The 144,179-nt window shown below is 41.3% G+C and overlaps 2 protein-coding genes across 4 annotated transcripts; one reads left to right on the forward strand and one right to left on the reverse strand.

Annotated features, from left to right (window-relative positions):
* Positions 1-27,218: 27,218 nt before the first annotated feature.
* Snx19 (sorting nexin 19) lies at positions 27,219-62,260 on the reverse strand. Its single transcript, XM_048458683.3, has 11 exons — positions 60,388-62,260; positions 57,897-58,035; positions 56,875-56,975; positions 56,659-56,766; positions 54,285-54,415; positions 52,781-52,868; positions 52,112-52,286; positions 49,807-49,936; positions 30,782-30,966; positions 29,914-30,001; positions 27,219-28,886 (listed from the first exon to the last, which is right to left on the reverse strand). The coding sequence occupies exons 1-11, from the start codon at positions 62,074-62,076 to the stop codon at positions 28,754-28,756; spliced, it is 2,967 nt and encodes a 988-aa protein (XP_048314640.3). The 5' UTR covers positions 62,077-62,260; the 3' UTR covers positions 27,219-28,753.
* On the forward strand, positions 62,091-92,284 carry LOC125416083 (uncharacterized). Of its 3 annotated transcripts, none has more exons than XM_085689783.2 (6): positions 62,091-62,514; positions 74,187-74,295; positions 76,514-76,668; positions 77,649-77,774; positions 79,298-79,397; positions 91,507-92,284. In XM_085689783.2, exon 1 carries the CDS (start codon positions 62,091-62,093, stop codon positions 62,511-62,513), a length of 423 nt encoding a protein of 140 aa, XP_085545909.2. In that variant the 3' UTR covers position 62,514; positions 74,187-74,295; positions 76,514-76,668; positions 77,649-77,774; positions 79,298-79,397; positions 91,507-92,284. The 3 variants fall into 3 exon arrangements, with proteins under 3 accessions (XP_085545909.2, XP_085545908.2, XP_085545910.2); XM_085689782.2 differs by lacking the exon at positions 91,507-92,284 and adding an exon at positions 83,516-84,067; XM_085689784.2 differs by lacking the exons at positions 74,187-74,295; positions 76,514-76,668; positions 77,649-77,774; positions 79,298-79,397; positions 91,507-92,284 and adding exons at positions 65,627-65,796; positions 66,646-66,714.
* Positions 92,285-144,179: the final 51,895 nt, after the last annotated feature.

A 144,179-nucleotide genomic window follows, 5' to 3' on the forward strand; every position in this document is an offset into this window, starting at 1 on the left:
GCAGGAGCCTGGAGGCAGGAACCAACGAAGAGGCCACAAAGGGGTGCTGCTTACTGGTTTGCTACCCCTGGCTTGCTCAGCCTGCTTTCTTATAGAACCCAGGACCTCCAGCCCAAGGAGAGGAGCATCTGCAATGGGCTGGGTCATCCCCCATCGATCACTGAATAAGAAAATGCCGCCCTTCTGTAACCAGGCAAGGCATCCGATGGTGGTACTAGGACACAACCCAGTCACAAAACCTTCAACCCACAACCTGCCTACCTACAAGATGTGGCAGGACAATGATGACTCAGAGATTGTGGGAGTGGCCCATGACTGATCTAACTTGAGACCTATAGCACAAGAGGAAGCCCATGCCCCACACTGTCTGGATGGCTAAGAACCAAAAGCTGGATAGCCCAGAGACCTAAGGTAGATCCAAACATGACTAGAAAAAAAAAAGACAATGAAATGATTCCTAATGATGTTCTGGAATACTCATAGATTGGTGCCTAGCCCAGTCTTCATCAGAGAGGCTTCCACGGGCACCTGGAGGCAGATGGGAGCAGATGCAGAGACCCACATTCAAACATTAGGCAGAGATCAGGGAGCCCTGTGGAGGAGAAGGAGGAAAGATTGTAGGAGCCAGAGGGGTCAAAGACACCAGGAGAACAAGGCCCACAGAATCAACTAAGCAGAACTCACAGGGGCTCAGAGAGGCTGAAGTGGCAATCACAGAGCCTGCAAGGGTCTGTGCTAGGTCCTCGGCATGTATGTGTGGTCGCTTAGCTCGGGAGTTTAATGGAATTTCTAACAGTGGGAGTGGGGATGTCTTTTACTCTTTTGCCTGCTCTCGTGACCCTTTTTCTCCTACTGGATTGCGTCCTCCAGCCTTGATACTGAGGGTTTGTGCTTAGTCTTTTTGCATCTTGTTATGCCAAGTTTGATTGCTATCCCTGGGATGCCTCTTCTTTTCCGAAGGGAAATAGAGGAGCAGTGAATGGGGGGAGGGGAAGGTGGAGTCTGGGAGAAGCAAAGGGAGGAGGGCTGTGGTTGGGATGTATTGTATGGGAGAAGAATAGATTTTTAAAAAGAAGAAGAAGAAGAAGAAAAGGAGAAAGATAAATGTCTTGCAGCTGGATCTTAGGGAGGCATCTTCTCAACTGAGGTTCCCTCCTTTCAGGCAACTCTAGTTCGTGTGTCGAGTTGACATAAGACCAGCCAGCACAGTTTGTCTATAATTGCATCTGATACCTTAGTCCTTATTTTTAGTGTACTTCATTCTTAAAAGCAGTTGCTCACAAATATAGGTGCTGTCAACAAGCAACGGCCTGGGTAAGGTGTGAATGTGAAGCAAGGGATGTTGGTCTCAGGAAATACAGAACGTAGAATAGTTCAGTAAAGAGACATCATCAAAGGTTCTTCAAGCTAACGGCCAGACTGCAGCTCTGTGCTTTCCATTTGAAAACTGGCAGGTAACATTACATCAACCGAAAATGGAGCCCTGGGGCTGAAGAGATGGCTCAGTACTTAGGAGTGCTTGCTGCTCTTAAAGAGGACTGGACTTTTGTTCCTAGCACCACTGTTTGGAGGCTCAAAACTGCCTGTAACTCCAGACATAGGTTATACAGTGCTCTCTTCTGGACTCCTTGGCATCCTCAGGCATGTTTGCATAGACAGAGACTAAATATAATAAAAATAAAATAAATATTTTTAAAAATAAATAGACTAAAAAGCACACCAAAATATTGATTATTTTCCTGGAAATATTGAGATTCCATGTATTTATATATAAATATATATCACATATAAAATCATATATAATATATTTCTGATCTATATGTATATTTAATATACATTGGCTTTTTTACCAGCACCCACAAGACAGATCACAATGATCTGTAACTCCGGCAACAGGGGAGGGAGTCTATGTCCTCTTCCAGCCTCTGCTAGCAAAAGACAAACATGTGGTACAGACACACATGCAGGCAAACACCCATACACACAAAATAAAAATTGATAAATAAATCTCAAAAAATGTTTAAGTAGAAATAGTACAGAACTTAAGAGAGTTAAAAAGACTAAGAGTCTCTCTCTCTCTCTCTCTCTCTCTCTCTCTCTCTCTCTCACACACACACACACACACACACACACACATTTAAAGTGTTTTATTGCTCGCACACTCAAGAGAGTTTATACCACTGGAGAAGAGGTTGTGGATAACGCACATTTCCAAGTGGGCAGGAGGTCCTGCTTAGTCTTATACTAAGGACCCAAATTGGTGAATTCTGCTCAGGCAGAATTTGGTATCCTTATCCTTTCTGTGCCCCTCAAGATGACTGCAGTGACTGCTTTATTAGTCAAATGGTAGAGAACCTCAAGGAGATCGGGGCAAGGCCTTTGAACTTAATAATTTTCAAGGTTGCATTGCCAACTACAAAACAGACCTGTGAGTCCCTCAGGATTACACCTCTTCGAGAGGGAGTCAGGCCTTTCTTGCCCAGTTTAAATCTGATCCTTCATGTTGCCAAATGTCAATTTCAGTCAGGTGAAGACCCTATGTTGGTAGGGCAGAGCTGATTGGGACAGGCCCTTTCCAGAAGCAGACATGTGACCCATGGTGGCCAGAGTCTGGCAGCAAAGAGAACAAAATCTCTTTTCATACTTACATCAAGGAGAAATGCTGGGAAACATATTCTTCACTGTTGACAAGACTCCTTTTAACCAGTGTGTCAAAATACATAAAGCTGTTTGTCTTAATTTGAGTTTGCTATATTTCTGCTTCATTTGGAAAGCTGCTATGATTTGAAACATGTATTGATAAGCTGGTTTGCATGACGAGGGTGAAATTTAGCTCACTTAAATGAGAAGTTGAATTCACTGACAATGTTAATCTATAACCCAGCTTCATCATCAAGTTCTAGCATGAATTATGTTTATGATACCATACAGAACTTGGCAACATGTCACATCACTATTTCATGATCATAATTTTTAAAATAAAATCATTTCCACATTTGTTCTCAATTTTGCCATCTTACTTCTGGAAAATAAATGATGTCGCCATAGTTAGCATCACCACTTCTCAGGAATTTCTGGAATAAGTGATAATTTAATCCCCTGACCCCTCTGATTTTCACAGCCTTGATGATTTACATGACGTTACCATCTTTAATGCTCTTGTACATACACTGCCTTGACATACTATGCAGTGGTACTTATGGAATGTGAGTCGTGGCACCAGCCCCACCAACTAGTAATCAATCTGTGATGGCGATTCTAGGCTGTCGACTTGACACACCTGGGAAGTGGAATCCACAATTGCACTATTGCCTCAATCAGATCAACCTATGGGCATATATGTGGGGCATGTTCTTGATTGATAATTGATGTAGTAGGGCCTAGTCCACTGTGGGCGTGTGATCCTGGGTTGGATAAGAAAGTAGGCTGAGCAAAAGCCAAAGCAAGCCAGTAAACTGAGTGCCTCCATGGTTTCTGGTTCAGTTCTTGCCTCCAGGTTCGTCTTGAGTCCCTCCTCTGACTTCCCTCAGTGATGAACATGGAAGTGTAAGCCAAATCAACCCTTTCCCCCTTCAAGTTGGTTTTGGTCAGTGTTTTTCACATCAACCCAAAGTAACTAATACACCAACCATTAGCAGGGTGACAACAGTAACTCTAACCCCCAGGTATGCTGACAGTGGACAAAGAAAACCACTTTAACGTGTCTTTTAATGTTTCACATCTACCTCTTGACTTAGCTATGTCTTTCAAATGTCCCAAAGAAGCTGTTTCTTCAATGACATTGTATTTGCCATGAATATGTCTAAGCAAAGTGTCAGGCTGAGTCATATTTGCAGCATCAGTGCTCTTGTCCATCACCTAATGCATACAATATAAAATTAGCAGCCCAACTCTCCAGACTTCTTTTCATAGATTTTCTAATATTTTCAGTTTGTCCCGATGTCATCTAGTGAAACTATCCCCTTTTCAGGATGTCATATACCTGTCACACCCTCCACACACTGCCTAACAAACACACCTTTACTAACGGGTTTTTGCTTCTTTTCCTTTTCTTTCCTGTTAAATAGATTTACCTTGCAATTAAGTTAGCTTTCACAATAGAATCCATCTGAACTGTAACCTAAAAATAAAACAAACACGACTTTCATCCCAGCTCTAGGGAGGTAGAGACAGGTGGATCTTTGAGTTCAAGGCCAGCCTGGTCTACAGCACCAGTTCCAGGATAGCCAGGGCTACACAGAGAAAATCTTTCTCAAAAAGCCAAGAGAAAGAAGAGAGAGAGAAATTGAAAAAGACACTAGCTATCATCCTCTGGGCCTGTACCTGTGCAGACACAATTGAACCTGCGCACACATGTGCGCGGATGTGAACAGGTACACATAAACTACACACACAAACAAGTAGGAATAGGCATCTTCTACATAGCATGAGTGAGAAGTTAAAGCATTATTGATAATCACCGTGTTTTACTTTCTGGGTCCTCATGGACACAGGTGATGTTTGATGATGTTAGTTCTGTTTCTGCACCTGAGAGGGACCAAATGGGAAGCCACAGGCCACGGCAAAACTGACAAATAGAAAGCGCATACTCACGTTTATTTTGCATGACATTGCAACATAAAGTCACCTATGCAGCTCATATTTGGGAATTAGTTTACAGGTTTTCTTTTTTAAAAAGTTTATGTATTTATTTATTTTTTACATACAAAACCCAGTTTTCCCCCCTTCTCTCTTCCTGCTCCTCCCCCTTCCTCCCAACCCAACCCCCTTATCTTTTCTGAGAGAGGTTAAGTGCTCCCCTGAGAAGTCAACTGTTCCCACTGCCAGTGGTCCCATATACTGCCCAAGTCACACCACTGTCACCTGTATTCAGGGCGCCTAGTTGGCTCCTCTGCAGGTTCCCCAGTTGGCAGTCCAGAGTCTGTGATCTCCCACTAGCTCGGATCAGCTGATTCTGTGGGATTCCCCATCTTGACCCCTTTGTTCATATTATCGCTCCTCCTTCTCTTCACCTGGAGCTTGGCCCAGTGGTGAGTAGTGAATCTCCACATCGGCTTCATCTGTTTCTGCAAGAGGGTTCTCCCTGAGCTTGTGGACTGTAAGCTGGTTATCCTTTGCTTTGTGTCTGGTATCCACTTATGAGTGCGTCCATACTATATTTGTCTTTCTGGGTCTGGGTTACCTCATTCAATATGTTTTTTTCTAGTTCCGTCCATTTGTCTGCAAATTTAAAGATGCCATTGTCTTTTTTACTGGCAAATAGTACTCTGTTGTGTAAATACAACACATTTTCTTTATCCATTCTTCGGTTGAGGGGCATTTAGGTTGTTTCCAGGTCCTGGATTTTATGAATAATGCTGCTATAAACATAGTTGAGCAACTATTCTTGGACTACGAGTGTGCCTCTTTGGGGTGTATGTTCAAAAGTGGTATTGCTGGGTCTTGAGGTAGATTGACTGCTAATTTTCTGAAAAATGGCCGTACTGATTTCCACAGTAGCTGTACAAATTCTTACTCCGAGTAACAACGGAGGAGTGTTCCCCTTTACTTCACATCCTCTCCAGCATAAGCTGTCATCAGTGTTTTGGATCTTAGCCATTCTGACTGGTATAAGTTGATATCTCAGAGTTGCTTTTATTTGCATTTCCCCGATGACTAAGGATATTGAACATTTCCTTAAGTGTCTTTTGGTCACTTGAGATTCTTCCTGTTGAGAATTCTCTGTTTAGATCTACACTCCATTTTTAAACTGGATTATTTGGTAGTTTGATGCCTAAATTTTTGAGTTAATTTGATGTTAATTTTTTGGGGTTGGTGAAAATATTTTTCTCATTCTGTAGGCAGCCATTTTGTCTTGTTGACCATGTCCTTTGCCTTTACAGAAGCTGCTACTGATGTTATAATTAGCAAGTGGTCTCCCGTGCCAATGCATTCAAGTGTATGCCCCACTTCCTCTTCTATGAGGATCAGTGTGGGTGGATTTATGTTGAGGTCTTTGTTCCATTTGAACTTGAGTTTTGTGCTATGGAATAGATCTGGGTCTATTTGCATTCTTCTACATGTCAGCATTCAGTTATGCCAACACCATTTGCTGAAGATGCTTTCTTTTTTCCATTTTATATATTTAGTTTAAAATCAGGTGTTTGTAGATGTGTGGATTAATATCACGATCTTAGATCCAATTCCATTTGTCTACCTGTCTGTTTTTATGCCAATACCAAGCTGTTTGCTTTACTGTATCTCTATAATAGAACATGAAGTCAGGAAAGGTGATGCTTCCAGAAGTTCCTTTACTGCACAGGAGTGTTTTGGCTATCCTGAGTTTTTTTTCTTCATATGAAATTTAGTATTGTTTTTTAGAGTACTGTTCTTCTGTGGAGAATTGTACTGGGATTTTGATGGGCATTGCATTGAATCTGTAGATTGCTTTTGGTAAGATTGTCATCTATGAAGAACTGTGCTGGAATTTTGAAAGGTTGAATCTGTAGATTGCTTTTAGTAATATTGCTATTTTTACTATGCTAATTTTACATATCCATAAGCATAGGAGATCTTCCCATTTTCTGATATCCTCTTCAGTTTATTTCTTCAAAGACTTAAAGTTCTTGCCATTCAGGTCTTTCACTTGTTTGGTTAGAATTACCCCAAGATATTTTATGTTGCTGTGGCTTTTATGAAGGTTGATGTATCTCTGATTTCCGTCTCAGCCTATTCACCATCTGTATATGGAAGGGCTGCTGATCTTTTTGAGTTAGTCTTGTATCCTGCCACATTACTGAAGGTGTTTATCAGCTGTAGGAGTTCCGTGGTAGATTTTTTTTGGGGTTGCTTTATTGTCCAGGACCAGATGATTTCAGAGCAGAATTCTACCAGAATTTCAAAGGAGACCTAATACCGATACTCCTCAAATTGTTCCACACAATAGAAGCAGAAGGAACATTGCCAAACTCTTTTTATGAGCTACAGTTACCCTGATACCCAAACCAAACAAAGATGCAGCTAGGAAAGAGAATTACAGGTCAATATCCCTCATGAACATTGATGCAAAATTACTTAATAAAATACTGTCAAACTGAATCCAAGAAAACATCAGAAACATCATCTACCATGACCAAGTAGGCTTAATTCCAGAGATGCAGGGATGGTTCAACACGCAAAAATCCATCAATTTAGTCTACCATATAAACAAGCTGAAAGAAAAGACCCACGGGATCATCTTATTAGATGCTGAAAAAAACATCAACAAAATTCAGTACCCCTTCTTGATATAGGTCTTGTGTTGTAATAGGTAGGTCGTTTGTTGGTTCCTGGCTGCTTAATTCCAAAATAATCAGACAGAAACTATATTGTTTAAATCACTGCTTGGCCCATTCGCTCTAGCTTCTTATTGGCTAACTCTTACATCTTAATTTAACCAATTTCCATTCATCTGTGCATCACCATAACGTTGTGACCTACCAACAAAGTTTCAGCTTGTCTGTTTCCAGCAGCAGCTCCATGGCTTCTCCTTGACTCTGCCTCTTTTCTCCCAGCATTCCGTTTAGTTTTCCCTGCCTCGCTCTGTTCCCCTATGGCTCTGCTATCGGCCCAAAGCATTACTTTATTAACCAATGATATTCACAGCATACAGAGGGGAATCCCACATTAGTCTTGGAGAGATCAGGAAAACAAGGAACATTCCTAAACATAGTAAAGGCAATATGCAGCAAGCCAACAACAAAGTTAATGGAGAGAAACTCAAAGTGATTCCACTAAAATCAGGAAAAAAAAGGAGACTGTGCACCCTCTTCATATCTATTCAATGTAGTACTCAAAGTCCTAGTTAGAGCAATGTATTTACAGGTTTTCATTGGGCTTCCATCACAGTTATCCTTGGCCACATGTGCCCCATGGACCACAGGTTGTACACACCCTTCCTTTTCTTTTTTAGGTACTTTGCTTCCTAGTCTACCAATAAATTTGCCTAATTATGGGCTGTTTAGAGTGAAAATTTCAATATCGACTTTCTGGAACAAATTAGACCTCATTTACGCTTCAAAACAAATACAAGCTTGGATGAGTCTCCATGTAGAATGACGAATCAAGAGAGAATGCTACAAATTTTTCTTCCCATCTCTCCTTCGCTCCTCTAGCCTCCCTCTTCTCACTCCTTCCTCTTTCCCAGTCTGTCTGTCTTCAGAACCAAGTACCTGCTAATTATTTACTTCTCAGGAAGCAGCAGCCCAGCTGATCTTATCTAAGGAAATACTTTGTGGGGTGGAATTAGAGAGGCAGAGATTGGCCGACTAACCGTGAAAGTTCACTGAGCATCTCAGGGGAAGCATCTAACACTGTAATGACAACAATCACGACAGTATTTTGCTCTCTTCCCAAGTGTCCAAGAGTTTCACCCACATTAGCTAATCTGGTCTAGAAACCAGATGCAGTCATATCCTGCCTGCAGCTAATTTCCAAAAGTTATCAGGACACAACAATTCAGTTGTGCTACAGCATTCATCGTGACGCCTTTTCAGTTCTGGTGCCCTGTCTCTTGTTTGAATGGATCTTCATGTCTCTGAAATATGTATTTTCTCTCTTTAAAAAGTACTTTTACGTTATGTGTATGGGTGTTTTGCCTGTATGTGTACTTGGGTACCACATGCCTTCCTGGTGCCTGTAGAGGCCGGACGAGGGTGTTGGATCAATGGGAATTGGAGTTACAGGCGGTTGTGAGCCATCATGTGGGTGCTGGGGATCCAGCTTGAGTCCTCTGGAGGAGCAGCCAGTGCCCTTAGCTGAGCCACCTTTGTAGGCCCCTCCCCCTTTAATAGGTAAATGGAAGAATAAAAGTGGAGTCTCTTATTTCCACTACCACACTTCATACCTGGGGGCTAAGGACGTGGCTTGCTGTTTTAAAAGGGCTTGCTGCTCTTTCCAGGCACCAGAGTTTGCTTCGGTTGAGTGGCACACACCCTCCTATAAAAGATACAGAGGATCTGCTGCCACCATCTGGCTTCTATGGGACTTGCACATGTTTTACCCTCACACACACACACACACACACACACACACACACACACACACACGCACGCGCACGCACGCGCACACACACACACATACACACACACACACACGTGCAAATTATTTTTTTTAAAAAAAGCACATCTAGACACTATATTTTCAGAAGAATTTCCCAGGCTCCCCTCAACAACTGTGCAAACAGTTCGAAGAGAATTGGAACCATACAGAAGTGTAAAGATGCCAAATGATTCAGATGTGATAGCGCTGGGCTTTGGTCTTAGGTCCTATAAGTAGAAGCCACTGACCTACAGAGCACATAGGTGTCTATCGTCTCAGAGGTGAGGCACATATTCCATGGGAAAAGACAACGAGATTGGTTTACTGATATCCTGTCCATGTTCCAAAGCGGAGGCCATGGGTACTGTCATCATTGAGAGGCCCTCGTTATGGTATTCTACCCTGAGCAGAGCTGCTGCATAGTTATTTGTGGACTGTCTTCTGGCTATTATGCTGTGAAAATAATAAACTAAAAATTGAGGCTGTTTCCTCTACAACAAGCAAAGTACTGAGCAGCTGTGGGCTCACCAATGCTGCCTCTGGCACACCCTGCACCTCCCACAGCGGGCACAACTTTTTCCAAGTATTCCAGCATTCTCTTGTCTCCTCTGGACGCCTATGATTCCAAGTCCACCGTGCCCTTAAATAACTTCTATCTTCTACAAAGAAGCTGAAGCGTTTATCTTTAGATGCCCATATATTATTTCTACTCAGGAAGATACAGGGGAAGGAGCATGGAGATACAAGTTCTGTGCCCTAGTAGCTAAGACCTGTGATCTGCTTCCCCCTCTTCTCACGTACAGCTGTGAGACCTGGCCAGCTTGCGTCACATCTTGGAGCTTGTTGCTTTGTGGAGCAGAGGACCCCAGCAATGACTGCCATAAAAGGGTGCTGTGCAGTTCAGCTGGGGACATGGATGAGACTGGGGACATGCTCATCACTGTCACTTGGGGACTTAGGCTAACGGGGCAGGCATTATCTCCGAGGTTTCCAGCTGGGTGAGCCAAAAGGAAAAGAGCTCTGAAGGGTGTCTCCTTAGCACCCTGGGTGGGTGGCAGGGCCACCTATCCTGATTGGCTAGAACTAGTTGAGTGGTACCATCCAACAGCAAAGGTCTGGACAGTACACTTCTCATGGTGCCAGGAAAGCAGAGGGCTGGGGATATTTGGAATGTTATCCAGCATGCTAAGTACTTAGCACCACGGCTGACAATGCTCTGAGCACTCGCTTCATGCTTGCTACACATTGGTTCAGATCTGCTATCTACAAAGCAGCATATAGGTATTGCTTTAATCTATTTAGAAGTGTTGCTGGATAGTAACTCATTGATGTATTATGTGCTCTCTTTTAGAAGTCCCTAACCCTAACGCTAGCCTTTAACAGAAGATTCCTTTTTGTTTTGTTTTGTTTCTGGGTTTTTTTTTTTCTGAGACAGGATTTCCCTGTGTAGCCCCTTGCTGTTCTGAAACTAGCCCTGTAGACCAGGCTGTCCTCAAACTCACAGAGATCTGCCTGCTTCTGCCTCCCAAATGCTGGGATTAAAGGCTTGCAGAAGAACCTTAAATATATGATGTTAAAACTCAAGGAAGGTACCTTGGTCAGAGGTTGGAAAGACTGATGGGATTTTCTGGAGAAGGAACCACCTGAAGTGGTTTGAAACATGCAAGCACTTGGTAATAAGCAGCCAGGGAGTATTTTAACACATAGCCCAGTGTTGTTTATAGTTTTCCAGCCTGTGGGTGCTTTTAGTATTTGCCCATTTGTTTATTGATTTGCTGAATTACCTAATAGCTGTTTACGCAGTGTGCACATGTGCTAGGCACTTGGGTATTATCATTGAAGCAGATGGAGATGTTGGTCTTGGTAAAGCTTGAATTTAAGTAAGAGTAGAATAGTGCAAGAGTAGAATAGTGCTGGGCAGTGGTGGCACAAGCCTTTAATCCCAGCACTCAGGAGGCAGAAACAGGCAGATCTCTGTGAGTTTGAGGCCAGCCTGGATTACAAGAGCTAGTTCTAGGACTAGCAGAGTAACCTGTCTCGAAAAACCAAAAGAAAAAGAAGAAAAGAGATAAATAGTAGGAAGATTAGGAGATGAGGTGTTGGGGACTAATTGGCCCTCGTTCTTTTGTTGTTTCACCACTGTCTTCAGAGCAGACACTATCGCAAGTGTCTATGGGGATGTGCTGCAAAATTAGTTGGCCTGGGTTTGAGTCCCTGCCTTGTCCCTTCGTTACAGCGATGTGCAAGTTACTTTAGTTCGAAGCATCTGTGTCTCCATCGACAAGTGCATAAATATGGGTGGAACATTCCTAGCAATCTTGGAGAGGACAGAGTTTGCTCTGAAGGACACTGCAGCCAGAGCCTGACACGCTGTAAACCATTTTGGATGTTAGCACTCTTCTCAGGGAAAGCTTTCCGTCTCTTGGATTACGCACCATGATCAGTTGGTGGTGAGTCCTGAGATCCTTTCAGGTTCCCAGGCTCTTCTCCCTACAAGGTCTTTGAGGAAATCCACAGCAGGTGCACATGTGATCCTGTGGGCTCCGGCATGCCGTCTGTTCCATGGTGTTCTTCATGATCTGCCCCCGGCACTGCGTATCTTCTTCCCAGTGAGGGTTAACGTGGCACCCTCTGTCTTTACTGGATTTCTGGTTGCCACACTAGTGGGTTTTGTTCTTTCCTGGAACTTGGTGCACCACTTCGATCCACTTCACTGATTAAAAACATTCTCTCAATAAACTTCAACACACTGGCAAAGGGATCTCTGCCACAGCAACTCCCAAGAATGAAATTGCAGGCCTCTCTGTCTGCAGAGCAAGTATCTGGGAAAACAGCCACACTCTGAGGCTGGACCAACTCAGAGGTGCTCCCAGATGACCCTCCCTGCCGCCTTGTCATAGATGCCATAGTGTCCTCATACGTGACCTTGTAGAACACACCTTCCCCATACTGTGGACTAGAAGTCTGTGTCTTCCTCCCATTCACATGCTGAAATTGAAGCCCCTCAGACTGATGGGATTCGTGGGTGGACGTGATTAGATCATGAGGGTGGAGCCCTCATAAGTGGGATTAGTGCCCTTGTAGACGAGGCCAGGGTTTGTTTGCTCCTTCCGCCGTGTGAGGACATAGCAAGAAGACAGCTGGACATACCGAAGTGGGTCCTCAGCAGAGACTGAGCCCCCAGGACCCCAGTCCTGACTTACAGGTTCTGGAACTGTGAGGGTGAACTTTGGTTATCCTGACAGTACAGTGGCGGCTGTCACCAGTGCAGATAACCCTCCGGGGCTCACACTGGCGTGTGGGGGCTGTGGAAAAGAAAGTGAGAACTGCTAGTGATTCTATGGCAGCATATGGATGTTGGCCCCATCTTCCCTCCTGTGGGTGTCTCACATAGAATGTACTGATCACTAATGATACTCAGCTTCCCTTCTCAAACAAGGTGGTAAACCTTGTGAACCAGAGTGGGACACCTCATGTGTGGAGGGTCAGCATCTAATCAGGCGAGACCGTCTAGATGAGAGCCAGCGCCAACTCTCACCAGTAGGAAACCATCTAAACTCAGCAGATCTCAGTTCCTTCTCCATACAATGGAAACCTAAGTTTTGATGAATCAATAACAACATGTGTCTTTGTTTGACTTATGCTGACTACTTATCTTACAATAAGGGATGTGTATATTGATCTGACTGAGTCAACAGGGCTTTAATTCACGATAGTAACAAATTGATATCATATGCTACTGTTTTTCTTGTTAGGGAAATGGAGAGCTGAGAAGGGGAGGGAAAGGAAGGGGAGAGAAGGAGAAGGATAGGGAAGGGAAGAAAAGGGAGAGAGAATGACTAGTGTTGACACCAAGTCAAGGTAAACCCCAACTCTCGGTGGGTATAGATAGCCTCTTCTCCCAGTTTCCCATACTCTTGTTAGCTACTCACGAGTCTGCATAAGAGCTTACGATTATATAGTTGTAAAGGAATACATGTGCTGTGGACATTGTTGCTATTTGCAATTGTACAAAGCATGCTGAGCAGGAAGCCTGCTGGGGAAGTCTGCACACACTACCTGCTGCCCTCATCCTTGGTCCTGATCCAGCCACTTGCTTAGCTGTGCTCCTTCACGTGAGAACCCCACCTCCTGTGCTCCCCACTTCCTCGTGCCCTTATCTAAGAAGCCCTTCCCAAGCCCTTCCCAAGGAAGCCCCTACGGCCTGACTCTGCCCTCTGAAGCTCCCAGATGGGCGGTGTCTTTCTCCTAGTGCCTGGGGGTGACCCTGGCACTGTGACTTGTCATCCCCTAACGCTCTCACCACGAACCCAGAATGCATTCACCAGAATCGAAGCTTAGCCCTTTTCCATTCCTGAATCCCAGACCACCGGACACTATAGATGTGTGCTGGATGCAGAGAAGGTGAAGGAAGCTGTATGGAGGAAGGGTAGAATGACCCCCAGTTTCAGTCTCGTGGCACAGCCAAGTACGAGCCCAAGAAATGGGGCTCCTCAGACGCAGTTTGGATGGCTTCTTTTTCACGCCCGGCATTTGAGGCTTGATGCGCTTCCCAGGGCGGTTGGTGACATTAATATGGGCCAGGTGCCGCATTTCCTGGCTTCATTCTACCATGACCCTCTACACACAGAAGCGCGGTCCTCGGGTTAGTTCTCGCAGCTCCATGACTGAAGCAACAGCACCACCTGCTGGTCTCAGCGCCACAGCGTGAGTTCTGGCTTGCGTGATCTTGGGTGCCCTCTGGTGGACTTTTGGAAGATGAGGCACAGAGTGACTTGGTGACTGGAGAACCTCCCCTGGGATGTCCGACTTTGCGGACTGATGTAAAAGAAAGCTTAAAGATTAAGGCTTTGCTACAGCTTCAGTGCGGAGGGTCAGAGGTGTAGATATAATGAATCTCCAGGCCACTCCTCCAGGCAGCAGATACAACAGTGGAAATGGTGTTGATGGAGAGAAAAGAGCCGTGGAGCATGGTGAGGAGGAGCTGGGGGTGAAAACACTTGGGAAGAAAGAGAAGGAGCTGTTGTTCTGTCCTGTACTGGAGCCACTAACACCAGTAAGGAGCAGCTGGCTGGGGCACAAAGCCTTTCTCCAGGACGCATTCGTGGCATGTTCGGTTCCCCCTTTCTGAACTGATGGGCCCTCTGTGTTATTGGCAATAATTAGCTGTCCCTGGCTAGGGCTCAGCCTCAGCTCCTGTGTCAGCCATATAAGAATCTCAGTGTCTTGGGAAAGTGAGCTAGGCTTGAAATATACTTCCCTGAAAGGCTTATTTTGTTTGGGGACAAGTCTCATACCCATCTGTCCTGCCAAGAAGTGACCGTTGGTGTTCATTGCTGTCAAACACAGTCTTCCCAGGAAAGCGGTAGGCAACTGCCCTTAAAGGCCTGCTGGAAGAGAAGGTCTTGCCTTGGTAGGACTTCAAAACAACACCAGAAACGCTAGGGGATGACTGTTGGCTGTGCAGCTGAACCAGTCATGCTCAGGGTTCCCTGAATAGGGCTCTGCCACCTGTAGTGTCCCCACCAGCATCTCATAGGTGCCTGGGGAGACCAAATGGAGACCAATGGCTGTAAGTACAACTTAGTTTTGGACATATGTTTGGCTTTCCCCTTTATTCTGAATGCACTCAGTCCTCTGAGGTGCTGCCAAACAGGAAGTAAGGAAGAATAACGAAACAGTATCCTGGCAGCATTTGTCTATGGAAGGCATAACTTTACGGGATCAACCAAGTAACATGGTGACCCCCGAAACAGAAGCATACTATATATTTTAAAATTACACAGATTATATATTTTAAATGTTCTCATTGCAAAAGGTAATGTTAGGAATTTTATATTTATATACATATATATGATATATAAAATATCAAAACTTATCTTGTTATCAATTCATACACATATCATAATGTAATGCTTTATTCCTTAAAACACTACTTTTAATTAGTCCTCAAAACACTAATTTTAATTTCCAATGTAAAAGTTTGCAAAATGTAGCATTACAGACTGTATGTCACTATGACATGCTCTCATTTAAATCAACTGCCAGTAAGTATTGTGAAGGGAACCTCGGCAGGTCAGTATCACAGGCATGAAGGATGCTATCTGTTAAACAGAATGGCTAGGGCAATGGTCTCTGAGAAGGTGGCAGTGAGGTAGAAACAGCAGAGTGGGGGAAGGAGCCACCGGACATCCAGGGAAGATCATTCTGGATAAAGGACTGATTCAGGGACGTGCTTAGTGTGTTTGAAGAAGATAAGGAAGCTGGGGAGAGCTGGGAAGTGAGGCTACATTCAGGCATCAGTCTCAGACTTGGATGCTAGGAAGCAAATAGTCACCAAGATACAGAAGCATCCCTGAGTCAGTGTAGTGAGCCAGTTCGGCTCTGAGAATCCTTGTGTCCCTCGTTTGTACTGGAGGATGCCCTAAAAGATATGCACTAACTACATATAAGAGGCAGGCCTTGACGGTGGTGGAAGGTGTGAGCTAAGCATCCAATGCATATTCAAGGATTGGGGACTTACAACTCGGAGGTGGCATTTGTCTAGCACCTGTGAGATCCTTTCAGGAACGGGAGAAGGTGGCACATGAAAGTACTAGTTCTGAACGAGTTTTGGAGATAGAGAGGAGCCTGGGGTACTCAAGCATGTCTGAATAAGCAGGGTGGGGGGCGTTTAAGCTGAATCTTGTGAAAAGAGCTTATGAAGTTAAGGAAGGGGAGAGGGGGTGTGGTCTGGTGGACAAACTGTCTCCTAACAGAGTAATGGGACCCAAAGTTGGGGGAGCAGACTAAGGAGGAAGTAAGCAGGAAGGTCCCCTCTTTCCAAGGGCAGATAAGAAGCTTTGCCCCTTAATTCAAAGTCGCATCTGGGGTCAAAATGACCAGGACTCTGATGCTATTATTTGCAGAGAGGGTAATGGGTTCCCCAGAGGCTTCATCGTCTCCAAGTGCCGAAAGGGATGTTTACCTCATAGGCCAGGGGACCTCCTTGCCCTTGAGTCAAACAACACTGTCCCTAGGGCTGTCTGGTGAAGGATGGAGGCTTAACATTATCTGAGTGCATGTCTTTCACCATGTGAATGGCTGTCTTTGCATTCTGTCCAAGACTTCAGGTGACTCGGGACCTTACGACCAGGGATCATCTGACAACTGATGTGGCTACCATAAATGAGTATGCCCTGATCCTAGCTCCACTCCCAGGGATGATGATGCCTAAAATTTCAACTCCTTAGAGCACAGATGGGGGTATGGGGCATCAGACTGTGTTCCCCGAGAACTGTGGAAGTGGCAAGTGTCCACGGTCGAGTGCTAGGCCATGCCTGCCAGCAGCACTCTGGTGTCCACCTGATGCCACCATCTATGAGATAATGTCTCTCCATTTTGGGATGGTGACATAGTTACATCAGATCTCAGTGGCCAGTGCTCACATTCCAGCTGGGACTCGTGTGACAGCAGAGAAACCTGAGCCCAGAAGGACATTCTCGGGCTCAAGAATCACAAACCCGACAAGGAAAGGAGTCTGATCAGAAAACAACAGCATTTGGGTTATTTTAATGCCTGAATTTGAACTGCCCTTTACTTGGAGCCCCTCTGCCGCAGGGCTTTGGTGACAGTGACACTGGCAAATGGCTTGAGCACAAGGTCACATTTAATGACAGTTCACCGCAAGGTGCACAGCCACTGCTGGGAGCAGAAGCCTGGTTTGGCTTGGTTTTCTGTGCTTGGTGTGGAGTTGACAAATGGGCGTGGCCCACACTCTGGGTTTTTGCAACAGATGGCATGCTGTGATGCAAGGAGAATGAACCCCTCCCCTGTGTCTAGGTCCTGAACACCCCCACCCCTGAGCTTAGGCACTAGAGTATTGAATGCATCTAGGCATGGTCTTTGATCACTCTAAATTCGCAACAGAGAGAGGAACTTCTTTGAGAGGTCTCTGACAGCCAATCAGTCAATTCTCAGAGCAGGAAATATGCATGTGCCTGCTATCCACCAAGCATTTTGTCAGGTGCGGTGAGAGGGAGACCTTCCATACTCTGTGTAGTCTATATCCTCAGGGAGAGCACACTTACGGAATGGAGACAAGACACACTCAGGAAAAGACAAACCCTCAAAACTTCAAATGGTCTGCAGCTCTGCAATGGAAACATGGTCTGAGAAAATGGCAGGGACAGGGCCAACAGTTACTACACAACTGTAGCAATGAGTTACAAGACTCCTTTCCCAGAGACGTGGGACAGTCTGTGTGATGTGGGATTCCCCGTGTATGCTGTGAATATGTTTTATTGCCATTGGTCAATAAAGAAGTTGCTCTTGGCCAATGGCTTACCAGAGTAAAACCAGGTGGGAAATCCGAACAGAGACAGATGTAGAGAGAGAGAGTTGGCAGAGTCAGAGAGATGCCATGTAGTTGCTGCAGGAGACAGACTATGGATGGAAACTTACTGGTAGACCACAACCACATGGAGATACACAGATTAATAGAAATGGGTTAATTTAAGATATAAGTGTTAGCTAGAAATATGCATAGGCTAATAGGCCAAGCAGTGTTTTAATTAATACAGTTTCTGTGTGGTTATTTTGGGTTTGGGCGTCTGGGAAACAAACGAGTAGCCTCCACTAACAGTCTATGTTCAGCTGACAGACAGTCTTATGGAAAGAGAGCACCTTGTCATCTAAAAACCTGAAGGTTGGCACCTGCGCAGAGCCGTGAATGGTCATGTGACAATTGAGTGCAGCCCAGAAACCTTGATACTGGACCTATGGGGCAGGAGAGGGGGGAATTGCTCTTCCCTGGAAGGCGGAGGCTGAGATTGACATCTACATGTTAGAGTGAACACTGGTATAGGGAGGCAGGGACATCCATCGTTGCACTGGAGGCCAGAAGGCTAAGGTCCCAGGATTAGTTTCGCCAATGATTAATGATGCATACTACACTGTGGGGCAGATGCTGTCCTTAGGTGCTCTGACTGGCTGAAACCTCCCGCCTGTCTGGCTCTGTGAGAGAGCACCATGCTTATTCCCACTTTACAGATAAAGAATCTAAGGCACAGTTTCTACACCATTGACCCGTGGGATCCAGAGCTAGCCACTGGCAGAGTTGGAGTGCCCCTTGGCTATCTGCTGGCATAGCCCATTCAAGTCTGCAATCCCCGTCCAGTGGGAGAGCAAGCCTGGGCCAAATAACAACTGCATTTCGGGTTTATTTTTGGTCAAATGAGGACATGGCTAACTCCAAGTTACCCAAGATGTTGCTAAGAGCTAAGTCGGATAATGAACAGAGTATGAATCAGGAACCCCCATGCACGTGTGAAGTTTATTCCTCAAGAGAATGCTCCAAAGATAAAATGAGATGGGTTAGGGGTACAAAATAAAGGTGTGAGCCCCACTGATCCACACACCCACCCTCCCGGGAAAGGTTAATTCGAGGTGAGGCCCTTCCATTTCATGAACATTTGAAGGCATGACTTCTTCAGAATCCTAAATCACCTGGACTGCGCCAGGTTCAAAGAGGAAACATGCAGAGGAGAGCTCTTCCTTTGAGGAGGCTGGAAGAGCCAAGCCAAACACCTTCCTTTTACAGACGCGCTTTCCCTCCTTCATCTTTCACTACGCTTCTGTTCTTCCTTCCCTGCTCTAAGACTCACACGAGCTTAAAGAAATCCTCCAAGGAAAGCCAAGCTGAACACAGCGGCCACTCGTTCATCTCATGACATAGCTTGGAGATCACCATCACAAACTGGCCTGGATCTGACTCTAATGAAGCCGTCAGGTAGGACAAGGACTGCCTGTGGTTCCATCCAACCTCTTTGTATGCAAGAACTCAAAGACCAGGATGGTGCGAGGATGGGTCCACGGTATGCAACACCCGTGACTAGATGCCGGCTACTCTGATGACGGGAAAACGCCACCTTTCCCATTTCATTGCTTCCCTTCCAGAAGGGGTTGGGGTGGGTAGGAATTTATTAAAGATCCATAGTGTGCTTTATGTCAGCCACAAAACATGACACAAGGTTTTGTTTTTCAGCTCATCTCTCGAATGGTTCATCGTTTCCTTGGTGCTTCCTGAAGAGCTGAACATGGGTAACCTACAGGAGTCTCAGGGCTGCCATAAATCATGTCTTCCCGTGGCAAGGCCATGCTTCCTTTCAGGTTTGAACCAGTACCTGCTTACTGTGGTGGGTATTCCTGAGAGCAGGAAGAACCACTGAGAGTTGCTCATGATAAAAAAAAAATCTATAAAAAACACCTCTGATCTAGGAGTTTGTTTAGGAGTTGGGAGGTCAGTCTGGTACCGACACACAATCTGCACCTTCTCTGAGCCCATTCAATTCCTCATGGTGCCGAGGTCCTTTCACCCCAGCCACTGAGAGACTGCAGTTGGATCTGTGCTTATGAGGGGACAGGAGTAAGAGCTGCCAGTCTGGGATCCATTTCCACCTCAGATCAGCCAGGCTGAGTCAAAAGCATTGGCCATAGGAGCCGGCCCGTTACTGTGGCAGCAGCCCAGGAGGTCACAAAGTTTCAGAGAGAAGCAACAGAAGCTGTGGAACTGACTTGAGACCCCTCTTTCTGAGAGAAAGGTGACGTGACCTTCCCTCCCCTGATATGTTTGCACAGCAGAAGAGAGTTCTGGGGGAGGCAAAGCCCGAGGCATCCCCGTTTGCTTGCTCAGAACAGGATGTTCTTGCTGTCTCTGGGTAGTTGAGGGGGTTATGGGGGGAGGGGGCTCATATCTACAGGAAGCTGGGAAGAAAACTTCCAGATGGCAGAGAAACTTCTAAGTTCAACGGAAGGAAAGAAAAGTGTTGTTCACTGAGAGAGGATACCGGACAACTTCATTTATTCATCAAGCAAGAGTACATGAAGTTTGCCACCACCATCACTAGCCTGAGCGAGGGCTGAGGGGTGAATCTGGTCGCCCGAGAATTTGCTACGTGACAGAATATGTGAGGCGGAAACTTGGAGCCAGGCACATTGTTCAGTGCTGGGGAGACGGAATCAGGCTGCCTGTGGGGAGTTTACAGCCCAGAAAGAAAGACAGCAGTGTAGACAGTCTGAAGGCAGACTCCAAGGAATCTGCCAGCCAGGTACCTCTCCGGAAGTAAGTTGCATGTGTTTCAAGCAACTGACTGAAGAGAAACTCTCAAAGGTATCTCTTTGTTATCATAGTCCACCAGCAGATCCACGGGGTGGGGTGGGGTATGCAGAGCCATGACCAGGTACAGGGAACAGCAGCGTTTTGGCTTTTACATGTCACTTGGCTCTCCCTAGTCCTAAGTGGTCAGCTTTGTTCTCATATCTTTTGGAAAGTTTCTCAGAGGATGAACTTGTAGCAATAACTGGGGTGGGGGCAGGAAGGGAAAGCAGTTTCGTCAGTGTTTCTAGAGGCTGTGCTGCCCAGCCCAGCACCAAAACAGCTCTCACAACAGAGAGCTCAACGGGTCATTAAAACCCCTTGGCTTTGGAATCTGAGGTAAAAACCAAGGGAAGTTGAACTCCAGGCCTGTGAGCAGGGCACAAGACGGAGAAAGTTCATCAGAGTGTTTATCCTGAGCCTTAGCAATGACGCTGATATCCCTGATAGAATATCAACCAGGGAAATGAGGGCCGTACCCTTAAGTGGATACCATGTAATTATCAAAGACATTGGGGTGTCCAAGTCAACCATGAAGAGAAGATAAGCTGAGAAAAAATGAATTTGGGGGCTGTATGAGGGGGGCTGTATGAGGCAAGGAGACATGAGAGAGATAGGAGGAGCTTTTAAATTGTTTTTGCTGTTGTTGGGATGATTTCTGTGTGCCTAGTTTTTAAGAATAGCACCTTCGCCCCAACTCTCCTAGGAAGGAACATAGAGAAGGAACTGGACAAAGTGAACCATTGATTCAAGGCTGGCTACTAGGAAAGAGACTAGATTAGGAAAATTTCTATCATTTGGAAAAATTCCACAGAAACCCTAACCCCATAAAAAACTCAGGTCATGTCGGCCTAACATCAGGTATTCCTTCCCTTCCTCAAGCTGCAAGATACAGAGCTGCTGAAATACAGGCCCTTGCCTCAGTTTCTCCAGAATGCTAAAAAGAAGGACGCAGTTATGTTACTGGCAAACAGAAAGCTCACAGCCATGACTGCCGGATTCACTCGTGTACATCATTCCTCTCTAATCTGCCCTATAAATGGCTCCGCTCCCCACACGGCCGCCTCTGTGCAATCACACACTCTCTTTTCACATGCTAGAACATCAGAGTCTCTACCTCATCCAAATAGGCTGAGGAAGCTTATGGGTCTTCACCCATATGCAAGACATTCAGAGTGGGCTGGGGCAGGTCTGGTATTAATTATCCAGTGCTCTCCATTGGAATAAGTGGTTAATCCCAAGGAGGTTTACACTGGAGAATGACCAATCTTCCCCAGGGGTGGATACATAATCAGTCTTGGCTCCATACAATTTTACATCATGTGTTGTGCAAATGTGCCCTGGAACAAGGAACAGGTCTTATTCCACGGCAGATGCACGGTTTATACAAGTGTATTCTAAACTATCGTTAACTCAAGCACTGAGGTGATAGAGTTCTTTTATGGGCTCCGATACTGCCTTGACTCTCTGGACATTTTTATTCTTCCACCTGATCCTTGGTCTTTCCCACCACGCCCTGGAGGCCACAGACTCAGAAACAGGTGACGACCTTGTCCCTACAGACCTTATACAGGTGGCCAGATAGCTTGGGTCCCTTGGTTTTCATTCTGACGACAGCAGTCTCCTTTGATCTGGATTTAGATGCATAGCTACAACAGCCAACACAGTATGGAAGATAGCAAACACCCATCTTGTAAGGAATTTGTGGTATCCTTCCATTAAAAAGATGACTTCAATATGAGGGGTTTCGGTGTCTTGTGTGACGCCAAGACATTGCTTAGATACAATTTGAGGTGTAAGGCAAGATTTTAAACTTGGAGCCAAAGAAACTCAAGGACAGTGTTAAAGAATTCAGACAGTGAGCAGAAGCAGCTATTTTTTGTCTGTTCTTGTCTTTATTATCTGTTCTTGGCAGCAGCGTTCCTTACAGATAGTCCGATGTGGGAAGGCACTCAGTGTTTTCTTTAGGTAGACAACTTTCTCTGATCTTGGTGAAGTGAACTTAGTACAATTGAGGGCTTTTTTTGTTTTATTTATTTATTTATTTAGGTGGGGGTGGCAGAATGGTAGCACATGCATGTAATCCCAGTTCTGGGAGACGGAGGCAGGAGGACCCCTGGAACTGTAGTCCAGGTCAGTCTGGACTACAGTTTTTGAACCTTATGTGACCTTACTTACACTGCACACAGTATATCCTAAATTGTACAGGTTCTTGCCTAGGAAATATAAGAATAGACTTTCAATATTTTCTGTGAATAAGAACATAATAAGGTCTTACCAATGAACATTTGCCACCATCCTTTGTTTCTGCATTTATCTCTCGTCTCTTGAAAATTACTTCTTTAGAATTAATTATTTTATATTTTATATTTGTATTATTTTATGATCTTTAAGTAAATATTATTTATTTTGTACCAACTATGCCATATATTTATTATATTATATAATATATATTTATTTTATACCAACTATACCATATATATGGCATAGTTGATAGACACATAATATTTATTGCTAGGTGTTGGTGGCACATGCCTTTAATCCCAGCACTTGGGAGGCACAGACAGGTGGATCTCTGTGAGTTCGAGGCCAACCTGGTCTACAAGAGCGAGTTTCAGGACAGGTTTCAAAGCTACAGAGAAACCCTGTCTCAAAAAACCAAAAAAATAAAATTATTTATATTATATATAAATATTTTATTTTATACCAACTTACCATATATATGGCATAGTTAATATACATATATATATGTGTATGGCATAGTTGGTACAAATGTGTATATATAAATACAAACACATACACACACACAGAAAGAGAGACATCCTATATAAATACAAACACACACACACACACAGAGAGAGAGAGAGAGAGACAGAGAGAGAGAGAGAGACAGAGAGAGAGAGAGAGAGAGAGAGAGAGAGAGAGAGAGAGAGATCCAGCCATAGGAATATAATAGGAACAAAAGAGATACATGTGCTCACTGCCCTCAAATAACTATGGAAGACATTATGTCTATGTGCCCTGACTGCAGAGGCAATGTAAACCTGGGGGCAGGGCAGTTTTGGCTATAAGATCACACAATGCTTATTGGAAAAGGTGGAATTTTAATGGGTCCTGCTGGGTAGAAGGGAAGTCACACGTCCACAGGAAGAGGGACAGTAATCAGGTAATCTCCCCAGTGGAAACAAAAACAAGATCGGGGGCAGAGGCTGGAAAGAATCAAAAAAGAGCATGGTTGTTCGGGGCAGAATGTTAACCCCAAGATTTCTGTAAAGCTTTCTTTCCTAATCCCCTGCCTCAACCATCTCCATCTTCAATTCTACCCCTACTGCCGTACAATCTGTGACTCTGCCAGTGACCCAGAAGGCCTCAATGAAAACTGCCTTCTCTCGACTGCGAAGAATCGCTTTCCTAGAGAGTAGAAAGCTGAGCACACAAGCACATGAAGATGAAAAGGGCCTAGCCTGCTCTCACACTGCTGCTGCTGGATTTCACAGGAGTTGTCCTGATACAGGATGTGAACTCTAGATTTCCCTCCCTAACAAGGTCTATTTCTCTTGGTGGCAAGATATGGGGTGCAGGCACTTCACACATAGCCTCAAGGTTAATCTATCTAACAGCCATAAGGACAGGATGGCTCTACAGCAAGAGGGTCAGTGGACTGGTTCGGGTCTCCAGACTCATGTTAACCCATATAGGCAGGCCAGAGTTTTTTTCTTTTTCTCTTTCTTTCTTTTCCTTTTCTTTCTTTCTTTTTTTTTTTCAGGATAGAGTTTCTCTGTAACTTGGGAGTTTGTCCTGGAATTAGCTCTTGTAGACCAGGCTGGCCTCGAACTAACAGAGATCCACCTACCTCTGCCTCCCTAGTCCTGGGATTAAAGGCATGTGCCACCACCGCCTAGTCAAGTCTCACTCTTTTTAACATTTTATTTTTAATTATGTATATGTATGTCTGGGGGGAGCATGTGCATATGACTGTAGTTATCTCAGAGTCCAGAAGAGGCCATCAGATCCCTTGCATCTACAGTTACAGGTGCTGGCAAGCTGCACTATCAGAGCCCTGCAAACTGAACTCGGTCCTCTGGAAGAGCCGCAAACATTCTTAACCCCTGGGCCATTTTTCCCAGGCTGTTGGTCTCTTTTTTTCGTTTTCAGAGACTTCTGTGCTTGGTTCTCACCCTTATAAACTAAAGTTTCTGAGTAATCCTAGCCAATTCTCCCTTGTATGTAACAATGGAGTGCAGCGGTGACTTGGAGTAAGGGAGGAGAACCAAGTGTGGGCTACTCACAGACATATGGTCAACCACTGCGACACTTTAATCCTACAACTAGCCTGTATTCGCTAAGCAAGCACCGATTGGTAACCTGGGTCTACTTTGGGTGGAGTAGATAATGTTACTTTAGGAAATGGTTTTTGGCTGGGTATGGTAGTTACAGTCACAGCACTTTAGAGAGAGAGTTCAAAACTAGCCTGGGCTACATAAAGACCGTGTCTCTAGAAGCACGCCATGCTCTCGGCATTTGAATTTGGATTCGGTTCTTCCTTTTCCTTTCATGGTCCCTCTCAACCTGCAACCATCCACACTTCAGAACCTGTAACACTGACTTCTCTAGACATGCTTGCTGGGAAAGGCAGGATGGAGGAGGGGTCTTTGGAGAAATCCAATGTCACGTTGGCGAGGGGCCATCACAAGCCATTCTCTCCCTCCTGCTGCATGCTTGCTCTGTGTCCAAAGAAGCAGAGTTGACAGGGACTTTGAACTAGACACAAGTGAGAAGTGACTGGGGAGACAGCAGGAAGCCGCAGTTAGTTTGAGAGCAGCTCAAATATCCGCCACGTGACTTGGCCTCTGCCACCTTTGAGCGGGATCCGCCCTGTCACTGATGCTACCTCACCGCAGGAGTAGGTCCCAATGAGCTTCACTTGTTTCTTTCTTGGTGCTTGAACTTACTTTTGGGTTAGATTTTAAAATTATGTGTGTATGCGGATATATGTATGGGAGAATGTCCGTGTGTGTGTGTGTGTGTGTGTGTGTGTGTGTGTGTGTGTGTGAGAGAGAGAGAGAGAGAGAGAGAGAGAGAGAGAGAGAGAGAGAGAAAGAGAGAGAGAGGGGCACTGATCTCCTGGAGTTGAGTCGCCTGATATGGATGCTGGAAACTGATCTCTTTGCAAAAACAGTACTCAATTGCTGAGCCATCTCTGCATTGCCCTGGGCTTATTTAAAAAGACACTCAGTGTTATCTCTATGCAATGGGAGCTTTCAGGTAAGGCTCAGGATGTGGAATGATGCCTGGGACAATGGCTCCCTCATGCTCTCCTGAGGAATTCCATTTTTTCTGTAGCAGTGTCTCACCTCAAAGTAATGATATAGGCTTGTTAGCTGAACTTCACCCTTCAATGGTTTCATTCTCTTTTCCACAAAGGCAGTGAGAATGACTATTCTGTGATTTCTGGTATTTCCAGTGGAAAGGAAACAGAGGTCAAGTTATGGCAGAGTTGTCCAGCTGGGCCTTCAACTACAAAAGCACCATAGTTCCTCTCTCCTTGCCTATGACCAGCTCTTCCCCAGTGCCCATCCCTTTTCTATCCTGGACAGGCGAGCCTTCAGCTGGAAGAAAAGTCATATTACTGTGGTAGAAAGGACATGTGACAGGTGCTGGGTGGGGTCCCTGAAGGAAGCCTTTCACCTGTCTCCTCAGTAAAGGGGTGGGAAGTATGTCATCAACATCACATAGCAAGGCATTTGTATTTTTACTGGATGCCATCCCAGACTATTGAGTCAAATCTTGCTTTTTCTTTTCTTTTCTATTCTTTTCTTTCTTTCTTTCTTTCCTTCCTTCCTTCCTTTCTTTTTTCTTTCTTTCTTTCTTTCTTTTTAAACAAGATTGCAGGTGAATTGCATAGACATAGCAGTTTGGGTAGCACTCTTGTAACTCACTGGACTGGGTCTGAAAACTACCGCTCAAGGATCAAGTCTGGCCAGCTGCCTGTGCTTTTAATTCACACTTTGCTGGAAAACAGCTTCCCTTATTTATGGATTGCTGGTGGCTGTTTTCATGAGCACGGAAGAACTGAGTGGCCACAGCTGAGGGTGCAGTCACGATGCCTGAAGCATCTGCTTTTGGATCATTTTACAGGAGCTCTCTGGCTACTGCATCAGGATAGAGACTTCTCACTAAATGAGAACCTGGTCAGATTTTGCTGTGTAAGACAAAAAGGCAGCTGAAGACTGTGAGCATTAGTACTGAGTAAGTAGTGAGTGGTCTGTAGTATGCTTCAGGAGACTGATGGGACTTGGATCTAGGCTTTGTCACTTCCTTGATGTGTCATGTGTCAACTTATGTGTCATGCTTCCCATCTATAAAGTAGCAACATGGCAGAACTTACCTCATGGTGTTGACTACTGGGATAAATGATAATATATGCAAATGACCTCAACAAAAGGCAACTTCCTTAGGAGATTTATGGGCAGAATGAATATCCCTACGGAGACAATATCTATCAACACACACTCATTGTTTATTCCTTGAAAAACTATTCTTTTATCTGTCTGACTTTCATTTAGTACTTCTTGTATCCTTGGGAGTAAGTACTACTGTAAGTCAACCATTTTTAATGTGTACAGTCCAGCAGTGAGGGTGGGCCACGGAGTTAGTTACGCATGATGGGAATCTTTAGAGATGTGGTGTACAACAGTGTTTATAGGCAAAACTCCATGGCACCCCTATAACATAAAGTCATGTTTTTTTGGAAACTTCAAAATGGAAGTCAGGGTAACTTCTGTTAACAGTAAATTTGTACATGTTCCTATGCTCAGATCTTGGAGTGCATTTTCCTTCTAGGTTCTATAAAACTTAATCCAATATCTTGAAAAAAATTGTGGGCTATTATAGCTATATAATATTATATAAGTAAATACAGCTTTCTTGCACTTCAATAAATAATGGTAGGATCACATTTAGAGTCTGACAGAAAGAGCTCATCCCTCATATTTTCACTAGATACAGCATCAAGACAGAAAGAGTGTTGGTCTTATTTCAGATATTAATATTTTGAATTAATGAGTAAACGTAGTCATAAAAAAGCCAGAGCAAAACAAATGATGATCAAAAAGGAGAGAAAAGCAGCAGGCCAGTGAGGAGTCAGTTCTTCCCTGCTTTTCATTCTCCCAGCCTGAGCCTCACCCTGACACTCGGGCTCTTCCACACGCTGATGATCACGTGACCCGACCATGCCACCCAAGCCTAGCAGGTCTTCTTCAAAGCCAGATGGGTCCTGATGATTTCCCTAGTTATCTTCATCATTTCCTCTTGAGGAAAGCTTATCTTCTGGGGCAGGTGGGTCTCTTACATAAAATAAAATGCTCTTGGTGCCTCACCCCATTCTCATCAGCCTTCCTCCAAGGCCCCCATCCATGTGGATCCTAATGAGCAGGGGGTTGGGTATGGTCTCCCATGGGTACCATGTGAACGCCAGCGACTCATAAGCATTTACTGGGAGTAGCATTTCCTTTGTGACTCCCTCCAACTCCCTTTTCTTCTAACAGTTCCTCTGAGTTGTTCCATATTTCCAATGGACGCAGAATACTTCAGCTTTTATTGCTAGGCTCATAAGGATTAATTAAGGAATGGGAAATAAAATCTATATTCTGCAAATTTGCTATATTATGAGTTCAGAATAAACGATTCTTGGCCAAAGTCTTGTGAGGGGATTCCCACTTATCCCAGCTGCTGTTCTTTGTACACCCTCAGCCATGGAACAAGTACTTTCCCTTCTCTCTGGAAAACTTGAGGCTGAATATATAACTTGTCATGCAATTCTGTTAGGATAGAGGGAAACTTACAAACCTGAAACTCATTTGCTCTTGGGTAGGAGAGTTAAGAAAATCTGTAGTGTAAACCCTTGCAGGAAAGGGTGTGAAGGGTGGGGTGGATTTACCAGAAGTTTGACTGTGCTCTGAAGCCTTCTGGACAGGAAAAGTATAGCCACCCAAGGAAGCAGCATTCCTGACATCCCCTAAAAGGCCACTGTGTGAGAAAACAGCCAAAGAGCAAGAAGTCCCTCGAGACATACTTTCCTTCCCTCTTCTGGAATTACTGCAGCACTAGGCAGGGCAAAGGAGTGATCCCGAATAAACGTTTAGTTTCCAGGTGGGAAAAGAGAGCTCAGGAGATTGTTTCTCCTCCTAGGAAATCTGGCTATAGTTTTCTCCTTGTGCGTTTGTGGATTAGGTGCACACATGCACAGAGCCATGCTGTTGGTAAGCCATGATGGTGAGAAGGCAAAGAAGTCTCTGCTTCACGGTGTCCTTTCCCAAAGAAACAAGACCTCCTCATCAGCAGCCATACACATGCCATAAGACTATGGAAACAGATATGCATGCAATTGGGATACTGATGCCCATCACCTTTACTAAGGGAGATCTGGCAGGAGAATTGAGCCCCTGAGATGGAGGCTAATTAAGGTAGCTTCTTAGCTCCAGAGGGCACAGATATCTTAATCGGTCTCTGGGTGGTTGAAAGCTCTCTTTTCCAAGCCTTTGAAGATGGTGTGAATGACTCTTAGGTAGAGACAGCCATTCTCTTGAGGCTGCCCGGGGAATCTGAGGCAGAGGTGGTTGGGGCAGGCTCCTCAACGGAGTCACTGATGTCCAAGAACTCCAGGATGAGGTCTCCAAGGCAGTAAATCAAATGTCTGAAAGAAATGGATAGAACCAACTGAGAAGAGTGCCTACCTCATATAGCTCTTGTCTTAGAGAGAACTTTAAGATGCTTCAACTGTTACCAGCAGCTGCAAAGTCTGTAGCAGAGCTGCCATGGAATCAGTGTTTACTGCACTACTGAAAGCTACAGCTCAATAAAGACAAGAACAGTACTGGAGACCAGACTCTGCAAAACCACATTCTCTGCACAGTGGCACCAGCATGCCAGCACTACTCTGCAGAACTGCTCTTCTGTTGGGAAGAACTGTTGGGATGTCATTACAGCTGACTGTTGCTTCTGATGATGGATCAAAGTGAATTTACTCTCCATGAACTGAGTCCTTGAGTCTGAGAGTTGAGAACTTAGACACTGATGGAGGCTTGAGAAGGCAGGTGCTAGGGGATATGATACTTCCTCAAAGCTGTCTCGCTTTAGAGATGGGATCTATCTCCTGAAATGTCTAGGTTCTAGTCCCTTTATATGATGCAACCCTATCTATATCCCACTAAACAATGACAATTTCTGATCTCAGTACTAATCACAGCTTTGCTGTGAAGCTGGGGACCTGTGGTGAAAGACTTTACGTAGCCTGAACAGGTAGGGCATATTCCTGACATAGGACTGACAAATATTGGGGAAAACCATTGAGCACACTTCCTCAGCACAGTGCTGAAGTGCTGATGTAATTGTATAAAGTGACATTTTATGGAATTTAGTCACAAGGACTGTGCTTGCCTGGAGGTTAGCAGAGCACTTTTAGCAGCTCTTGCTGGGGTCTGCACTGAGTTCTTCCAGACACAGACAGTGACTGGTCCCACAGCAGCCTTCTACCACCAAGTCACTGCTCAGAAGCTGGCAGCACAGCTTTCACTGAGTGTGTGTAGAATCTGGATCCTGACCCTTTGGTCAGCACAAGTGCAGACCTATTCTGACAGTGGGATCTGCCCTTACCAACCTTACACCTGAGACAGCAGACAGCTTTCCCTACACTGTGCTGGGTACTGTGCACTCCGGCCTACCTGTTGATGAGGGGTTGCTGGAATGACTCCAAGACCAGACCCCAGCTCAGCCGGCACTTGTTCACTCCCAGGATGTTTACTAAAAAACCTGAAGGAGAAAAACCAAGTAAGACCACGGTAGCCTTAGAATCAAAGAAGAGCATCTCCCAGAACTCATGCTAGCCCACAGATTGGCTACTTCTAGGATAGCCCTAAGGTACACAGCCAAATGAAAATACCATAGAACAGAGAGAAGTTGTGAAAAAATACAGCTTTTAAATATATGTAACTTAGAATGCGCCTCAAGGGCTTTGCGACCTGCCACAAAGGTGGAGAGATATTTTTGAGGTCAGTGCTTAGGCTGGTGAAAAGGTAACTCAAGTGGATTGTCCAGAGCTGAACTCATTACTCTTCCCTGGTTACCAGAGCCACAGGCAACAAACGGCCTTCCCTGGCACTGAAAAACAACACAAGAGAAGGCTGTGTTTTTACTATTGCTAAGGACACAATTAATCAAGTGTGAGCTCTCAGGAGATAGCATGCTCTTCTCTAGTCCCCAAATACCATCAGTTAGCAGAGAACTCAGCATTGTTACGTGGTGGGAACAGTGCTGAGATCTGCTACTGCAGCAATAGCTTTTGCAGAACTGTCCCAAAGTTTTAAACCCACACGCCTATTCCTTAGTATCTGCGGTCAAAGTGAGCCTTCTACTCTCTGCTCATCAAACGTGAGCGAGCAATGAAGAATCACATCCTCCCATCAGTTGGAGAAATGGGACCTTAAGGGCCCTTTGGAGATAGGGAAGAATGTCAGGCAGCAGTGGCAAAGCAGGATGGGAGGAAAAAATATACATTAACAGTAAGTATCACCATCTCACTGGCCCCATTACCTGGCAGGATACTCATCAAGCTCTGCAAAGCCTGCTTCTCAGTAGCTGCTTTCTGTGCCTGAGTCCTCCCAGGCCGTGGAAACTTAGACAGCGCCCCACTAGGCCAGATAGATTCCTGAAGAAGCCGGAGGTACTGCACCCAGCGCTGGGGACACGTTAGATTAGCCACCTGTACTTCTAGCCACCTGTGGTAGCAGAGAGAAGAAAGCTCAGAAAAGCCATTTTCAAGGCAACAGGCTGGCTGTCTACCTCTCCGCTCAGACTCATACTTTAAAATCCCAGCTGTGAAGAGACAGTATTTGTGAGCATGGGCTCTGAGGTAATTAGGTCATGGGCCATAGCCCTTGTGAACGTGGCTGTAGTGTTCTTTCTAAAGAGACTTAAGCCCCCAAAAGAGGTGTTTCATCTTTTACCATGTAAGAATATAGGAATGAGATAGAAATCTGTGAACCAAAAAGTAGGCATATGACTGATTCTGTCAGTTTCTGGACCCTGACTTCTCAGTCCTGAGAAGTGTGAGAAGTGAATTTCCATTGTTTACAAACTTTATGTATTCACTATATTTTTCCTAGGTTCATCCTAATAGACTGAGAGAGTATAATTCATATAAGTAGCCACAGTCAGCAGCAGCCTTCATGATGGAAAACCAAGACAGCTCAACAAGTGGGACCACACATTTCAAGACAAGCAATTGTGATAACACTGTATCAGGCACTTGCAGAAGAAATGCTAGCAGGCCCCAATCTCAAAGTAATCTTTGGGTTGTACCCAAAGTCTCCTTCTCTCCTACAATCACTGCCCTGGAGTTATGATATTGGTGATTTTCACACAATCTCTTATTCTTCCTCCTTGCCATCTGGTACGGTCAGGAGGCCTGTGAGGCCTTTGTCTTCAGGATGTTCTACACCCTCACACTGCTTCAAGCTCTCGTCTCTGCTTCCACAAAGTCTCATGTGAACACTCACTCCCTGTTGCATGAAACTCTCCCTGAGAGGCCCAGCTCAAGTGCTTTCCTGACGCCTCTTCCGGCACTTGGTGCTGTCGCGAAGGTGTGTAGTTAACATACTCTGGCATATGAATTTCTTTCCCACATGCTTCGAGCTTTATGTTTTAAGTAGACTGTCAGTACCACAAGAATTCAATGCCTTGTACTTCTTCAAAATCCCCAAGAAATTGTACTACCTTGGGCTACCTTGTAGCCCAAGAAATATTTGCTGAGTGATATCTAGTTTCATCATTATGAAGGCTTTCCCCTTTGTCTTGCTTTCAAACATGATTCAGTAACTCTCAGGCACAGATAAACCAATTCTGGAGCTCAGCTGAAAACCTGGAAGGTGTGTCAACATTATTCCTTACGTTTCTGTATTTTTCCCTAGTGACACCTAGTCACTGTTGAGGCTTCCTTAGTATGTATCTCCTTGGAGACAGGCATGGCTATGCTGGTCAAGGATGGACCATCAACCACGTGTCCTTATACCCAGAAGGTTGTTCGGGACTGCACTACATGGCAGCTCATGCCATTGCTCTTATATCCAAACTACCTGTCAGCCATCCAAGAGAAGAGGGGCCGACAAGGCAAACTTTATTTAACCTCCATTCTTCAGACTGTCTGCATTCCACTCACGCTGGGCATTCCAGTCCTGGGGGCTGCAATCCCCCAAGTCCGGGGCTCAAAATGATTCTAAGAATAGGAAGTCCAAAGGTAACAGCAGGGCAAGAATGGCAGGCATCGATAGAGATCAAGCGCGGCACAAAGCCTCTCTTGCCCAGAATAGCCAACAGGATCGTGCCTGTTATTATTAGGGCTGCATCTCCTTTCACAAGGCTTTTCATTCAGCAGGCCTAAGCCACCTGACAACAGGGATCTAGTGGCAAGAAGAATTCCTGCTCCTGTTTATAGAAGAGCAGCACCCGAGGGAGGTAGCTACAATGACCTGATCAGGTTCTCTCCAGGGGTAAGGTGGCTCCAGGACTCCCTCTTCCCTGAAAGCCATGTACGCGTTTGCATTTTTTACTAAGGTAACCATGTGTGCTAGATCTCATCTAAGAATGTGGGGATGGGCAAAGGCTTGCTTGCTAACTCGAATCTTCAAAGAGAGTGGAGAATCTTGACACAAGACATAATAAGCAGGATGAGATTTAGCTCAGCTTCACTCATGTATGCATAGAATAAACCAGTCTATCTTGTTTCCTGTCTTCTGGGCTGGTAATGCAGTATTCAAACTCTCCTAAGCAAGCACAGCATCCACACAATCTTCCCTTATACAAGAGCGCATCTGGGTGTATCAGTCATTTTCTGGGCAATGAAAGAGCAGCCAAGGCCCCAACCACTGACCCACCTCTCCAGCTCCACCCTTCCATTTGTTTATCAAACTTTAACCCCATGACTTCTACTGAGCTCACTCAGAGATCAGGGATTTTGAGTCTACATTAATTTATCCAGATTTTACTATGGCAGGGATGTCCTCTTTGCTGTCTCCCACAGGAATTTAGCATCTCATGCACAGACACGGGGTGCAAACAGTGTTTAGTATGTTGCAAAGCATAAACTTATACAAGTCTGACTATAATTCTTCAAATTCTATGAACGCTGGGAAGAAGAATCAAAGCCCAAAATGGTAAAATTTAGCTCCTGGAGATGGGGCTGAGTTTGTAAGCTAAATAAGGGGAGGCAAAGCAGGGGAACTGTCAGTGAGGACTGGAACCACCAAGCTAATGCAACAATCACTGGAAGGCAGGACGAAGTTGAAGCACAGAGCTGGTCAACTGAAGGCCCCAAGGTCAACCCCAGGAATGTCTGAAACAGGCCTAGGGCAAACCGGCGGAAAGAGAAAAGAATTCAGGTCTACAAAGGGGAGAGAGAGGAGTTCTAGAGTGTATCTCACAGGTCACAGGTGGCACGTGTGACTTAAATAGCTATTCTTTCCAGAACTGTCCTCTTTCCAGTATTTCCTGCGGTTCGCTTTCCCCAGTCCCGCCTCACGTTCTGGTCCTAGTCAATACATCCTCTGTGCTCTAACTGGAGGCTGGGTGGTATCTCATCCTGAACAACAAACACACCAGTGCTACAGGGAAAAAGGACCAAGCACAAACTAAGAGGACGGCCACCATGACGACCCTTGCCTAAGTGCCATGCTCCTCAAACACCACTCTAAGTGTCTAAGCTGTCTTTAACCCAGTCTCTAAGACACGGTTTAGTATTACATAGGATGCATTTCTAAGCTGTAGATTCAGGTATTTGGTATAATTTGCTTTTTTTGATGTCTAGATAGAAACAAACACCAGGAGATTCTAGAAAACAAAGAGGGATGAGATTCTAGCCCAGGTTCCCTTTCTTTTATTCTGTCATTTTTCTCTAAGCCCACTTATTTAAATTTTTTTTGAGATTTTATTTTATTTATATGGGTAGTTTACATCCATGTGTATCTGTGCACCATGTGTATGCAGGGTCTGTGGAGGTCAGAAAAGGGGGTTTGATCCCCTAGGACTGTAGTTAGAGCTGACTATCGGGCACCATGTGGATCCTGGGAATTGAACCTAGGTCCTCTGCAAGAGTGGCCAATGCTCCAACCCCTGACCCACCTCTCTAGTTCCACCCTTCCATTTCTTTATCAAACTTTAACCCCCTGAGTTCTACTGGGCTCACTCTGAAATCAAGCTACCTACCCGCAAGAGGGAAGGCAGACATGAAGGAGTGATCAGAAAGCATGATCCTGTGACCTTCATTTGTTCCCTTCCTCTCCCTATTGCACACATTAGCCCATTCCTCTAAAATTTTCTCTTTAAAAATTATTTTCTTGTTTACTTATGTGTATGTGTAAGTGCATGTGGATATCCAGAGAGGCCAGAAGAGGACTTTAGCTCTGCTGGGAATTCTACTGGTTGTGAGCCACCTACATGGGTCCTCTGTGAGAGCATCAAGTCCCCTTGACTGTTAAGCTCCTTCCAGTCGGAAGAGTTAAAACGAGATCTGTATTGCTGTAGCTCCCTTAAAGTAAAGGGATGGAACTGATGGACTGAAGCAGGGTCTCTAGCCTCATATAACCCAGACTGGCCTTGACATGGCATCTTCCTACCTTTACCTTCTGCTGCTGGGACTGTGGGAGAGCCACTAGAACCAGCTCTTTTACCCTCTGGTTAACCTAAATCTAAAGTTTCAAGGTGGCTATAAACACACACATCTCTCTCACCAGCTATCAGAAGTAACTTCTGCTGCATCACTTACAACACAAATACCATTGTTTATGTAACACAAGACGCCTGAAGTAAACACACTGAAATAAACGGTAGAGAATAGCCTCCAGCAGCACCGGCTTTATTTCCCACCACTAGTCCAGGTCTGATATTTGATTTAGAGAGGCCTTTTTCTGTCACTCTACCTTTATCCCTCCTCTCTCCAACCCCCACTCACAAGCTTAGTCTGTCAAGCATGTGGGAATGGAAGACTCCAAAATAGCAGATAACATGACCAAAATTCAAAATGAAACAAGTATCAACAACAAAAAAGAATAACCAAGAGACTGCACTGGGACATCTGTGGGACATTGGAGGGCTTCTGCTTTGCCAGATATGAAAGGAGGGGATGAAAAGTAGGCTTGCAGCTACAGAGGAATGCATGTTACTCCATGTTCAGAAGAACCTGGTCTGAAATAGCTACAGATAGAGAAATGGAGCAGGGGCTAAAATGGAGACAGTTTAATACCAGGGCTTAGAACAGCACTTCAAGGTTAGTAGAAGGTCACATCCCATCAAAACAAGAATCAAATCTCCTAAGGGAGGGGAGAAGACATTGGAGATCATATCTAATCTAATGGAGATAGTTGAGTTCTCCTCTCACTTCTTGTCTAAGAGAGCTAAAGGCTAAGTGAGGGAAGGTCCTGGATTAAATGACTTAAATGGAAGAGAAATGACGGTGAAGTCATGAAATAGAAAATATGTGTACTGATAATATTCTAACAAAAATTCCCAGTGTATTCTGAATGAAAGAAAATAAGAGCTGTCTTAATTATCTACTGCGCTGTATATAATTAAGCCCAAGAAGATACTCCAGTCTCACTGAAAGGTATCAAATAAGGTTCAAAGAAAAAGAGAGAAAAGGTGATCAGGTTAAAGCTGACCTTTAATGAGCTGTTCTTCTGTTTATGGACATTTTCTACCATTTGAAACAGACCTATAGTATAGTGGAGACTCACCATAGGACCCTTGAAGGAAGGTTTTTAACCGTATACTTCCTGATGGTTTGACTACTAATTCTTCACCGTGAGGGCTATTCTGGGTGTTAGGAAGTTCTCAACCAGTATCTCTGCCCCTCTACCTAACTACAATCAAAAGTAATCAGACATTGCCATACACCCCCTCAGAATAAAATGGCTCTGGTTGAGAATAATCGCCTTAGACTTAGGGCTGTTTAGATTCTATATATTGGGCCACTTTCACAGTGGGTTTTCAGAGCTCAGCAGTCTAGCACATTTAGTATATTTCAAATAGTGGCTGGACATCATTAGCGAATATGTGTTGTCATTTGTAACAACAATTTAAGAACGCTAAGTAGAAACCGAATAGGAAATATACAAGTGTATTATATATTTTAGGATAGTTTTGTTTGTTTCATGCATGCACGTGCCTACATGTATATAGATTAAATATGTATGTATATCTGTATACGTGTCTGTACACATGTATAATTCAGTAAAATTCAGTAAAATTTTCAAGTTAAAATTTATTTCTTCCTGTGGACAGAAGTTTTTAGAAAAGTTGCAATACAATATATGGACTAGGAATTCCGAGAAAGCCTAAGTCATTTTTCATTTTCTAGAAATATCAGTCACCTCACGTGTCCTGTAAATTATATACTCAGCAAGCCGAGCACTGGCTCACTGCTCAGGAGCACTAATCTATAGAGTGGGAGAGAAAGCAGGCCCAGGGGAGGCACAGTGTGGACCCAGGTCTTTCCCAGTAAGGAAGCTGCTTTTGCCGGGTTCACACTTGATAGAGCAGCTTCTTTCCCAGATTCCTTTCTCAGGCCTCTTTTCCTGCGATGGCCCCTTCTTGTGTTTATTCACAATCTCTGTTGTCAGCTGGCAGCTTTACACTTCTCAGTCTGATAGCCAGCCAGGCGCAAGTTCCTCGGCTGTGTCTGAGAAAGTTCAACATTGCTGCCCTCTGACTGTGTATTTAGGTCACTAACCTTTCCTGTCCTCTATAGGAGAAGAATGAGGAGGAAATGAGCTCTGAGGGTGAAGAGCTCCAGCTTCTTCCTCCTACACTTACTGTGAGGTCTGAAACAGCTTATGGGGTATGTCCAAGCCTTCTGAGGTTTCTGCTTCCATGGTTTAGATCACGGGTCTACATCTCTAAGTCAAGTCATCAGAAGGAGACCTAATCCTCCTTAACACTACAAATAGCTAGGGAAAACAGGCAATGGCTTTCTAGAACATAATTTTAATAAATGTTTCAGAATTACAGGCAATATATATTTAAACTTATTTTGTATGTATGGGTATATTGCCTCCATGTATGTCTGTATACCACATGTGTGCCTAGGACCTGCAGACGCCAGAAGAGGAGATCAGATCCCCTGGGACTGGAATTATCATCATGTAGGTGTTTGGGATCGAACCTAGGACTTCAGAAGAGCAGCAAGTGCTCTTAACCTTGGAGCAACAGCCACCATTTTCTTTTTAATTAAGAATCTATAAATCATAGATTAAGTTAATATGCATTAAGAATTCAAGGATCTTAGGCAAAGAACTTCTAGAAACCTTCTGTTGAACTGTAGAGATGATCTTTCTCAGTCTGACCAGTTCTACACAACTAAATGCTGAGAACCAATACGAAGCCTTTAGAAGTTGCTTATAGAAATAAACAACTTAAGAACCAGAAAAGAACTTATCCTATCCAACTTCCTTTTGAAGCAGAGTCCTGCTCTGTAAGTTCAAGGCATGTTGTTGTCTTGTTTGTTGAGTCTAGAAATAGGCTTTTATTTTACTTCTGCCATTCATTAGCAATGTGACCTTAGGGAAGCTTAATCAAAAGCATAATTTTAGTCTATTAGAAGTGCTTTTTAAACATTGTCTCCTTGTGAATTCTACTTCCTTGTTTTAGATTTATCCTCTGGGTTAACAGTATTAGGGCGAATCTATCTCTAAAGATGGTACATTACAGTTTTAATTCAGTAATTATTCCATTCTTACTCTCCTCTATAAGCTATATAGACATGACTGCCTCAAAGCTGGGCACCCACCAGCCACCTAATGTCTTGAATGATGGAGAGAAATGAACTCTCTCCCATATTGGCTCCATCCTCTATATTTCTGCTGTTTTAAGATTCCTTTCTTAAATTAAGAGTACCCAGAACCAAATATGCCTGAGAGGAGACCTGACCTGCTGCACGTAGGGAACAGAGCCGTGTTTGATCTTGATGCTGTCTGTCAGCTGACAGTTCACGACTATGCTGGTGTTTGCACATACACAGCACTAACTGACACTGCCTTTGCAGCCAACTAAAATTGTTAAGTCCACATATGTACATTAGAAAAGTTAACAGCTCGTCATTAAATCTGTAAATGTGCAATATAAACATGTAGGAGTCAGGTATGGTGGTGATACATGTCTGCAATCCCAGAAAGAAAGGTAGAAGGAGGGGGATTTGAAGGCCAAGGCCTATCTGTATGATGTAGAGAGACCCTATTTCAAAGAAACAAAAAAGAAAAAAAGAAAATCTAAAATTTAGCTTATATGTATGCCATCCAAATTCTATTTTGTGGTCTTAGTTAATAATGTCAACCTTTCAAATCTTTTTGAATATTCATTTTGTCATTCCTCTAAGGTTGGGTTGTTTCCAAAATTACTGATGAAAAACACTGAAGAGGGGAAGGGAGGAGCAATTCTCCATCACTAGAAATGGCTGCCCAGGACAAAAGCATCAGTTTACCCCACCGAACCCTGTGTGTGTGTGTGTGTGTGTGTGTGTGTGTAAAAACCACTTGAACTAGCCACAAATTCCTTTAAAGTGCTAACTGATCCTGGTCAAATATGTTCATCTTTATCTATAGACATATCATAACAAATACCTGTTGAAATCCAGACATATGTTACCATCACTATTTCCTTTCATTGTTCTGTCAAAGAAGTTACCAGAACTAGGCAGGACATGTGCCTACAGAATCCATTCCACCACCCACCACCTTGGATTCACTGTTTCCTTTCCTGAGTGTTCAGAAAACATTTATTTCATAACATGCTTCAGAAACTTCCAGATATAGATGTCAGAGTCCACAACTTATATCTATATTTTTAAAGGAAAGACATTTGTCCATATGTAATCCATCCAAAAATGATCATTTCTTATTGATCTTAGATCTCTAGTGGTAAATATAAATTTATCCAGTTTCACAGACTGGACTCATCTATGTTAGGTACATGGATTTGAAACTGGTTAAGTCAATTGTGGTGGTGCATGAAGGAAGCAGTTGCTAAAAGGGATGAGGTGAAGGAACTCACAAGTTCCAGGTTAGCCTGAGCTGTATCTACAGCCTGCAAACACAGCTCTTGGGTAGAATGCTTGTATATCATACTCATGGCCTGGGTTTGATTTTCAGTACAAAACCAAAACAGACAAAATACTTTAAAAGCTCTACTATTATTTCCATTTTTATTGTAGTTTTCAATTCTATTTTCATCATGTTTATTCTTATTAGATCATTTTCCTTTCAAAGAAACCAAAACAGAGATTAAACAGCCTAGAATATAGACCCATTGGTTTGTTGTGAATGAATAAATGCTTTCTCAGTGTCAGCTGCTAATAGTCTAGCATCTATCCCAAACAATCAGCATGACTCTGAAATTAAGTGCTGGCTCTTTTAAGAAGCCATTCTTTCCTGATTTTTATCAGCCTTAGCTCCTTCTACACTCTAGTGTGCTGGCCACTATTCTCATCAGTGCCATTGCTAGTTGATCTGTATGACTTAGTCTATGTCCTCTCTCTAACTTCCAGTGTTCCTCTAGAATCTGATCTCAATATTGATCTTAGTCTCACTTGATGTCGGCTCTTCTGTTTTCCCTCATTAGATTTGTGTGTTTAATTTGTTCACATGCTTACTTAACCTTGGATTTGGTACAACTTTTTCTAAGTGCCAAAAGAATAAGACTTACAACTTGGAGGGCAGGGTTTTGACCTCCTTATTAGGCCGTTTTCTGGAGCATTTAGCATAATAGTGACAAACACATAATAAACTGTCAAATATCTAACTCAGTTCTGTTCTAGAACTTTCATGAATACTTCTAGTGCCACTATTTCAATTCCATTGGTTATATAGTTCATAAAGCAGTATGCTTTAAAAAAAAAAACCTCACTCTTTTTTGTTTCCCTATGAGTCCCAGTATCTCTCACCCACTCCTGTTTTTCCCTGTGAGGCAGCTGTTTCCCAGCATTACTTTATCTACTGTCTTTATCTCCTCCGTTGTCCTTGAGAGGTGGTCTCCTGCAGAGCACACTTTCTGGTGTCTGTGATCAGAACCCACCCTGAGTTACCAAAGACGCTGGCACCAAACACAAACTGCACCGGTGTGGTGATACACACTTGTGATCCCAGCACTCTGGAGGTGGAGGCCACAGGGTCAGACCTTCAAGGTTACCTTGAATCTGAAGCACTATCTCAAACAAACAAACAAACAAACAATCCACAAAACAAAAACAGGCAAATATATTATCTATCTACAGTCTAGTAATTATGAGCAACAGAGCCAGTGTTTCTTCAAGTGTAATTCATTTGCATCCAGGTCAAACCTATTGATTTAGTCAGTGGCAGTCTTTCAATCACAATCTGGATACACCATTCAACAGATTCTGTCACTCTATCTGTTGTGGTCCTCAACCAACAGGTCAGAATCTCTGTAAGAATCATTCTTGACTTCTTCCTGTCCTCGACCCCACTCCCAACAGCACACATGTAATTGAACTGACTCTACATCTCCACATCTTACGGGCCTGCCACGTGCACCACCCTGCTGGCAGTGGCCCAAGCTGAGCTTCTTGATGTTTATCTCTCTCACTTTAACCCCTTCCTAGTTTGTCTCATCTCCCTGGCTCCAGCTTTGCCTCTTTCCAAACCGTCTGCAGCACTGTTAAAGTCATTTCTCCAAGTTTCCAAAAATGATCATGTTGCCACGATGTATGTTTGTAAACTGCATCCCATCAAGTGGTAGACAGATGCTATGCTCTTCATGAGACTCCTATGAGTTAGCTCTCATGTCTTGTACATGGTACATCCCGAACCATTTAGCTCCCATGAGGACCAGATGGCTTACACTTCCCCCTGCTCTGCTTGGAGCTCTGCACCGTCACATCTGCTGTAACCCCTACTCTTCCACATCTGCTTTGATGTCACCTGGTCTGGGAGCCTTCCCTGGGTGTATCACAATTGTCTGCTTCATCTTTCTCTGAGTCACACAGGATTCCTTTAAAAGCCTTCATTTTACACCAGAACTCCTCATTTATAAGTTTGAACCTCCAGTTGGATAACCAACTTCCTCTTGTGGAGACTTGGAGGTCTTTTTAATGTATTTTTAATCACTACATTTGAAACAGAGTATCTGAGCAGTAAATATCAGTTCATACATGTAGTGAGGAAGCCTTGGGCCTTAGAATATGATCACAGTAGAAAATTAGCTCTGTACAAAGCATATTCCCCAATATTTAAAGAAGAAAACAAGTGGTAAGCTTTTAATTATTCATGCTTCCTGTGAAGGACAATGACAGATTTAAAGTCTTGTGGACAAGGTATGGCAGTGTAAACCTGCAATCACATCACTTTGAGGCTGAGGCAAGAGGATCATGAGTGAGGCCAATGTGGGCTACAAAGTAAGACTGTCCCAAAGCAAAGAGATAAGCAGGCACTGGGCATGGTGGCATTCAGTTGCAATCCTAGAACTTGGGAAGGTGAGATAGAAAGAGTAAGGGTTGGAAGTCAGCCTGGGCTACATGGTGAACCCTTGGTATGAAACCAAACCAAACCAAAACTCTGAGACCGTATACGATACAGAAATGCTTTGTATTTGCATTCCATATGTAGTTACATAAATGTCTGCTCATAAGCCTTAGCTTTACATTCCTAATAATAACCCTTTTGAAAGCTAGCAGTCAAATTAAAATGTGGGCTGTATACCAGCTACAAATGAGTGCTGTCAGGAGTATGTTGGTAATAAGTCAGCTGATGTAGAATGAGGAATTTATCATGAATAATCCATGGAATGGGCAAGTCACACATACTTATGCATCCCGCTGGAAGGGACAGGAGGTGAAAGGCAAGGGTTAGTGGCCCAGCCATGGCTTCTTTCTGCACACTATAAATTTCAGAGAAGGGAGACAGCTGCCTGCCGACTGCCTACGCTTCTGTTGGTTTTCTTGGCAAATGAGGCCTGAGGACAGAAGGGGCTGAAAGTCAAACACAGAGGTCTATGATGACTAAGTCAGCCCTGCGTTTTGGGAAGTGCCGTTCATGGATGGAACAACACCAAGCTTCTTCCAACCAATTTTTGAAATAAGAAAGAAGAAAAGAATGCAGCAGGATGGGGATAGGGTGGGGACACAGACAAAAATCAAAATCCGGGATCCCTTTCTAACAAATATGGCATAGAAAGAAAACATTTGTATATCTTGAGTTTTGGGAGAAATAAGATGGAGTGCAAAGGGTGATCTGCAGACATTCTTCCAGATTTGGGCACTGTGACGCCTTTAAGACTTTAATTTGAAAGCTTATTACATATGTCTAGTGTGCCTCTGAAGACATTTGTTAGGAAGGCACAGCATAACTACAAACGCCTCTGGCTGGCTTGACTTCTTAGAAGTTGAACGAACTGAGTTTAGGTCTCTGTCTTTTTAAAATAGGAGAATTCTTATGCTCTCTTCTTCACAAGATCAATTAAAAAAAACGAAAAAAATAAATGTTTTTGAAGATGCTGTGCTTATGCATGTGACAGAGAAAATGCCCCCTTTTGATCTTTGTAACAACCACTACCAGATCCAGAGATCAGGACGGCAGAAGACAGTGAGCTTTGTACTTCCTGCCTCAATTTCCCTCCTTCCCAGCAGGGTCAGGGAAATAAAGACAGAAACGGTAAGCCAGTAGACAGTAAGTAAGTAAGTAAGTAGTACAGACTGACTAACCAGATTGGAGAGAAGCCTGTGGAGTTAGCGATAACATGAAAATTATGTTAGAACCTTCCCAAAGCTTAACCTCTGTATCCTAAACAATGACACTTTCATTTTTGAGACTAGAAGATGCACACTGCCCCCTTTCCATCTCCCCAGCCCCATGTGAACTGCAGGTCTGGCTCATTCACAGCCCCTAGGTAGTTACCCTGAGCCTGCCTTTCTCAGTAGCATGCAAAGGCAGGGAGGTGGCTAAGAAGGCAGGGTAATTAAAAGGGCCACCCATTCAGAAGAAAATGGAGTCAGCTGAAGGGAAAAGGGCAGTGAGAGGGTGCAAAGTCCTTAGTACTGGAGCAGCAGGAAGAAAGGCAAAATACAAAGGAAGAAGCCGTAATTTAGTGGTTGTCCTGACAACCAGGGTCCCTATTGCTCCCAGCAACTTTAACTCACTGGGAGTGCTCCCCTTTTGACTGAGGGCATGATCACCACTGGAGGGAAGAAGAAAGGACACAGAGGGAGAAGAGTAAGTAATTATGAGCTCTTTATTAGAAGGGAAAACTTCCACATGTCCCTGCTATTAGAAGCACCAGAGTTAGAGTGTGCACAGCCAGGATTTGGAAGAGAACTACCTGGGATCCTATTTAAATCAGTAGACATAGCAGAGCTTCAAGTCAGGCAAAGGAAATGGCTACAGAAGGCTGGAAAAGACCAGCCTTGAGAACAAAGGATCAACAGGAGGAGATATTCACGAGAAAGAAACAGTAGAAATACAGGCAGGGGAACAGGAGAGGAGAAAAAGAACTGGATGGGGATTCACCTGGGGGAGTTATTTAATAGCACTGGCTTTTGCTTTCCTGTCTTTAGGATGATTTCCAAATCTTCTCACGCCGAAGGCTATGCTGACACCAAGGAGAGACACTCGGGATACAAGGGCAGCATGGTGGCAGCTTCAGAGTCTCTGATAATCAGCTGCAGTTAGAAAACGTGGTAAGTAATGCATAAAATCCGAGGAGAGAAACCACAGCAGAGAGAGGAAGGGGCTACTGGAAGCTAGTCTTGCTATGCATTACACAGGGAGTCTCCTTCACAGACAGGCTTAATCCTCCCCGAGAACTGCAGTCCGCTGGCCCTGACATCAGAGTGAGAGGAAAGCACAGTCCTCGAGTCCATGTTTTCTCTTTCCCTGCTCCAAAGCCAAGCTTTCTTCCTGTACAGGGCACTTGATGGCAACTCTAAGGGCACAGGAAAGACCAGAATGGAGCTGGGGGTTTAGTTCAATGGCAGAGCATTTGCCTAACTCATGGGATGCTTAATACTCAGCATCTGGGGGAACGAGGGATAAAAAATGTGCATTAACATTGATTGATTCTCCAAGGTGAGCTAATAGTAGTACGCCACAGGATCTCAATGCCTGGCTGAAAGAAATGAGAAATGCCCATGATTATATTATAGTTTCCTAAGACAGTAGCATTGGGCAATCTGGCCCCGATGGTCTCTACTTCAGTCAGATGTATCATCACGTATATCTAAGGCTTTGGGATCCAAAAGGGCTTGAATGTAGGTGATCTCATAGAGGACCGGCAAAATTCTTCCAATACGGATGTGCAACTGGCTCATTATTACCGTATCTCTAGTTCGTTCTGTTCTGAATGCATCAGTCCCAGCACGGAATTCATAAGGGACAGAACCCACTCAAAAGGGCATCTCTGACAGGCCTGAGCAGAGAAAAATAGCATGCTGAGGACCCATCAGAAGGGAGGGAGGAAAAGGAATGTGGAAGACGAAAGAAACTCAGCTTGTTTATGTCACTGGCACCATGGAGTGGCTTCTGAATTATGGAGCAAAGCTTGAGCATTATCACGAGCTAAGGCAGGAGAACTACTGCAAAATAGTTCTTTCTCAAAGGCCAATGGGTATTTTTAACCTGCAGCGCCACCTGGTGCCTATAGGGAGAATTCTGGTACTCATTCTTCCAAGTTGCAGATGTACACTCATGGTTCAAAGAGCCAGATTAAAACCATTCAAAATATGAGATACTTTCTATTTAAAAGTACAGATAACACACTCTATTCAAAAATGTGTCACAATTTGAAAGACTACTTAGCTTAAATGATGCCTATCTTATAAGGTCCAGCTCCAAACACATACCTTCCTCTAGTAAGCCTTCCTAAAATTATTCCACATTAGCTTTTCCCTAAATGACCTATTTAGAGAACAGTTTAGACAGAGTGAGGTGAAGTGACTTGTTTTCTAAGTCACAGAGGTAGTGAGGCACATGGAAGGATTTCAATGTTCACACCCATTCTTTCTTTGTAGAGAGGGGGAACAGACAGCGTCACAACAGGACATGCTTCCAGACAGGATACGCTCACTGGGTCCTCACAGTGGGGTCAAGATGCTCAAGGGCACTGTGCTTTTTTGGAAAGTAAAATGGTACCATTGTGGTAGATGGCCTGAAAGGAAAGCTTCTGTAAACCATGGCTCTGGGTATCAGAGCTGCCCAGTCCAGCTGGGGACCTCCTGTGGGGGACAAATGCAAGGCAGACAATGTATATGGTAGACAAAACTGCTGGGGTCCCTTCTGGCCCAGTCCACAGAGGTCAAGGGCTTCCCTTCAACATCCCTCGAAGAGGAAGAAATCAGGTGTGAGACAAAGATACTGGAGCTGTACTGAAAGGTGCAAAGTCACAGAGTAAAGGGACACAGCACTTGTGTGGCTGGCTCTGAATTGTTTGATATTCTTTCTCCAGCTGTGAACAGGGTGTAGAATAGAAACACTAGGAAGGGCTAATCTCTGGCTCAGCAGTACTTCAAATTAAGTCAGAGCCTGCTGATGGAGGCAAGTGTATGTGATACCGTCAGAAGCATCTGACCCAGAGACCAGTCTGGGGAAAAGCAAAGACTAGATGGGACTAAGAGTCTGGAACCTAGGTACTGTTTTGTGAGTGAGTTTGCACACAAGAGAAGCAGGAGTGTGAGTGGAAGGGTGTATCAATTTCCCCACCTGCAAAATGTGAACATGCATGCCTATCTTATAGAACTGCACATCAGTGTGTACAGTAAATAGGTGCATCTGCTATAGTGAGTATGTAATAATGTCAGCTCCTTCCTGCTGTAATTGCTTGTATCCTTTTGGGGTCAGGCCTTCAGTTTCTCTTAATAACTACTGTCACAAAGGCCTCTTGGGTTGTAACATGCACGCACCCACTGAGAAAGAAAACTTGAGTAGAGTTCTACCCCAGTAACACCTACAACTCTGAAGTGGCTTAAGAGGACAGTAGGAGAAGGAGTGTTCGTATCAGCCATTGCCAATTGTCCTTAGGAGCAAGGCTATCCCACTGGGTAGCCTACACTCTCTAGTAGTACCATGCTCTGTCACCACCTTCTGGACTTTCTTGGGAGATGGTGCGTTGAACAACACCTTTCCTGAGAGGACTCCATGGCCTAACATAAGCTTTAGAATTGCATTTAATATTGAATTTGCAGGTTTACTGCTGTTGGATTTCTTCAACCCACATGTTGGTTTCTTCTTTTTGCTAAACTCACTTACCTTATGTATTGTTTACTCTCTTCTACTTCCTACCTCACTGAATTTTTTTGTTCCTACTGTGTCAGGCAATTCCATCTCCATATATCCCGGACACATAGACACACACTCATTTTCTTTCTCTCACACACACTTTAAGAAATCTAGACAAAGACGCCAGGAATGTGTCTGCGCCCTTTTGACATAGGGTCTGATGCCATCTTCAGGGCCACAGGGAGGGCAGAGTCATGGACATGGCATTTATGTACTCTGATGCTGGCCTGGCTCCTATTTTTATCGTGGCATGGCTCTGGGCATCTAGGCAGGGAGCTAGTCCAGCTTCTTCTCATTCCTTTACTCTCTACATCAGGGCTCCAAAATAATTTTACCCCTTACCTTGGCTGGGTCTTCCTGCCCCAAGCCTTCTACCATCAATGGGGCACAGTGCATCTCTCCTTCCCTCAAACCCAGACTAGCTCTGAGTGCTTTCCCAGTTTCCTAAATCCAGTTCTGATGCATACAGAGAACTGCTATGTTTCTTATGTTTTCAGACACGAGAAGTTTGCACAAGCTGGCTTCATTCGTTCCTTGGCTTAGACTGCTATCCTCACTCCCCTTTCCTCCCAAATAAGGAGTTCTCCTCGTTACATAATTGGACGTTCCCAGCACAGAAGCTGACATGAGGTCAGCCACGCATGCGTGCAAGACTTGCCTTTGACTTAACGATGCCTTTTTTGGGCAACTAACTTCTCTTGAGCTTCCCTCCCCCACTCCCTCCACACCATCAACAATCAAGGGAGATTTATAAGCCTGGCACAGATTAGAACTCCTCCAAAGTTGGCTTAGAAGGAGGGGTCATGGGGTTGGATTTACTCTGTCTCCCCTGCCCCGCCTTTGCAGGCTACAGAGAGTGCGCTTACAACTTGGCAGGAGTCCCTGGAGTCCAAGGCAGTGCTGTATATAGGTCTTTTAAGGGAGCAGGGAGAGTAAAGGAAGCTGGAAGCAGAAGGAAGCGTGAAGCATGTCTGCTTGGAGACACCGAGCTGGAGGGTATAATGTAAGGACGTCTTAAGGGGGCACGGCACCTACATCTAGGTGGCTGTGCTATCCTGGATACCCAGACTGCACAGCGGTCAGGACAAGTAAAGCTGCAACAGCAGCTATCTGTGGCCAGCTTCGTAAAGCACATAAAGGACAGGAACTCAAGTGCCCTGAGGTTTCAGATGGAAATGTGGGAGTCGGTCATGGGGACACTAGGACCTCATACATCATCCCTTCTAGTGGAGTCAGGGTGGGCATGCTGGGTGTGTGTGCTGCTGCTCCAGGAGGGATCCAATTCCCAGCCTCTTTGCTTACCACACAAACACCTTTTAAAAAATAAAGACCCTGACCTATCCAGGGAAGAGATGGAGGTTCATGTCAGAGGTTCTCCTTGTTCCATGTAGACATGGACATCCAGTTTGGAGTCTATGAATACCTGCTAATCTCTCCCAATGGAATGTTCCCCACTCTGAGCAGTGATTTTTGTGGTGATTCTTGACCCTTGAAACCATGGGCAAAGGTCTTATCCTGAAAGTGAAGAAAATCACTATAGATTAAAAGTGGAAAAAAATGTGTTTTAGATTCTGCATATGTTATTTATGAACTTTATGGTTTAATAACTCAAATTCCTTACAAGTCATAGATTTCTCATGTTAGAGGTGGGGGGATTATAATACCTCTTTCACAGAGCTCTTTAAAGGGATTAAACTTTAAAATATTCTCAAAGTGACAAATATAATGTCTGAGTGAATTAATATCTCAATAGACATTTGCTGCATAGTAACTACACTTAAGCCAAGAAGATTATACATTGTGATACTTGGATCCTGAAGTGAGCCTGTTTTCTTCATGTTACCACACACTGGAGACTTGTTGATGGAAGACTATGGGCCATAAGGGGTCAGGTCCCTAAAGTTTTGGGGTGGAGGAAAATGTTCCATTCTTCAAAGGCCACAAACTCTGCTCCCTTCTGCTTATTAAGAAAGCATCTAAAATATTACAAAACTAGAATGAATTCTGAGAAACAAATCAAAAACACTACAAAAAGATGGGGAAATGATTTATAGGCAATGAGAGGTCCTTGTGGCCCTTGAACTACAGTGAAGGAGCAATTTCTCAATCTTAGCACTAGAGGCATTTTGGGAAGAGTATGTCATTGCTGTGTGTGCACTGGGTAGGGGAAGGAAGGAGTGCAGTTGGGGTGCTCTGTGTAACACAGATGGAAAGCAGCACCAATGATCTTCACCCCCAGATGCCTGCCAGGAGCTGTTTCTACCCTCCACCCCTACTGTGACAACCAAAACTTCTCCAACGTTGCTAAATGTCCCTGGGAACAAAAGAACCCCATTGAGAATCACTGCTTTGGGGAAAATGGATAATCTACATAATATACTATTAGAAGAATCACTGTCAAGGAGAACGAGCGGAGAAGAGGATTCCTCAATATCAGGGGAAGTGAGAGAGGATGCCATTACAGGCTCCACAGAACAAATGAAATCTGGTCTTCAGTATTTGAAAAATGTTTATTACTATGTCAAACATGAGGGAATGGGAAAGACCATAACAATGGATAAGAAATCAGCCACAGGAACCCCCACATTCATAAATTTTTCAAGCCACTTGTGAAGCCCAGGTAAAGCTAAGATATAAGTCTGAGTTTCTCTCTCTGTTTTACCATCCTGTAAGCACTATGTCCTAGTAAGAGAAATGCTCAGCACACAAAGGTAAAAAACAGAACATATGTATGATGACAAGGATTCATACCATACAACAGATTACAGACAAGTCAGAAACCATAAGCCACAGAGAGACAGAAGACACAGGAGAGAAGTGGAGAACTGAAGTCTGGGCTCATTCTTGGTCAAATGACTCCAAAGGGAAGTACTTTGATTACTTTTCTTAATGTGATGCCAACGCATGCTTGGTGACTGAGATCGCCGCTAATGTATTTAAATTGACTGCATTTTGGTGCCCTGTGTGAGGAATCTCTAATATGTTAAACTCATGTGCTAAAACAGGCAGACTGAGTTAAAGTAATCTAAGAATACAGGCAATGTCTGTAACTCAGTGTGCTTGATATGTCAGAAATCTTAGAGAACTGGATATATTCAAACTTTGGTCAAGGTGGTTACTAAAGGGTTTCTATGGGGCCTCTTCCCCACACCCCTGTATTAAGGAATCTACCTTCTGCTGAGTTCATGAGTTCCTTATATGTGATATTACACCTTCCTAGTATAGAAATGAGTTTCATGTCCAATTTCTTAGCAAATTGAGGCTCTAATGTGGCAGAGGGCTCAGCAATCTTACCTTTGAACTAGAGTTCCAAAAATAAGGGAGAACAACTTCTTCATGCCTTCAGTACACAGCCATTCCCACTGCTCCATTAACAGTAGCAGGATCAGATCGAAGGCCGTGTCGGCTAACTTTGTCTCTGCTCCTGCGGGACAAAGGTATCACAAGTAACCCTTCCTCTTTCAGAGCTTCTCCAGCTTCATGCCATCCTCTTAGAGTTTTGAGATCCCTCTGCACAATATAAATCAGGAAACACTTGTATCTAGAACACTGAGTTATATGCTCTGTATGGTTTTATAAACTTTTTATGTTCTGATGTTCTGTCTCTTCTCCAAAGTTTTTTTTTATCTTATTAACAAGTTTTACACTTAATTATTTTACTTATCTGGCATCAGTTTTCCCCTTCCCATCTTTCTCCAAGACACTGACTCCATTCTACTCTGAATAGGGGCTCACAACTGGTGACTAATTGGAATTGGCAAGGCCTTGTCCCTTCCACTCGCCCCACAGCGAATGATGGAAAGGAGTGGGCAGATCAGGGAAAAGAGCTCAGCTTCATTCTCCCGCAGGAAACCCATCTCCACTCCACAGAGCTGTGGGGCTGGGTTCAGAGGCTTTGGCCTGATTCTGAGATAACACGTGGTTCTAGAAAGAGTACCACACCTCTGGTAAAATGTCATGACATTTACCAATTTTTTTCCTATTTGGAAGACGTGAGGGGCCACAGATGAGCTCATGTTTATTCTCTGCTGGAGAGATCTGAACATCTGTTTACTGGACAGGAGCATCTCTTCTCTAAACCTGTGCTGGGCTCCCGCGTCATGCTGGCGTTCCACGATGATTAGGGGAATCCTGGTACTTCTGCTGTGATCAATCTTAACACTGTTATTTTCAATGCTCACTCTGCTAGTCTACGCTCACTGGGGATCTCTGAAACAGCCTGCGCCAGCTTTCCTCTTCCAAGGGTGTTCCAGAATACAAATCACTTTGGATTTGGGCAGATCTGTTAGAACTGAATCTCACTTCTTTTTAAACTCTGCCCAGTACCTATTTTTCTTTTTCTGTGCTGTATTTCAAGGGGGTGTGGGAAATGATGAGTTGTTTTGCATTCATTTGCTCAAAGGTGGGCTATTCCTCCTTCAGAAAACAGCCTCCTCACTGCCATCATCTCCTCGGGATGAGCATTTGTCTGCAGCTGCCACCCTGTGGTTACATCTAGTCATAGCAGTAAAAATAAAGCAAACAAGGAACCACAAGGTCCTCTTGAAGAACAGATAAGCTCTCTTAACACACAAGCACTAATAATCAAGACAATGCCTCACAAACATGCCTGAAGACCAATCTGACTTAGGCAATCCCTCAGTCATGGAGGTTTTCCTCTCAGATGACTCTAGCCTGCCTCCTGCTGACAATTACAGTTGCACAGGACAATAGTAAGTCCCATCTGTCACATTCTTAAATTGAGGTCCACACAGTAGAAGCCAGGTAAGTTGTTCTTGGGCACCTGGGAGTAAATATGAAATTAGTTCTTTCATCCCCTTCTGATCTCAAGATTTTGTGATCATCTAGTCTTTGAAGGGGTCTTTGTTTTAGTTAATCAATATAACTTTCTTCTTTTTAAGTTTTATGTCACAAACATACTAAAAGCCAGGTTCTGATTCTTCCTCTGTAGGGTATGTTTGATCTTCTCCTGGGAAGAAAATGCTCTTCTCTCTTTTTCCCTGGGGAACTAGAAAGCTTCGCCTGCAATGGCAGGAAGTAAAGTAGGACCAGATCTGAGGAAAGATGAATTCTATGGGTGATTCTGTGGTCTACCATGTGGAGACACATGCTATTTGATATTTAGGCATCACTGATCCATGTACAAAGGCAAAACTGACAGAGAGCTTATGACAGTCCCTCGGTACGGAGGGCATAGAGTAAGAATACAACCTAAACTAAACATCCAGAATGATGTTAAGGAACCCCAAAAGGGACAGAGAGAAAGACAGAGAGGGAGAGAAAGAAACATCAGGAAATTGGTACCACAGACACTGAGGGAGGGAGATGTCTAGGAGACAGTAACCCCTGTGTCAAAAACAACACACTGATTCTATGCATATATTATGCATGTAGATTTTTCCCTGCTGCTTGACTGGCTCTGAGGACTATGTTTATCTTACCCACCTCTGGCCCCAGCACCTCTAATTCTGGAGGAGTTCAAAACATGGATCTCTTGGCAAAGCACAAGAGAAATGAGAATTACAAAGTGCACCTTCCCTAAGTCCCAGTGGACTTCTCCCTGGATCTTCTTTGAAAAAGCAAAGGTCATGTCACTCACCTGGGTCACTGTTGTTAGGTTCTTGGGCTACGACAGCTGTGTCCCGCGAACAGTTATCCACACATTCTTTGGGGACTTGTTGGGGATCTTTATCTGGGACTTCTGCTGCCTGCATTTCCAGTAACTTTGTCTGTTTTTCAATGAAGGATTCCATCGCAGACAGGATCTCTGACTTCTGGAGAAACAGTCAGTGGCAAAGATCACCAAGAATGCAGGAGGTAGAATAAATGTAGCATCCAGGTTTCCTATCTTCCGCTTGCAAAAGTACAATGGGCACAGAGCCCACTAACCCCAGGCCACTTCAGGAAAGTTCTCACTCCTTACCCAAGTAGCAAGTAAAACTAGCCTGCTCTAGGACAACCACTTTTGTGCACTGCTGGGTCATCTGTTCCCATCTAGAAACTGATTTTCCTTTTTCTTCTCTTCCTATCACTATTATCGCAAAACCATTGCCGCAGGAAGCCAACTTACCAACTCAGAACTGATAGGATTCTAAAGTACTCAGAGGAAATGAGTACTGTTAGCATAACATTTCAAGACCCAGATATCAGCCAAGTCCTTGACCAGGGCACTTGATTCTTATCTGATGTCAGAGAAGCCTCCTGCATACTTATCTGCAGGATCAAAACCTCAATTGTGATTCTAGCAGTTCTCTTGGTTTGCTCCTACCTCCTGGAAACAGTAGAGAATACTGTCCTCCTCCTCGTCTATACTCAGTGCAGGAGCAATTTTACTGGAGGAGAACCTCAGTCTGGACCTGACACAGAGACAAAGGTAGAATGAGATGCAAGTCAAGATCATAGTCCCTATAAAAGAGTCTGGTAAGTATCCACAATATATTAAAGCTGAAGCACCCATGCTTACTCCAGAGGGACTTAGTGTTCTCACAACTACCTGGAAGATGGGACCCCCGAAATCCCTCAAACAACATATACCTGGTAATTCTTCAAACAGTGTCATATTTATGCTATTTCTATAGTGCATTTATGAAAGGATTTTTGTCAAGTAAAATAGTGCTTAGTCTGTCATGGCTACATTCCCAGAGCCGTGATGACAGGTTTGCATAAGAAATCTGTTGAACAGATTAACAGACAAATATCATAGACTAAGGTTTTTGTTACTGTTTTGTTATCTTGTGGGGACAATCACTTGTTTCCCTTATACTACAAATAAGACTGGACAATCAATTGCAAATGACAACTTCAATAAATAGGGCTCTTAAACACAGGCATCGTGGTTATTGCTTCATATATGAGCATAGCTGGAAGGCTAAGTATTGAGACTACAGGGATGACTAGAGATTAAGAGCACCTATTGTTCTTTCAGTCCCCATATCAGGTAGCTCATAGCTGCCTATAACTCCAATTCTGGGGGATTCGATATCCTTTTCTGATCTCTGTGGGTACTAGCACATATGCGCACACACACATACACACACACACACACACACACACACACACACATGTGCACGCACACAAATAAAAATAAATAGATCTTTTTATTTTAAAGCCTGATGTAAAGATAGTATTGCTGGCTCTTAATATGAACATAAAGATGAAAATAACCAGTCAGGTACATATTCATTTAAATTCCCCCCCCCCCTTTCTCTCACATGAACCCAATTCACACAATGTTTTCAGTTAGAGTTAGGGTGCATGTGCTGTTCTTGCCCCTCCACATGCTGGCATGGAGTGCTTCCAAGGACCAGCTGGGACATTAATGCGGCAAGAGCAGCAGAAGTACACCCGTTACTAAAATACACCCTGCAGGATTCCATTCTAGTCCTTTCCTGATTACTGCTAGAGTAAGTAGTCTCTGAGCCAAAGTTTCCAGAAATGATGGCAAACAAATCAATTGTAAGTCTTAATTTAATTCTTCCTAGGAAAGAAATACCTCAATTTCTACAAGAAGAAGAGTATAAGAGTATTCTGTCTTTAGTTTTCCCTTCTAGTCAACAACTCCCAGTGAGTGGGCCCAGGGTTCCCTGGACGGGAGCAAACACTCAGCAGTACTGCCTACTCAGACTCTCTGGGTAAAGCGCTGTGGAACCCAGCCTTTGGCCTGGCTAAGAAGCTGATGGGTACCATGCACCTCCTCTCTTCTAGGGTTTGAGAATGGAATGGGGCTTTGACACCTGAGGACAGGGGCCCTGGACCACTGAAGGGCTTCTCACTTGTTAGCCTTCTTGCCTTCTGTCTGGGGCTTGCTTTCATTCTCGGCTTCACTCAGCTCCTCTGTGGGGCTCTGGGGTTCAGAGCGAGGAAATGCTGTCTTCAAGGTGTCCACAATCGCACTCACCACCATCTGCAGGGTTGGAGGTACAGGGTCAGTATGACTATGCACATTCCTGACGGGCAGTGAAGGAGAACAGAGCAGTTATCTCTCTGTGCTTTACACCAAAGGCTGAAGGACGCAGCCATCCGCAGAGCCTTTGAGAAAACTGGACAAGAGCCAGGGACAAGAATTCTTTTCTCTCTGTCTAGAACAATCTTTTCTTCAGAGTAAGACAAACAATACCACAGACAAGAAGCCAAATACAAAACAGGGAGAAATAAAAACCCAAGCAAGTTCTTCACACTAGAGAAAACTTTTAGTTAATATTTTTCATTTTACATTAAAAGGTGACTCCTACCTTCCAACTGACAATACCATCACCAAAGTGTGGCTCAGTAGAAATTACAAAGGCATGTAAGGGAAAAAATAAAGATTATAAGAAGAAAAGAGAAAATTCAGTGTGGCAGCTTAAATAATATAAACATGTTGCAAAGACTCATAGAGTAATAAGTTGGGTTTATAGTCAGATCAAACAATTCTCTTCTTTAGGTACAGAAAGAATAAAAATCACACAGGCTGGCAGTTAAGGCAGCTGGAATTGCTATAAAGAAAAAACCTATCCGTGAAAAGTAAGAATCATCTACAGTTTTTCAGAGTAAGTTGACATGCATGTATTTGCTATTAAAGGAAGTGTACAAAGGATAACTATCAGGGGAATGGAAGTAAGCAATGGTAATGAATGCCCCACAGGAGCACAGCCTGTACAGCCAAGACACACTGGACAACCAGCAAGACCACAGGGAACACCAGGAAAAACAAACCAGGAAGGGAACAGAGGATGGAATGGAATGAACATAAATAATACAGCTTATAAAACACACCTTGCAGGCTGGGGAGATGGTTCAGTGGGCAAAGTCCTTACTCATGAGAACCCAAGCTCAGACTCCTAAGTACCTATATAAAAACTGGGTGTTATGGTGCATATCTGTAATTCCAGTGCTGCTGGCCTGGAGGCAGACCCCACAGGCTTGCTAGCCAGCCAGTGTAACTAGAAGAGATATTCAGGTTCAGTGAGAAACCTTGTCTCAAATATATATATATAGTGTGTATATATGTATATATGTATGTAGATATGTAGATATGTAGATATGTAGATAGATAGATAGATAGATAGATAGATAGATAGATAGATAGATGATGAAGGAAGAATTTCCATGTCCTCCACACACATGCATGGGTGAATACACTTGTGTGCATATGCATATACATGAAATTCAATTTTCTTTCCTGTCTCAAGATTGTAATTGAGGGGAGGGCCTTTATCTGTGCCTTCTACTTTGGCCTTACTGGAAATTAGCACAGTGCCTTGCTCAAAATTGTCGGTCTGGCTAAATGTGATGGCATTTGTCTGTAATCCAAGCATTTGGGAGGCTAAGGAGGAAGAGTTTGAAACCAATTGGACTATACTGGTAGTTCCAGGTCAGACTAGGGTACAGTGAGATCCTGTCTCAACAAGTCCAAAACAAAGAAACAGACAATAACAAAAACAATTTCCCCATAAGGAAATAAGGAAAGAATCAATGAACACATCTGCTCAGAACTCTCAGGGTTTTATCTACTTGATCCCTTCTAGTTTGGTTCTTCCCCATAATAAAAAATGTTCCCTAATATCTACCACATAAAAATCCAGCCAAAATCAGGAGGCATACCTCCTACAAAGAATCGTTTGCCTATAAAATTGCTGATGATTTCAACTGAGGCTCCAGTATACTGTATTCCCCAAGTATGCTTCCCTACCATCTACACAGGTGCTGAAACGCCCTCTTGAAGAATGTATGGTTCTCTGTACATTTTGTTCTCCAGCAGAGGATCACTACAGCAATCCAAATCCAGATTAATGTCCTGGCTTAGAGCTCTCTGCTGAGTACCCAATAACGTGAATAACTTATCTCCCCAAAGAGAGCCTCCTGCCATCGCCAGAGGTTCACTTCTATCCTCACATGCTTCCACAGAACAAGACTGCAATAACTCCTGGTGGGACATATGCACATAGCGTGAGGGTACTGCCTTCTAACTGCTGCACACCGCGACTCAGCAAGTCAATGATCCAGCCCGTATTAGCAATAGGTCTTGAAAATTTTAGTCCACGTTCTACTGACCCTCTATGCCTCCTCTACCTATGCCCTTCTTATTTTCCCAGCATGGTCTCCAGTCTACTAAACACGTCACACTGCAGACGGGAAGAGTGCTGAGCGCAGTGGCTCTGCGGCTACCTTGTCTATTCTTGGCTTCTTGACAAAGGCGATCCGAGCATCTGTGTTCAGTGCAAGGAACTCCTGCACCTCCTCGCTGTTGGCAATCTCAGGAATGGCACAGAGTTGCTGCAAAAGACAAATATTTCAGAAGAAAGCCCAGACCCCAGATCTCACCACTTTGGGCTGGATGTTTAGGGTCAGAATGTGAGCCAAGTCAGAGGATCAGATGCTGACCTTCAGGAAGGACTCCAGGAGGCTCTTCCGGGCCTCTACTCTGTCACTATCCATGTTTCCAAATGGAAGATCTGGAAAGAGCTTTTTTGGACCCTTAACATCTTCAAAACAAAACAACAAATGCATCTATTTAGCATTCATGCAGAGGTATTCCATATAAAACAAATGGAATCACTAAATATATTTCACTAGGCTTTGTTTCTAGGTTTTTGTTAATTTGGGGACTTCCAACTGCTCCCCCATGGTTGTGATGCAACAATCCACTCTCATTAGTGTGAAGAGAGCACATAATGCAGTGGTTATAAGGCAGGTCCAAATGGCCCAAGTTTAACTTCTGGCTCCAATTCCTGCTATAATAAAGACCCCAGGCAAACCACATGATCTGCAACTGTTGCTTTTCTGTAAGAAGGAATGATAGAATCTACCTCATGGTTACAGGATGATATGAGCTAACACATGTGAAGTATGTAGAAGAGAACCCGACACAGCTCTGAAGCCTGTCCTAGTATTAGCTATGTTACATTCAACCTACCATTTACTTCGGTTATCATTAGCATCTAGAACAATAACAACAGAAACAAAGTAGCCAATTCCTAGCTTATTTGTAGTTAAATTTTATTATATTTTAAATACTTCTCTGTGCCCGGGTGTGTCAAAGTGCACACAAAAGGCTTGGTTGTTAAAGACAGGGATTTCTGGGTTATTTAAGATGGGTAATCCACAAACCTGAAAAAACCACTCAGCTCAAGTGATTCTATGAACATGGGTAGAAATGTGCCTGCTTCTTTTTAAGTGTAAACTACATGGGGACAGTAGAATAAAGCATGTAGCCAAGGACAACCTCAGTCAGGATTCTACTACAGCTGTCCAGCTCTAAACCCCACAGCCTCTCAAGCAAACTTGGGGCAACACACTCTCAATGCTGATTTCTCCCCCACAAACCCACAGGCCACCAAGCATGCAGATCAGAGTGGCCAGATGTGATGTGCAAGCTGGCATTTGGGGCTAGGGGAACTTCTGACTTTTGATAAACTTTCGTAGATCTGGTTTCTCCTCCAGGCGGGTCTGCAGATTCAAGAACTCCCGGTAGCGGCGGTTCACGGTGTGGTAGGCCAGCTGCTGTAGGCCGCTGCTGTTCTCACCGTTAAGTGCTGTCTCATACTGTGGAAGGAACAGAATTATCAATGAAATCAGAGGGGATTGGGAAATTATTCAATGGTCACAGTGGAGCACCAGTAAAGGGAGAAAGTGGCTCCTTTATGTTGCTGAGCCTTCTGCATTTGACCACCACCCTTAGTTGTAACTAACGACCCAAACTCCAAGGTGACCGAATGAGCTGTACTTCCTGGCACCCCTAGCTTGGTCAGAAATACTCTTCACTGTTCCTTCGATTACTTCTGTCCAAAACTTTTCACCCCCAAAGTAGCTATGTAACATTTTTAAATCCTAAAGACATTATAAAACAGAAGCCATAATACCTTCAGAAGGGACCACGGCTAAATTACAGGAGTGACCTCATCAGGAGCAAATCACTTTGCCATCACATCCAGTCACTAACACTCTATACTAGTTTGGGGGAAGAACAAGCAAACCCAAACAACAGATAATCACAAATCATGTCTCTGTCTGAAATGTTTTCTTTCTTTTTTGTTGCCTTGAGCAGATTAATCTTTCTAATTGTTATTCCTGGAGTTGAACTAAAATTCTTTGTCTTAGGTATGTATTAGCTGTATCATGAGACATTCCATGATGACTGGAAGTGTTCTGAGGGCGGGCAGTCTGCTGCCTTCATGTGTCACATGGGAATGACGACACACACAGCACACGCCTAGGAAGGAAGCACCTGAGCAGCATGGAAGCCAAGGCCAGGGGAAGGTTCTGTGACAAAGGGGTTCAGATGCAGAGCTGCTGTGAGCCTGTGCTTGCTCCTAGCAGAAACTGATTATTTTCTGACTGAAATATTATAGGATGGCAAGCGATTTAAAACAACAAAACCAAAAACCATCTCCTTGTTGAAAGTTCTTGAGCTGGTGTTTGAACATTTTGAGAGCTAGAGAGAACGAGAAATCCACTACAGCTGAGGTGAGCAAGGAAGTCTTAGAAGTCAAGTACCGAGAAGAAAAGAACAGACAGAATTCAAGACAGAGCTTCCAAGCTTGGAGCACCTGGGAGCTAGGATGCTTTCTGTGGAATATTCAGCCCTTGGGGTCAACTTGAATTTTCTGGTAATAAGGAAAAACTGTTCTCTGCCATTAGTCCATGAATATGTCATAAGCAGATGATGAAATAGCCAGAATCTAGCATTGCTATGTGAGCACGGGGCATGCCAGAGAGACTCTTAGAATTAGGGAAACAACATGGTAGGTAAATTGTTAAAGTTATGCTGCTGGTTGACAGTCGCCAGTTATTCATGACCAGATGTCTGTGTTTCCAAATGATACCTGTTGTATAAAGACCATGTGAATGATGTCACTGCAATGAATGCAGAGGTGCATCTAATTAGGTTCACCGTCTTAACTTTAAATGTCATGACTTTTAAAATGCCAGGTCATCCTGCAGCTCATTCAGCAGGCCCTGCCCACTTCATTGGCTTGGATTTCCCCAGGAGTGTGTGTCTAGCCCTGTATGGTGGTGGTGCTTGGACACACCAGTACACGGCGGGTGAGCTCCACAGAAATTCCAGAAGGCAGGTAAAGTCAACACAGAGGCTCCTGCTGAGAAACTTTCCTCCTAATTTCTTTCTTTAAAAAATACTAATATCTTTTGCATTTTTATTATAGGAAGGTAGAGCAAATATTTAGAAGGTGGCAGGTTCCTTATTCCTGAGGTATTTAAGCACAGACTTGGGAACGACTATGCAGAGAAGATACAAGGAAAGTTGACTAGAGTCGCAGATGTCCCCTTAAGCCAGGCTGTGGACCAATGTGTTGACTGAAAAGTTTCATTTAAAAAACAAACATGTGGGAATGGAGAAGAACCCTTGCTGCTCTTGCAGAGAACCAGGGTTTGGCTCCCAGCACCCACATGGCAACTTACATTTTGTTTATAACTCCAATTTTAGGGGATCTAGACCCCTCTTCTCGCCTCCACAGGCATCAGGTACACAATGCATTTACATACATGCAGGCAAAATACACACATGAAATAAAAGTCAGTAAATCTTTTTCTTTTAATGTAAAATCTTGGGATGCATTCTTAGAAATTCTCATTCAGAATCTGTCTGCCTATCAGAATCAATTTATTTAAAAAGGAGCCCAGGTGTTTCTGAGGTGAAACCAGGTTGGAGAGCCAATGAAAAATCTGACCTGCAGTACTCTAACACTGAGCTTCTAGGACTGTTTGTACGGCTATGGAGTAAGAGCCTGCGCTGCCTTCCAACTTAGCCACGCGCCAGCCACACATGTGCTTAATCAAACCCAGGCTACTCTCATCTGCCCTTGCAGCCTTCTGTTTACCGACTCGGCTTTCTACAGCCGTTCCCAGAGTGAATGACTACAGCTGTAGTCTTGTTACCTTCACAGTGTACAGCGTGTATGGGTGGAATCCAGTACCACTGTGCTCTCGGGCGGTGATGGTGCCAGTGATTCGAAGGTTCTGGATGACAACTGGGCCATCCGGACTGCTCAGGGGCTCAAAGCTGAAGGTGGCTGAGCTGAGAGGACCAGGGGGAGAGGAGGAAAGTGGAACTGGTGGTAGAGTAGGCTCAAGGGAGCTCACACCACTGGTGAGATCCTTTTCCAAGCATGAAGGTCGTGGAGGGCAGGATTTTTCTGGCTCCTCTAACGAAGTCGTAAGAGAGGTGACATCTCCTTGCTCTACCTCCTTGTCTTCTGTGTCAATCTGGATCTCTGGGCAGTTCAGCATGGAGACCAGTAGGCCCGTGTCTGTTTCTGTTCCTGGAGCTTCCTCCGCTTCTGATCCTTCCATACCTTCAGATCCCTCACCATCCTTAGGCTCCAGAGCCCGGGAATCCTCTAGTGCACACAGAGCATCCTGAATCCTGACAGAGAGGAAGTTGCCTGGGGTCATTAGCATGATGGTTTCTTTGCCCAGTTCAGATAGCGGTGACTCCAGCTCCGAGTCTTCGCATAAGAACAAGGGGCCTCGAATATCCGGCTGTAGAAAATGGGATGAGTTATTTCCTATTCTTCTTTCTTCAAGCATCCCAGACAAATCTCCCTCTGCAGCTTCATGACCTTCTTCGACTTCTGGGGAGGGGGCTGGCTCGCTGCAGGTTATGTGGACTGGGGCTGCTACTGGAGAAGGTGCTTTTCCTGTGGGCAGACTCTCTACTTCAACAACCAGTGGCAGAGAGGTGGGCACTGACGGCTGCTCTAGGACACTGGCTGAGCCCAGCGGTTCAGTTCCTTGGACTGCATCGTGTCTATACTTGGAAAAGATACTCACAAGTATAAGGTGGATCCGGTCAGGATCTGATAGCTTACTGATCAGTGGTAAGATCACATTGCAAGTAATGAGTTCGACTACCATGTGGCGTCCAGTCCTAGTCTCCAGGTGGGGCTTGGGCACTAACTCTTTAAGTAACAAATTCACAATGCCACGTGCATAGGTGACCTCAGTGGTAGGACTGTGCATGGCAGGATGGGGAGGAGTGGCCTGGCAGTACGCATCCCACAGCTGGGAGGGCTGAACTGAACCGTTTTGCTCCCTGGCTGTGGCCTTTTTTGCCTGAATATAGCACTGCAGGTGACAACCACAGAGAGTGAGAACCTTCTGTGTAAGAGCATGGCTGTCCCCTAGGCTCATCCGCCTTTGAAGCTCCTGAACCAGCCCCTTCATGGCTGCCTCCACCACCACCTCGAGTGCTGTATCTTGGCTCACTGAACGATACCAGGATAACACAAAATCACGGATTATCATCTGGATGATGCAGTTAATCTCCTGTTCCAGCTGCCTTTCTGCCTCGGGGCATGGAGGACAGGCGGTGACCGTGATGAATCGTTCCAGGTGCAATTGACCAGAAGCCCCAGCAATGGCACTGGCCCCCAGCCAACCTCCCAGCACCACCAACGATGCCCACAGAAGGATCAGAGGCCACATGTTGACCAGAAGGTGGATGACAAGTAGCCCGCCCAGCAAGACCCCCACAACCATCAGCTTCCGGCTACTCCACAGATTACCGAAGCCACTGCTGGACTCAGGGGTAGCCTCCTGGGTAGGAGACACTGTTTCTGCCTCCATGGCTCAAGGAAGAGATGGTTTCCACAGATGACAGCCACCTATTTTACTTTGGTGCCCGGACTGAGTCCCTGTCCGGAGCGGACTCATTGGGGGTTCCTTCCGACTGCCGCGGTCAGCAGCCACAGCCAGTCCCGGCAGCCCGAGCAACTGCTTTTCGCAGCCCCAAAGCGGTCAAAGCCGCCGGCCGGCCGGCCGTTTACCGGCGACAGCTTCCGGGTCGTGGCCTGCGGGAGCGGGGTACGCTGGGAGAGCGGCCCGGTGGATGCGCGCTACCTGCGCCCCCTGCTGGTGAGGAGCCGTGGTGCCGGCGGGCGCGCACGGGAGTCCGCTGGCCTGAGACCCACAGTCTGGGCTCACCCGGCGCCAAAGACGCTAGAAGTCTTCAGAACCCGGTCAGGCTCTGTAAAGTGTTGTGTGTAAATCTCCCTAGCCGCTGAGGTAAACTTTCACTAATTCAATTTGTTCTAATTCCCTGGGACGCATATTTTTAGTAGCTTCATGGATTTTTGACCTTCTCCCTGCTTCCTCCAGAAATCATTACTTTCGCTCTCTCCTATCAACATACACACCGCCCTTAAGTCCTTAAGTCCTTAAGAGCCTCATTTGTTCTCCGGAGTTGTAAATATAAATACCAAGTCATAGTTGTGATGTGGAGTAGGTTTCTAGTGAGCATTTCCTATGTTCAGTTATTGGATTGGAGAATGGGTCCTTGTGGATCTTGCAGTTAATTGGGGAAATGAGTTTGTTTGACATACATGGATTTCCAGTAAAGCCAGTCTGTGTGGGGCATAGTGAAACGCAAAATCCTGAGTGTATTCAGGAGCAATTTCAGAGAATCGCAGTAGTTAAAGGGAGCCTGTGGAGAAAAGAGCCTTTGTATTGAATCTTGAAGGAAGAAAATTTTCTTTCTCTCCCTTCCGTTTCTTCCCAGATGCATAGGTAAGCGAGGCAGAGATAGAGATGTAGTTTTTTAGGTTATCCTCTAACGCATTTGGTTTGGGATATGCCTATGAGTTTGTTCAGCTTTGAATTCATCTGTCGGTTGTCTACTCAGAAAGACTGACCTACAAAGAGAATCAGTATCTGAAGGCGGTGGGACCCACCATGTGTAGCAGTGTTTGTATCTGTTTTGTAGGGAGTCTGTATAGGTCTCCAACTTAGGAACCATGCCTGCAGTGGGGTTCTCCTTTCTTTTTGGGCACAGATGAATGTCATTTGCACAGTTCTTTGTCATTCTGTCTTCTGTCAGGAGTCATTTACTTCCAAGAGGCTTGAAGGACTCTTCAGGCAAATTCTAACCAAAATACCCTTTACCACCAAGAGGCATATTATAGCTACCTTAGCCTTTTTCACCTTCACCTCTGTGTTGAGGGAATAATTTCACTTGAATGCAAAAGAAACCATCATTTGCAATTGGGTGTAGTTGATGGCGCATCACTTTTAAGGCCAACAATACAATTTAGGATCAGCGTGCCCACTAAACAGGCGAGGCAATCTGTGAAGTCAAAAACCACTGTTTCTCTGCTCACTTCACTGCCACCGTCCTCCCAATGGAAGGGGACATGAGAATGGCATATAACTCCTTATGCTCTCCCAAACCATTCTTTTGTTCTTGGGAAGAGTTGCTTGACAGTAATGTTCTGAAGAAATAAATATCCCTGCTGCCTCGTTGAGAATTACAGCAGAAAATTAAGTGATGGAGGAACCGAAGATGCCATATAAGGCGTCACTATGAAGCTCAGAGAAAAAGTTCCTATTATCACAACATGGAGAGTGCAGGGCAGTAAGGAACTGACCTTGTAAGTGGGCGTTCTGCCACCTGACCAGATGGTCTGGAGTACTGAGATAGCCAAGAGTGTCTTCCTGATTCTGAAGCAGATTTGATGGACATGCCAAAGCACTTGTCGTTTGGATGGCTATGAGCTTCTGCCCGGGGATTTGGGACAGATCTTAGTCTCCAAGCAGATTAATCATTGGGAGGAGGTGAGAGTCATGGTTAGTATAGAACAGTATGTGCACGAGGTGGGGGAGGGTGGCTCGCCACTCACCTCCCCTGCGTCTCTTCTTTCCTTTCTACTTAACTATTTCTCTTAAAGTCATAGTGCTAGAGTATTAGAAATGAGAAGACAGATACCATTCATTCGCCTAAAGGAATCGCCAGTCGAACCAAAGGAGAGATGCAGTAAAGAGGAATGCATTCAAGCATGACGTCATGTTTAAGGTGATGAGACATGACAGTTGCCATAGAAGACAGTTCAGTAAACTGTAAACACAAAGGGTCGGTAGCCACCCGGCACGCAGGGTGGTTCATAGATGTTTACCCCTAAATTTGCAAACAGAAAAGAGGTCAATATGTTTTAGGGAAATATAGACTAGAAAGAATGGGGGCATGTGGAGGGGGGTCTTTTAGTACCATGAGAGCAAAAGGCACTGTGGCAAGAGGCCAGGTTGAAACAAGTCAATACCGTTCCTCACATTTCTCTTAAACACAGAAGACAAGACAGGCTTGATGTTGTGGGCTTGTATTACAAGAAACTTGGGAGCCCGAGGCAGCTGGGCTGAAAGATCTGCCTGGGCTACAGAGTGAGCTCACGGGCAGCCTGAGTGACTTATTAAACCCTATTCAAAAATAAAGAAACAATGCTGCAAGCCTAGGAGTTGTTCAGTGGTCAAATGGTGTCAAACTTCTTGCTTGAATGAAAGCCTTGCATTCAATCTCTGGCCCTATAAACAAAAACAAGAACAATAAACAAGAAGATAAGGGAACTTACTGGAGAGAATTCCAGTAATAGTACAGGGGGGTTCAGAAGGGATAATGGTGTAGAATTATTGCTGGAAAACAGGAAGTAGCGAAATTCATACAAAAGAAATAGAGGGTTGGAGGAATCAACTGAGATCACCAGGCACGAGTCTGTAGTTGTGTTAATATGTATTGTTCAGTTGTTTTCTCATAAGATGATATTGTATCCTCAATGTAGGACAGAGGCAAACTGGATTTGGGTATGTTGCCATGTTGAGATTTTTAGAATAGATAAAGAGAAACAGCAACTGGTTAGAACCTCAACACCCTGAGAAGTGTTCTAAAATTAAAAACCATACTATCTAGGTGCATGGGAAATGAAATAAAGCCATCAGATGGACAATTGGTTGGAAGAATGTGCTTGAGTAGAGTAGGAAAAGTGTATTTGCGAACCAGAAAAAGGCTTCTGATAGGCTAGCGATCCATCTACTGGAGCTTCTTATTACTGATCTGTCAGGTTGCCATGGGCCTCATGGCTAGCAGCATCACAATTTATTCTTGGACACTTTGGGAAGCTAGCAGCCTCAAATGGGTTGGCAAAACTCTGCTCTTCCTGGAGGCCAGAAGCGAGAATGTGCTTTCTAGTCCTTCCCAGTTTCTAGGCAACACCTGTGCTCTCTGGCTCCTGGCCCTGCAATCCTGCTACCTCCACTCCTTGGCATCTGCCGTCACATCTCTCTCCCACCTCTGAACCTCCTGCCTCCTTATAAGGACCTTTGTGATTGCATCAGACCCTCTCTTATATTTCAGAGCTCTCTTCCCATCCCGAGGTCTTCCCATCCCTTCACCACACCTACAAAGTCTCTTTGACCAAGTAAAGCAAAAATGTTCTCAGGATGCATATGCCAGCAAGGAGGATCTCCTAGAAGACACTGGCTAGGGCAGAGCTAAAATGTATATAGATGAAAGCGTTTTGATAGGTAAGTTTGAATGCAGGCTAATAATGGGTTTATTAAGTAAAATATGAGTTAATTATTAGGAATTTGGAATCTTTTTTTTTTTTAAAGATAAGGTATCAAACCCACTTTAAAGCCCACAAACTTGTGATGCTGGTGCCTACACCTCCCAAATACAGGGATTAAGTGTTGTACCGCAGTGCCTGGGTGAGTCTGGGTTTATTAGAAGTGTGACCTAGCTAGGCTTGGAAGTCATCGATTTTAGGATGGAGAGGATTGAGAATGTTGTTACACAAGTTACTAATAAACACTAATGATCAGAAAGTTGCAGATGCTGTAGAAAGTGGAGATGTTAATGCCAGTGGAGACATAAGCAACTTCTTGTAAATTTCAAAGTCAACTGCCTAAAAGAGGCCATGAAAGCCTGGGTGTTGTCCTGGTTCTACCTTGAATGCTGGGTTGGAGAATAAATGGCCACCAGAGGGCAGCAACGAGTGAGGTTGCCTGAGAAATTGCATCTCAGCCACCCATCCTACAAGGACTGCCATAGAAACTGAGAATTTAAAGATGGACTTTAGGGAATGTCTCTTCAGGAATTCACATCTAATGTAGGAAACAGACACCGATGCAGTGTAAAATACTATAGTGGAAATATGTCAAAATATGGGAATGAGGTGGATTAAGGGAATTTATGTAGATGTGGCTTTAGAGCTGGCCTTGAAAGATGAATAAAACTTCCCAGGAAGGCAAGAGGGAACAAGTCATTATAAGAATGAGAAGGACACTTAATTTTTTATAAGTTTTCTAGTACTCACAAGAAAACATTAAAGACTAAGTCTTTTAAACATCAGAATTTGGTTCTTATAATCCTAGACATTGGAAGTGCAAAGTCAAGGCGCTGACATGGTTGGCTCTTCTGAGGGTCTCTCACTGACTTGAAGGTAATAATCATTTTATTGTCTCTTCACAGAGTGCTTGGGCATTCCTGAGTATGCTCAGTCCCTCTATTATTATCTTGTTTAGCTTTAATTACCACTTTAAATATCCAATCTCCAAACACAGCTTCACTCTGAAATATACTGAACAGTGTGGCTGTACAATTTGATTTTTGAAAGGATGCAATTTGATCCTTAACACCTCCTTTCTACCTGGTGGTTATGTGAATGCATGTGTTTCAATTATCAGGATACTGAGTGGAGGCACATAGCTCTGGTAGTTTCCAACATTTCTTTTAATTTCCTAAGATACAGCTCTGGAATTAACTTCTGTGTCTGGCTACACAGACTACTAGGTGCTCTGGTAGGTGCTCCCACTGCAGAACATGCTAGGCACTAAAGGGAGAACACAGTAGCAGATTGATGGCTACGTAAGAGGATGTATAGTAAGCCAGGAAGCTGAACTGCGATATCTAATCTAATCTTGAAATAAAGCAAAGAAACAAATGTTGAGATCAGGGTAGAACTGAGAGTAGTGGATAGTGATCAGATGCGAAGGGAAGGCTGGCCACAGGGAAAGAGGTTCTAAGTAGGACTGCATTTCAATTCAGAGCTTGGTTGTAGCCATGAGAAAGTGGAATTGAGTCTCAGACTTCTAGTTTGAGCCATAATCCTCGAGGGACACTTGAAGAATTTCTAGCTTTAGAACCTTATGAATTAAAGACACAAACCTTTTCTGGGAGAAAGTATTTTCATTTGGAAACTATAAGATAAGAATAACCTTACGATGAACTAAATCTGAACTTTCAGTTTGAGACCATTACGTCTTTGGAAAAGAAAGTGAGGATTGGGGGAACATTTGCAGTGATATGCAGTGAGAATTGGGGGAACGTATTTACAGGACGTGCAGGCTGTAGATACAGAAGTCATCAGATAGTAAGATCTAGGCAAGAACTCCAAAGAAGAACATACAAATAGGACTTAACAAAAACAGAGTGTCAGAATGGTTGTATAGATTCAAAATACAACTGAATAGAATTTCCCTCATTGTGTGACTATGGAAATAAAATAAGATCCTTAACAAGTGTGTTAAATAAATTGTTTAGAAGTAGCTAATTATATAACAATATATTATATATTGTTTAGAAGTAGCTAATAATAAATTATATATATATATATGTAGAGAGAATTATCGATCTAGACCATTTGTTGAAATAAATTGCTTAGACTGTGGCATACAGAGTGGGAAGATAGATGATTAAAGGAGAAATTAAGAGAAATGAAGAACAGAGTAAAAATCTGAATACACTCAGTCGTCCAGCATCTGTTAATAAAGATAGTGGAGGAGAAGGAAACACGTAAGAAGCACTGTGGAGAGAATTTTTTAAAGTTGTGATAAAAGTATAGAACTATAACTTTAAGAAACATTAGTAATCTAAACAAGATCAATAAAACCAAAGGGTGATTGTTGTAAAAATCAAGGGAAATTGACTTTGGTTTAAAAAGAAAGATAATAAACAACATTAAGTCTATAAAAGATATATAATTACAGACATAGAAGAACTTAATAATTCAACTACATGATAGTAATTTTAAAGTAGAGAAATATTGGACAATTAAAAACCTCAAAATAACCCCAAGAAGCACTGGTGTGACTGGATAGATCTCCATTTATTATGAAATTAAATAACTTTGTAAAAGTTTATGGCTAGGTCATCCTATTACTTACTCTTTCCAACTAATTTCAAATAGAATGGGTCAAATCAAATAAGAATTTTCAGAGGATAAAGGGCACATGTTTTATAGCCTGGGAACATATTAGAAGTTTGAAGTAAAAACTGGACAAGGAAGAAAATCTAGAGACAATGCATTGTTTCTGCATTGTTCTGGACGGATAAACATCCACAGTTATCAGCTGACCAGGTTCCGAGTTGTGGGCATGAACTACATGTATAAAGATTACTCTCATCAGTTGCCACAGTAAGGGGGAATCCTTATGCTATGTCAAAAGATTCAATACTAGCATTTAAATAATATTCAATATCTGTTCATGATTTCAAGTAAACACAAAGAACCTGCCTAGAGAATTCCTCCCAGTAAGCATCTGAATGGGTGATATTGGGAGCACCTTTCCCCATTCATTATTTTCTTATGTTGAGGTGCAATTGACAGGCACATTTCAATGAGTTAAGTGCAAAGCTTAATGCATTTTGGCACACATATTGGCATACATAGATATTCTCTAAACAAAATTCACAAAGACAACCAACAGATCTGCCATCTTGCTGTCTATCAGCATTTTTCCTGAAATATATGCAAATATAGCCACTCATGATTCACTTTCTTTGTGCTTGACTTTTCTTTCTTGGCATAATTATTATTTGGAGAGTCACCCATGTTGTTTGATCAACACTTTATGCCTTTGATAATTATGTAGTATTCCACTGCATAGACATGGTAATGTGTTTCTCTTACCTGTGTGTGGATGATTGCTTTCTGGTTTGGGTTGTTACAAATGAAGCTGGTGTGTTGCAAGTATATGAGTGTTTCAATAAAACTGTCCTTTCATTTCTCTTGAACAAATAGCTACTAAAATAATGCCTGGGTTATGGCAGGTGCACGGTAAAGTTTATAAACTGTCTTCAAAACAAGTTTTACAGTTTTGTGTTCCCACAAGAAGCCTGAGAGGATTCCAGGGTTCTTTATTTTCCTTTCCTTTCCTTTCCTTTCCTTTCCTTTCCTTTCCTTTCCTTTCCTTTCCTTTCCTTTCCTTTCCTTTCCTTTTCTCTCTTTCTTTCTTTTTGTTCTTTTTGAGACAGGGTTCCTCTGTGTAATGACCCTGGCTATCCTGGGACTTACTTTTGTAAACCAGGCTGTTCTTGAACTCATTGAGTTCTGCCTACCTCTGCCTTCCAAGTACTGAGATTAAAGACATACACCAACACGCTCAGCTGGGTTCTTTTTAAAAAATTCTTTTTCTTATGGCCTTTAAAAATGATTTATTTTTACTTTTGTTAAGATGTGTGTGCATGCTTGTGTGTGTGTGTCCCCAGGTAATAGTAGATGCTATAAGATGGTTTCAGATATCATAAAACTAAAGTTACAGTCAGTTGTGAGTTGCCTGATGTTATGGTTAATTGTCAGTTTAAGAGACAAGCCATGCCCACTCCTGGTGACCCCTGCCCTTCTCTCGCCATCTTGATTCTCACTGTCCTTCTTGGTGTGCGTGCCCTTCTCTCCTGCTCTCCCTTCTCTGTCTCTCTCCTCTTCTTCTCTTTCTTCACCCCCGCTCTAAGTAATAAATATTCAATTCTATTATGTACAATGTGTCTGTCCATGTGCCTTCTACCCACCACCTGTTCACACCCCTGGGCTCACTGGGATCAGCCCACCCGGGACCAGCCATTGCTCAGGACTGGTCTCTGCCTGGGACTGGCTGATCTGTGGGCCTGCCTGCCTACTGCTGCCGGGGATCTCGCAGCATTTTTAATACCTGATTTGGGTGCTGGGAACTAAACTCTGGTCTTCTGGAAGAACAGCAAGCACTCCTAACTGCTGATAAATCTTCCCAGTCCTTCTTTATTACCTTTTGAATTTTAAATTCATATTTACATAATTATTATATAGCTTTAATCCAGTTGTTATTTTTATTTGCAAATCTCTAATGAATAATATTGATGAATGTTGTCGAATATTATTTTAAGGTGTGTTACTTTTGTTTATACTCTGGAACATTTGTTTAATGATGTAAATATGTGTTTGATTAAATAAAATTCACCTGTGGTGAAGAGGCTGCCTCAGCAGCTACCTGACTAGAAGTTGTTGGGAGGAACCATGTAAAAAGGGTTTTTAAGGAGGAGTAAGGAGAAGCAAGGTACAGGCAAAGGATTTAACATTGTCATTACCTCTCAGATTGAGATGACTTAGCAGAGTTTTAGCTACTTGTCCTGTTATTACCTCTGAAAAGCCAGCAAATACTCAATACTCAAATAGATACAAAGAATATAAATGGAAACCTATAGCTATGAAAGATCTAAAAGAAATTAAGCAAGCAATAGTATCTTATGGCATACAGTCACCATTTGTTAGGGATACAGTAAAGACATGGACTTCAAGCAGTAGGGTTACTCCACATGATTGACATCATTTAGTATCAGCAGTGCTAGAAGATGGGCCACAGTTACAGTGGAAGGGCTATTGGAGAGAGGAGGCTAAAGCCCTAGAACAGCAAGGCAGAGTCAAAGGATTTGAGGCTTCCTAAGGTCAAATTCTTGGTAAGATCCACAGAGTAAACTATTTACAATGAACACATCTTGCCCCTATGCTACACAGCCGCCTTGGATGGTTGGGACAGGTTTCAAAAATCAGGAAGAAGAATTGAATCATATACTAAGGTCATACAAGGCCCAAGAGAAACCTTTAGTGACTTTTTACAAAGGTTAACTAAAGTTGTACAAATAAGGGTAAGGGACTCAGAAGCTAGGTGAGTACTTATTGAATTTCTGGCTTTTGAAAATGCCAACTTAGAATACAAAAAGATACTTGGGACTTTAAAGGCCAAATCAGCACCAATGGATGAATGGATCATGCACATAGTCAATGTTGAGTCATTTGACTATAATACTGAGGCTTGGGTAGGAGAAGCAATTTCCAAAGGTATGAAGAAACATCAAAATACCAAATGTTTTAAGGGATCTGAGAAGGGATTGTAGACAAGGTGTTCCTAGAAATAATGTTTCCTCTGGGAATGAAAAAAAAAATGGACAGTCTTAGTCTTCAGGATTATGTAGAATATTAGGCAAAGGCCAACATTGGACCAATGAATGTAGACCACAAAAGTCAAACAAGGCAACCCATTACCATCAGGAAACTCCTTTTGGGGGGCCTCTTGCAGGTCAAATGTGGTCTGGTCAATCCCAATTACTGTGGAGGACATGCCTCCCCAGGAAAATTAAAAACTTCATTGCCAGTTGTAAAAAACCATACTGCTTTGGATGATAGAATAATCATGGAGGATGAATCAAAAATTCCAATAGAAAACAGGAAACATATATTTTGGCAGACTTCTATAAATGGTCAAAGACCAAAACTGAGAGTATGAATAAATAACATTGTAATTGAAGGATTATTGGACATAGGTGTGGATGTGACTATTATTACTCTAGAATCTTGGCATCTGAATTGGCCTCTTCACAAGGCAAATGTTCAATTCCTAGGAATTATAACCGTATCTCAAATAAAACAAAGTATAGGATGGGTTGAATGTATAGGGTCAGAAGGACAGAAAGAAAGGCTGAGGCCATATGTGGCTAATATAGTAGTGAGTCTATGAATCATGATCTGTTGCAGCAATGGAATACCCAGATTAACATTTCTACAGCCTCATGTTTCTGGGAAGGATATTATAAGGTACTATGAAAAAGTCACCAACCATTCAAATTGTACAAAAACACAAAAACAACTAGCAAACTTTCAGAGGTACCAATGACCCTACCTTTAAAATGTTTAACTAAGAAACCTATATGGGTTAAGAAATTACCTTTAACAATATAGAAATTGCAGGCTTTAGTACAGGAGCAACTAGATGCTTAGCATATTGAAGAATCAAGAAGCTCTTTAAGTCTCCTGTATTTGTTGTTAAAAAGAAATCTGGAAAATTGAGAACGGTGATATATCTAAGAGCTGTTAATAAGGTGATTCAGCCAATGGGCCCTCTACAATTTGAAATTCCTTTGCCTTCTCCATTGCCTAAAGTTGGCCTCTTACAATTATTGATTTAAAAGACTGTTTTTTCACTATACTTTTACAAGAAAAAGACAGAGAAAGAATTGCCTTCATAGTACCTACTTTTAATAATTCTTAGCCTACTAAGAGATATCAATGGCAGGTCTTCCCACAGGGAATATTAAATATGTCCACCCTGTGCCAATGTTCTGTAAGTCAGCCATTAAAAATAATACATAAGCAATTTCCTAAATCTTTAGTCTGCCATTACATGGAAGACATTTTGTCATCTGATTCAAATGTAGATACTTTAGAAAGAATGTTTGAAGAAGTGAAGAAAGTTTTACATAATTTGGAATTACAATTACTCCTGAAAAAAAAATACAAAGGAGGAATTCTATCAATTATCTAGGCTATGAAATAGGTTTACAGAAAATTAGAACACAAAAATCACACATTAGAAGAGATAATTGGATCCTTCCTCACATGTACATGTTAAAAAACCAATAACTGGAGCGCCCCTAAATTCTATGCTGATGCAAATAAATCAGGAATGACAGACTACAAATCAGAAGATATTCTCGTGATAATAAGGTACTTTAAAGTACTTCTCAATATAGTTACTGATTCACAATATGCAGAAAGAGTTATTTTGCATATTGAAACAGCTGAATTTATACCAGAATTCATATACAGAATTGACTTAATTATTTATTCAGGTTCAAGATATATTCAGGAGTAGGCTTTGTCCCATATACATGATTCATATTCAGTTCTATTCAGGTCAGTCAGGTCCTTTAGTACAAGGTAATACAGAAATTGATCAATTATTGATTGGAAATGTGCTGAAGGCCTCAGAATTTTATAAAAACATCATGCTAATAGCAAAGGTTTAAAAAGGACTTTTCTATTATTTGGCAACAAGCTAAGGAGATTATAAGGAGATGTCCTACTTGTTCTTTATATAACTTTTGCATAAGCATATATAAAACCACTACTTACAGAATGTAGCCCAAAGGGTACCCAAAAGAATGAAATATGGCAGATGTATATGTTCCACTTTGTAGAATTTGGAAAATTGAAATATGTACACCACAACATTGACACTTATTAAGATTTTCAGCGGGCAACTGCCTTGAGTTCAGAAAACGCTGATTTGGTATTCACAAATTTACTAGAAGTTATGGTCATCATGTGTATACCTGCACAAATAAAGACAGACAATGGTCCAGCATATGTTTCTAAGAAAATGAAACAGTTTTTTGTTTGTTATAATATAAAACATAACACAGGTATGCCACACAACCCTACAGGCAGTTATAGAAAGACCAAATTGAACTATAAAGGATATGTTAAACAAACAGAAAAGAATAAAAAATACCCCCAGAAATACATTGCATAATGCTTTATTAACCTTGAATTTTCTTAATGCTAATGAGAAAGGAACAACAGTAGCAGAGAGACAATGGATAATTAAAAAAAAACCTGCTGAATTAAATTAGCCAGTGTATTTCAAGGATGTGTTGACCTCAGGATGGAAACCAGGAGATGTGCTTTGTTGGGGAAAGGGTTTTTATCTTGTTTCCACAGGAGAAGAAAAGCCATGGATATCATCAAAATTAATCAAGATTCAGTTTGAAAAGGAAAAACCTTTTGATAAGGAGAAATTACAGCTCATCCACAGAGGTGACAGTCCTACAGGTTGTAAGGAAACCTCATAAAAGTTAAGGCAGAGTTCTGTTCTTGTCTTTGCAGGAAAATACCCATCTTTAAAAAGTCAAGAGACCTTGGACAACCAGATGCCTAAAGATGAAAGTATAGCTATTTAGAAAGAATCTCCAAGCAAAGAGAAATCTGACTCATGGTACCAATATCCTCTGTAGGGTAAAATTTAACTCTCTAAACATAAATATCTTTCTACTTCACAGTATAATGATAGTTGTGACTCACATAAAAAAATCAAAGCTGGCTTTGAAGTTGGACAGTGGCTATCTTCTATAAATCAAGGAATGTTGTTTAAAAAATTCGAAGTTTCTGTCTTGTATCAGGAGTCACATAGTGTGGGAGAGAAGGAAGATAAAATTTAGGTACTACTATTATCAAAACTCTGCTTTCAAAAAATTTTACTTCTCCCCAGACCTATTTTTGTCTTTATGGTACTTTTCACTGACTATATGTCTTTATGAATAATGTTTAAGTTTTCCACAATGAACAATAAATTTTTCTGTAGTAATCTTTGAAGTGTCCAGAAAGAAGTTGGGGCTCTACAGCAACGATTCCACCTGGTTATGCTGATAACACCACTTTAAGATGGGTTTTGGGTTACTGATGTAGGATTCCCCATCTGTATGCTGTGAATACCATTGATTAATAAAGAATCTTTTTTAGCCAGTGAATTAGCAGAGAAGAGCTCGGCAGGGAAAACTAAACTGAATGCTGGGAGAAAAAAGGTAGTGTCAGAGAGAAGCCATGTAGCTCCATCAGAGACAGATGCCAGAACTTTACCCAGTAAGCCACAGCCTCATAGCAATACATAGATTAATAGAAATGCATTAAATTAATATGGAAAATTTAGACAATAAGAAGCTAGAGCTAACAGACCAAGCAGTGATTTAATTAATACAGTTTCTCTATTTCAGGAGTCTGGGTGGCCAGGAAACAAATGTGCAGACTCCTACAACTAATTGTTGTACCAACGTGGGACTGACTAAATCCATGTATAACCTGAGGGGGCTTGGAAAGGAATTCTAGACACAAAAAATAAAGTTAAGCATTTTCTCTGGTGGGCTCTATTTGCTAAAGGCACAATTCTTTTAAGAGAGGGTTTCCAAACTCAACAATAGCAGCAAAAACTACATCATTTCAAAACAGAAGCTTCCTGGGCTGTGCTGCTAGCAAGAACTCTGGCTCTTTCAGGAGGTCGAGCATTTAAATAGTATTCGAGAGAAGAGTGCTACAACTTGCTTAATGGAAACATAGACCCACTGTGTGCCTGAAAATGGGACTGTGAGCGTGGCTCATGCTAAACAGATCTCTGCCCTGCCATGTTGGACTAGGTGGAGCCAAAAGGCAAAGCAGCATTAGAAACACTTAGCATTTTAAAAAACACCCCTGGACAGAAAAAATTTACAGATACACGATAGGACAGATTCAGACATAAAAGAACTCTAAACGAGTCACAGTGTTGTATAAAAGTATGTAGGCTTGTGTGAGAGAAGAAAAAAGTATAGAGAGTTATAAAAATAAATAGATGGTTTAAGAAAAAAACAAAAAGTCTTTAAAGAGACAGAATACAGTTATAAATTAAAGGAGTAAAGATAATAAAATAAATATTAAAAAGTAATGGAATAAAAACAAATAAGCCATGTAAAGATGGAATATATACAGAGAGTTTGGATTATGTATATTATTGTATTTTCTTTAATTTTTTTTTTTTACTGTGAAGGAGCTAAGTACAGAGAGACATTTCATTTTATGGACTGCTAAGTTAAAAGTATCTTGTCTTCAAAATTTAAGTATAAGGATTTGTTGCTTTGGAAAAGAGGTTCTCTTTTGTTTCCACAGAGGATAAGAACCTGTGAAATCCTTCTAGACAAATGTGGTTTAATGGACCAAGACACCCTGAAAAGTTAACGCCCCAAAAAGTACTTTGCCCAACAAAAAACAGGAAGCAGTTTGGAGAGAACTATGCCCAAATTCCCTAAATAATTGTCTATAAATGTTTGCTTACATTTAAAAGGGGATATGCCATAGAGATGGATACTTTACATTGGTATGGATCTTGGTTTATTGATACAAATTTAAGGTCAATTGTGTTACATGTATATTTCTGCTCTTGATTAAGGTACTGTGTTTGGCAGCTCGCTTAGAAATGTAACGTATAATTAAGAAATATAGGTTAATAGATAATCATCTATAATAGTCAAACTTGTTATTATGTTAGGTTTTCTAGATATATAGAGAGATATATTTCAGTTAAATAGATAATCTTCAAACCTTTCAAAGATTACGGAATATGGCATTTAAAGTATTTTAAGAACTTGGGACTTTTCATGACAGTGAGGCACATCTGCTCCTGGCAGGACCAAACTACTTCAAGAGGAAGATGGGCATCAAAGAGGTTCCTTATGAAGTTTGCTGACCTTTTGGGAAAGAAACTACTCTTGCCTGGACTGCAAGGCATGAGCTAGACATGCAAGGCCCACAGAAAAATGACGACTGAACTTGCCTGAAGAAAGTAAGAAGGTCTTTTGGGATTCTTGTTTCATGAAAGAGTATGCCAGGCATTTTGTAGGACACAGAGGAAAGTCACTGACAAATTGCCAATATAGGTGGAACTGTCATTGAAACTTTCTGCTTCATGGGAAAGTCTGCTGGATACTATGGGCCTGTAGGTTGAAGATTGATGGCCCAATAGTACAGAAAAGCTTTGGGTGACTATCTAGGCAGCAAGAAGTCTCTTGGAAGTTGTTTACAATGTATTTCCTATTTACTTAGGTAATTTTATATGCTTCTGGAGTCTTTGATGGAATTGAAGAATAGATAGCTATAGTTATAGTTTTCCTTAGTTATGATAAAAATAAAGTAAATATAAATATTGTAACTGTAATTCTTGCTTGATAACTTTTTAATGTAATTTTACTATGTTAAAGTTAAAACCTTCCTTGATATTTAAACAGAAAAGGGGAGGTGATGTGGGATTCCTCTCTGTATGCTGTGAATACCATTTGTTAATAAAGAATCTGTTTCAGCCAGTGGCTCAGAAGAGTAGAGCTAGATGGGGAAAACTAAACTGAATGCTGGGAGAAAGAAGGTGGAGTCAGAAAGAAGCCATGTAGCCCCACTGGAGACAGATGCTGAAATTTTACCCAGTAAGCCACAGCCTTGTGGTGATACACAGATGAATAGAAATGGTTAAATTAATATGTAAGAGTCAGCCAATAAGAAGCTAGAGCTAAAGGGCCAAGCCGTGATTTAATGAATACAGTTTTTTGTGGTTATTTCAGGAGTCTGGGTGTCCAGGAAACAAATAAATAGCCTTCTACAATAGGTTACAAACTACTCAAGGTGATTCCAACTTGGCCAGCTGAGGTGTACCTTCTTACAATGTTCTGGCCAGAACTTCTAAATAAGAACTTCAGAAAAACCCAACTGACAACTCAAAGACTTTCTGCAATTTTATCAGACAGTAATCTTGAAACTTAACCATCATTTTAGTTTTTACAGGATACCACAGAAATAACATTGCCCCCACCATACTGGAAGTAATTCTAGAAAACAACAAACAAAACAAAACAAAAAATAAACCAAAGTTTGTCCTCAGGACTGGGAACAGTATTAAAGGTTAGTTATAACTGATATGGGGATGGGAGTGGAAATAAAGTAAGCTCTAAGATCTCTTTTGATAAAAAAAGGGGGGGATTGCATGGGATGGGATAATGGTAGACTCAATTATTACTTGTGATCTATTTATTGATAATTTACATTGGCATAGATTCTTGTATATTGATACAAATTCAAATTACATTTGTTATGTTGAACATACTCTTATTTCTGTTTATAATATTTGTGTGCCTATGCAAAGTTATATTATATGCATGCATGTTTTTACTCTGCTTAAGATATTTTGTATATTAATGCAATTTTAGGATATATGTATCATATTTCACTACACATTTCTACCTTTGATCAAGATACTTATTTATTATTAACATTTTGAGGTCAATGTCCTTATTCACTGTTCATTTGTTTAAAGATTGTTTAATTTTTTAATACGAAGCCTTAGTCTTTAAGCTATATAGTATTAAGAATTACAGGTCAATAGTCATCCATGCTTGTCATACTTATAGTTAGACTAATCAGGTTCTTTAGATGCATAAAGATTATATTCCACATAGATAATTAATCTTCAATCACTTCAAAGAATTTTAGAATATGGCATTTAAATAATTTAGGATTCTGTTGACGTGAGACACAATTACTCTTGGAAGCACCAATCTTATCCCAAGAGAATGTTGGGCACCCAAGACTCTCCACTTGGAGCTTGTTTCCTTCTCGGCAAAACTAGCCTTTGGGCAAAGAACTGCCCCTCCCTCAACTATTGACAAAATGCATGGTGTCTAGACTGGGCACGTAGCATACAAGCAAAAAGACGGCCAACCCTTGCCAAGACAGGGTAAGACGGTTTTTCAAATTTTCCTGCCTCTGAAAATGGTCTGTCAGTTACTCTTGGCCTTAGCCAAAGTTGGTTACCCCACCACTGCAAATGAGATTTTGGGTGACTGCCCAGTCAGCTTGTTGTCTCTGTTGTTTCTTGTACCGGTTGGAAGTTGCTTGATTGCACTTCTGTTTACTCAAGAAATATTATTTCCCTTCTCAGGTCTTTGATGGGTTTGAAGACTAGATAGTCATTATTACTTTCCTTTCATGACTTAGCCAAGTCATTTTCAATATAAGACTTAGACTTCTTAGGATAGGATAATTGTTGAAACATTTAGCATATGTTTCTTGTTTGATGTTGTTTATGCTGGTTGTAATTCTAATATTTATGTATGTTTTGACTCTTCTTTTCCCTGGACAATACTTGATATTTGTCCTTATTGTATATAGTTTTGTATTAAACTTAGAACTCTCTTATTTAGACAAAAGGGGAAGGTGCTGTGGGAACTCCTTCAGCCAATAGCCTTTAAGATATCAGCCCACATTGGACATGGTCTCATGTACTGTAAATGCAGATGAAAGTGTGCACAAGCCTCTTGGCTATTGGATTCAATTCTAGTTCCCAGCGCTTGTAGAGGACTGTGAATTGCTACTCTTTCTGTGAGTTTATCGCTGAATAAATAAACCTTTGTTATACTCTATTTCAGGCTATTGTGGAACTCTTTTGTACACCAGCAGAAGAAGGAGAACTTCTTGGGAGATTCAAGGAGGTGACCTGCCTGCTGTTCAGCCTCTTTGGGGAGCAGGGTACTCAACCTTTGAATCTTGAGCTTTTTAGAGGGATAGAGATTTAAATAAGTTCCTGTTGTAGCTTTGAAGAGTCAGGGCCTTCAGGAGCAGAATTTCCACAGGCTGTGGCTCTTGTGGCCTAACCACTGCTGGTAGTGGAGGAGTTGCAGTTGCTGACTCAGAGAGCCATAACTTAAAAGGCAGCAACAATTAAGAAAGAAAATAACAGGTGAACATCTTTTAATGTGCTTGTTTCTCTCTCTCTCTCTCTCTCTTAGTGTAGACAAAGTGTAATATATTTAAATATATATAAATATAAATAAAATATATTTACCCAATTTAAATTTTTTTAAATTTAATTTTTAAATTTAATTTTTAAATGTGTGTGTATGTGTAGACAGAGTGTGTTAAAATATTTACCCAATTTAAATTTTTTTAATTTAATTTTTAAATTTAATTTTTAAATTTAAATTTAAAATTGATTTATTTGTTTTATTATTATTAGATTCTTAAAGTCTTAATTTCTGATACAAGTGCCTTGTTAATATTCTCTCCAACAGTGTGTGGCTCGCTTTATAACAAAACTTTACAATATTTCTTCTCAGACCTCTTTGATGCCTTGTTCTGACCATGTTCGTTTGAAGCCCTGAACATCTAGTCAAACAATTGGTCAGAGCCACAGGATTCTTATATAGTTACATGTCTGTTCTCTTCCCAAGTAAAGAGAGTGATCAGTGTACTGCTTCAAGGCTACACGTCCCTTGCATTTTTCTGCAGTGTCCCATAGAGAAACTGCAATGCTTCCCTTGTCCATTTCTGCATGATGCTTGTGCATTACCATCTGTGAACCAAACATGAGTTGTCTCTTCTTCCATTTCACCATCTGATTGTAGGGAATACCATATGATGTCATAGGTGCAGACTGGGGAAAGTTGAGAAGGGGATGTAACAAGAGAGTGACTAGAAATACATAGGCAGCTGCTTCACATATTTGGGCCCATTCCTGTATATATGTTCATCTGACAACCAAGTGCTCTTGCCCATGTTGTACATGCCCAGCCTGCTGGGGCTGTCCAGGTTTTAGGTAGAACAAGGTTTATTAAGTCACACTATCGACCCAAAGGCTGTTTCTTAAAAGGAAAGTAGTTGTCTGCTTGCGATGTTAACGATTTGCTCTATAGTCCAAAGGTCTACTCTGTAATGTAATGGATGTAAGGGCCATCCAGAGGTTCCAGAGAATACTTGCATTTGGCTGACTCTTTAACAACCATTAGAGCAAATGGATGATTTGATCCAAGAGTTTCAGCAGCTTAGGCATCATCCTGGATAGCTGGTGAGCCTTCTCTTCTAAGCATCACTCAAAATTAAAAGCTGCTTGGATGATTCTATAAAAAGACTTAGGTGACATCTTAGATGAATAACATGTTTCCTTTTTAGCCCAAAGAAGGCCACTATGCATTGTGCCCATGATATCTAGAGACATGTTGACACATACCACAATATCACATCTGTGAAAGACTCTTCAAATTTTGTCATTGATTTTATCCTACCACCTAGCACGCAGTTTACACTAGTTACCACTTGTAGCCTACTAGGTTTAGTCAACACAATGCCGCCAATACCTTTGATGAGATGGACCTGTGGATTTCTTGCAAAAATATCCAGTGATTAGAATCTCTGTGGACCTAAGGCATGAGAGGTGATATATTCCTGAAACGAGACTGGCGCCATTGTATTGCCACGAGAGAGCAACTGAGTCCTGCTGGGCTTTAGTAACAGCTACAGAGACAAAAGTATTTTCTACCTCAATAGCTGCATGCCAGGTGGCAGCGTATATGTCAGTTTGTTCCGACAATGAAATCACATCTGGAACAGCAGGTGCAGTGGAATCACCACCTGTTTAAGATTTTATGATATCCCATTGCATTTTCAAAACCCATCTGTTTCCAACTTTTCAACATAGGAGTTGAATGGCAATGTGGTGGACTTCACCAGCCTTCCAACTTTCAAGACCTTGAAGTGGCACCAATCCCAGAAGTCCCTCCACAGACACAAACTTGTTTTGACTTCCTACTTTCCTGACATCGTCATTGCTAGGGATCTCATTTGTCCTTTTCTTCTGTAACAGCCCTCACTCCACTGGTGAGGGAAGCAGTGTGGAATTCTGCTAGAGGCCAAGAGTGTCTACTTTAATAATCCTGCATTCCAGAACTAGCAGGAAAAAAAATAACACAGCAAGATACACCAGATATATACCTTCAGGTCTATATGTCTCTACTATGGCTGGCAGGACAAATGGCAATTGTTATCTCCTGGATGAGTTTCAGGTCAGACTAAGTTATCAATGGTCCTAAGCATGCTGGGGTACTTCTGTTCCACCAGTGCATAGTCACTTGAATAAAAGTGTATTCTTCTGCATAGGAAAAAATGTAGTGTTTGTCTAAGTGTGGTTTAGTTCTCCTTACATGACAGTGTCCAATTCCATACTTTTTTATGAAACTGGTATAATTTAATTTTATGGCTACCTAATTGCATATATATATAAAATGGGATATATATATATATATATGATATAAAGAAAATGGGAGATATATATATATATATCTCCCATTTTCTTTATTCACTTTTTCATTGGCTAGGATCTAGGCTGGCTATATCCTGGCTGTTCTGAATCCTGTAGCAATATGCACATGCAATGGTTTGCTTAGTGAGCTGGCTTACAGTCCTTTGTTGATTACCCAGAAGTGATGTGGTTGAACAATGTGGTGGTATTATTGTAGGAGCTTTTTGCTGATTTCCATGGTGGCTGTACCAGTTTACATTCCTCCCAGCCATGTTGAAAGGGTTCCTCCTTCCCTGAATTCACATCACGCTCACTGGATCTGTTTTCCTGATGATAGCCACTCTGATGTGATCCAATAGTAGTTCTAAAATTGTTTTGTTTGTTCCTAAGGATGAACTCTGCGAAGTTCAAAAGTTAATACAGGCTCTAATTCATCCAAAAAACCAGTTAGGCTCTGAGTTTGGATTTTAGAAATCTCAGCTGTGTTCCTATAGGTGATAGGATTTCTTTCCAAGATGACATAGACATTTTCTCTTATTTATATCAGCTTGAGCTGGGAATTTCAATACTGGGGCTCAAGGTCATTTTTCTTTTTCTTATTAGTAACAGTTTCATTATACCAGATAGTTGAACTAAAATGTTTAAATATCAAATACAAAGGCATTCAGGACCTTGCTTTTATAACCATGTACATGCACCACCTAATAATAGGGTAGAGTCTGATAATATGTCATTGGTACTTTTTGTTTTGTTTTTGCTCGTTGTTCAAAAAACATACACTGTGCTTCCACCACCATGATAGCTGTGTTTTCATTAGGAGATAAAAGCTTATGAGACCCCATTGAAAATGAGGTCAGTCATTTACATGAATGTCATTATGTGGTCTCACTGTATTTGGGTTAGAAATATCCAATAGGGATATTTAATACACTTCTTTCCTTGTATTTATTTATTTATTTTAATGAAATGGACACTTGCTCCATAGCTCAGGCTGTCATTGAGCCTCCCTCTCTCTATATATATAGGCTTCAACATCTCAATCAGCCTGCCTCAGTCTTCCTGGTTCTTGGATTATGGGTGTGTGCCATTTTTCCTAGAATACTTTTAACATGATTTTTTATTGATTCTTTTGGAATTTCACATCATGTATCTCAATCCCACTCATCTTTCAGTCCCCCCGTATCTACCCTTTACCCTTGTAGCATCCCCCAAAGGAAAATTTAAAAATAAAATAAAAATCTAAAAAATTGAATTAATAAAAATACAAATAAGAATATTAAACAAACAAAAACACAGACAAAACCAAGAGCAGATAATACAAAATAGCAACAAAAAATAAACAAACAAAAAAACATTTTCTTCCTTCACCTCCCCCATCTCTATTGCCTATTCATTCCTTTGAGTTTGCCTGAACTATTTAATTCATTTCTATTCCACAGTATGCCAAGAGTTATCAGTGCCCTCTTTATTATAATAAAGTTATCAATGTCTTTAAACCTTATCAGTTTAAAATAGTAACTTCAGAAGCTCCAGAAAAAAAAATCACAAACTAATTAAGATTCTGTTTCTCCAGTTTCTTTCAGTGTAAGAGTTCTATCAGTCATGGTACAACAGAAGAAGAACTCAGCTATATACATTTAAACTATCTGGAACCACTCCAGCCCCATGCATCTTGAGATTCAATATCTACTATTTGTACAAAAATAAAATAAAGTTGAACACAACAGCATTATCATCCACAGTTAGGCAGCGAGGGGCAGATAACCCTAGGATTCGGGAAAGGTATCCCCCAAGTCCCAGGGATGCTTCCCAGTATGAAAAGAGCTTTGTCCGCAGACCCATCTTCATAGTATATCTGATGGATCCTGGACAGCAGTCTATCTGGAGATGTATGCCACACATGAGGGAGGCATTTTCTCAACTGAACTTCCCAGATGACTATGTATATTGTCACACTGACAAAAAATTTACCAGGACAGAACAGAAGAATGTTTATGAAGAGTCAATGTACATGTGTGTAAAATAATAAAATCTAAAATACAGTATTATTAGAATATTCAATTAATGCAAGAAAAGGAAAAAACATGCACATATTTTAAAATAAATGGTTTCCCATGTGTTTTCACGTTCCGACTTTTTATTTGGATGTGACAGCAATTCTTTTACAAATGAGCTGGGAAACCTCTGCTTTTCAGTTATCTCTCACGATTCTTTATGATGCTCTGCCTGAATGCAAATTGACTATGGAGATAATTTTCTAATTACATCCAAGATTTCTTTTGTTCAGAATGGTATACAGTATATATACCGCATAGTTCCTCTTTTCAGATTTGAGTAAAATATAGAGTTCCTTGAAGATAGTTTAAGGCCCCTCCCCCCATATGTCAACATCTTTTAGATAAAGTGTTTAATTACTTAAGCGTGTCATAAGTACATATGTGATTACTTAATTTAAAGCCATGACTTTGCTAGTTGCTTTTTGCTTGTGTCATCTATGCTGCTTCCCCTTCCTCTTTAAGTTTTTTTCTTGGTTAAATTTCAACTTCTAAAATTATATTTATTTATGTGTTTTGTGTGTGAGTGCTCTATCTGCATGTATGTCTGCAAGCCAGAAGAGGGAGGGCATCAGAGCCCATTTTAGATGGTTCCGAGTTGCCATGTGGTTGCTAGGAATTGAACTCAGAGCCTCTGGAAGAGTAGCCAGTGCTCTTAAGCAAAATTACCGAAATTGCAATTTTATTAACACTGTGTTTTTTATTTTGTCATTCCATTTGATACACACACACACACACACACACACACAATTCTTTTTTAAGATTTATAGCATCTATTTTAATTTAATATGATTTTCTATCAAACACTACAGCACACTTTATATATACTCTAGTAATATTGCAACAGTGTATATTCATTTCTTTATTTCTGAGTAACATACTAACATATTATTGTTATATATTCAATTCAACTCATTTTGAAATAACTAGACTCTATTACATCACTTTACTTTAAAAAGATTTGAGCAATAAAGACAAGCATTCCATTTCTGAGTACGCTTACTGAGGCTGGTGACACCGCAAGACTCTATGACTTGTCTTATTTTGGTATTGTTTTTTCTGTCTAGAGGACTTAACTTTTTTTTTTTGTAGAATTCTTTTGCTGGAAGTGTTATCTTCTGCTTTTTCTATGCCTTATGTTGAGTTAGTTCCCCACCCCCTCAACTTGACACTGGCTAGAGTCAACTGGGAAGAGGGAGTCACAGTTGTGGACTTGCTTCTCTCAGATTAGCCTGCGGGCAGGTCTCTGGGGGATTTTCTTGATGGATGATTGATGATTGGCAGGTGGTCCTGGGTAGTCTATGAAAGCTGTCTAAGCAAGCAGATTAGCATGACTCCTCCATGGCTTACCTTCATTTCCTGCTACCTTGGCTTCCCTCAGTGATGGGAAGCATTTGGGAGTTGTTAGATATAGCAAGTCCTTTCTTTCTCAAGAAGCTCTTGGTCATGGTCTTTATTACAGCAATGGAAAACAAATGAGTATACCTGATACAGTATTTGGCTTTGGGAAAATAGAGTTCTAGGTATGGAATTATGGATGGAAGGAATTTTTGTCTGTTTTTAGATTTTAGGACTTTAAAAGTAGTGTGTTGCTATTTCTTGGCTTTTATTTATTTCTTCTAAGGCTCCAGTATTATCCTTACCTTCACTCCTCTATATAAAATAAATGGCATAGCTTCACTGATGTACAGATTTCTCTAAGTTTTCTCCAAGTTTCTTTTGCTTGTGGTTTATTGAGTTTCTTGGATTTTGGAGTTTCTGTAATCAGATCAGTGAAATCTCTCTCCTCCCTCTCCCCCCTCCCTCCCCTCCCCTCCCCTCTCCTCCCCTCTCTCTCATCTCCCCTTCTTTCTCCTCTCCTCTCCCTCTCCTGGTCTTTTTTTCTCTTTGGGTGTGTATGAATTCATGTGTAACTAGCATGTCTATGTGCCATATGCCAGTTACAGATAGGACAGCATCAGGTATCAGTCCTTGCCTTCCAACTTGAGATGAGGTCTCCTTTTGGTTTTCTGCTATATGATATCAGGATATTTGGCCCACCACCTTCCAGGGATTCTCCTATCTCTGCCTTTCCTTTCTTCTCCATAAGAGTGGGACTTATAGACACTGCACTGAGTTTCGCTTGTGCTGATGTAATGGGCACAGGCATGGCAATGATTGTAGCCTCAGATCCAGAGGGAAATGGAAAGCCTTCCGTTTCCATCCAGTGTAGGTGTCAATGGTGTGTGCAGAACATGTCTGTTGTTTTCTCCCGCCAGACATTCCCTGCCTGAAGACTGCTCCTCTAAAGAGAGTACTCCTACCACGATTAGCTAGACTTTTCTCCTTGCTCCAGCTGTGTCCCATAAACCCTGCCTTCTTGTTTATCTTAATAACTCTGCCTCCTTACTCAGCTGTATGCAATAATCCCACTTCCCTGTTAAACTCTATATTATAAACATTGAGCTTCTGGGTACTGAGGTTTCTCCACCCAAGAGCTCAGACTACCCAACCCCATCTTTTTTTTTTTTAATGTGTCTGTCTGTCTGTCTTTCTTCATTACCCTGCTGCCCTGAATCAGGTCTATGTCCCTGGAGCTGCTTCAAGGACTCAGCACAAAATACTATCAAATATTTTATCACTGTGATGAAAAAAGTCAATAATGCATGAGCTAAAATTCATGGTGTTCTCTTACTAAAAGTGAGAAAGAGATGATATGATATGATATGCATTTAGTGAAGTTAGCATCCTCTATAATACATATAGGCTGGAAACTAGAAATAAACTTATTTTTCATATAAATGAATTGCTTGTAATTTCTTAAAATTATTGGAAATAATGAGACAGTTTATCTAAGTGACCACCCAAGAAATTTATATGTTTCTGTATGTAATATACAAAACTGGAATCAATGTGTTAATAAACAAAGAAAATACACATGGGTGTCAGTATAAGCAAACACATGTAAGAACTTTGTGGAGAGAGAGGCTGTAGAATGGCATTGAAACACTTGAATGTTCAATGCTCACAGAAAGAAGCACTCAATACTAGAAATATATCAATTCTTCCAAAATTGATTTTTAATGCAATTCTAATAAAAATCAGAACAGTATTTTGAGTGTAACATGACACATTGATTTTATAATTTATATGGAAGTTAAAGGGCCCAAATAGCCAAACCACTAAAAGAGAAAAATAAATTGGAAGGCCTTGCCCTACCAGACATGAAGATTTATTATAAAGTTGTAGTGATTAAAACTCTGTGGCATTGGTGCTAGGAGAGACGATTTGTCCAATGGAACAAGACAGAGAGCCAGGAACAAACTGATGAATATACATGACCCAAGAGGCTTTGAGATCAACTGGAAGCGAAGGGGGACTATTCAATAACAGTTCTGGGACAATTGATTCTCCACACAAAAGAAATGACAGCAGATCCCTTCTGCACAAAGAGCACAAAATCAATTCCAGATGGATTAAGGACTTTAACAAGAAAGCAGAACTTTAACATCGCTAGAAGAAAATGTGGGAGAATATATTTTAGACCTTAGGGCAAAGAAATCACTCTTGAAAAGGACAAAAATCACTAACTAAAATAGGAATGACAACTTATGACAGAACAGGTTAGAATTTCTCTTGATCGTTAGTCACCATGATGAAAATGAAAAGACAAAATATATATTAGCAGGCATTATTTAAAATGTGTGCAGTTGAAAATATACATATCTTTTAACATAAAAAAGCTATACATTGGTTAGAAAACCATTCAAATAACTCAATTTAAAAGCTGGCAAAATAAAGTAATGAACTTTCTATGGGATAGAAAATATAAACATATATAAACAATTAAAATTGTCAAGCTTATTAGTAAGTCTGGAAAAATATGAATTAAGATATCAGTTATTCTCCATTAAGTGGGTGAAAATCAAGGAATCTGACAATACTTGATATGAGAGAAGTTATGATGTAGTAAGAACTTTTGCATACTCTGTTGGGTATATGAAAAAGTATACTAAAAATAATTTGACTTTATAAAATTCAATATTTATATAATTTATTTTCCACTATCATACTTCTAAGCGTATGTCTTTTTTTAGACAGCTTCTCATGTCGTGCAGTAGACCATTTCCAAACTTTATACGTAGTCAAGATGACCTTGAACTTCTGGTCCTTCCAAGTGCTAGTATTACATGTGTTCCCACCATTCTTGGTGCATGTGGTGCTGGTGATCGAACTGCAGGCTTTGTACATCTTGGGTAGGCATTCTACCAACTCAACTCCTGCCTCAGTTCATAAAAGTCCTTCACCTGTATCAAGACCCAGTAATACCACTTTTGGGTATTTATCCAAAGGATGCCCAATCGTGCCACAAAGATATGTGCTCAACTATGTTCATAGCAGCATTGTTTGCTATAGCCAGAACCTGGAAACAACCTAAGTGCTTCTCGATCAAAGAATGGATAAGGAAAATGTGGTTCATTTACACAATGGAGTACTACACAGCCGAAAAAAATGACATCTTCAATTTTGCAGGAAAACGGATGGAGCTTGAAAACATTATTTTGAGTGAGGTAACTGAGACAGAAAAACAATTATCACATGTACTCACTCATAGGTGGTTTTTAAACATAAAGCAAAGAAAACCAGTCTACAAGTCACCATCCCAGAGAACTTAGACAACAATGAGGACACTAAGAGAGACTTACATAGAGATCTTACATAGAGACTTACATAGAGAGACGTACAAGAGAGATATATACATGGAAATTAGAAAAAGACAAGATCTCCTGAGTAATTGGGAGCATGGGGACCTTGGGGGAGGGTTATAGTAGGGAGGGGAGAGGCAGGGAGGGAAACAGAGAAAAATGTAGAGCTCAATAAAAATCAATAAAAAAGACTATAAGTCTCAAAAAAAGATATGTAAGGTTCTTCATTAATACATTATCTTTCTGTGTAAAAAACAGAAACCCCCATGCAGGCATTGTCAAACTGTACGTACATGTCACAACTTGAATAAACCTTGACGTCAAGTCTTTAGAATAATGCTCTTTGAACTTTAGAGCATGGCATTTATTACAATAAAGATTCTCACTAGTGGATCTGAGCTGCTGCCTGGGATTCTACACTTCTGGCTCCACTATGGGTAACATTATGAAAAGCAAAGCCCTACGACTACCTATGATGCATGTGTGTGGATGTGTGTGTGTGCGTGCACTGCTGGGAATTCAATCCAGGGTCTTGTATATGCTAGCTTTCTAGAACTACATCTCTAGCTTGGCAGCAGCTTATTAATGAAATTCAAAAACAAGCTGATCTGCGTAGAATTGTTTATACATATTGTACATGAGATAAACCGGTAAGAGTTACTGTCATAAAAGTTAGGATATTTGTTATACTCGGGGGACTAGGACTCATGGAGGCTATATTAGATAGTTACCAGATATTGGCAATGTTATGGTTTGTAAGTTGTAGGGTGGCTCATGGATTTTACTTTTTTAATGAACTAATTGTAATCATGCATCAGATTCATAATTGGGAAGAAGAGAAAATCAGATGAATAGGAGTTTTCAATCTTTATTGTACACCAGAATTTCCCAGAGATTTTTTTCAATGCCATTGCCAGCTTCCAGTCTTTATCTATTCTGATTTAATTGGTCTGGGTTGAAACCTGGTTCTGTTGCTTACTAAAAGGTTACCATGCTGTGCTGATGTTCAGCTGTGCTTGAGAATCATGGTGTCAGAGCACCTGTGATATCCCTCCAAATGCCAAACAGCACTTAGTGTGAGAATGCAAAATGCCTTCTTTTTCTTCTCATTAGCTAGATGTCTGGAGAAGGGTGTCCTGTTTCAGCTTAAGTGGCATTGTCTTCTGTAATTGAAATAGAGCCTTTTAAACTACAACCTTCCTGACCCTAGACTGTGTATCATTGTCATGACGGTTTTTCTGGTATCGGGTACCGTGTCGTGCAGAGTTGTCACTTGAAATGCATAGGAATGGGGGCTGAGCTGGCTGAATGAGTATTCACCAGTAGTCTCTTCTATGTCAATTCTCATTTCTCCCGTGGGTTCCCACTTACACTTATCTTTTAAGCCACGTGTGCTTAGTATAACCGTTTGCTTCCAAGTTTCTCCTGGTATGCCATGAGTCTTCCAATGCTAGGGTACACTTTGAGTTTTCTTAGGCCCCAGTGCTCAGTTTGGGGTCCCCATAACTGTTTAGTGAAGTTGTAGAAAAATTCCTTTTGGAGACTGATCTACCACATGTTGTGACCTTTGGTTGTCTGGTCAGAATTTAAGTTCTTAGGAGTAAGGCTTTGGCTCATTGGTCCACAGAGAGACCCTCACTGACTAAAGCCTGCAGACATGTGTAGAGTAAGATATGGGTCCAAATTTATTTCAAACTCAAAATGCATCCTGTAAACGTATACTATTCTAATGGTCAATTTTTGGAGATGTTTTGGTTTCACAGTATAATTAAGCAGAAAGTACAGAGTTCTAGTATATACCACAGCGTTGCCTACTGTTTATGTACCTTAGCAGAATGAGAGGATTGTGGTGAGCAACAGACCTACACTCACACATTGCTATGGTCACACTCCAAAGTTTCCCTTATGGTCCAGCAGCCTTACTACAATAGACCTTGAGGAACGCAACATAGCTAAAACACAAGACAATACTTCAAAAGAGTATTTATGGATATCTTAGGGGTCCCTTGAGATGAAATGAATAAATTGCTTGAGGAAATATAGGAAATACAAACAAATAGTGGAACAAGATGATAAAAATGACTCAAGACTTGTAAGTGGAAACAGAATCAATAACCCACATTATGGGAAAACTGGAACTGAAAAATTTAGGGACTTGAATAGGAAACTCACCAACAGAATACAAGAGACGTAAGAGAGAATCTTGGTCATTGAAGACAAGCTATGTTGTGATATTTTGTTTGTGTTCTGACAAATAAAATTTGCCTGGAGATCATAGGGCTGAACTAGCCACTAGTTAACCATAGATGTCTAGAGTTCTGTACAGACAGACAGGAAATGATAAGACAGAGCAGAGACAGAATCTCAGCCATTTTGGTCTGAGGAGTCGGAGAGATAAGATGTGATTGTGGCTGTGGTTAGCCCTATTACTGGAGATAATATCTGCACTGAACACAGAGAAGTTGAGATAGTGCCCATCTAGAGATTCCACACACATGAGCTATTATACATGGTTCTGGAAGGTACACAGCATACCACTAAAAGAGAAAGGTAAACACCAGCTACAAACCTTACATCTAAAAGAATGACCTGTTTGCAAGATATGCTGGTGTAATAGTGGCACAAAGCTTTTGGAAGTAACCAACCAATATCTGATTTGGCTTAAGGTCCAGTCCAGGAGATAAAACCCATCCCCAGTGCTGCATGGGTGACCAAGAACCTGAGACTAGATAGGTTAGGGACCTAGGGGAAAACCATATAATACTGTTCTCCTAAAGGAACACAGTAATCAAATGACTTCTAATGTCATTCTGCTATATTCGTAGATTTGTGCCTTGCTCAACCATCATCAGAGAAGCTTCCTCCTGCAGCAGATGGGAACAAACACATAGAGCCACTGCCAGAAAATATGCAGATTGTGTAACCTTGGAATACACCACCATCAAAGGAAGGTCTCCACCAACTCCTTCCATTCAGGTTTCAGAGAACTCTGTGGAAGAGGGGGCAGGAAGAGTGTAAGAGCCAGAGAAGATGGAAGACACCAAGGAATCAAGGCCTTCTAGACACAATAGGGCTGGTGCACACACGAACTCACAGAGGCTGTGACAGCATGCACAGGACCTCTGTGGATCTGGACCAGATGGGATATAAAAGCTAAAAGGAGAAGAGGATAGAAGATAGATAGTCCCATCCCTAACAAAAAAAGCTATCTGCAATTGATAGCCACTAGAAAATTAAAATTTAGTTTTCTCCAAGGCAGTCTCACTAGGGAAGCAAATCATTGTCAAGGGTAGGCTCCGTGCCCAGCAATAAATGGCCAGTGGCATCTTTGGAGGTTCTTTGTTTCATAATGTTAAGTCAAGACATTATTTTTAACCTTACTCATCTTTTGCATATATATAATAGCTTCCAGGTTTCTTTTCGGGGGATGGAGTTTCTGTGTTTGAGAACATGTGTGTCTCTGTTTATATGTATTTTTGTGCCTTTGGGGACTCTTTTTGTTGTTGTTTTCTTGGTTGGTTGTTTTGTCATATTTTGATTTATTGTTATTGATTTGTTTTATTTTATTATTCTTCCTAAGATGCCCGTTGTTTTCTAATGAGAGACCAAAGCAGGTAGATCTGGATGGTAGGGAAGATGGGAGGAACTGGGAGGAGTGGGGGAGGAGAAACAGTAATCAGAATATATTGTATGAAAAAATATATTTTCAATAAAAGAAAAAAATCCAACAGACCTCGTGAAAGGGCCCATGATTTAGGAGGTGAGATGTGACCTGCAGAGGTGAATTCTTCAGCTAGCATGTTAGGACTTTTAGGTGACAGACAGCTAAGAGGCTGCGCACATCCACTCTGGGGGTTGTACCTTGGCTGAACTCAGGCAAACACTGTGGGGGATTTTCTCAAGGAGCTGTGTGACTCTTGAGAGGGGAGCCTGAGGCTACGGAATGTCTCCTGGGCTACTTGGGGGAGGTGGAATGCTAAGGCCTTTAGGAATGAAGTGGAAGGATCTTAGGAGGACAGTTTCCCAGTGTGAGGGAAAGGTGGCAGAATGTAACCATGTGTGTGGTGTCCATTCTTCTGACTACTCCACTGGTCATACAAACAGTGCCTTTGTACTCATTATTCTAAAGTTCAGGTTCTGGCATGTCTTATTTTTTTCCACTTACTCAGATCTCCTGTTACTCCCCGCATGAATTCTACCCTGCAGAAACCTCCACCTAATGTCTTTGAGTGTTAATATATTGTCTATTATGACCTTCGTCCTCATCAGCCTTTAACCTTTCTGGTTCCTCTTGTGCTCTCTACTTTCACCCAAAGAATATTCAAATGCACGCACCTACCTTCCAGAGTTGCTACTGTCTTTCTTCCTTTGCTGTTTGGAAAATAGCTAAAATTGTATTGGCAGGCCCAAACTGGAGAGATATTGTTAATTTGTGTCTTCTCGCCTCAGGCAGAAATACAAAAGCACCATCGCTCAGAACCCTCAGCTCTTAAACATTGTCCAGAAATGTCAGCAACATGCAGTTTTGAGAGAGGCTACCTGGTGTGCTGGTTCAGAGCACAGGCTTTGGTAAAGATGCCCGTGAATCAATGTTAGGACCGTGATTTACAAGGCCAGGTGTCTTCAAACAGAGCAGCTGTTTCTGTGGCGTTGCATATGGCAGGAAGATGGCAGGTGTATTTACCTCCCAAGACCAGGAGGGCTAAGTGAGTTGCCATACACGAAGAACATATATTTGTCAGCACGGCAGACACCTCTGGCAGACAGTGAGTGCTATATCATGCACGAATGCTTGCTGTTTTCAAGGAGAATCTAAGCATTTGGCTTTCCACTAGACATTCTTCAGGGCTCTGGCACGCTCTGTCTTTTCTCTTCCTTTAGCAGGGTGCTGAGAAGAAGTCAAAGAGGATGTAGGGAGATTTGGGAAATAAAAACACTTGTGAATCTCAAGGCTAGGTGTTGAATTCAAAGACAGACACTGAATAAGAAGACTCCAGCTGACATTAGTGATTCCCCAGGAATCTACCTCCCTGTCCACCGACCATGCAGAACCACGTTCCTGCTGGAGATGGCTGCTCAGTTTTATCTTCTTCATCTGTCTACCACCGGGATGTGTCAGTAGTGAAATGAAAATTTTTATCTTTATTTCTAATTCTTTCTCGATATCTCAGTCATTGAAGGTTTTACATCCAGGCCATTTGGGTGTCATCAAACCATCGGGTTTAAACAGGAAAGATGATGAGTTGTGAATGTTTATGAGGAAATGGTAGCAATTACAATGATGGTAATGAAGAATGAAGTGAAGAGATGGGTCTGTTGGGATGCTTCCCCTGAGCCTAGGATGGTGGAGAAAAGTGGTCCAGTGGGCTTGGGCACTGCTGTTGTACAAAGATGGATGGAACGTCTTTATCTAATAGCTCCTGTCCTGGTTCATATTTTTTAAGGAACTACGTCTCTTGGAACCAGGTTTGCAAGTTTTACATTGAGTGAACAGTGATTTCTTATGTTAAGTTATTTCAGCTGAAGAATAGAGAATTGCTGAAATAAATGGCGGGAGAATTGGAATTGCATTCATTCTTGACATTGGAACTGACAAATAGCTTCATTCCCTACTGAAAGGGAAAGCTTATTATTCCGAGACACAGGTGAGTTCCAGGGAGAGGGGGTGTCTGCATTTTATTTTATTGTAACTCTTGTAGAAACTGGAATAGAGGAAAATGACATGATTTTCTGAAACCCTCCTGGGATCTGTCCCTTGTCCTGCTCTCCACATTCGACGGGAAATAAAGCCAATTAAGACAGATTAATTTATAGCCAGGATCAAACCCACTGGGACAGCTGGTTGTTACAGCTTGAGCATGGACTTCCCAGGTGGATCAGAGCTGGTAGGTTGGAGAGCTGGTACGGAACAGGGCTTCCAGAGGGTTTGAGGTGGAACTCCTGTAACCGGTGACCTTCCTACCAGGGGTCAGGCGTCTCCACAGAGGAGTGTGTCTCACGTTCCTGCATTCCACATTCCCTCTCATAAAGGGTGTTTATCCCAGATCCTTGCATAGTGTTTGTATGAAAATTACAGATTCTTAGTGACTTTGCCTCAGTCTGGATGCCTCTCTTCCTCCTGCCACAGCAGGAGCGTAACAGCAAGGGGTGTAACATCCAAAGAAGCCTCAAACACAACTAGCTACAGGAGGCTATGGGCTATTGTGCTAGATTCACCTGGGCACTCCTGTCACGGAAATTTGATCCTTCTGATGATAGCATCAGAGGAAATGGGACATATCTGCTCATCCTCTGAATGCTGTCCTTTCCTGTTTGGGGGAAAACAGGGAAACCTCCCCCCTTTTTTCTTTGTCTTCTCTTCTCAGAGACATGCACATCTAATAGCCTCGCTGAATTATGATTTGTCCTGTTCCACCCCACAAACCCAGCAGGCTTCAGTGCCGGTTAGTAACCTATAAAGTCTGATGAGTCCTCCTGAGTCCCGGTATTGTCCATTGGGAAGTCACAGACTTCCATTTTGTTGTCTTTCATTTCCTAGATCCCTTACAGGAACCTGTTGCGCCAAGTGTGTGGTGGCCAATGTGTGAGATGGCTGTCAGTGATTGAGAACACTACGAGAGCTGCTCCTGAAGTTAAGGAAAAGAGCAAGATTTTTTTTGGGTGGTGGGTCATTGCATTTGCTTCCATCAGTTACCTAATGTAGTTTCTATGATGACAATTATGGTAGTCATTATTCTGAGTATAAGGGAAGGCCCGTTCAGATATCCTCTTCACTACTTCTGGAAGTCTTAACTGGGTTAATCCTTGTGGATTCCAAAGACTTTCCTTAGTGCAGGTTGCTCCCTCACTCCATAATGGCTCCCTCTAGCAAGTTGTTTCTTTCACTGTTCTCCCCTGCATCCTTCTTCCAACTCAGCCCTCTTGATTCCTCATGTTCCCATCCCCATCCTCTCCTTCTACTCTTCTTCCCAGTTTACCCAGGAGATCTTAACTACTTTTCCTTTCTGGGGCTCTCCATGGGTATCTCTTTTAGGGTCCTCCTTTTTACCTAGCTTCTCTGGGGTTGTGGATAAGATAAAACAAAAGCTTACAGAATGGGGAAAGATCTTCACCAACCCCACATCTGACAGAAGACTGATCTCCAAAATATATACAGACCCCAAGAAATGGCAGTTCATTCATTTAGGATAAGTCCAAAAATTACCAAATAATTCAGTTAAAAAATGGGGTACAGGGGGCTGGAGAGATGGCTCAGAGGTTAAGAGCATTGCCTGTTCTTCCAAAGGTCCTGAGTTCAATTCCCAGCAACCACATGGTGGCTCACAACCATCTGTAATGAGGCCTGGTGCCCTCTTCTGGACTGAAGAAAGAATATTGTATACATAATGAGCAAATAAATAAATATTTTAAAAAAATGGGGTACAGATCTAAACAGAGATTTCTCAACAGATAAATCTCAAATGGCCAAAAGGCACTTTAGGAATTGCTCAACATCCTTAGCCATCAGGGAAATGCAAATCAAAATGACTCTGAGATACCATCATACACCTATCAGAATGGCTATGATCAAAAACACTTGTGCTGGAGAGGATGTGGAATAAGGAGAACACTCCTCCATTGCTCATGGGAGTGTAAACTTGTACAGCCACTTTGGAAATCAGTATGGTGGCTTCTCAGAAATTTGGGTATCAATCTACCTTAAGATCCAGCAATTCCACTTGGGCATATAGCCAAAGGATGCACAATTGTACCACAAAGACATTTGCTCAACTATATTCATAGCAGCATTATTCATAATAGCCAGAACCTGTAAACAACCTAGATAACCCTCAACAGAAGAAAGGGTAAAGAAAATGTGGTACAAAGTGGAGTATTACTCAGTGGTCAAAAGCACTGATATCTTGAAATTTTCAGGCAAATTGAAGGAACTAGAAAAAAAAATGATCCTGAATGAGATAACCCAGACCCAGAAAGACAAACACAATATGTACTTACTCATAGTGGGTAATAGACCATGTTTTCTTTCTATAGGTTGCTGACTGTCCTTATTCCTCTCTGCTGTTTGAGCTATTGATTTCTGTATTCTCTGTAGGACTGGTGTTGTGTGAATGAATACCTTTTTAAACTGATTTTATTGAGTTATACATTTTACTCTGCTCCCCTCCTTTTTTCCCCTCCCCTTCATCCCTCTCCCATAGTCCTCATGCTCCCAATTTACTCAGGAGTTCTTGTTTCTTCTACGTCCCCTGTAGATTTTGATCTTGGCCATTCTTACAGGTGTAAAATAGAATCTCAGAGTTGTTTTGATTTGCATTTCTCTGATGACTAAGGATGTTGAACATTTCCTTAAGTGTCTCTCAGCCATTTTAGATTCCTCTGTTGAGAGTTCTCTGTTTAGGTCTGTACTCCATTTTTTTTTATTGGATTATTTGTTCTTTTGATGACCAAATTCTTGAGTTCTTTGTATATTTTGGAGATCAGCCCTCTGTCTGATGTGGGGTTGGTAAAGATCTTTTCCCATTCTGTAGGCTGCCATTTTGTCTTGTTGACCATGTCCTTTGCTTTACAGAAGCTTTTCAGTTTCAGGAGGTCTCATTTATTAATCGTTTCTCTCAGTATCTGTGCTATTGGGGTTATATTTAGGAAGTGGTCTCCTATGCCAATGTGTTCCAGGGTACTTCCCACTTTCTCCTCTATAAGGTTCAGTGTGGCTGGCTTTATGTGAAGGTCTTTGATCCATTCGAACTTGAGTTTTGTGCATGGTGATAGATATGGGTCTATTTTCATTCTTCTACGTGTTGATATCCAGTTATGCCAGCACCACTTGTTAAATATGCTTTCTTTTTTCCATTTGATATTTGTTTTGCTTCTTTGTCAAAAATAAGGAGTTCATAGGTGTGTGGGTTAATATCAGGGTCTTTGATTTGCTTCCATTGGTCCTCCTATCTGTTTTTATGCCAATACCAGACTGTTTTCAGTACTGTAGCTCTGTAGTAGAGTTTGAAGTCAAGGATTGTGATGCCTCCAGAAGTTCTTTTATTGTACAGGATTGTTTTGGCTATCCTGGGTTTTTTGCTTTTCCATATAAAGTTGAGTACCATTCTTTCAAGATCTGTGAAGAATTTTGCTGGGATTTTGATAGGCATTGCATTGAATCTGTAGATTGCTTTTGGTAAGATTGCCATTTTTATTATGTAAATTCTACCTACCCAAGAGCATGGGCGATCTTTCCACTTTCTGGTGTCTTCTTCAATTTCTTTCTTCAAAGATTTAAAGTTCTTGCCATACAAGTCTTTCCCTTATTTGATTAGTATTACTCTGAGATATTTTACGATATTTGTGGCTATTGTGAAGCCACAATTTTACGATATTTGTGGCTATTTGTGGCTATTTCTCTGATTTTTTTCTCACCCCATTTATTATCTGTGTAAAGGAGGGTTGCTGATTTTTTTAAGTTAATCTTGTATTCTACTACATTACTGAAAGTGTTTATGAGTTGTAGAAGTTTCTTGGTGAATTTTTGAGGTCTTTTATATAAACTATCATATCATCAGCAAATAATGAGAGTTTGACTTTTTCTTTTCCAATTTATATACTCTTGATCATTTTTTGTTGCCTTATTGCTCTAGCTAGGACCTCAAGAACTATATTAAATAGATATGGAGACAGTGGACAACCTTGTTTTGTTCCTGATTTCAGGGGATTGCAGTGAGTTTCTCTCCATTTAGTTTGATGTTGGCTGTTGGCTTGCTGTCTATTGCCTTTATTATGTTTAGGTATGTTCCTTGTATCCCTGCTCTCTCCAAGACCTTTATCATGAAGGGATATTGTATTTTGTCAAAAGCTTTTTCAGCATCTAATTAGATGATCATGTGGTTTTTATTTTTCAGTTTGTTTATATGGTGGATTACGTTGACAGATTTTCATATGTTGAACCATCCCTGCACCTCTGGAATAAAACTGACTTGATCATGGCGGATGATGGTTCTAATGTGTTCTTGGATCCAATTTGCCAGTATTTTATTTAGTATTTTTGTACTAATGTTCATGAGTGAGATTTGTCTGTAATTCTCTTTCTTAGTAATGTCTTTATATGGTTTGGGTATCAGGGTAATTGTAACCTTATAAAAAGAGTTTGGCAGTGTTCCTTCTGTTTCTATTTTGTGGAACAATTTGAGGAGTATTGGTATTAGTTCTTCTTTGAAAATCTTGTGGAATTCTGAGCTGAAACGATATGGTCCTGGGCTTTTTTTTTCTTTTTCTTTTTGGTTGGGAGACTTTTGATGACTGTTTTTATTTCTTTAGCAGTTATAGGTCTATTTAATTTGCTTATATGGGCTTGATTTTATTTTGATAAGTGATATTTATCCAGAAAGCTGTCCATTTCCTTTAAGTTTTCCAGTTTTGTGCAGTGCATGTTTTCGGACAATGACCCGATGATTCTCTGTATTTCCTCCATGTCTGTTGTTATGTCCCCCTTTTGATTTCTGACTTTGTTAATTTGGATATTCTCTCTCTGCCTTTTGGTGAGTTTGGATAAAGGTTTGTCTATTTTGTTGGTCTAATAAACAGCTGAACAACAAATACCTAGGCAGGGCTGGCAAGCAGATAGAACAAATAGGAGGAGGACTCTAGGCTCAAGAGAGAAGAGGGGGAGAGAATAAAAAAGAAAGGACAAGAGACACACATAGCAAGCCAGGAAGACATGGAGTATGGCACACAGAATGAAAGAAAGGTAAAAAGCTCTGAGGCAAAATATAGATGAAGACAAACAGGCTAATTTAGGTTATAAGTTCTAGTGGGAGAAGCATAAGGTAAGGCTGGGTATTCATAACTAAAAATTAGGCTCCGTGTCATGATTTGGGAGCTGGTTGGCTGCCAAAAGAAAGCCTGATCTACATAAGGGCATTCATGTCTACATCGTCATGGGCAACACCACATAGGGAGTATATGCAAGAAGAGATTCCATGATGAGAGAGGGGAAAGAGAGACAGAAAGAAATGTGTGTTTGTGGGGAAGCATTTGCCTTTTTAAAGTTCTACTATATTTATTTTGTTTTGTTTTTGTTTTTTACCCTCCTCCTACAGAGCCATCCTTTTTCCATTTTCCCCATCAGACCACCCACGTGCTACCACTGTTCCCCTGTATCCTTCCCACACCTTCTTCAGTATTTACCTCCCAGAAGTTCTATCACTTGCTAATATTATCATGCTATAGACCAAGATTCTAGCATATGCACTCTTGAAAGTCAATTTTAAACCCTGGTTCCACCATAGTGCTCTTATTATAAGAGAACTGGGAGTCTGAAGGAGAAAGAAACAATAGACAGGGAAGAGGGGATCATCTGGGTTGAGAGACCAGATGGATTTTCTACAACGTTTTGCCTCTGCTAGATACCTGAGGAACACTCCACAACACAAAAGTACAGCGTTAGTGGGTGCAGAAATAACCTCCCTGAGTGTTATCCCTGGTGTGTGCGTCAGTGAAGATCCAGAAGTTTGGGAACTGAGTGCCCAAGGCAGGTCAATTATGCTTTTTAAATGAATAGCCAAAATACTAATTTTTGGAGACTATTAGTGCTTTTTAAAATGAGATATGAAATGTTGCTCATGTGGCAATACTAAATGAGACAAACTCTCTGAGCATCTTAGTTCATTCAGGCTACTCTAACAAGCTACAAAAATCCAGATGGCATATCAACAGTGGAAATATACTTTTCACATTTCTGGAGGCTGAGAAGGTCAAAATCAGGGTTAAGAGGTGTGGTATCTGCCAGTTTATGACCACCATGTTGTCACTGCCTCCTCATATGGCAGAAGGATGAGGGAGCTCTCTGAAGTCAGTTATAAGGGCATTAATCCCACCATAAGGTTTCCATCCCACAAACTAATCACATCCCAAAGACTCCATCTCATTCTCCTTGGGGTGTGGGTGGGTAGGATATGAACATATGAACATGGAGGAAGGACACCTCTATTCAGATATTCAGACTTAATCATCAAGCTATTGAGTTGTTGAAACCCCTCAAACTTTCAAGCTTAGTCTTTTATGCTGAACTATGGTAGAGTGATGATGACTTTTTAATGGTGCAGACAAAAATCAAAAGGAGGGAAGGAAGAGGAGGGGTAGAGAGGGGGAAAGAGCAAGAAAGTCTTATCAAAGAGAGGACCAAAGGGAAGGAAATACGAGATGGTATGGAAAGCCGTTCTATATTAGGAAGGATTTCCAAAACTCACAGAAGAAATTAGAAATTATATGTGAAGCACCAAAATAATTCAGAGAAAAAATGCACAAAAATTAAATCAAAGGATATATAAGTAATATCCCAGGGACAGAGCAGAATCATAAAATTGTAGTGACGCATTCACTTGGGGTTAGAGTTGACCTCGCCCGTCATTCTAAGGAATTTCATCTTGTCTTGTCATCTCTAGCTACTCCACCATGCCCTGGAAATACCTAATTTCCTGTAGGGATAGCCTCACCATGTGCACAGTTCACTGGTAATAAGAGCAGTGCAAACAACTAATATAGAATGCTGTGGAAATCTCGGCTTCCGCGGAGAGCGGAGGTTATCTCAGTCTTTCTCTACTTTATCAGAAAGGATGGATTATGTCTCCAATATTATTGGTGAGCTGAGAATTTAAATCTCTTTCCTCTCTTTTGAGTGTCATGACCTAGCCTTTTGACACCTGCCCTGGAACTATCTTAACTGTCATGTCATGAAAACTCAGTTATCAGAGAGCGAGTTCATTCGGTCTACTCATTCTGTGTGAGTGAGAAGAAAATTTAAACCAGGTGAGAATTAACTAGCACAGAATACTGATGTGCGTGGTATAATTACTGCTACATAGGAAAGGCTTAAAAATACTGGTATTTGCAGCATGAAAGTGTGTTGGTGCCAATACGCACTCTTCCTTTTACTTGACTATTGGCCATGGAAAAACCCATGGACTTCTTTGTGCCTCCACTCCCTAATCTATAAAAAATGCTTATACAAATAAGAATAAATTAAAAGTGCTTGTCCCCGGGTTGGTGATAAGACTGAGTAGAAGGAACTCGGGTTTGTGTTTGGCATATAGAAAACTTTCAATAATCGTCAATTACTGTAACTGTGTGATCACTGTGTCTTTAGTGACTGTGTGGGAATGAGGATCCTTTAGCCTGCTGTAAGAAAAGCAACGTGTTGTTGGGAGTGCGATGGGATGGGCACTGAGAAACCATGAGCCTCAAGAGGAGCTTCAAAGGCTGATTATTCTCCTCACTATGGGCATATGGATGCCAGTCTTTTGGTCAAGGCATTGCCTTATCTTTTGGACTCGGGACGATAGCTAAGTCTCTGGGTAGTGTCTAGTGCAAACTTTACAGAAGGACAGATTTGATTGTTTTGCCTAATTGCTGTCTCTGCTCTTCAGCACTGCCTGGGATCAGGTGGCATGCATTATGGAGACTCATAGATCTCAGAGACCTAAGGGAGCGTATGCAGGCTGTCTAGCTGCAATGATGAATGTGCTGTGTCAGATGCTAAGGCACTAATTGAAGTGAGTTTCTACATAAAATTCCATTAAAGTGTTTCTGATGTTCAGAGGTAATGAAGCAGTTTTCACTTCTCAGGTGGGAATTATCCTTCAACTTTCCCCAATCTAGCTAAACGAATCCATGTTCTTCGTTATAATAAGTCAAGTCATGGCAGTGCACATATCTGATAGTTTTCCCAATAACCCACGGCAATAAACTAAAGATGTAAAAAAGACTCTGTGTTGCCTCGATATGAGGGCTTTTGCCTTGTCTTATTGTACCTTATTTTGTCTTGTTTGGTTGTTGTTTCTCAGAGGCCTGCTCTTTTCTGAAGGGAAATGGAGGGGGAATAAATCTGGGGTCGAAGGTAGATATAGGGGTGCTTGGAAGAGTAGAGGGAGGGGAAACTCTGGTTGGGATGTGTTGTATGAGAAAAGAATCTATTTTCAATTTTAAAAGAAGAAAAAAAAGAGAAAGACCCTGTTTAACACTCTGAACATGAGATTTTAATCCAATCACTGCATAAGAAAGTCGCGCTCACATGCAAGTGATCTCCAGTTAGCTGCACAGAGACCGAAAAAGTCAGTCTATCAATTATGACAGTACATTTCAAACAGGTTCAAGTTCAAAGGTGGCAATGGGTTCAGAGACACCGTCTGAAATCCTTGTGCATTTGAGGATACCAAGTGGTGTAATAATAGCTCCGGAGCTTGAACAAGAAGGTTCTGTAGGGCTTTGAACCTCCATACTGTCAGAGAATTTTCGTGACTAACACTAAGAGTGTCAAGGCCAGAATTTTGGCTCTAGGACCATTATGCGACTAGACAAGTTCACCATGGCTGCTATTTTATAAGGCCAGAATGCCGAGGCATCAATAATTTTGGTCTTTAATTCCTGATTAACTCTTCACAGTGGGTTATTATTTAAAAGAAAGGCGGGGAGTGGGGCATGCTGGCCTAACAAGTACTAGCGAACCCTTCTTAAGCCACACTCAGACTCAGTTCCTCAGATCCTCAGGCAGTGGGATAATTTGATGGTTCATAAGTAAAGGGTTTTTTTGTTGTTTTTGTTTTTATTTTTTTAATGCATGGAACAAAGTGCTTCATGATAGCAAATGGTTCTGAGCCCAGGCACTGTAATACAGGCCTGTAGTCCTAGAACTCTGGAGGTTGAGGCAGGAGGATTAAGAGCTACAGAGCAGTCTGGGCAAAAGAGTAAGATTCTGTCTCATGAAAGTAAAATCTAGGTTCTGAGGTTTGTTTATTTTTCTAAGGTTTGTACGATTCTAAAATTAAACTCCTGTTCACTGTAAATCTGATTTACGTCACAAAGCTTGCAATGATAACTAGAAAAGGCGTGTTGCTTTTCAAGACAAGCCGAACAGAAAGTCCTGGCCTGAATCTGAAATTTAAGTTTAAGAGGTGACCTTGAGCCTTTAAGCCCAGGACTTGGGAGGCAGAGGCAGGTGGATCTTTGAGTTTGAGGCCAGCCTGGTCTACAAAGTGAGCTGCAGGTCAGCCAGGGCTACAGAAAAAAGCTCTGTCTTGAAAAATAACAACAGCCCCCAAACAAGCAAACAAGAAAGAAGTAAACTTGGACAGTGTGTTGAAAGTCCCATATCTGATAAACCCTATAAGGGTGCACGAGAGATTATTGGGCACTCTGCTATCTGTCCAAGGAAGCACGCATATGAAGAGGCGGCCGTGGTTCCTCTTCTATCCGTTTGAAGTTTGGGCTGAGGAGGTCAGCTGAAGAACTACTCCCTGCTGGCTGATTGGCAAAGTGACTGGAAGTATTTTGAGGGTGAACAGAGGAAAAAGAGCAGCCTGGCTTGGAGTTGTGTGTTTTTGATGAGGGCAGATGGGGCAATTAAGGAAAGAGCAGAAATAAGGGTGTCAAAGGAGACAGAGCGAACCTGGGGAGAATTTTGCTTTTACCTGTCAAGGCACTGGTAGATTCGGATTAGAGATTCAGGTCCCTGGGTAAAATGGCTAAGTGGTTGGCCCAGAGCTCTTCACTGGATCCAAGATGTTTACTGGAAGTAGCACAGTTAATTCAATAAAAAATTTAAGGAATTGTCACTTCTAATATTTTCATTGAGTCAGAATTTTTTGACAGACTAAAAGCAGGCCTTATAAGAAAGAAATATACAGACTAGGCTTAAGAATCTATCTTTCCTACCTCAAATGAGGTGTCCAATCAGGGTAGGTTCTCAGCCACCTTCTTGTCTCACATACTCTGGAGTTTTTGAGGCAAGACAGATTTCCCACAGAGTATGTATTTATTCATTTTATCTGGAGTTGGCAGAAAAGTGCTAGAAGACATTCTTCATTTGGAACCTGCCCTCCTGCCCTTCTGCCGTCCTGCCCACCCCCTACACCTCCTAAGCACATCAGAATCTTCCCCTACCCGTCCATAGCTTTGGCATCAGTGTGCCTAGGAAAAGGTGCCTAACAAGAGCCCTCTAGAGTTGTACACTCTGTTCAAGAGACCTAAAGGCTCCATGGAAAGAATACTACAGAGAAAACCCATGAAAGCGCCTGTGCATTCCCCCCAGGGGGCCTTTTAACTGAGGTTTGCAGGTTGAGCTGAATTGAAGACATCATTCAGCTCAAGTCTGCAGGGAAAACCTGAGGTAGATTAAGCAATGATTGATAAATTAAGTGGGCAATTATTTCTATTTTTTAAAATCTTCACTTTAATTGCATCTTCCTTTAAATAGGGTAGGAGTCTTATGCTAAGTGCAGACAAGACTTTTGATGTTTGCCAAACTAATTAATAAAACAACCTGCATGGTATAAGAGAGAGTGACTCCCATGCTGGCGCTCACCTACAGGTGAAGGGAGCCTGGCCTACCAGCTCATCTATGATAGAAGAGATGACAATGACTCTGAGTTCCCTGTGGTGACTGCCACTCGGGTCTGTATTTTACAGCGCACACTTTCTAATCCCTAATTCTTCTTCTATGTCCTCAGAAGAAAAGTGGTCGCATAGAAGTTGCAATAACGAATCTTGGTTATCAACTTGACACATCTGGGAAGAAAGAACTCAACTGAGGAATTGCCTTCATCAGAATGACCTGTGGGGAAACTTTCATGATTGCTAACTTATATAGGAGGGCCCAGACTACGTGGGCTGTATTATTTATTATTCCAGTACAAGTGGGGCCCGGAGGAGATAAGAAAGGTACCTGAACACATGCCATTAAGCAATGGGCCTCTATGATCTTTGCTTCGGTTGCTTCATCCAGGTTCTTACCTTGAGTTCTTTCCTGCCTGACTTCCCTCAAAGATACCTCAGAGGGAAGTATAATGAAATAAACCCTTCCCTCCCTGTATTATTTTTGGTCATAGTGTTTATCATAGCAAAAAGAAACCAAACCAGAACAGAAAGATAAAGTGAGACAGATCTTCTAGGATGCTTAACAACGGCTGTGAGAGCTAGGGTATGGAACAGTGTGGCTGCTAATTGACAGAGGGTTCCTTTGAAGCAACAGAAGTGTCCTGGAACTTGCTAGAATGATGGCTATACAATACAGAGAATGTGCAAAACTTCTACTGAATTCTATGTTTTAATATAGCAATTTGTATGTTCTGTGATTTTTTTACCTCAATAATACAATAAAATTGCCATGCAGCTGTTATGAAACAAAAAGTGAGACAGATCTACCTTTTATGGCTATATGGCTTTTGAATACCAGCATTAGGGCCAAGTCCACTTCAAACAGAAGTGGAGGCTGACCTGTCACATAGCCTCGGATTACTTTGCTGCACTGAGATTGCTATTAAAAAAAACAATTTTATTGGGATATAATTGATAAAGGCTGTAAAAGGATAGGTGTCTCCTGAGACTTGTAAACTCAATTATCGCTCGTCCTCATCCTAGTAGCTCGGCAGTCATCAGATTGTCTACTGACAAGCACAGCTTTGCTCTTTCATTTTGAACATGTATGACTTTTTGTTCTGTTTTCTTGATTCATTGCAATTTCTTGTAAGCCCAGGTTGATGTGAAATGGAAATGTTAAGAATCTTTGTCTTGTTTCTGATCTCCACGATTAAATTTAGTGATGGTTTTCTCTTTGTTCTGGGTGCCATTTATCAAGTTGAGGAAATTTCTTTTCTTTTCTTTTTCTTTCTTTTTTTTTTACTTTTAAGGGTTTATTTAATTAATTAATTAATTTATTTATTTTGAAAAACAATCTTTTTATTGTACATACCAATGCCAGTTTCATCTCCCTGTCTTCCTCCTGCTCCCCCATTTTCCACTACCCCATTCCACATCCACTCCACAGAGAAGCTGAGGCCTCTCGTTTGGAGTTAACAAAGTCTGTCACATCACTTGAGGCAGGACCAAGGCTCTCCTCCCTGCATCTAGGTTGAGCAAGGTATCCCTCCATAAGGGAGTAGGCTCCAACAAGCCCGTTCAGGCACTCGGGATAAATACTGGTTCCATGGCCAGGGGCCCCACAAATTGCCACACAGCTCTCACCCACATTCAGAGGGCCTCGTTCAGTCCTTTGCAGGTTCCCCTGCTGTCAATCCAAAGTCAGTGATTCTCACTAGCTCAAGTCATCTGTTTCTGTGGGTATCACCATCGTGGTCTTGGCTCCTTTGCTCGTATTATCACTCCCCCCCTCTATGACTGGAATCCAGGAGCTCAGCCCAGTTCTTGGCTGTGGGTCATTGCATCTGCTTCCATCAGTTACTGAATGTAGCTTCCACGATGACAATTAGGGTAGTCATTAATCTGATTATAGGGGAAGACCTATTCAGATACCCTCTCCACTATTGCTTAGGTTCTTAGCTGGGGTCATCCTTGTGGATACCTGGGAATTTCTCTAGTGCCAGGTTTCTCCCTAACTCCATAATGGCCCCCTCTAACAATGGTTCCCTCTTTCCTTGCTCTCCTTCTTTGTCCTTCCCCCAACTCGACCTTCCCATTCCCTCATGTTCTCCTCCTGTCTCTCCTCATCTCCCTTTCTCCCCTCTTCCCTCCCCACAAAATTCCTACTTTACTCAGAAGTTCTTCTCTATTTCCCCTTTCCAGGGGTTCCATGTATGTTTTTCTTAGGGTCCTCATTGTTTCTTGGCTTCTTTGGGGTTGTGGACTGTAGGCTGGTTATCCTTTGCTTTATGACTAAAATGCACTTATGAGTGAATATATATTATATTTGTCTTTCTGGGTCTGGACTACCTCACTCAGGGTGATTTTTTTTTTAAGTTCCATCCATTTGCCTGCAAATTTCAAGGTGCTATTGTGTTTTTTTTTTTACTGCTGAGTAGTACTCCATTGTGTAAATTACCACATTTTCTTTATTCATTCTTCGGTTGAGGGGCATCTAGATTGTTTCCAGATTATGACTATTACAAATACTGCTGCTATGAACATAGTTGAGCAAATGTCCTTGTGGTATGAGTGTGCATCCTTTGGGTATATTCCCAAGTGGTACTTCTGGGTCTTGAGGTAGATTGATTCCCAATTTTCTGAGAAACCGCCATATCAATTTCCAAAGTAGTCGTACAAGTTTGCACTCCCACAGCAATGGAGGAGTGTTCCCCTTATTCCGCATCCTCTCCAGCATAAGTATCATTAGTGATTTTGGTCTTAGTCATTCTGACAGTCATAAGCTGGTATCTCAGAGTTGTTTTGATCTGCATTTCCCTGATGGCTAAGGATGTTGAAGAATTCCTTAAGTGCCTTTTGGCCATTTGAGATTCCTTGTGGAGAATTCTCTGTTTAGATTTGTACTCCATCTTTTAATCGGATTATTTGCTATTTTGATGTCTAGTTTCTTGAGTTCTTCATATATTTTAGAGATCATCCCTCTGTCAGATGTAGGGTTGGTGAAGATCTTTTCCTATTCTGTAGGCTACTGTTTTGTCTTGTTGATTATATCCTTTGCCTTACAGATGCTTCTCAGTTTCAGGAGGTCCCATTTATTAATTGTAGATCTCAGTGTCTGTGTTACTTTTGTTGTATTCAGGAAGTGGTTTCCTGTGCCAATGCATTCAAGGTACTTTCCACTTTCTCTTCTATGAGGTTTAGTGTGGATAGACTTACGTTAAGGTTTTTGATCCATTTGGATTTGAGTTTTGTGCATGGGGATAGATAGGGATCTATTTGCACTCTTCTACATGTTTAAATCCGGTTATGCCAGCACCGTTTGTTGAAGATGCTTTCTTTATCTTATTTGTACTATTTTGACTTCTTTGTCAAAAATCAGGTGTTCATAGGTGTGTGGATTAATATCAGAGTCTCTGATTTGATCCCATTGGTCCATCTGTCTGTTTGGGGTCCAATACCAAGCTGTTTTCATTACTCTAATTCTATAGTAGAACTTGAAGTCAGGAATGGTGATGCCTCCAGAAGTTCCTTTATTGGACAGGATTGTTTTGGCTATCCTGGGTTTTTTGTTTTTCCATATGAAGTTGAATATTTTTCTTTCAAGATCTGTGAAGAATTATTTTGGGGTTTTAGTGGGGATTGCATTGAATCTGTAGATTGCTTTTGGTAGGATTGCCATTTTGCTGTGTTGATCCCACCTATCCAAGAGTATGGGAGATCTTTCCATTTTCTGATAGCTTCTTCAATTGCTTTCTTCAAACACTTAGAATTCTCGTCATACAGCACTTTCACTTGTTTGGTTAGAGTTACCCCAAGACACTTCATATTCTTTGTGGCTTTTGTGAAGGTTAATGGTTCTCTGATTTCTTTCTCAGCCCGTTTATCATCTGTATATTGGAGGGGCACTGATGTTTTTGAGTTAATGTTGTATCCTGCCACATTGCTGAAGGTGTTCATCAGCTGTAGGAGTTCCCTCATAGAATTTTTTGGGTCACTTATGTGTATCATATCATCTGCAAATAAAGGAAGTTTGACTCCTTCCTTTCCAATTTGTATCCCCTGATCTCTTTTTGGTGTCTTATTGCTCTAGCTAGAACTTCAAGTACTTTACTGAATACATATGGAGAGAATGGACAGCCTAGTCTTTTTCCTGATTTTAGTGGGATTGTTTTGAGTTCCTCTCCACTTAGTTTGATGTTGGTTGTTGGCTTGCTGTATAAAGCCTTTATTATGTTTAGGTATGTTCCTTATATCCCTGATCTCTCCAAGACCTTTATCGTGAAGGGGTGTTGAATTTTGTTAGAGGCTTTTTTTTATCATCTAATGAGATGATCATGTGGTTTTTAATCTTTCAGTTTGATTCTATGGTGGATTACATTGACAGATTTTTCACATATTGAACCATCTTTGCATCTCTGGAATAAAACCTACTTAGTCATGGTGGATGACTTTCCAGATGTGTTCATGGATTTGGTTTGCCAGTATTTCATTGAGTATTTTTTCATCAATGTTCATGAGGGAGATTGGTCTGCTATTCTCTTTCTTATTGCATCTTTGTGTGGTTTGGGTATCAGGGTAAGTATGGACTCATAAAAAGAATTTGACAATGCCCCTTCAATTTCTATTCTGTCGAACAATTTGGGGAATATTGGTACTAGTTCTTCTTTGAAATACTGCTATAATTCTGCACCAAAATTGTCAGGTCCTGGGTGGTTTTTTTTTGGGGTGGGGACTTTTGATGACTGCTTCTATTTCCTTAGGAGTTATACATCTATTTAAATTGCTTATCTGGTCTTGATTTAATTTTGGTATATGGTACCAATACACAAAATTGTTTATTTCCATTAAGTTTTTCAATGCTGTGGAGTACAGGTTTTTGAAGTATGACATAATGATTCTCTTGATTTCCTCAGTGTCTGTTGCTTTGTTCCCCTTTTCATTACTGATTTTGTTAACTTAGATATTCTCTCTCTGCCTTTTGTCTAGTTTGGAAAAAGGTTTGTGTATCTTGCTGATTTCTCATAGAGCCAACTTTTTGTTTCATTGACTCTTTGTATTGTTTTTTCTATTTTATTGATTTTAGCCCTCAATGTGATTATTTCCTGACATCTATTCCTCCTGGATGAGTTTGCTTCTTTTGTTCTAAATCTTTCATATGTACTGTTAAGTCACTTGTGTGAGATTTCTCCAGGTTCTTTATGTAGGCACTCAGTGCTATGAATTTTCCTCTTAGCATTGCTGTCAAAGTGTCCCATAAGTTTGGGTATGTTGTGCATTCATTTTTTTTAAATTCTAGGAAGTCTTTAATTTCTTACTTTATTTCTTCTTTGACCCAGGGGTGATTCAGTTGAGCATTGTTCAGTTTCCATGAGTTTGTAGTCTTTCTACAATTAGTGTTGTTGAATTCTAACTTCAAGCCATGGTGATCCAATAAGATACAGGGGATTAATCCAAATTTTTTGTATCTGTTGATGTTTGCCTTGTTACCAAGTATGTGGCCGATTTTAGAGAAGGTTCCATGGGGTTCTGAGAAGAAGACATATTCTTTTGTTTTTGAATGAAATGTCCTATAGATGTCTGTTCAGTCCATTTGAATCTTAACATCTGTTAGTTCCTTTATTTCTCTCTTAAGTTTCTGTCCAGCAATCCTGTCCAGTGATGAGAAAGGGATATTGAAGTCTCCCACTATTAGTGTGTGGGATCTGATATTTGAATTAAACTTTAGTAATGTTTCTTTTACAAATCTGGGTGCCCTTGTATTTGGGGCATAAATGTTCAGTATTGAGACTTCATCTTGACAGGTTTTTTTTCTGTAACAAATCTGAAATGTCCTTTTTCTCTTTTGATTAATTTTAATTTGAAGTCTATTTTGTTAGATATTAGGATAGTTACACCAGCTTGTTTCTTAGGTTCATTTGATTGGAAAATCTTTTCCCAACCCTTTACTCTGAGGTAATGTCTGTCTTTGAAGTTGAGGTATGCTTCTTGTATGTAGCAGAAGGATGGACTCTGTTTTCATATCCATTTTGTTAGACTATGTCTTGTTATAGGTGAATTGAGACCATTGCTATTAAGAGATATTAATAACCAGTGATTGTTAGTTCCTGTTTATTTTTGGTTTTGCTGTTGTTGTTGATATTGTGTATGTGTGTTTCCCTTCTTTGGATTTTGCTTGTGTCGGATTATCTATTGCCTGTGTTTTTGTAGATCTAGCTAGCTTCTTTGTATTGGAGTTTTGCTTCTAGTACTATCTGTGTGGCTGGATTTATGGATAGGTAATGTTTAAATCTGGTTTTGTCATGGAATATCATATTTTCTCCATTTATAGTGATTGAAAGCTTTGCTGGTCCTAGTAGTCTGGACTGGCATCTGTGGTCTCTTACTGTCTGTAGAACATCTATCCAGGACCTTCTGGCTCTTAAAGTTTCCATGGAGGAGTTGGATGTAATTCTGATAGGTCTGCCTTTATATGTTACTTGGCCTTTATTCCTTTGCAGCTCTTAGTATTCTTGCTTTATTCCGTATGTTTAGTGTTTTGATTATAATGTGGCAGGGAAACTTTTTTTGTCCAGTCTATTTGGTGTTCTGTAAACTTCTTGTATCTTCATAGGCATGTTCTTCTTTAGGTTGAGAAAGTTTTCTTCTATGATTTGTTGAATATATTTTCTGTGTCTTTCAACTGGACTTCTTCTTCTATTCTATATTCTAAGGTTTGTTCTTTTCATGGTGTCCCAAAATTCCTGGATATTTCATATTAAGAATTTGTTGGATTTATCATTTTCTTTGACTGATGAATCTATTTCCTATATTGTATCTTCAACGTCTAAGATTCTCTCTTTCATCTTTTGTATTCTATTGGTTATGCTTGCATCTGTAGTTCCTAATCATTTACCCAGATTTTCCATTTCCAGAATTCCCTTGGTTTGTATTTACTTTATTGCTTCTATTTCAGTTTCACCTGTTTGATTTTTTTTGTTTTCTTTGATTTCTTTATGGGATTTGTTGGTTTCATCTATTTTTTTGTTTGTCTTGCCTAGAACCCCTGATTAGTCTAAAAAAGAGTTGAATAGTCAATATAGCTAGGCATGAGAAAGGATAGGTGGGGTTGGCATGCAGAGGCAATAAGTAGAAGAAGAATGAAAAGAGTGAGGAGAAAAGAAGGAGAAGGAGAGGATGATACCAGAGGCCAGTCAAGCAGCCACACAATCAGCAACAGGAAAGATGGTATATAGAATAGAGAAAGGTAAAATCCCAGAAGCAAAGGGCAGATTGGAAATTTAAGTTAGAAAAGCTGGCTAGAAATAAGGTAGCTAAGGCTGGGTATCCATAAGTAATAACAAGTCTCTTTGTATCTATTTGTGAACTGGGTGGTGGGCCCCCAAAGAGTAAAAAAGCCAACTACAGTCTGAAGAGTCCTAAGAGTTCAGTAAAATGCTAAGAATTCCTAGGATATTGAGCTATGGATTTGCTTTCTTGTGGTGCCAGACTGGGTTAGTTCCAAAGTAATACTGAACTCAGAATGAGTTAGGAAGTGTTTGCTACTCTTCAGTTTTCTTGGGAACTTTTTTACAATTCATACTAATTTTTTTCCTTAAATGTTTAACAGAACTCTCCAGTGGAATCAGCAAGGTCTGAAATAGGAGAGTTTGAGGGAAGGTTTGAACTTGCACATTTAGCTTTTTAATAGATAGTGAAATATTATACTGGTTTTACTTAAGCAGGCTTTGATAGTTGCATCATTAGAGAAATTTTAATTTATTCTATTTTATTTAATTAATTATTAAAATCTGCCTTATTTTCGTTTTAATGTTCATAGAGCTTTTTGATGAATAGACTTACAATTTCATTGATTATCTATGTTGTTTTTCCGTTTTTTGTTTCACTGACTTCCACTCTAACATCTATCATTTTATTTCTTCTGCTGGTTTGAGGAATTTTGTTTGCTCTTTTTTTTATGGTATAAGCTGAAATCACTGATTTGAGAACTCTATTCTCTAAGGTGGGTGTTTAATGCTACAAATTTCCTTCTTACTATGGTATTGTACACACCCCACAAATTACGGCATTTTAATCTTTCATGATGTATCTTGCAATTATATTGTATTATCAATTCTATACAACATTATATGTTGTAACATACGTTTATATTTTTACTATTGATTTTTTCTTTGATTGCTGTGCAGATGTGGATTTCCCCAGATCTTTCTGTGACCCATTTTGTTTGACATAAGTACTTTAAACTCTATTAAAATATGACCCGTGATGTGGTACATCTTGGTTTGCACTCTGTGTGAACTTGAAGCGTGTGTATTCTACTACTGTCCTGTATGATGTTCTCAACATGTCACTTTGGTCAAATGGTCATGTCTTCTTTATCATTACTGTTTTGTGTCTGGCTGTTGCCAAGTACCCAGAGTCACATTGAATCTCTAGGCATAATTGTGAGTTTTCATATTTTTCCTTTGTACCACTTGTGGTAGTTTGAATGTGAATGGGCTCCTGTAGGCTAATATGTTTGAATACTTGGTTCCCAGTTGGTAGAACTGCTTGGGAAGGATTAGGAGGTGTGATCTTGATGGAGGAGGCATATCACTAGGAGTGGGCTTTGACATTTCAAAAGCCCACGCCATTACCGCTGGCTTTCTCTGACTTGTGCCTGTGAATCAAACTGTGAGATCTCAATTACAACTCCCACGCCGTGCCTGCCTATCTGTTGCCACAGTCTGCCATTATAGTCGTGGATTTTAAGTCTCTGCAACGAGGAGCCCCAAATTAGGCTCCTTCTTCTGTAACTTTACCCTGCCATGGTGTCTTATCACAGTGAAGGAGAAACAACAAAGACAGTGCTGGGTTTTCTTTTTTCTTTTCAGTGTTTGAAAGTTCTAGCTATGTAACTTAGAATTGTAACATACTCTCATTAAATCAGTCCATTTATCACTAGGAAATGGTTCCTTTCATCTGGTAATACTATTTCCTTTGAAATGGAATTTTTCATATAGTATTATTGCCATTCGTGTTCCTTTTAATATTGTATCTTTTCCATCAATTTAATCTATCTTTGCTTTTTCATTTTAGATGCATTTCTCATAGATAGTATATTTTCCCTTCCTTTCTTCTTTTTTTTTTCTTTCTCTCTTTAGGTTTCAGCATGAGAGCCTTTATCTTTCAGTTGGTTTATTTATGTCACAGATGTTTACTGTAACCATTGCTGGCTGTCTTTAAATTTATCACTTTGCCATTTAATCTGTTTGTTCTTTGTTCCCTGATTAGATGGATTTTTGCCTGCTTTTGCATTAAATATGATTTATAATTTCATTTTATCAGGGTGCTTCATGCGTTTGGATTTCTAACAATGCTGTTGAGTTTTACTCTGGGATGCATTTATGTTGCTAAGAAACATCTCAACTCTGTTTGGAACTCTGCTAAGAAGATTAGGGACCAGAGGAAGCCATGAGTGGGTGAAGTCCTGAGCAAATGTGTATTTTGACAAGCACAGCCTGTTGAGGACTCAGAGACCAAGTGGGTCACGGTAAATTAGCAAAGCCTTTATCTGTATGGACCAGGCTCAAGAGGGATGGCAAAACTTTCCAAGTATGGGTGTTTATGAATAAGTGATCAATGTATGCAAAGACTGGCAATGGTGGAATCTTTCTCCTCCAGGGTATCTACAGCCTGAGAGTGCTGGCCTGCTGGGACCATCTAGTTCTTCACCCTGTGCTGCACCTAATAAGCACACAGAGGAACCAGCTTCTTTGTATGTGTGTCTGTCCTTCCTTTATTTCCTTGTAGACCCAAGTCAGGATTCCTAGTCCTAAGCTACACAGGTTGAGGCAGATTAGAGAAACAGATTTTACCTGAGCCCCTTTTTACCCCTCTCCCAGTCCTATGGAAGCCACATATTCTACCCCTTTCTAATCCATTTGATTGACTTTTGTGGTCTTTTTCACTTCCCCAGGTTAAGTATGGTGCCCATACTCCATTGGGTACTTACAGGCATGTCAAACTTGTCGTTTACAGGCTACACGTAGTTGAGGATGGCTATGAACCGGCCCAACACAAAGCCATACTTAAAACATTATGACATAACTTTTGCAATTTATTTTTAGTGAGTTATTTTAAGTGAATTGCTTTATTTTTGAGTATGCCCTTTGTAGACAATAACTTTGTGTGCAACGTCAAATGCTAGACACAGCTGGTAAGGAACCCTTTATAGATCTCCTTTATTCTTCCACGTCAGTCCCTCATTTTTGGTACTCTCCCTGAATTCTGGCTGCCTTGACCTCTGCGGGATCCCAGCTGGATCTGCACTATGTATGTAGACTAGGAGCTATACTTTGCTGGGGGCGAGGGGCTCTGCTTACAATATGAACTAAAACTCTCCACACAGTAAGCTGTGACAGCTATAGAACAAAAATTATTATTTGTCTTTTTTTTTCAGCAATCATCATCTCTGTCCTTGGATTTTTGAGATCTAATGTCTTTTAAAACCATGATTTCATGCATTTGCATCATTTCCTTTTTAGGTGTTTGAGATAGGAAGTTTTCCCCAATGTTCCTTACTCAGTAGTTCCAGTGTTCCTATTTGAATTTTCAAAGTAAGAAAGCAGAATGCAGTCACTGCAGTGGGGTTTGTCTTAAGAGAACGGAGTGGAAGAATTTGGGGCGTTGAAAATTTAAGCAACGATTGGAGCTTAGGAATGATGGAGGTGGGGAGAGAGGGGTTAACAAAAATGAAGACTGTATGAAAAAGTTCATATGGAAACTTATTACTTTGTAGGTCAACTAAAAATCATAAGTGAGAGGGAGGGAGGGAGGGAGGGAAGGAGAGAGAGAGTTAGAGGAGTTAGCATGCATGTTTAGGCAATGCGGCTATAAAAGCCATGGATATTAAACAACAACCCAGTACTAAGTTCGAGATGCCTGGAAGCTTTCCTTTTGCTGAATAGCTTTCAACATGCTATACAGTCTTCTGGGGGAGCAAAGTCATCAATAGCTTTTCCCAGCTGTGAGCTGTGAACCCTATGAACTAGGATCATAACCTTCCAGGGACCATGTGCCCATTGGTGCTATAGTGATGTGACTGTTATGGGAATAACCAACTGTTTTCTTATTGTGCTTGCGACTTGCTCAGCAAGAGAGAATTCATGCCTGGCACTTTAAACCCAGCCAACTCTCCACTGCTGAGGAAGTCTTGGGCCCTAGCGGCAAATGTACTACTGCTGTTTAGCTAAATTGTTATGGTGCCAACCTGCCTTCTAAATATTTATGCTTATAGCCATAGAAAAGTGCTGTTCCAAGAAATTTTGCTTGCCATATTCTCTGTTCCATTCCTAATTCTAAAGCATCCTTTTTCACATACTAGGGCATCAATGAATGTTGATTAAATACACGAATATGTTGTCTATTACCTTGTTTCAATTCTGTCTGAGTAGTAAACCAAACTACTGCTCTCTGTCCTTTCTATTTTTAAAAACACAATTAAGGAAGAATCAAGCTGCATTATCTGTCTTATCATGCCTGCAGGGAGTTTTGCTGCAGAGATTAAAATGGTTTAACCAAGGCTCCAATGTCCACCTGATGACAGCTTAACTTAATCGTGGTCAAATTACCTTAGAGGCAATTAGCAGCTTTCTAGGAGCTGTGTTTGATAATTCAAGCACACTGAAGCCCTTGGGTGCCTGCAGATCCGCACGCAGCCCCTGGCTCTGGAGATGGCGAGGTGCCATCCGCTGCAGTAGGAAGCCATCCCCACAGCTATGATTAAGCTGTGCTGCAAGGCAAGCGATGCCCTGCTGAGGAAGGCCAAAGTGCTGTCAGAAATATCACCGTTCAGTGACTCGTTCCCCATACCTTGTCATTTTCCTTCCCAGGCTAGAGTAAGCAAGAGGCAGCATTACGCTTCAATATGAAGGCTGGCAGGATAATGACTAGGGTGTGCAGAGGGGGGCACAGCAGGAGCAGTGACTGGACAAGGATTCATGTGCTCCTGAAAGCACACATCACGGAGGACAGTCAGGGTCAAATGCGGCATAGATTGTTCAGGAGGCCAAGCTGAGAGTTGACCCTCCCCCCCCCCCCCCGGGAGACATGGAAGAAAGAGTGGAAGACTTGGGACCAGCCCAGATGGTGGCAGGGCAGAAAGGTTTCTAGGGCTATCTGGCCTAGATTAATAGTGCACATTTGCTGCTTTAAACGAAAATAGAGGTGTGTGCCAGCTCTTGTGGCCTGGGTATGGGCATCACTTGGCACCTTAATCCAGAGCATTTTTTTGGCTCATGATAACAGAGCGATTCCAGATGGGCAAGGCTGGACTCTATCTTGGTTGAGGTTTGATGTGTCTATTAAAACAAAACAAAACCGCAAACACCAGAGCCTCGCTTCAACACTGCTGTTATATTTCAGGGAATGAGGCAAAAACGATTGTGTACATCTTACGTAGATAAGACTTTATTATAGAAAGCAAGGGGCTTCAAAATGATTGACATTTTCACAGGGAAGGGAGACATGGGTCAGTTTCAAATTCCAGAGCACAGTACTGGATTTGTAGCCCAGGGAGCTGGTGTTAGAAGCCCATATGTCTTGTGAATCTCAGGTATCAAGGAACAGGGCACTGGAATGTCGCCTCTGACTGCCACACCCCTCCTTGATTCTTACATTCTCAGGGCTTTTTATTTACCTACTAACCTGAACAATAGGAAGATGGCCTCTTCTCACTCCATCTTCTCTGTCACTCAGGTGTATCCAATTGACAAAAATTCAAATTGCGCTTAGAATAGGGGTGAGTAAGAAATGTGTTTTGTTTTGGCTTTTAGTGTTTTAAGCATGCCGGGACAAGGGTGACACAAAATAGACATGCAGGATTTGAAATTCACAGGAGGGCTCAGGCCAGCACAGGTGCCCACTCCATAAACATGGTGCTATTCAGAGTTCACCTTTTAGAATTTCATGTGCTGTCTGTCTAATATACAGTGGGTCTTCAATAATTACTGATTCAATAAATATTAGTTTAAGAAGGAAAATAAAACGATGTGTATTTTTCCTATTTCAATCTTCTTCAAGTAAATCTGCTCCTTCCACAAGTCACTGAATTTATCTTATATGGAGGTTGATAGAAATAAGAAAATATTAGAGTTTTCCCCATTTTTTTCTTCCCATCACTCAATACAGTGCACCTTATCTTTGGTCATAAAAGTATGGGGTTTTCTCAGCAGCAGCAGCAGCAGCAGCCTGCTCTACAGTGGACCACATGGTATCCTATTCTTCAGTTTCCTCTATTCCTGTGGTCTGGAGATGCAGTGGGCTCCTACAGGATAAGTCACAAGACTGCTGTACCCTTCAGATGCCAGAAGCAAGTAGGGTATCTAGAACTTTTGTTCCAACCCCCTCTTGTAAATTGACTAATTTTCCAGATTAGCTGACAGAACTTAATGGAACACGATATTTATGCTTGATATTTATTATAAATGATGTTTTAAAGGTTAGAGAGAAGCTGCCAGGGTAAAGAAATACTTAGGGTAGGGGCAGGTATGTGAGAAGGCCATGGGAATTCTAGGCTCTCTCGGTGCACCAGTTCCTGGATTTCCACATGTTCAACTATGCAGAATCTCCCTTTCTGTCTGAGTCTCAGTGGAAGCTTTATTATGTTGGTGATCAGCACAACACACTGCCCTTTTCTACTTCCTGGAGGTTGAGGAACAGGACTGAAGTTCAGCCACCTTAACCATGTCAGTGTGTCTGTAGAGGTATGCCTTCCTTCTGAAGATTTCCTGGCAGCGGTTATCATAGTAGTATATGAAAGACACATGTCAATTCAGAGATCTGTATCCAGGAAACAGAGATAGAGCCTAAATCTCTACCTTTTATAATATCACAAGAGTATTGGTCACAGAGGTGGTTTAGCCACATTTTAAGTCGTTCTGACTCAGGGTATAGTACCTCTCAGAAGGCATGAACCTTTACACACTAGCCTGACCCTTTTCACAAGCAAAGCCCCCCATACACCTGCTTAACCCTCTTACACAAAATTACAGCCTCCTAAAATCCAAGCATTATCACACTTTACTCAACTATTGCTCCAAGTGTATATAACCATGGGACTATTACTGTGCTACAGTGATTGTATGTGTATGAGTGTTTTGTTTTGTCTGTATGTTTGTCTGTATACTGCAGGTATGCATGGTCCCTGTGGAGGCCAGAAGAGGGGGTTGCATTTCAAGGTGCTGAAGTTATAGTTGGTATAAGCTATCTTGTAGGTTCAATGAGTAGAACCTGGGTCCTTTGGAAGAGCAGCAGGTACTCTGAACAACCGAACCATCTCTCCAACCCACCACTGAAACTTTATATAAATATGGAAAAGATTTTTAGATATAAAAGGATAGAGACCCTTGAGGAAAGAGAAGAAAGGAGAGATTGAAAGTAGGAAGTGAATAGTCATCAGGATCTCCGCATAGGTCCTTAGCTCTTGGACAATGACTTTATTTTTCTTGTTTCAACATTAAATGATGACAGAATAGTTATGTAACATTGTTTGAGGTTGTGAAGGTGGAAATGATTTTATCCTTATCTCAGAAAGTTAAAGGTATATATACACATGGAGGGAGGGAGGAAAAGAGAGAGAAGAGGGGGTGGGGAGGGAGGGAGGGGGGAGGCGCCCTGGGAAGTAAATTGATAGATTCTTCATTGCTTCAAAAGGTAAAACATCTCTTGAGGAACATACAAAACCCTGTTTTCTAAAGGTAAAATTTCATGAGTTGGTATATTAGTTAACTTTCTCTCATGACAAAATACCAAAGAAAACTAACTTGAAGGAAGAAGGATTTATTTTGCCTCATTGTATCAGAAGTTTAAGCCTACCATGACCTCTTATTTTAGGCATAGGGTGAGAGTGAACACAATGGCGGGGTGTATATGGTGAAGTAAATTTCATATTGCAATAGCGAGGAGAAAGGAAGGGTGAGAGAGACTATTCAATGGCTTTCTCATGGTGACTTGTATCAACTTGGCCCCATATCTCATTGGCCCCACCAGCTTCCGGTAACACCATCAACTAGATGCCACACCCTTGGCACATACCCACTTCAGACATATCTAATTTCCAAACCATTAACAGTTGGAGTCTTATTAAAAATAGAAAATCTCTGATCATGAGAACTATCAAGGAACTATGAGATGTCTCTGTAGGTAAAGGTACTTGCCAACCAAGCCTGCTAATCTGAACTCAATCCCCAGGACAGCTGAAGATGCTGTGGCATATGCATACCTGCCAATATAATGAGTAAATGTGATAAATATATAAAAAGAAAACCATCTTGTCCACTGTTAGGGTTAGGAGAAGAACTTCTATAAGCACATGCTCCCATTACCCATATTTTCTGCCTGAAGTCATGGAACCAATTAATCATGAATCCTCTGAAACATCACCAGGATTTATGCCAACTTTGTTCCCTTGCAGCCCTTTATCAAGCCTTGGTGCTCAGAGGCAGTGACAAATGGTGACCCTTCTGGTCCTCTCCTGCATCCCCATGAACTTCTACTTTCCAATCCCCATGTGGTGCCTGCACACAGTGGAAATTAGACTGACGCTGAGAACAGCTTCAGAAACTCAGTAATGGCCATGTGTATGTCACAGTCTAATTTCAACCATCCAGAGTCCCAAATTGAGACACCCGCGAGAGACAGCTGTCGGGATCAGGCAAGACAGATGCTGACAATGCAAAAAGTACTAGAGGTTGGAGGCTTGGCTCAGGCAGCAAAGCACGTGGGGACGGGCAGACTTGTCCTAAGTGACTGGGAGTAGCTCTCACTATCTAGGACTAACCCTGAAGTCAGCAGGAGGTTCAGCTGCTGCTGGAACCCCGTATGTGCTTTGAGATTCACTGCCCTGCAGTCCAGGAACTCGGAAGCTCCCGTGGACCGCTTACCAATCACAGCTGCGTTGCTCTGACAGGATAACTGATGCTTCGGCCGGACTGAAGATGTGAGGAAAGGTCCGCCTAGACAGACCTCAGTCCTGTGGTCACTTTACCCACTGCCAGTGTGGTTAGGAGACACCCTCCAGCTAGACTATTTATCATCCCTGGGACTACAAACTAGAGAGTCTTAGGAGGGTGGGAAAACCTGCCCAATCCAAAGAATGTGAAGCTACATGTGACTCATGGAGGCACTGTTATTCAAAGGAGAGAAGGTGCTGAAGGGAAAAGAGTTCTTACAAATAGTGGGCAGTTGACATTTGTCCTGCACAGTTCCCCGCCGCCATAAATCAGAGGGAAGACAAGAGAACCCTAGTCCGGCTGGCTGCTCCTGGCAGTCTTTAGTTTGGAGGAATCCAGGAAGCAGGAGCTCCAAGTGCTTAGGTTTTCTTGCCACTGTGTTGTTCCCCTTCTTCCTTTATTGTGCTTTAATCCTCCCCTTTTTTTCTTAATTCCTTTTCCTATATTTATTTAATTTTTATGCATTTTATTTTGTTAAAGAGCTATGTCCTTGCTTTTCATTCTTATATGATTCTTGCCACCCTCACATCCTTTTTTAGGCTCCTAGGTTTCCTCTTTTTTAATTTCTACACCATATCACTAATAGTATTTTGATTTTGTCTTAATTTTTAAAAGTTTTTGCTCCTCATCTTTGAATCTTCTTACATTTGCATAATTTTGTTGTGGGGCTTTTTCATTAGGGGGAATCTTTTTACATTTTGAATATACTATTCTTTTCCCTTGCATTCAATACTTCTTCACCTCTCTTATTTCCCCGTTGTTTAGTTGACCTTCCGATTCTCCCAATTTTTGCTTTTTCACATACCTTCCTTTACTTCAGTTACCATTTCCAAATTCACCCGTAAAAACAACTTTAACGTTGTAACACAGGCCATTTTAGTTTTTCCTATTTTAATAGATATTGTTAATATACACACTAGGTTTGATTAACTTTAAGTGTATTTTCTTATGCTTTCCAGTTTAGTGGATACTGGGCTAATCACGAAGATCTTCAAACAGAATTGGAAAACATACCCCAACCAACAGATGGATGCATCACAGCAGAGGATCACAGGAACAAGTGAAAGCAAGGCCCTGTGGCTCCTCCGAAGGATTGCCGCAGCTCAGCTGCTGAGTGAAAGGTTTGGCTCAGTCTGTAAAATGCCGGATGATGACCCCAAAAGGGTACTAGTAGAAAATGATTGATGACCTGAAGGAAGTTACAAATGGACAGAGATGATGAAGCAGTCGTAGACCTGAACGGGAAAGCTAGAGGCACAGCTAGGACAGAGAATGGAGATGTGACCAGTGTGAATGGAAGGGTCCCCAAAGCTGAGTAGAAACTCAAGAAAGAAACTGAAAAAAAAGACTGAGACAGAACTCACTCTGTAGCTCTGACAACCTCAAACTCACAGAGATCTGCTGCCTTTGTCTCCTGATAGCTGAGATTACAGACAGGAGCCAACACGTTTGTTGGGAATTAATATTTGAAAAACAATATAATATCTGAAATGAAAAACTAAACCAAATAGAAATCACAAAGGGAAGCTTTTCCAATAGACTTCCCCAAGTATCAACCCCTCTACAATCCACACACTCTTTACCGGAAATTGCAAGGTTCCACAAAAAGTAAAGAGGTGACCTAGACTAAAATCCATCAAAACCAAATATATTAACCAGTGCTCTAATCTAACCCTGGATGGGCTAGTCTCAGAGCAAAAACACCAACAACATGAAAAACCAAGGAAACTTGTCTCCTTTTAAAAAAATTACCAGTCCCATAATAAAGATCTCCTAACTGAAAATGACCTAGACAAAATTCCACACACACATTTCAAAGAATGATTATACATACATTCAAATATCTCAAAGAAGACATGAATATACCACAAGAGAACTAAAAATAAATTAACAAACAAACAAAAAACTGGATAAATGAGGAAGTAAATTCTGGATATGAAAGTAGAATTCAATAAAAATAATAGAAATACCAGAGAAACCCCAAACTGAAATGCTGGATGGAAGTAAGAATATGTAATACATCCGTTAAAATCTTCAGTGGGAAGTTTCATCAGTAGAATGTGGGAGATAGAATTTCAAGGCTTGGAGATAAAGTAGAGGAACTGGATCACTCAATGACAAATTTTAAAATGCATATAAATTATGGGTGTAGAAGAAAGAGGATAATTTTATGCCAAATGAACAGAAACTTTTTCTCAAAAAAATCACGTAAAAAAGTTTTCCAAAGCTAGGGTAAGAGATGCCGATCTAGGCTCAAAGAACACCAAGCAGACAAGACCAGAAGAGAAACTCTTCATGCCATACTGTAGATAATACACAAAATACACAGAACAAAGAAAGTATACGGGAACCTACATAAGGAAGGGGCCAAATTAAAGCAGGTTTATCAGAATAACCTCTGAGTTTAAATGGAAATCTTAAAAGCTAAAAGGATTTGGAAAGACATATTTCAGTGTCTGAAAGACCACAACTGCCAACCCAGCCTAACACATCCCGTAAAACTATTATCACTGAAGGAAAAACAAAAACTTTCCATAACAAGAGGAGATGGGAGGAGTTTGTGACCACCAAGCCTCTCCTGCAGAGGACATAGCAAGCAATGAATGCACTGAAGAGAGAGACAAATACACCTAAGAGGCCATAGGGAAAAGACAAAAACCCATACAATTGTTAAACAAAAGAGGATTAAAAAAGCACCAAAAACTGTAAAAACAACAAAATGGCAGGAACGAATGCATCCCTTTTAGTGATGCTGAGTGATAGAGATATATGTATTTCTGATCTTGATTAAGGTATTGTGATTGTGTAGTTCATTTAAAAATGTAATGTATAATTAGGAAATATAGGTTGTTAATGGATAATCATCGATAATAGTCAAATTTGTAGTCATGTTAGATTTTTTTCTAAATATATAGAGATATATTTCAGTTAAATAGGTATTCTTCATATCTTTTAAAGACTACAGAATATGGCATTTTAAATGTTTTAATAACTTAGGGCCTTTCATGACAATGAGACACGTCTGCTCCTGGCAGCATCGATCTACTTTAAGAGGAAGATGGGCATCAAAGAGGCTACTTATGGAGTTTGATAGCCATTTTGGGCAAGAAACTGCTCTTGCCTGGACTGTTGCATAAACTGGACACAGAGAACCCACAGAGAGAGAGGACTGCTGAACTTGCCTAAAGGTGAGATGGTCTTTTGGGGTTCCTGATTCATAAAAGAGTCTGTGAGACATTCTGCAGGACACAGCAGATAGTGACTGAACTGTCTTTGAATTTTTCTGCTTCATGGAAATATCTTCTGGATACTATGGGCCTGAAGGCTGAAGATGGGTGCCCCAACAGTACAGAGGAACTTTGGGTGACTGTCCAGGCAGCGAGATGTCTCTGTCATTTCTAGAGTTTGAAAGTCGCTTATTTCTTTTTTGTTTAAACAGAAAAAGGGGAAATGATGGAGGAGGGTCATCTGTCTATGTATTACTTTCATTGGTTAATAAAGAAACTGCCTTGGCCCTTTGATAGGACAGAAAATTAGGTAGGCAGAGTAAACAGAACAGAATGCTGGGAGGACGATGGCAGTGAGGCAGTCGCCATGACTTTCCTCTCCGAGACAGATGCAGGTTAGGATCTTTCCTGGTAAGCCACCACCTCATCGTGCTACACAGATTACTAAATATGGATTAAAGCAAGATGTGAGAATTAGCCAATAAGAGGCTGGAGGTAATGGACCAGGCAGTGATTAAAAGAATACAGTTTCCATGTAATTATTTCAGGTAAAGCTAGCCGGGCAGGCGGTGGGAAGCGGCCTGCCGTTCTTTTTACAGCTAAGTATTAATGATCTCAGTTTCCCTATCAAAAGATGCAGGTTAGCAAATTGGAGGAGAAAACAGAACCTTTCCTGTGGTGGGATGGATAATAGTGATCCCAAAAAGCTTCCATATTTGAATATTTGGTTCTCAATTGGTGGAATTGTTTGAGAAGGATAAGAAGGTCTGGTGTTTTGGAGGAGTTTGATCTGGAAGAAGTTGGGGCAGAGGATGAATAAGATCAAAATACATTGTACAAAGTTCTCAAGTAACTAATAAAAATGAGGGAAAAACAACACACAAACAAAACAGTTACATTAAGGTGATTTTTTTTTAAGTTTATTAAATTATAAAAGTTTCCATTTCCGCCCCTCCTCCCAACACCCTCCCACTTCCCCCACTCCCTCTCCTCCTCCCTCTCCATCCCTAAGAGTAGTCAGGGTTTCCTGCCCTGTGGGAAGTTCAAGTTCCTCCCCCCTCTCTCCAGGTCCAGGAAGGTGAGTTTCCAAACAGACTGGATCCCAAAAATCCAGTATATGCAGAGGAAACAAGTCCCAGTGTCATTGTCAATGGCTTTTTAGAAAGACTCTGGGACAGCCACATCCAGGGAATCCGGCCACATTCAGAGAATCTGGTTAGATCACGTGCTCATTCAGTTCCAGTCCAGCTGGCCTTGTTGAACTCTCATTAGATCAGTCTCCTTGTATCAGTGCAGAAGGAAGGAGAACGTGAACAAAGAGGGCAAGAGCAGAGGAAACCTTCATCCGACGTTGGATGGCGATACAGACGGAGACCCATATTGGAGCACCGGACGGAACCCTCCACGGTCCAAATGAGGAGCAGAAGGAGGAAGAAAATGAAAAAAGAAATCAGGACTGCGACGGGCGCCATCACCCATTAAGGTGATTTTTAAACCAAATAACAAAACAAAAACATAGGCTCAGCCCATTTCATAAAACAAATAGTACTAGACATAAGTCATGGAATAATTCCCCACATAGTAATAATCTGTGACTTCAGTAATCCACTCTCACTATTACACTCTTAACACTACAAAAAAAAATAAACAAAGATACCTTGAGATTAAATGCTATCGATCAAATGGACCTAGCAAACATCTATAGAATATTATATCCATAAACTCCAGAATATATGCTATTCTCAACAGCCTGTTAAGCCTTCTCTAAAAATAGATTATTTATTAAGGCATAAAATAAGTCTTGACAAAAATATATTCTGTCTGGTCACAATGGAATAAGACTAAAATTCCACTAGTTAGAGAAATTTCAGAAAATACACAAACTCTAGTAGATTAATTAGCCCCATATTGAATGATAAATGAGTCATTGTAGAAGTCAAAGGGGAAATTAAAAATCCCAAAATTTAATGAAAAAGAAGATATAGCATTCTAAAACTTATGTGATATTATGAAGGCAAAGCTGAGAGAGAGTTTGTAGCCATAGTCCCTACAAGAGAAAGATCAGAGCAATCTCAAAAAAGCAACCTAGTAATGATAAAATTTAGAAAACAATGAGGGCATGCTTTTAAATGTATATTTCACTAAACTGGAAAATCTAAGAGAAATTGATGAATTTCTAGGTGCATATGACCTACAAAAGTTAAACCAATATGAAAAAAATTAAAGATCTAAAATAAGCCATAATTTTAAAGTCTTCCAACTAGAATAAACATGGGTCTAGATGGATTCAATGCAGAGTTCTACCAGACCCTCAAAGACTCTTCTCTAAAATAGAAAAAAAAAAAAAAACGAGTTTTTCCAAGCTCTTTACGCAGAGAGTACTGTTTCGATTCCAAAACTAGACAGAGACACACAAAATTAACTAATCTCACTGATGAACATAGATACAAAAATTTTTAATAAAATATTTGCAAACTAAATTCAAGAACATACAAAAATAATTGGCTGTGCTCAAGTTGACTTCATTCCAGTTGTACACAAATCAATAAATATAATTCAACACGTAAATGATCTCATGGACAGAAATCATATGAACATTTTAAGAGATCCAAAAAGTCCTTTGGCAAAATACAAAATGTTAAAAAGCACTGGGGAGCCTAGGAATAGAGAAATACCTCTACTTAACAAAAGTTATGCATGACAAACCTGTAACTCAATGCTAGTCTTGAAACTCTGAAACTGTTGGAATATAAAATAGGAAAGACACTTAGAAGAGTAGACATAGGTAAGGACTTTCCAAACATGACTCCAGTCACTCAGGAAATAAGGCCGACAGTCTTCAAGTTGATTTTTTGAACTTAAAAAGCTTCTGTATTTCAGAATAACTGTTAATTGAATGAAGAGGCACTGTAAAGAATGAGAAAACTCATTACCAGATATATGTGACAGGGGATTATCTTCTAGAATACACAAAGAGTTAAAAATAACTAAAATAAAAATAAAAATAAAAAATAAATTATGTGATTAAAAAAATGACCCATGGAACTGAACAGAGAGTTCTCCATAAAAGAAGCTCAAATGTCTAAAAAGTACTTTAAATACTCAATGTCCTTAGTCATCAGGGAAATGCAAATTAAAACTATTTTGAGATTTCATCTTACTCCAGTCAGTATGGCTATCACCAAGAAAACAAATGACTACAAATGCTAATGAGGATGTGGGGGGCAAGGCCATTGTTTAAATATGGCTCATCTTATCTCCGTGTATTCCTTTTTTCATGATTCCAAACATTTCCATGATTATGTGCATGTATATTTATGTGTGTGTGTGTGTGTGTGTGTGTGTGTGTCTGTGTGTCTCTGTGTGTGTGTGTGTGTGTTTCAAATTATATATCTGAGTCTAGGATCTTGTTCTTAGTATCATAGGGAAATGATACTGTCAAAGGAATATGAGCTCACAAGAATACGAATTATATTGCTATATAGTGATTATATATAATTATATAATATTATGTAATGAATTATATGATTAATAAGAGAGATAAACACTTCTGTGGAATGATTAATGGAGCAAAGAAAAAATTTAAGTAGGCATAAGGAGGTTTTGCAAAGAAATAAAAGAAAAATATTAGAAACATAAAGCACAAATAAGTGCGTATTAAGAAAAGAAGAAACAATACCGGTGGAATAGATCAAGGAAGAAATAACAAAGTTTACTTTCCATAAAAGCAATGAAAACATTGGGGGAAATTATCAGAATAAACATCTTTGGACTACAGAAATTAAACAAAAGCTAATAACTATTGGCGATAAAAGAATGATATTTGGGGCTGGAGAGATGGCTCAGAGGTTAAGAGCACTGGCTGCTCTTCCACAGGTCCTGAGTTCAATCTCCAGCAACCACCTGGTGGCTCACAACCATCTATATTGAGATCTGGTGCCCTCTTCTGGCCTGCAGGGATATACATGCAGACAGACCACTGTATATATGATAAATAAATAAATCTTTTTTTAAAACTGATGTTTGAATCTTAGAGAAAAAAAAAGGTTTGTCCTATTTTAACTTGTTGTTGTCTTACTCATCTCCTGCTCCTCCACTCAAAGGTAGCTTTGAAAATTAACACCCTCCATTTCTAGTAGCAGATGGGGCAGACAAGACCTGATGCTCATTAAAACATTCATTTTCAAGGAGAGGTGGTTATTTTATCCTGGCCACGGTTTCTAGAAAGAGCCTAATTGAAAGGTTTCTGTTTATCTGGCCTTCCTGGAACTCTTCTATGCTTCTCCCACAGAGCAGCTTGTTGACCACTTTAATGGCTTCCCAGGGTGAAATGCAGCCTCGGGGGCAAACAATAACCTATTAGCAAAGTATGAAAGAAAAGCAGAGGTAGAAAATGCTCATTGGAACTTGGGAATGCTCTTATATTTTAGGCAGTCCTAAAACTTAGATGTTCGCACAGGGCTGTCTGTGTCCACGCTTGGGAAAGAGGTAGAAATCTCTTATCTTTTACTGGCCTTGAGACATGAGGAACTAGAAAGGAAAGCTAGAGCTGATCTGTAATTATCTGAGTGTTGAATACCTGAGTGCTCCAATCTGCAAACAGATCCAAGTGTTCATTGCCCGCCTTCCTGCCATTGCTGATAGAAAGGCTTATCCCAGGGTTCTGTGCTTGGCTAAACACAGTACCAGACATTGGACAGCTGTCCGTGATGGTAGCTGATAAGTAATCTACCTACACCCTGAGAGAGCAGAACATGACATGCCACACAGAAGGGACTTACCAGAATCACAATGGGGAACACAGTAAGTAAGCAAGGGTTGTTAAAGCAGACTTTGTATTTACTGGCTCCTGTGGGAGTTTGTGAACGACTATTTTAACAATAACTGAGTTATTACCCACAGGGAACCGAATCCTACTTCCCACTGGAAGCAGACCTGGGCCCATGATGAGAATGGTTGTTTGCTATGATGCTTATTTCTGGGAGTGCAGTAGAGAGGGGGAACCTGCTGTTGGGTTCTTCGAGTTCCTCCCAGTTTCTTTCACTTGTCAAGACACAATATTGGACCTTAGGTTTAGGCTCTACTCCAGAGTTGGCAAAAGCTGGAGGGTTTGGTGACTTTTGCCATTTAATGATGTCTTTGTCCAACCAACTATCGGTTTACAAATCTAACCAAATTCAGACTGCAGGGGCTGAAGATGACAGAAACAGACATTAGGGTGTTAGCTCAGAAACCTCTGCCAAACAATCAAACAGCAACACTGGGTGGCAATACTAAATGAGCACTTGGGAAAGATCTAATTTTCAACTTCCACATATTCTATGAGTTTTTAATAAATGCAACAAAATTAGAAAATCTAACATATATCCAAATCTTCCTCTAGACTGCCTCCTAGCCACTCCCCTTTCCAGTGCTGGTGAGTGAAGCCAGGCCATGCCCAAACCTGGGTTTCAGATGTTCGGTGGCACTTGGCAGTGGCGATGAGGAGGCAGCAGCAAAGAGAGATGGAGCAGGAATTGGGTTAAAATGCGCCTGAAGTTTTGTTAAAGAGAAGTTACCTTTCGCTGTTAATTTTCTTTTAAGTTTGAAAAGAAAATGAATACAGAGAGTGGCTATTGGTAACATAATGACTCACCAGAAGGTAAATGCTGAATTTATACCTTTAACTGGTGAAAATTATTTGTCTGATGTAAATAGGAAAGAGAGAAAGAAAAAAATAAGGCAGAAAATGTGAAACCAGAAATAACCCTAATATAATAGTAATTCTAATAAGTATAAAAGTGCTACATTCCCTGATCAACAACGTAGTCTTAGATCTTGTAGAAAAATACCTTGCAACATTTTTCTCATTAAATATAATTCAAACAATAAATATAATTCAAACAAATAATTAGAACAGCTAAAGGTATAATGATAAGAAATATAAATCTGAAAATGTGTAAAATGCAATCTGGGACAGTAATAATAAAGTGGGTTATATAATACAGTTAAAAACCTCATGAAAATATAGAGAATGGAGACAAGATGAGATAATGATTACAAACATTTCTAACAATGCAGCATCTAAAATAAAAGGTGCATCGCACAGTAGAAAGATTGTATTGTAAAGATAGGATTTCTTCCCTGATACTATACAAATTCTATGTAATATACACAAGAATTGCTTTTCTCTCTTTTACAAATCAATTAAATGATCCTAAAACTTAATCACAGATTGCTGATGTAGTTTGAAAAGAACAGATAACATCCAATGAGCTCTATTACATAAGATGTTAAATAATATTAAACAGAAGATGATGCCAGCATGGTCCTAATCTCAAACAAAGCAGTGAGTAATGGGAGTAGAATAGAGAATTGTGGGAAATCTGTGGCTATATGGCAAACATGTTATGGACCAGATGAAAGATGATTGTTCAGGATGTGATACTTCACCAGTTCAACCTATGAAGAAAAACACTGGATGCTGCGACCAGTAAGCTTTCATGGTCTGGAAATATGACTATTATTAACCACCACACAGCTTACTAGTCTTGGAGCAACGCAATGACCTATTCTAGATGTGTTCTTTCTTCCTTGTGACCTGAAGTACTGTTATTGGGATGTTCCTGTGTCTGATAAATACTTGTTGCTGCAGCTTCAATGAAAACTCGGAGTGCCCTGAGACAGTCACTTTCTGTCCCTTGATTCCAGGAATTTCTGTGAAAGGGAACAGATTCAGTCAGCAAGGACGGCCTTTTTTTTATTCCCTCTAATGTGCTCTTGGCATTGAGTCTGAATGAAAGCATCACCAGACTATGAACTGAAAAAATAAAAAGAAGGGCCAAAGAGTCACAAAGAAGCTAATACCATGAAGCCCATGACAGCCTCCATAAAAAAAAAAACCCAAAGACGTATGTCCAATTCTATGAGATTTTTATAATTGGAAGAGAATCAGACATGTTTGTGAGATTCTGATGACATCTGTCTTGTCTTTCAGAGTCTGCTGGTGAAGGTCTGGAACTCAAAATATAGTGTGCTATAGTTTAGAATTTAAATTTCATCCCCACACTCCATATAATAAAGCCTTGTCCTCAGCCTGGTGCTATTGTAGGTTTTGGAAACAGGAATGAAGTGAAGCATAGTGGAAAGCCTTTAGGTCACAGAAACATGTCATTAAAGGGGACATGGGGTCCCACTCCCTCAATAACTCTCTTTTGCTTCCCAGTCATGGGAAGCATGGTTTTATTTTGCACATGTTTCCACAATGATGATGTGCCTTGCCAAAGTCACAAGGGAATCAGACAAATTGATCATAGGCCAAAACCTCCGAAACTGTGAACCAAAATCAACTCACTCTATACAAATTTGTCTCACTTTTTATCCACGTGATAGCTGACTAGCATAAGGTGGGAGAAAACACATTGTTATCTACCATGTGTCATATAAAGGTAGAAGGTGATGGGCCAAGGATAAGAAGGAAGAGAGAATCTTGAAAATAATATCCATGATTTATTGGACACCGATAGACTAAAAAATCTGTAAGGACAATTTTGGGAGAGACTAGAGTGATTTTGTTGCATGAGGAGGGAGTGGCCCCTTGTTTGTCTTGGCCGCCTGGCTAACTTACACCCAAAATAACGACACAGAAACTATATTCATTAACACACTGGTTGACCCATTAGCTCTAGTTTCTTATTGTCTAATTCTTACATCTTAATTTAATCCATTTCTATTAACCTGTGTATCACCATGTGACTTTGACTTACCAGCAAGATTCTAACCAGTGTCCATCTCAGGCAGAAGATCTATGGCATTGCTCACTCTGCCCTTCTTCCCAGCTTTCAGTTCTGTCTTCTCTGCCTACCTAAGGCCTGCCCTATCAGTCCCAAAGCAGTTTTTTTATTCATTAACCAATGAAAGCAATACATGAACAGAAGAACCTCCTACACCATGATTTAATGGTATTTTATAGTTATGTGTCTGAGAAAAAAGGGGGATGGGTGAAAGTCTCTAAAGTTGAGGATGGCCTGTGACCTAAGTTTAGTTTATATTTATTGTGGGAGGGCTAATATTGTCTGGTAAATTCATATGACACATGAAAGCCTAGTTTAAGGTAGGTATGTGTGTCTAAGCAGGATGGAAAAGAATACTGATGATTACTGTGGTTTTGCATCATGGGATATGACAGTGAGGTTTGATGGCTGCCTGTCTGAATTGATGTGATCCTTGTTTAACAAGGGTTGAGGCTTGGACTGATAGTGTGGATTAACCATATGCTCATCTTTCTGGCAGAACTGAGAAACTGAAGAATCTCTTCCAAGATTCAGTACACTGGGGTAGAGGATAAACTTTTGCCAATGATAATATGAAATAATATAAAGTGAGAGAATCTCAACAACCTCGACTAGAGACAGGGAGAGGATTACTTAATCTTGATTGTCAGCTTTGTGGGATTTAGACTTACCATGGGAAAAAAAGTTTGGACATGACTTGAGGTTATTTCAAGAAGGGTCTCACTGAAAAGAGGGGGCTCATCCTCCTACTGTTCCATAGAGGTGCTGACTCCACCTGGATCAAAGGTCCTGGCATCTCCACTGTTCTGGGATTTCAACTGCAACTTAGGCTTCACCTTCCTAGCCTCACACATGGTACCTCGTGGCCTGTAAGAGAGTCTGCACTTACCCTATATTTCCTGACTTCACTGGCTTTAAGAGTTTCAGGCAACAGAGATGGTAGGGCTTTTCACTCCCTATGATTCCATCATGAGTCTAAGATGCCAGACATGAAGTGGCAAGATTTGGTGTTTTACCTGTTGGGCATCATTCTTGCTCTGGTTCAATATTTTCTTGCTACGCTTCCATTTCCTCCACTGGGGATGGGAATGTTTATTCTTTGCCACAAGGTATTAGAAGCTTGTAGCTTTTTATTTTATAAGAACTCAAATTCAAGTTTGTCTTGACTATCAGAAAAGACTTACATTTTCACTTTCAAATAGTGATGGGACTGTGAAGATGTTTTAAGTTGGAGTGGATGCATTCTGCTTTATGAGATAATTATAACACTATGGGGGCCAGAGGTGAAATGCTGTAACTTAAAAATGGTGTGTTTAGGTGTCAAAGAGTAGACTTAGGATAGTGTGATAGTTAATTTTAATGTCAATTTGCCACAAATTAGAATTGCCTGATTAGGGAGCCTTAGCTGACAAGTTATCCTGATCAGACTCCTTAACTGACGTGGGAAGACCCACTCCCAAGAATGAGCAGCACTCCCCAGTAGTTCAGATATAAAAGTGTGTGTCAGAAGAAAGACAATACTCCTTTTGCTGGAGTGGCCTTCCCTTTAGCTGCAGAGTTGATTTACCCTGCTGATACTGTTCATGATACCTTTGCTGATACTAAAACCAATGTTTCCAGGATTCCATTGTTAACCAAGGACCAGCAGTTCTCCAGGAATCTTCTAGGTTTGGAGCACCAGATTAGGACTGCTGGGGCAGCCAGTCTCATGGACTGAGCAACAACAAGGTTGTTGGACTCTTCAATATGAGACAACCACTGTGAGCATATTCCCATTTCTGAGGCTGCCAGCCTCAGGGATGGAACAGCTACCTGATTCTCAATCTCGTAGGTGTGAGACAATGGTTGCTAACTATTTTAACATAAGCTGACTTAATAAACTCTTTTAATATATATTTATCCTATCAGTTTTGTTCCTCTAGAGAACCCTGACTAATACAGATAGTTCATCTTGGTTGTCAACTTTAAAGGATTTAGAATTACCATGGAAACACACTTCTGGGGTTGTCTGTGAGGGTGTTTCTGGGAAATTTTATCTGAAGAGTGAAGATGTATCTGAAATGTGGGTTGCACTGTTCCACAGAGGTCCTCAACTGAATAGAAAGGAGAAAGCAAACTGATTATCTGCATCCGTTGCTCTTTGTCTTCCATCTGCAAACATGGTGTGACCAATGGCCTCACAGATCTACCCCTGTGCCTTCCTTGCCTTGCCATACAATACCCATCAACTGGGAGCCCAAATGAATCCTTCATCCCTTCAGCTACTTTTTAGTCAAGTGTTTTGTTACCATAATGAAAGCAGTAACTAGCACTGGCAACAGGAAACAGGAAGATCTGAAGAGCAGCAGCCTGTCCACGCTGATAGTCACTTATCTAAGACTTGTCTTTCTCTGCTTGCTTCTGCTTCCTCAGCTAGATAGCGCCGATCATAAGGACGCTTTCTGATGGCTGGGCTCTGACTGGGAGATTAGGCTAGGAATCTGAGTGCCAGAAATAAAGAAAAAAAAGGAGGTGTCTTAGCATAAACCGTAAATACATGGTAACTGTAAGAACTTTCTTGAATGAGCTGGATATTTTAATAAGTGAAGGAGATTTTAGGAATCATTGGACTGGGCTAAAACTGAAATAGGAATACAGTGAGAAAATAATTAAATATGGACCCCGGAAGTTGGAGTTGTCTAAAGGAAGGAAAATTCAAAGTGATTGAGCTGAGAACACTGACTTCACTAAGCAATTACTTCCTGACCAAACATTAGAAATAGAGTAATGCAGGAAGTTGACAGGAGTCTCTATACTATGGAGTTGCTTTCCAGTGCCTGTCAACCCAGTGGTCATCTACCAAGGATCATCTAAGGCACCCAGCCTTTGTCTTACTCTCTAGAGTCATCTGTCCAGTAGCTGTTTACAGCGATGGCCATGTTCCGAGTCTGTGATGCCAACGGTTGCAAATGTCTGGGATAGCTGACCAACTGAATTTTACATGTTGTTTAGATTACTTGACTATAAATAGCTTCCTGTGTCTAGTGGCGGCTACACTGGGCAGAACAGCTCTTGAGCTTTGGTTAAACTGTGCAATCAACTTTCATTTGTTCAAGCCTTCTTAACTCCTTAAGACTAGAAGTGAACTGCTTGATGCTTCCGTGGATGCTTGAAGAATAAAGTGCTTTCTCTCTCTTTAGAGCAAAGAGTTTAACAAACAGCAGACTCTCTGAGTGCTCGTGTTCTTTGGGACATTAATATTGCTGCTGTTCGTATTGAACAACTTGACCCTTCCTGGACTGAGAAGTGTACACGAAAGCATCTCCTCAAATCTTCTGTCAGTGTTTCGACTTGTGAAATCCAGTCTCTCTGCTCTTGCTGTCTTTCACTCAAATGCTGCTTATTTGTTTTTTTTTTAATTTTTTTTCCATTCAATTATTTACACTTTCTTTCCTCCTCCTAATCCCCTCCCACTCCCCCCTACTCCCTCTCCCACCCTGCTTGAGAGAGGGCCAGGAATCCTGCCCTGTGGGAAGTCCAAGGCCCTCCCCCTACATCCAGGTCTAGGGAGCTGTGCATCCATATAGACTAGGGTCCCAAAAAGCCAGAACATGCCGTAAAAACAAGTCGCAGTGCCTTTACCAATGGCTTCTCAGTCAGCCCCCATTGTTAGCCACAATCAGAGAGTCTGGTTTGATCACATGCTCATTCAGATCCGGTCCAGCTGGATTTGGTGAGCTCCCATTAGAACAGGCACACAGCCTCAGTTGGAGGACCAATCCCTTGCTCATCTTCTCCCTCCTTTTGCCTTTCAACTGGACCTTGGGAGCTCAGTCTATTGCTCTGATAAGGGTCTCTGACTCTATCTCCATCCCTCACCAAACGAAGGTTCTTTGGTGATATTCGAGATAATCATCAGTGTGATAGTGGGGCAAGGTCAGTTCAGGCACCCTTTCCTCTGCTCTCCAAGGACCTAGCTGGGGACATGCCCATGGACACCTGGGATCCCCTCTAGAACCAAGTCTCTTGCCAACCCTAAAATGGATTCCTTGCTGTAGGTATCTTCTTCCCTGCTCCTATATCTGCCCTTCCTCCATCTCCACCCTCTTGCCAGTCCTCCCCTTCTCCCTTCCCTCTCTCCCTCTCCCCTTCCCCCGAACTCACCCCCATTCCTGCCCCATTCCCATGCTCCCAGCTTTTGCCCTGCAATCTTGTTTGCTTCCAATTTCCAAGTATGCTGCTTATTTGTAATGAGGAAAATATCTCCTGTAAGTTCCACGTGTGATACATGAACTCCTTAACCAATAGATGTTTTCCTATCTACTTACAAGTCACTCTGTGCCTGTAGAACGTCGAGGGCTTGTTCGTTTTGGTGGTGAATCAAGTTCCATAAAGATAAAACCACAGCAGCTACCCAGACTCCATGAAGATGCAAATTTTCTCATGCGTTATGTGGTGCAGGCTCAACTTGTATTGGAGATAAGCATCTGAAGGAGCGGCTCATTGCCTTGCTGGTGTCTGGCCGGCATCTCTGTGAGCCTCTTACCCTTTCCTCCATCTTGTCATGTTATGGTTAGAAGACAGCCATTGGGGTTCAAGTCATCATGTCTATACTGAAGAAGGGAAGTTATAAGGAAGAGTAGAAAGACTACGAAATAAACTATTGCTTTTCTCAAGAATGCATAATCTCTCCTGGAAATGTTGTACATATACCATTTGCCATAAATGTGTCTGTTATGCAGATACCCCTGAGTGTCCAAGAAGGAGGGGAAATAAAGCCTTTAGCCTGGCAACTGCCACTTCAGACAAAAAAAAAAAAAAGAAAGAAAGAAAGCTTACTGAACAAAGAGGGAAATGGGTATTGGGTAAGTGACTAACAGTATTTAACACTGTGGGGATCTGACTTAGCTTTCTCTACATAGTGAACCAGTTTTCCCTGAAGTGAAAAAGCAATTACTGATTTTTTTTTTTTTAACCAATGGCCTCTAAATCACAGATCTTCCAGCTTGGGATGAATAAATGCTAGTGACAGACCCAGCTCGTCTCAGAATCAGTTTTCTGTTTCAATGAATAATGTTAATGGGTTGAGCTCATTTCAGTACCAATATTCTTGCTACTCTAATAGGGCGTAGTCTCTCAGGAGGCTCCACAGCTACTCACGCAAATTCATTTCTGTCAAACTCTCCCGTCAGTTTGACATGCTCACTTCAACATGGCTGGGTACCTGCATAAATTTTTCAGGTGATGACTAAGACACAATTGTAGAAAAGAGTTGAAAGACTCAAGAAATCAAATAAACAAAACTAGGTCTTTCATACATTTGTGATAGAGAGATTGGGAAGGGCCCTGTCATACAGTAAAGACTGGGGAGATCAGCCTAGATGAAGTCAGGCGCTGAAGGTGCTGGATCCACACTCCAAGTACACTCGGTCTATGAATATTATCAATTCGTTCATCGTGGTAGAGGTAACCCAAATGTGTTCAGATACTTTCTTCTTGTAGTTTCGTATGTAATTATCCATTTCAGTGTCCAGTGCTTTAATAAGTGCCTTCTGGACATTTTACACCTAGGAAGAAAAATCTAGACCTGTGAATTAGAGAGGCTTTCCATTGACTTCCTGGGTTTTGTTTCCTGTTTCCTGTGATAAAATAATCTGGTAAAAGCAATTTAAGGGAGCAGAGGTTTGTTTGGCTGAGAATTCCAGATTATAGTCTATCATTGCAGAGAAGTTCAGGCAGCAGGAAGTTGAAGCAGCTAAGTAACATGACATGCGCAGTCAGGAGCAGACAACAACAAGTTAGTTAGTGCATGATGATCAGTTCATTTTTTCCCCACTCATATAGTCTAGAATTTCATGCCCACAAAGAGATGTTGCTCATTGTAGCGGGTCTTCCCACCTCTGTTGACAGAGTCAAGATAATTCCCCCCAGGCATGCCTACAGGGCAACCTATCCTAAGCGATCTCTCATTGAGACTCTCTTCACAGGTGATTGTACACTGTGCCAAATTGATAATTAAGCGTAACTATCACCTCCACCCCTTAGCTGCATTGGTTTTTAGCATCCTGTGATATATAAATATGCTTCACATGGGCTCCAATTTCCCGTCTTTAGTTTTACAGCTTTATGTAGTAGTTCATTTTCTGTGTGCTATGCAAACACCTGAACTGGTTGCGTCCGTTAAAGAAGCCATTGGAGATTCTGCATCTTGGCTCTAATTATTTTTGATGGGCTCTTTTGAGAAAATGGTTGGCTTCTGTGTATGTAATGGGATGAAGGGTTAAGTAGATGGGGAAAAAAAGAGAAGGTTTCTTTTAGGAATCTAGATGAGAGGTCATGGCCACTTGTCTTAATTGGCGCTAATAAACCAAAACAGCTGTAGATTACTCAAGATATATTTTGGAAGTAAAATAGAACTAAGTGATGGTGGGGTTCAGGTAAGCTTACAGAAGAAATAATCATGATTTTACAGTTGTTGTTAAAAAAATTCTGAACAAGCACTGGTAATACTTGCTTTCAAAATGTGGAATGGGGTGCAGAAGTTATAACACGTGGCCTGGGCAGCATTTCACAGCGCTGGACTTTTGAAAGCCCACACTTTTTGATGTTGGTTAGACTAAGTTTCTTATTTGTCCTCCTCTGGATATGTGAGAACTGAACTAGAAATTCTCATAGTCTGTAGGTATGACGCAAAAGGAAGGGACACAGTCAGAAGACAAATGGTTGGAAGACACAGTAGGACTGTCAGAAGCTGCGTGAATGTGAAGGATGGACAAGGGGCCTTGAGCCATGTGCAATGAGAGATGAATTATAACTTCCTAGATGTGCTTTGAGAGACGGCTAGCAAAGACTTGGGTTTCTTTTGGGGGGAAGTGGTAATGTTTTATGGAATAACCTTGCTTTTGTGTGCTTCCAGGAACAGGTTGAATTCATTAAGAGTCTAACTTTACCATAGTTCAACAGGTTTTGTGACCTTGAGCACGTATGGAAAACCAAACTTGAACAAAAGCTGATTTGGAAAGAAAGAGGGCATGATTCAGGGGCACTAAGAAAGGATTTGATTAGTATTATATTGGATTTTGTAGAAAACAAGGTTATGCAAGTTCATTATAAACAGGTTGCCAAGGGCTTTGGATATAAAACGAGCAGGAATTTAGACTAAGGCATACCTTTGACAAACTACTTCTTTTGTCCACTGAAAGAAATTTTAGAAAATATGGTTATTAAGATGATAAAAAAATATGCAGAATCTCACCTATTGGAAAATACAGTTAGTATTTTAATATGTTTTCTAGCCTGTGCATGGGTGTGGGCATCTTCATATGTCTAAACTTTATAATAGCATAATTAATTATTATAAGTATATTATATAACCATCTTATAACTGGAAGTGGTCCTGGGAGAACTTTTATTCTAAGTATCCTCCACAAAACAAATATTCACATATCATAGTAGTTCGTCATCCATGTACTATGGTGCATGGAATCATTTCCTTCAGGCAGTATTGTTCTCCAGTTCCATAATGGAGTCTAGAATTTGACACTTCTTCATTTCGCTTCCATTGCCTTTAATGTTCATATACTAATTCGGTAGCTCAGAAAAGTTTCCAGTATTAGAGCTGTTAATTAAAATAATTAAACTTAGGAGGCAGTTGGGGGGGGGCTATTATTTGTACTACCTATGGTATGTAAGGTTTAGAATCCTTAATATCTTTTCTAGAAACTAGTTGGATTTCTTACTTCACTGTCTTCTCAGGATTAGGAATTAATTTTTAAACATGAAGAATGTTGTCTCACCACTAATATATATATATTTGATTTCAGTAGACAATAATTTTCCTGTTGGTCTTTTTTCCTCTTACAAACTAGTTCTTGTGCTTCTCTCTCTGTTCCGCCTTTATCACGTGGGATCCTTCAGATGCCACACAGAGATAACCATGTCCATCAACTACGTAAGTCCATATGGACTTCCACCCAGGTGCCTGTGACGTGTGCAAACTGTTATTTCTGCTCTGTTAATTGTTTCCAATTTAACAGTTTCTTCCATGAGACGTAATATTCAGAGGAAGTGTGACTGTTTTCTCTTCCCTGTAGCCCTAAGAGGCATCCTCTCGGTTGATCATTCTCTCCATATCCACGGGTCTTTATACATCGTTAGTGAAACTCATGGGTTCTGGAAGGGCAATGTGCAGACTATGTATTTATTGTGCTCTAATTGGGAGTCTAAATGTACGCACCAGCCAAGCCACGACAAATGTACGTCTTAAAAATACTAATTTGCGTAATTAGCCGACAGGAAGGCCTGAACTATTATTTAAGTTCATACGTAGCATTACATCGTCAAGTGCTAATTTATGCTCTGCTCTTTGAGGAATGATTGAGCTGTTTGGTGGTTTTATTTATGACTCATGCTTAGATCCATTTTGCAGGGCCGATAATGTTGAGATAATGTGAATTTATGGTTAGCTCTGACAAGAGGCCATAAAACAAATGACTGGATGTTTTCTCTGTTGCCACAGGCTCAATTTGTAACATAAAGTACTTAATAATTGTTATTAATGAACCCGCTGTGGTTGGTATATAGACACAGCTGGAAATCACATCTGCTATGAGGCAGCCCGGGTTGAGCAAAGTGCAAACACTACAAGGAGCTAACAGCTACAAAAGGAAATGACATCACAGAACCACAGGAAGTGCCTACGGATGTTAGTTGTGCTTGATAGAAGATACTAAGGTTGAAATGCTTCAAATTTTGATTCTTTTTTTATGTTATTCTAGCGCACATCACTTACAAGTTCCTTTGATTATGATCCAGAGTTTTAGCACCAATTAACTTGTTAAATACTAATAATGCTTGCAACTAATATTGCAGATAGAAGGAGATAAAAAATACATTAACTTCAGATAGCCAGCTCATGTTCCAGGCTTAGTTTCCATGCTTCCTCTTGGTATACTCTTGCTTCCTTGAAGTTGCTTGTTTTGCCTTTGTCCTTGCAAACTTGTGTTTTTCTGCCTGTGTCCATTTCCTTACATCTGATTGAGCCATTTCCCCCCAACTATTTCAAAAAGGAATGAATAATTACTTCATTTGCTTCCTTCTGCTTTTGCTCCCTCCCCCGCTTTAATTATTCAATGTAACTATTGATAGCCATTCTATTATGCTTGATGTGTCGTTAGTTGATATGTGGTCCCTTGAGATAACTTTTACTCTAGGCTTATATTTATGGAAATAATAATAACTTATATGTCTTATTTTACTTAGTACTTAAGGGCCAGCGTTGGTATTCTGTGGACTTAGAGTTCTTCCTTTCTAGTTTGTTTGAGACAGGGTTTCACTGTGCATCCCTGGCTGACCTGTACCGCGTAGAAATCCACCTGTCTCTGCCTCCTGAATGCTGAAGGCAGAGTCATGCACCATGTGCTAGCATGCCTGGTTTTGTTCTTCCTTCCTCAGGACTTCCACAAACTTCATGTGTCCCCATCAAACCTGCTATATCCATTTTCCTAGGCAGTGGTGGACACCCCAAGAGCTCTGAACCTTTCACCATAAATGAGATTACCATGGATACTCCTGGGCCACATCTGGACTTATGAGAGAAATTCTTTATGCTTAGTTACTGGGTCATAAAGCACATGGAGCCATACCTTGTGAAGGTGCCCATATATAGATAGCTCTCAGGAATGCTGGCGTGTGTGCCTTTTATTTCCATGTGTCCCACTGACAGTTGATATTACTGAGTTCTGCCTTTTAACTGAATTTACAAGGAGAAGATAATATTACTGTTTCCATTTGCTTCTGTGGTACATAATCATGGAACATCTCTTAATTCGCTTGTTTGGTCCTGAGGCTTGTTCTATTTTAATTGCTTATTTATATTTTGCCAAATATTTTTCCTCTTAGGCTATCTGTTTCTTGTTGACTTAAAAGCATTTCATGTGCATTTGTAAATTGTCCTTTTAGATATTGGAAATATTTTCTTACAACTTGTCATTATTGTTAACTTTAATGTATTATCCATTAATCAAACATAGTTTTTGATGTTGTCATATTTAACACATTATAATTTAGGATTGATTGTTTGAAAGTATTTAAAAGGATGTCTCTACAGTATATAATCTGTTATTTTTCCTATTTCATCTTTCATTAACTGAAAGATCTGGATTCCACCTTTGTATGTGATGATTATTAGGAGTTCATATTTATTTTCCTTCCCATAAACAAAACACCCTGTTCCTTCATCAGTGATTTGGGGCACTGTATTTCTACAATTATCATGAGTTAAGTTCCCATTTCAGGCCAAAACCTCACGGCGGTGTAGAAGATCACAGCCCTTTTTGTTATCACCCTTGCTATATCATTATTGTCTTCTATGGTCCTGAGAGGACCACAAATGCTCTGTGAAGCTTTGGATCTTGTTTTCTCCTCCATTCAGATGCTTTCCCTGAATATGCACATGGTTCCTTTTCAGACCTCCTTTCTGGGTCTCAGTGCAACTTTCTCTCTGATGCCTGTTCAAGACTCCCCCCGTCACTTCTGCTTCTCCCGATCTTCATCTTTTCTTTAATTTGCTCTTTAGTTTTATTGCCTTCGAATGGCATTGTGATTTGCTTAGTTCATTGGCTTACTATGTGCTTTTCCTCAGCGGGATAATAACCTTTAAAGCAGGAAGAATATCCACCTGTTTTGTTTGCTGTGTACTTACTGGCAAGTGCCCAGAAAAGCCAGACTTCAGGTATATTTTTGAGTGATAGAGCAGAGTCACATAAAATAATTTACTCCTTCCTTTTGATGATTAATTTAGAAAAAATTACAAGCTGGGTTTTGTAAGTCTGCACTGCTACATTTAAGCATCACTTGCCATCTTTCTCAGAAGCATGCTGCCTGGGTCCGTTAAACCTATGTGAAGAGAGCTTTTAAATGTGTATTCTGAGACTGATCATAGACCTAAACTGAGGGCTGCTTCCACGTGATTCGATTCCAGTGTTGCATAAGTGGACTCTGGGACAAGCGTCAGTATGTGGTGCTTTCCCGGAAAGACCAGGAGAGCGTTAAAAAGAACTCACTGAGGCAGGTGAAAGCTCAGGCCCCTGACAGGAGCTTGGTTCTATATCTTCAAAGGATGTTAAAAATGCTGATTAGATGAATAATAAATGATCATTGTAATAAACTCCATTAGTTCATTAAATATTCAGAAGAGAGTTAAGGTCACACTGAAACATTTACTATTAACATTTTGGTTATTGCCTCTGCATGCATTTCTTTTCACGTTATGTGCTACATATTATTTTAAACAAGTGACCATGCACGTGTTTTTACTGTGGATATATTTTAGGGCCTTTCTCCCTGCATTCTCTCTTTCAACCCTGTTCACAGTCCCTGAGGATATTAGTGTGAAGTATCCCTGCATGCATACATTTCTCCACCAGCAAACACAGTGATTGCCAAGTTTTTTTTTTTTGTGTTTCCCCCTTTGGTGCTTCTTTAACTGTCTTGGTTCTATCAGTGAATTCATGTGTGTTTGTGTGGGGACGGGAACTAAACCTAGGGCCAAAGTACTTCACCACTGAGCTCTGCCTGCAGACGTATGTGCTAATTCTGTTTGAAAATTAAGTCTGGGGTATTCGGTCAATTATTTCTTAAGTAAATTTTCATTTATTTATTGGTTTTTCTTCTGGTCTGCTTCATTTAGACAAATATTAAATTACTAAATATCTTCCCACAGGTGATTGGGAATTTTTCATTATTTTTATTGTTCTTTAGGTTAAATATACTTGTTATCTGTTTTTAAACTAGTTGGTCTTTTCTTCTTCTTTGTTTTAGCATTGAGACCACCAACTGTCCTGTTACTATTTTCCAGAAAGTGTACACCTTAGTTTTTGATTTCCCATTTTGTTCTGTTTATAGTCTTTATTTCTAGAATGCATTTTCTTATCTGCTTACTTACGATTCTCATCTTTTTCTTTAAATTCTTATAGATCCTGTTACCTTCTTATAATATGTAGTCATCTTGGTTCTAGTTGTATTTACTTCTTTCTCTTTTAACATCGGATCTTATTTACGGTCTCTTTCTGTGTTGCGGTAGTTTGAATGAAAATGGCCTCATAGGCTCATAGGGACTGGAACTATTGGGAAGTAAGGCCTTGCTGGAAAAGGTATTGCATTGTTGTAGGCA

This window comes from Myodes glareolus, chromosome 4, assembly GCF_982192425.1.
Source record: "Myodes glareolus chromosome 4, mMyoGla1.1, whole genome shotgun sequence".
Classification (NCBI taxonomy): domain Eukaryota; kingdom Metazoa; phylum Chordata; class Mammalia; order Rodentia; family Cricetidae; genus Myodes; species Myodes glareolus.

Coding starts and splice junctions, on each gene's coding strand:
- Snx19 (XM_048458683.3), bottom strand. CDS start 62,076: ATGGAGGCAGAAACAGTGTCTCCTACCCAGGAGGCTACCCCTGAGTCC. Junction 56,976..57,896: donor TCTACGAAAGTTTATCAAAA/GTCAGAAGTTCC, acceptor TTTGTTTTGAAG/ATGTTAAGGGTCCAAAAAAG. Junction 54,416..56,658: donor AGAAGCCAAGAATAGACAAG/GTAGCCGCAGAG, acceptor CCAACCCTGCAG/ATGGTGGTGAGTGCGATTGT.
- LOC125416083 (XM_085689783.2), top strand. CDS start 62,091: ATGGTTTCCACAGATGACAGCCACCTATTTTACTTTGGTGCCCGGACT.